At 36.8% G+C, this 144,179-nt stretch overlaps 1 protein-coding gene across 3 annotated transcripts; it reads right to left on the bottom strand.

The window, feature by feature from the left end:
* Positions 1-31,385: 31,385 nt before the first annotated feature.
* On the bottom strand, positions 31,386-135,149 carry LOC145668486 (uncharacterized). 3 transcript variants are annotated; one of them, XM_081736422.1, is made up of 19 exons: positions 134,991-135,125; positions 127,566-128,216; positions 124,944-125,038; positions 120,585-121,046; positions 117,257-117,303; positions 112,494-112,617; positions 101,515-101,838; positions 98,760-99,565; positions 92,468-92,609; positions 87,149-87,297; positions 81,784-81,975; positions 55,844-56,014; positions 53,370-53,549; positions 49,376-49,489; positions 48,860-48,977; positions 48,248-48,467; positions 45,705-45,883; positions 37,745-37,966; positions 31,386-33,313 (listed from the first exon to the last, which is right to left on the bottom strand). In XM_081736422.1, exons 3-19 carry the CDS (start codon positions 125,023-125,025, stop codon positions 31,950-31,952), a joined length of 4,896 nt encoding a protein of 1,631 aa, XP_081592548.1. In that variant the 5' UTR covers positions 125,026-125,038; positions 127,566-128,216; positions 134,991-135,125; the 3' UTR covers positions 31,386-31,949. The 3 variants fall into 3 exon arrangements, with proteins under 3 accessions (XP_081592548.1, XP_081592549.1, XP_081592550.1); XM_081736423.1 differs by lacking the exon at positions 127,566-128,216 and having other exon boundaries at positions 134,991-135,118; XM_081736424.1 differs by lacking the exons at positions 124,944-125,038; positions 127,566-128,216 and having other exon boundaries at positions 134,991-135,149.
* Positions 135,150-144,179: the final 9,030 nt, after the last annotated feature.

Raw genomic sequence — 144,179 nt, 5'->3', positions numbered from 1 at the left:
TGTTACAGTATGGGCAGTGCTTTCGTGTTTTTCTGCAGGTCCCATCATAGACCTGCATGAATGATGAACGCTAAGGCGTATGAGGCCATTTTGGGGGACCAGGTTCTACCCATGGCCCAAATATTGCTCCCTGATGGTGATGACATCTACCAAGATGATTTGGCACCCTGTCACGCTGCAAAAACGGTGAAATCATGGTTTGAGGAGCATGACCAGGAGCTATCACACCTCCCCTGGGTCCCACAATCACCAGATCTGAACATCATTGAGCCATTGTGGTCTCAGTTAGAAAGGAGTGTTCGGTCTCATTATCTTCCACCAGTATCCCGTAAGGAACTGGAGCATATTTTGGAGGAACAATGATACAAAATTCCACACACCACGATTCAGGAGCTGTATACGTCCATTCCACGTCGGATCCAAGCTGTTTTGGACGCATAAGGAGGCCTCACACCATACCAGGTATGATTTTCACACTTTTGCAAACGTTTTAGATTTTTTTGTCCATTCACTATATATATATATATATATATATATATATATATATATATATATATATACAGGGCCGTGCTGGGATACTAATGAGGGCGGTGGACAAGTCTACTAAAAGGGCGCCCACACAAACGGGAATATATATAATATATATATATATATATATATATATATATATATATATATATATAGAGAGAGAGAGAGAGAGAGAGAGAGAGAGACTTTGAAAGAAAGCATGGGTGTCATTTTATATCAAAATCACCACCAAATTTGTTTTAGTATTTACGTAAATAGCTAACCTCAAATCGAAATCCTATTTACTAGAGAAAAACTTTTTAGTTCCTGTAATAACATTTCTGTCAAATAAAAAGAAGCTAAATGTATCAACAACTTAATATATTTAAATAGCTCTATGGCCTATGGACGCAGGAGGTTCAGTGCCGCGTTTATAAAAGCTCTCCATTGATTTCTGTCCTTAGCCAACTGAACCCAGTTTCTACTTTATATTTCAATCTCTGCGAGAACCATTTTAATATTGTCCTCCCATCTGCGTCTCAGTGATCCTAATGGTCGTTTTCCTATTTGGATTTCCAATTACAACTTTGAAAGCGTTTCCAATTTCTTTCATTCTGGCTACATAACCTGAACATTTGAACCTCCTAGACTTGATGGCCCTAACAATGTTTGGTAAACGATATAAAATTATGCAGTTCCTCCTTATGAAGTTTCCGCCTTTCCCCATTCCCGTTCCTCTTGGAGTTCGAATATTGGCTTAAGAATCTTGTTTTCAAATACTTTCAGTCTACGATTTTCCCTCAGAGTCAGTGACTATGTTTCGCAACCACACAGCACAACAGGCATGATTATCTTTTTATATTTTGAGCTACAAATTCCTCAACAGAATTAGCGACAACAAAGGATTTTTAACTGAATAATAACCCGAAATCCCTGCTTCCAGTTGACATTAAATTTTTTAGTGATTATGGTTTTGGTCTGTTAATAATGATCCTAGATATTTGAATGTATCCATTTTGTCGATTGGTATTTTGACACATCCATGAAATGCAGTATTACGAGCCCGACAAACTTCCATTTATTTAGTTTTCTCTGCATTTACTTTTATGCCTATATCCCTGCAAGCGTTAATTAAGATTTCTGCGTTCCTTTCTATTCTTCAATCATTCCCTATTAAATTTACATCATCAGCATACGCCATAACCTGGCAAATTCAGCTCTAGCACCTGATTGCTGTCTTTGATTTTCATTATAATGTTCTTCAGAACAAAGTTAAATAATAATGGCGACAACGCATCTCCTTGTTTCAGGCCATTCTCAACGTGAAAGCTCGTGAACAAGAATTTCTCTACTCGAACCTTACTTTGGGATTCATTTAAACATATCCACATTAATCTACCTTTTTTGGTGTTGCAAATTCTGTAAGCATGTTGTACAATGTTTCCCTCCTACCCGAGTCTAAAGTCAATAATTGATGTGCCAGGATATTGTATTTTCATTTCTTTTTAAGTAATAGTAGAATGGTAAATATCTGGTCGATAGTTTATCGATTTTACCTACATCCGCTCTGATAATCACCAATAATTTCATCTGCATATGGAGTCAATCTTGCTAATAGAATGTTTAAGAGAATTTATTGGATGTTGAAAGAAGAGAAATGCCTCAATAAGTATTAAATCTGTTTTGTTGCTTTTCTTCTGAACTGGAACAATGATTGATTCTTTTCACTCTTGTGGTGATTCCTCCTTGTTCCAGATAAGGAGAATGAGCTTGTGTATCTTGCTCTACAATTCTTCCCCTCCAGCTAAAATTAAGTCAAACAGAATTTCGTCTGCACCCGGAGATGTGTGTTTCTTTAATTATTTTTTTAATAGCGATTTCTATTTCTGTCTGGTTAGGTTTTGGAATATACGGTTATGCTGTATGCATTTCACTTTCTCCACGCGCATTAGTTTTTGGCTATGTGTTAAGCAAATTGTCAAAGAAATCTTTCCATCTATTAAAGATGCTATCCTGATCAGTGAGAACTGTTCCGTAGCTTTCTTTAATATATAAGCACGAGGTTGATAGCCTTTCTTAAGTTCGTTGATGCATTTATACATGTCCCGAATGTTTTTGTTTTCACTATTATCTTCAAGTTAATTAATTTTAACTTTCAAACGTCGCGTTTCTTTGTTCTAAAAGTTTTGGAAGTTTTCTGCCAGATGACAATGAAATTTTATGTAGTTATTTCGTTCGGATTTTGTAGCCAACGCTGTTTCTTCTGTTTTCTCTTCTCTGCTACTTTAGTGCATTCCTGGTTGACCCATGTTTGTTCCTACGTATTTCTGCGTGCCCCAATACTTGTTTTGCTGAAATTTTAATGTTATCTCTAATTTCAACCAAGTATTCTGAACACTAGTGCACTCCGAACCTTCTAAAACTGAGAATCTACTCGACACTTCAATCTGGTTCCCCTCTCACCTGACTCTCCTCTAATTTTTAATATTTAATTTCAGATATTGAATATTTCCTTTATTCAACGATACTCTCTCTCTTACTATCACAACCAACTCCTCTGAACGACCGAACATCAGTTGTGCTAGACTGTTTTCTTCTGTCTACTAAAATATGATCAGTTTGATTATGTATTTTTCCATGTGATGAAGTCCAAGTATATTTATGAATGTCGCGATGTTGGAATTTTGTAATCTTCATGATAAGGTTTCTGGATGTTACACAGTTCACGAGTCTAAAGCCGTTGTCACAACCTTCCTTATGCAAACATTTATTCCCTATAATTGGTTTGAAAATAACCTCTCGTCCGACTTTCGCATTGAAACCGCCTAACAGAATTTTCATATGGTTATGCAGGAGATGACCAAATACCCGTTCTATTCTTTCGTAAAATCTGTATTCTTTTAATCGCCATCCTTATTTTCTGTTAAGGCATGTGCATTTAAAACAATAATATTACACCACCGACCCTTAAGAGAAGTAAAAGAAAATCTATCACTAACAAATTCAACCCATGTAATTGCTGATATTACGTATTTGTTTGTAAACGAAAAGCCCTGTTCCTAGTTGGTAATTTTTAATTCGTTCCCCGTAAATGAACGTAAAATTTTCCGACTTGACTTCTCTATTTCTAAACTCATTCTTTACAAATTTTAAACGCACCTGTCCTATAGAGATTTCTTATATTCCATGTTCCAAATCTCATGTCGATTTTACTTTGCTGAGTTCGTGCCAAGTTATCAGTTCTGATCTGGGGATTCTGCGAACTTATCTGAACAATCCTTCTTTTATTTATTTATTTATTTTTTTTTTACAGGATAAGGTTGTTAGCCCCACACCAAATCCCTAAGGTGGAGGATCACCTCTTGTCTGTCCGCGACTTCTTATCAGTATATTCGCAGCTAACCTCTATATCCCAGAGGCCACCTCCTCGATCCACAACCTGACGACGCGCCGTGCCGTGGTGACAGGAAGACCACATTTTACGGAAATTAATATAGCTATATTTCAGAAATACAATAGTAGTCCGGCCGTCAAACCCCCGATTTTGAGTGTACCGTGCATTCGCGTCCGCATAAAATATTTTCAAGCTTTCGTAATCTTTTAACCTTACCAAGTAATATTAGGAAGGGTGTCGCCCTAACACCCTTGGGCAATTTGTATAAAACACGTTAATATGAAATGGCTGCCGCCATTAACCGAATTTCTAGTTTCATTAATCTCTCTTCAACTTCTAGCTCTATCATATGAATATAGGTGTGTATACCTATGTTTTAATGGTCAAAAAATATTTTGAACAGTTTACCATTGTTGTTGAGTCCATATTTAAGAATGTAAAATTTATGTATGTACAAAAAGCTACCGCCATTAACGGAATTTCTATTTTCATTTATATCTCTCCAAGATCTTGTTCTATCATAGACATATAGGTGTCTATACCTATATTTTAATGGTCAAAGAATACTTTGAGCAATTTACCATTGTTGTTGAGTCCATATTTAATAATGTAAAATTTATGTATATACAGAAAATTCAAAAAGAAATTATATTAACCATAGGAAATACAGTATGCGTGGGACGAGAAAACATTAATTTACCAGTAAGAAAAAAATATTTGTATGGACAATCATTTTAGGGCAGACTGTTATCAAGATGTAGAGACTTTGATTTCCAATTTATAAAACGGATAGTAACTGAGAACGATACCCTAGAATTTGCTAGATTTAATACATAATTGTGCCGCCAGCAAGTCCAATACTGTAACAACCACAAGGGCCATATATACCCCCTTAATAGACATGGATCCTGCAGACCTCGACACAATGTTCACAGCAATGGTTGAGGCCATACGACTTACCAATATGTGCGGACAAAATGTGACTATATTCACAAACGACCAGCAACTGTATAAGTTGGCTGTGCACATCAGCTGGTTTTACCGCAAACAATTTTCAACTTTCATTCTAAAATTTGGGGGAATGCACAGACTAACGATCTTTATTGGTTGCGTTGGATGTCTGATGACATGAAATGGTCTTGAAATATTCTGAATGCAGCATTTGGAAGTGTTCCAAAAATTCTATCTGGTAAGATGTTCCCATAGAATTTCAGAGCTCTTCAATTTTTTGTTGAAGAAGTTTAGAGACCTATTTTTCTTGCGGTATATTCAAAGGAAGAACTTATATTAAAAAAAGAAAAAACAAAGCACCAAGCAGCTCTACATGGTGTGGAAAATTTAGTAAAGCCTGTTTATTATTATTATTATTATTATGGTGTTTGTGAGAGCTGAACGTGAAAGTGAATAGCGACTATACCTGTGGGCAGTAAAGCATATGCTGCCGTATTTCTTTTCTGCTGATCATCACAATTATACAAGGTACGGTTTGTATTATTTGTAGTTAATGCAAAAATGTCATGGTGATGTACTAAAGAAGTTCATGGAAGGGAAGCACGTCATGCATCACAAGGAAGGGCTGTGGAACGGCATCTGGTCTGACATGTATATCGAAACGACATTTACGAGATACGGTAAAGGATCCTGTGGAATCATCGGACTGACAATGAAACCAGAAAGTATGAAGACGTGGGCATACAACATACGCATTTTTAGCCATATTTTGCAAGATCTGTCCGACTTGACCAACGACAGTCAGAGGGATGAAGTCACTACTTACAAAGAATAGAAACCAGCAAGGATTCGAGCAAGAGAAACTCAGGAGTAAGCTAGAAACGTGTATTGATCTATTGGACACGAAGGACCATTCCCAATCTCTTACCAACATAGTCACTGGCAGAATCGCGTCAGAAAAGTGAATGTTCACAATGCGTCGAATATTGGAATGGATCAAATGGTTAATTCTTCAGCTACTTGGCAGGCAGGTTTCTCCATACCAAAGGAAGTTATAACGATGGCTATTAACAGGAAGTCCATGTGCGTTGGAATTACAGATGCATGTGATGCCACGTTGATCTGCTCTCGTGTTCCTGGAATACAAGGGCCAAGAGACATCAATTTTCAACCAGTCCTCAAACATGAACTTGCCCCCGTACCAATTGCCATGTTTGATGACTACCGGGAGATGAGAATAACAAAGGCGAAATCACTCATGATGAATCAGCTAAAAGTTGATGCATCTGCAAGAGTAATCCTCAGACCAGAAGATACAGTGATTAATGGGAGTGCTATACTGTGGGTAGTAGACTGTCCGAATAATGGAACTGTTCATGGCTATTCCAATAACGTATAAGAATACGTGTTTCAGAAGACAAGGTTCTTTAATGTGTATTAGGTATTCGACAGATACTACAACTACAGCATTAAGAGTGGCACAAGATTGACCCGAGCTGGCCAGTTTGGTAGTAGGAGGCAAAAGTCGAGTTTTGGAACATCACTTTCATCCCGGAAAATGTACTTACTGTCACTTAAAACAAGATACAATTGACAGAGTTAATTATCCAGCAACTTCTAACTGATGTTCATATCAGAAATCTGGACTATAAATTGGCCATAACTGGAAAGGACCCCACTCAAAAGAGATACATACAGAACTGATTTGCGGACAACATACGAAGAAGCAGTGTGAGCATAGTGCAGCAAGTAGTGAGGATTGCCCAAAAGGGAGTGAAGAGTATCACAGTTACGTGCGACGATACCGATGTTTTCATACTTCTCATGTACTTCTTTCTCACTTTTAAGCTGTCGCAAGTGTTAACTATAGAAAGCAGTGGGACTATCAGGACCGTTATCGACGTTGGTGCAGGCGTAGAAAAAGATAAGGCATTTCTTCCAGATCTTCCAGGTGCACATGCTCTCTCAGGGTGGGACACGGTTGCTCAGTATTTTGGCATCGAAAAGAGAGTGCACTGCTGCAACAAACTCAAGCTACTTGGAAAACTTCATGCAAATATCGCCGATGTTGTAAAAGAAACCACGTATTTCATGTTACTTGCTACGAAAGCAAAAGGAGAGAAAATATATCTGATGTACGAGTCGTTGCGTGGATTACAAAGATATCAAGGCGAAAGGTTACGTCATCTCCTGATTTGAAAAGTCTCTCATCTACAACGGAAGCGTTCGAGTTAAATGTGCGTAGAGCACACATTCAAACTGTCATATGGATGTCAGGGTGCGAATTTTAGCCTCCCAAGTTTGATCCCCCTTTGTAAGGCTGGAAACGTGAAGATGCGTCGAAATCTCTTGTTCTTGTGCTACTGCTATCAAATACTGCATTGGCACCTCCAGAAGTGTTTGATATGATTCATTGTCGTTGTTCATCTGATAAACCATTCTTAACAGCTTATTGTCGTTGCAATGCAGCTAAACTGTCATGCACTGTGTTTTATCTCTGTCATGACGAAGCACGGTCACGAAACGAAAAAAATAAAATAATCGCCGCGGCAAATACAAACGTAGACGAAGAGGAGACCGAATATTTTATTCATGATTTGTACTCTCTTTGCTCGCAGTGACTGAAAATGAAAGTGTTTATACTTTTAAAACATATTCCTCAATACTTTTAAGATGTTTAAACCAATTTGTGATCGATAAAAAACCTTGAGTGTGCACAACGGGAAGTTTCTGGTAGGATAATAAATTTGAGGTGTATGCACAAAATTTGATTGATCAGTAATAGCAGCACTTAGTTTCCATAGTAACCCTTTCGAATCTAATGACGACAAGACAACGTCGTGAAGTACTGGAGACAATTAGTATCAAATTAGCTGCTTACTTGTACCAAAGCCTGTAGTTTGCATCAAAACCTAACCTACGCACCAGTGAAACCTTTTTTTTTTTTTTTTTTTTTTTTTTACAGAGAATTGAGAAACATTTTATAAGGACGTCATTATATAAGATATCAAAATAATAATTGGCATGAACATTACCAATATCTCAATGTATATTGGGATACCGTGCTTTCACCCAGGGCCCCAAAGGTCGAAAAAGAGATTTTTTCAGAGAAATTTACCGATTTTTCTAAATTTCCCTTTTCTCGTACGTTGTAAGGGTATGATCGTTATAGCGTTTGAAAGACTGCATCATTTTAAAGAGAATGACATATGAACCATAAAATTCTGATGAATTGTGTTGAAGCAGTAGATACTTAAAAAAAATCCTAAAAATTGCTTAATGTCATTGGATTCTAAAGGGTTAATGGGTATTATGCAAAATGCCCAAGGGTGTAAGAGCGACACCCTTCCTAATATTGTTTAGGAGGATGTAAAGACCATGAAAATGCAAAAATATTTTATGCGGACGCACATGCACGGTACCATGGACTGACTGCCGGACTATAGGTACTGTTTATCCGAACACTCCTTTAAAACACACAGTAACAATCAATATGCTTGGATATATGGATGCGTATTAAGACTGTGAAAGCTTCGATGCCGTAAAAATCGTAAATTAGAGACTAGAGTTAGTGTAGTATTACATAAATGCATCGTACGTTTGACTATCCGAACTATTCTTGATGTATCACATTGTTTCGTTTTATAGCTACATAACTTTATAATAAGTGATTATACAATTTACCTGTTCTCTGCCAACAGCAACTAATGAATTTATAATACAAAACCGAAATACAGAAGAATAAAATTTAAAAGAAAATATGCGATATTTCGCAAGACATCTTATGTAAAGGGCGCCTTGTATTCTTCACAAGTTCCGTACTACCAGTCAGTATTTGAATTTATTATACAAAGCTGGTATACAGGATAACTAAAACCACTTATCTATAATGTGATGTTTCGTAGGGCGCCTTATGCAAAGGGCGCATTGTACCTTTCACGGGTTCTTTACCAACAGTAACTGTATGTATTTATTGTACAGAACTGTGATATACAAAAGAGTAAATAAAATAGTTCATCTTTGATGTGGTCTCGCAAGGGCGCCTAATGTAAAGGGCGCACTGCACCTTTCACGGGTTTTTTACCAATAAAAGTGTAAGAATTTATTACTAAAAACTTGTACCTTTATTTATACTGTGATATTTTGGAGGGCGCACCGGGACACGTCCCGGTGTCCCGGTGGGCCAGCACGGGCCTGTATATATATATATATATATATATATATATATATATATATATATATATATATATTAGTTCTGCGGAAAGTATTGACGCGACACAAATGAAAGCTAGAACCATAAATAAAAAGACGCCGAATACAACACAAAAAAATACTATTTTGTTGACCTCCTTTCCTCTTGCATGCTTTCAGTCGTTCTGGAAGACTCAAGGCGAAGTTTTGGCGGGTAACAAGTGGTAAATTGTCCCAAAATTTCCTGATGGTAGCTTCGAGCAGAGGCAATATAGAGATGTCCATACCCTCTAAACGTCTCTTCATGATGTACCTTAGGTTTTCTATGGGGTTTAAGTCTGGACTTCGCCCTGGACAATCTTCAAAAAATGAGTCACAAGCATCTTTAAGCCAATATATCACACTTTTGCCTGTATGACAAGGAGCTCCATCTTGCATAAAAACGACGCTTCACTTTTTGCAAAGGACGATTCCAATACATCGTTTAATAGCTCAAAATAGACAAACTGATTCATAGTCTGGTCTCTAGAGTGAATAACTAACTCTCCTACACCATCATAATGAAAGGAACCACGTACCATGGAACTGGCAGGATTTTTACGGATGGACAAGTATACTGAGGAAAGGTGTGATCAGCACTATGAGCACGGTATATTCGTTGGCAACCAATGCACTAACCAAGAACATGGCTTCATCAATCCACAACACTTTTTTTTTTTCAGTCACTAACAGTCCAGATACCATATTTATTACAGAAAGCCAGTATTTTCTCACGATGATTCTCTGCAAGAAGGGGTTTTCAGCGAGCTCTGTAACTTCGTCGCCCTAAGTCGTCATTAATTTTCTACTGCACCATCCGAAGGGACGCATTAGCAAGCAATGCAGGATTGTTTTCTCTTAATTCCGTAGCTGTTAAAGGAGGTTGCTTCTGGAGCTGCCTTTCCATGATCTTTAGCATTCTTTGAGACACTTTCCTAGGCCTACCAGACTTTGGTCTTGGGCGGGGCATTTTGACTTCCCATTCTTCGTTAAAGCGTTTTACCAAACGTAGTACTGTTCTGAGCTTCAGAACTGTTTGCCCAGAGATACCTTTGGATTTTTTTTTTTTTTTTTTACCAGCATTACACGGCAATCACTGCGTTAGTTTCACCAGGCTTCAGCACGTAGTAAGGCATCTTGTCACAAAGAAATAAGATCACAACACACACAGTGCAGCAACAAAATTACACGAAATACCAAGAGCACGTGCACACATCAAATAATCCCGTCGACCCACCAGAGCAACTTGAAAGTTGTTACTCCACAGAAAGAAACACAACAGGTGGGTCTTTCCTGACAGCGAGCGACAATACTTTCCGCGGTGTCATTAAGGAAATAAGCGGATGGTGTGTAAAAACGCGAAAAATATTGACGCTAAGCTTTCTATATATATATATATATATATATATATATATATATATATATATATATATATATATATATATATATATATATATATATATATATGGTAAAAGTGGATTCGAAAAGGTAGTGGGATGGATGAACTCACGCCGTCCCCCTTACTTATCTTGGCTCATTGTAATTTTTAGGAAATGGGGTAACGGTGCCCCCTCACTTTTATCCCTGTATCTATAAAATATGTGTGTTTGTAATAATACTAGTTTTTCTATTTCGAAACAAAAACGATGTCGAAGTACGAATTTCAGTTCCGGCACTTTCTTCAGATTTTCACAATACAGAAGCTAATTTTGCCCAGGATAAATGACTTTCGGAAGCAAAAATCTGACTTTGTCACATTGGTACAAATTACATTTCCATCAACTATTTACTCTTCCTGCAAATATTTAGCTTACAGGCCTATACGCAGAAAGGACGTTCCCTCTAAATATCGGAGAGGGCTTTGGAATGCAATTTTATCTAGTGAGAACTTGAGAATCTCAGGGAAGTTTCATAAAGGCTATCAACATCACCTGCTTCGTTACAGCCTCGGATACAGCTGTGCATATTTCTATAGAACTGGGAAGGGGAGGAGTGATGTTCCGGTATTGTTTTCGTTTCCAGATATACAAGCAAAAATCCAAATAAAGCTATATAGATCCTGGTTGCTCAAGCTAACTTTGGGAAGGGGATGATACTCTCGGCACCCATACTTGGAAAACAGTAATTTCACTTCTCTCAATACTTTATTTCTACTATAAAAAATTAAAGCAATAAGAGGTGCAGATAACTGAATACAAGAATGAAGTAGAAAGAAATATTAAAAAACTGTGAGGATAATTATTTTCGGGAGTACTGGAAAGATCGTTCTTTTCGATTTATAGGTTATATTCTGTTGCTTTTAGGTTGCAAAACAGGTTTCTTGTTTATGTTTAAAGTGACACATTACAGGAAATTACTGAACCAGAGTTGTCAACACTGCAAGTTCAAATCATCTTTTGAACTGCGGAAAACCACAGTTCCTGTGCTTCGCTTTGCTTTTGAAATACGCACAGAATAGCGTATCACTTTCGCGGCGGTTACAAACGATGTTGTGATGGAAAATATATACGCAAGGGGCAAGGCAAGCGGTGTGTGCGTGCGTAAAAGAAAACTTTTGGTGATTGTAATTTGTAATACGAAAGAAAAAGAAATAACGAAACGATACTATAAGGTAGCATTCTAAAAATTATTATATATATCTAAAAAAAACGCACAATACTTCGTAGTTTACGTACTCATGTGAACTGCATAAGGCAATGTCACTGGTTTCACTGAGTAAATATATTATCAAAGAAATGGGAAAGAACAAACTATTACATATTTGACGATACATTATACTTTAACAATCGACAACTATGTTTTTTTTTTTTTATCTGAATAAATCAGGTTAGTCCAAGGATGTTATAAAATAGAGGATTTGCCATAGCTATATTCGTCATAACTCGGTAAGGCCGAAAAACAAGCCAGTATCGTAAATCCTGATTAGCTCCTCTCTTTTCTGCCACTAATGTTCGCTCAAAACATTAGCTTCTCCATATGGGAATATGTAGTGTTTATTGCGTATACTTTTATTTACATATTCGCTTTAACGTTCAAAATTGTTTCATGTGCAGCTTGCGGGCTCTCGCTCCTACTCCCGTTGACACTCGAGCTCGGACTCACTAGCCTCCTTAGAGTTCGCTCTCACTACACTCAGTGGAGCTCGAGCTCACTACCATTATGGACTCGTGCTCAATGACAACAGTTGGTTTATATTCATTTGTGCTCGTGGTCATTACCTTCAATGGGGTATGCGCTCACTATTCTCGTTGTGGCTCGCTCTTACTCGAGCTCGGCGTTTAAGTTTTTAAATGTGGCTCATGCTTACTGGGGCTGGGGCTCACATCCTCACTAGACTCCTTGGAGCTCGCGCTCTCTATCGGACACGCGCTTAATTGGGCTCAGGCTATCTAAATTGGAATCGGATTTACTTCCATCAACTGGGCTCGAGTTCGCTGTCACCATTGGTGCTTACATTTATATGGGCTTGCGCGTACTCGGGCTTGGGCACACATTCTTCAATGGTCGAGCACTCAATAACCTCACTGGAGATCACGCTCACTAATTTCTTTCAAGTACATGCCTACTTCGGATCGGACTCTCAATTGGACCCGTGCTCGACCTCACAATCATCAATAAGACTTGAGCTCACTCACGTCAATAGAGCTTGCTTTCATTTGTATTTCTGGTTCATTATCTTCAATGGGGCTCGCGCTATTTTCGTTCAAGCTCGCGTTTACTCGGACTCTGGCTCACATCCTGCTCAATCTCGTTCGGACCTCCGACCATTACTTTCTATGGAGCTTCTCGGTTCCGTAGCTAGAAATGGGCTCGTGCTTTACCTCACTTTCCTCAGCTGAGTTCAGGCTCATTATCCTCAGACTTGCTCGCGCGCAATAATTTCGTTCGGGCTTTGGATCATTAATGGAGCTAGGCTCACTTACCTCAATTTGTTTCGTGTTCGAGCTCATTTTGCGATTGTTTGCTTAATTTTCAAGAAAAAGCACGCAATTTCTAACTAATTTACGGGACATTGATTATAAAGTTGAGTCAACAAAAACCACGTGTCAAGCTGTGAAATGTGTTTCATGAATTGGCAGTATGGGCACATTAGCTAATTAAACATCCTTGGGTTAGTCATTATCATCATTATGGAACCCTCATCAATGCAATCAGTGGGGCCCATAGCTACATCTTTTAGAAATTGTGGAATGGCGAGCGTATCAATCACCTCCTGTGATTCCCCCCCCCCCCCTTAAATCTTTCCTGTGGGCGTAAATGAAAGAATCGGATATCAACCTCATATACAATGTAGCCCTACTGGTACATTTGTGTTCACTCTATACAGGTTTTCCTGGAATGGAAAGACAAATGTTCTTATATTCCTTGCGACTAGCCTCCAAGAATCCCCAGACAATTATCCTATTGGTAGTGGCAGAGATTCAATGTCAGCACCATGTATGAGCTTGTCCACAGATTCACTTACCTTATGCCAGCCATACAAATCGATGAAATTAGCTGTCAAAACATTGTTATTATTGGCAGTTTGACAAGATACTCAAAATGACTGAAAAACTTACAAGTCTAGGTCAAGACCCTTAACTTCTGATACTTTATTTGCATATCGAAAAATGTTCTTGCAATATTACCATCATTACCGTTTCTCCTCCTCGCTTCGGCTGATCAACAACTAGACTCATTTCCTCCTAAAACGTATGTCCTTCCTCTCATTTTGTTATCTTACTGCTTGATCAACTGTTTCTGCTCTCTGTACACAAACCGCTCTATTTAAGAAACTAGTCCTTTATGGTACCTGAAACCAGTGTTGGGGAGTAACGTAACGCAAGTAACGCGTTACTTTTTAAGTAACGTTTCCTAGTAACACGTTACATTTTTTTCAAAAGTAACTGTAACGGTAACGCGTTACAAATTTTTAAGTAACGTACCTAGTTTGCGTTACTTTTTTCGCGTTACATTTCAGAAGAGTAACTACAATATATGTATATTTTTTTCGGAAACAAATGTTTCTTTCCTGTAAGTGAATTTCTCAGAATGAAACAATCGAGCATGAACTACGTATGCCAGTGACCGACAGTCACAGACACACAGAGAAACAGATAAGTTCGTAGTGCCACTTGCTGTTTTTGGAAGATGAGGACAGCCCTAGGTAAATCACGTGTACTGATTGCAAGAACCTGGAAGATTTTGTCGTAGATTTTGATAGCTCCAAATAAATACATTCAGTGAGTGAACTAGGAATGCAACTATTTTAGTTTGATTGGTGTTCTTTTTTTTATGTAAAGATGGAGACTAAAGTATTTTACCGTTCGAACATTTGAAAGAATACTTTTTTCTTAAGAGCCAAGGATGGTGGTGGACAGAATTTAAAAGTAAAGTGTCTGAAGTACCCCGACGGCAAATATTTATCAACAACTAGGGTGGCATAATTAACGATTTACAGTAAGGTGTTAACATGAATAAACTGTGCTCTGATGAGCAGGCCTACTTTATTACTAGAAAATAGTTTGCTGATGGTATGTAATATTGGAGTTCTTTCAGATCAGTTTGCTTATCCTAGAGTTCCGTTGATTATAGAGTAGTGTAATGTTTCTCTACAGTATACTCTTTATTTTTAATTTTACATAACAACATTGTTATTATTATATAATTAGTTTAACAGAATAATAATAAGCAACCATTTTTTCTAACGTATAGGGATGAGCACGAGTCAAGCTAAAACTCGACTCGACTCGAATTCAAGTCGAGTTTCGAGTCAAGTCAAGGGTAATATCCTCGAGTCGAGTTCCGAGCCGATTCAGTTTTTCGCGTCGAGTTTGATAAATGGCTCGTTCGTTTTAAGTCGTCTTGAAATCATGGCCTGATTACACTGGAAAACGAAGTAATATGGAATACTTTTAGTGTTGCTCACGAGAGGGGACACGGCTCGCATCTCGTCTCGTCTCGATAGCGAGACCACAAGAGATTTTTATAACAAACTCAGCTCGGCTCGGCTCAACTGAGATGGCTCGAGCCGGCTCACTTGGGGTGAACCATCGGCTCGAGCTGGCTTGCTGGGGATGAGCTATGTGTTCGGTTCGGCTCAACTGAGCCGAGGGCTCTTGCCGAATCGGTTGGATGAGCTGTTGGCTCGGCTCACTTCTAGGTTCGGGTCGATAGTGAATGAGCGGTGAGCCGAGCTGCTCGAGTCGTTGACAATTCTAAACCCGGGCCGAGCAGTTTTGAAGATATTTGGCCAGTGCTCTTTAACTTTTAACAGTGTTTGGCTCGAGCCCGAATACTCAACCTAGACCCTCAACCCAAACTCAGAAGCTCGTGAACAATGTCCTTGACTCCTACTTCACGACTACCGAGGTTGGCAATCAACTAGTTTTTTAGTATTCAAATACAAACCACCTATCTTTCTTTTTATATACAGTGTTATAATAATAATAATAATAATAATAATAAGTAGTAGTAGTAGTAGTGTCATTGATAATAATTATACTGTCTATGAAATATACTTGAAGAATGTACTCGAAACTACACAGCGGATTTGGCTCGAGTCGGATTGGAGGAAATTTTTCGAGTCGAGCTCAAAGATGTTTGTTTCTAGTCGAATCGAGTGTCAAAGAAAACTCGCTTGTGTCCATCCCTACGAGTAACACAGTATGGCATTTTATCAATGTTACATTGTATGAAAATGTTCATATATCAAGTAAAAATTTGTCCTTGCATTTACATAAAGCGATTCAGAACGTGCAATAATAATAATAATAATAATAATAATAATAATAATAATAATAATAATAATAATAATAATAATAATAATAGCGGTAGTAATAGTAGTACGGAAAATTGAAGTCATATTTTTTTTCACATTCCTAAAATTTCGGACCTAAAAGTAACGCGTTACTTTCGAAGTAAAGTAACAGTTACTTTTTGGGGACAAGTAACGCGTTACATTTTAAGACAAAATAAAGTAACTTGTAACGCGTTACATTTTTACAAGTAACTTACCCAACACTGCCTGAAACTCGCAACTTTCTTACACGAACAACGAACTAACGCGGTAATCTGTGAACTTTTCTTGTAGGACTCATCAAAAATGATTATTAAATAATTTTTCTACAAATGACGGCCTTGGTTCATTTTACGTTCAATTAACATTAGTACAACACAAAAAAGTCCGTAGTTTCAGAATTCATGCACAATATGTTTTACCGATCAGTTATACCAACACAGCACATGCTATATACATGTGTTTACGACACAAGGGAACAACGTGTTTTCATTTTTGAGATCGGATAGTTTGAGAAATTCCTCTTACATGCGTTACTACGAAGAAAAATAGCTACCGACTTAAGATTATTGTAGAACGTTTCTCAATCCGTTATTAACCTATTAGTAACAAGCAGAAACTTGATATTTGTCAGTCTAAACAATGCATTTTGCTGTGTATATGCTGGACAGAATAAAAGACTCGGACCTGTACTGTCGTCAATTAGAGCGGGTCACCTAGCAAGTCAAAAGAAACGGTCGGAAATGGTCAACAGAAAGCAGGGAGTAATCTACACCCCCCCCCAACACCCCTCCAAATTTCTTTACACACACCCCTGGACGGAAAAGGAATACTCCCTCAAATCCAATTATATCGATCAGTATCATATAGGTTATTTATTACATCAAGTGAAAAAAAGGTTTAGCGTTTAGGAAAGAAGGCAATATTTTTATTTATTTATTTCACTTCAAAATACGAAGCGACTTCGTTCTCATAAACAGCTTCGAGAACCACATGACCTCATTGTTTCGGGTAGTGTTTTGATCGAAACAATTGACAAAACAGACCGCTGATACTACCCTTCTGGGCTCCGCGGTCGTTTCCGAGAAAAGAGATTGATGGACAGATGCAGATGAAATTGGCAACGTCTTGAGGGGTCATTCACCTACCTCCTCCTCAATAAGGAAAAAATGTGACAATATAGTGATAAGCCTATACCAGATTCAGTTGGTAAGTGCTATTCTGCAACAGCTCGCAACCAGAAGGGGGCTAGGGAAGGCCTGGCCCTCTCTAAATTTTTCATGTCCCCTCCAGACCTCAATACAAAATGCACAATTTAGATATTTGTAAGAGAATTTTTAATGACTTGACCCCTCCTAACATATTCATGGCCCCCCAAAGCTGTGTGGCTGGTTTCGAGCCTGCTCTGCAAGTGGTGTATCAACAGACGGACGTTAGAAGGGTGCAGTCAAAACGTTTTTAGAAATGAAGAGATCGGTTGAATTAAGAATTATATATATTTTAGACTGAGTCTAGTGTTATGCAGGAACGCATTTGGCGCTAGCTTAATGTATTGTAAAGTATATTTTTATTCACGTAAATTCATTGAGTGGAACAGGGTTCATAGCGAGTCACTTTTTTAAAACTAAAATCTACTTTTTTTTCAAGTTGGTCACTAAAAGTTACTTTTTTTCAAATTTGTCACTAAAAGTTACTTTTTTGAGAGGTAAAGTGACTTTTTCGTGTGATTTATGTTTTGCATTGGCAGTATTTCTAAGAAAAATATAAAAACAAATGGGAAAAGGCAGAAACTTGTTACTCATTACTCATTATGAAAACTTCAATACTAGCTGCCACATGTGAAACAGCCAGCTTTATTCTCACTTCAGCCTTTATTCTTTCTAAAGCACAGTAGACGGTTGGTGGATGCTTAAGCTCTCAAGGTGGGGTTGAGAACCCTTCTGTGCCTATTCTTTCTTCCATCATAATAATATTTTAGTTTTCTCGCGTAATAGTTCACGCTCCTTTGAACGTTGTGTCTGTGTGGTTCATCATGTTTGTCTTGTGTTATGCTTCTTGTATGATGTTCTTAAGAGTAGGTAATGAATTTGAATATTTCACGTTTTTGAGAACTCTTAATGCGAAGTTAAATATAATGTCTGGGATGAAGAAATTCGGAAATAGGCCAGAACTGGTTCCACTTACTCAGAAGTTTTTTACATCTGCTAACTCTGCTTACCGTAACTACAAAACATACTTTGAAAACATAAGAAAAGAGGAAGCTCAAAAAGAAGAAGTAAAGAAGAAACAAAACAACAAACAAAGAGAGAGGTGGTGGAGAAATTGGCAAAGGAAAAAAGGGTCATGATGAGATTTTGGTCACTTTTTCGTGTGCTTTTGGCCATTTTTGGTCACTTTTCAACTATTTACAAGAGACAAGACCACTACGAACCCTGGGATTATTAAAATTAGGGTATATTAAAGAAGACAAGACAGAAAGATACGAAATCCTGTATTTGTAAATTGAAAAACTGGATTTCTGGAAACCAACTAAATCAATGAATAATTTCCTTATGAAATATTACAACTTTTGTTTTTAATCATAAATTCTTCTTATGATCGAATTATTTACGATCTCATATCTTGCGCTAAACAAATTTAAAAGAAAAATCTTAATATATTCAGAGCCAATAACGTAGCCAGGAAGAGGCAGGAACGGAGATTAAGAGATCAAACAATATTACAACAATTAACGTTAACAACAGGGTTCGAATATTAAAATAATGAAATTGGAACTATATACAGTATTAATTACTAAACGAATGTGATTTCAGCATGGGACGAGGGAATTTTTTCCCAATTAATATTTTGGAAAAAATAACCCACTAAAACTTGCTGGGGGTAAATAAATTGAACTAATAGCAGAATTTTGCAAAATAATTACAATAATTCGTATGTAATCAATTCACATGTAATTACTGGGTAAAATAGTGGAGGATAATTCCTACAATGAAACCTCTCTTAACGGGCATCTTTCAATAGTGGACATCTTCATAAGAGGACAAACTTTCTTATTCTTCCATGCCATAAATATGTGTGGTGTGGCGTTATGAGAAAGAACCCTTCCTTTTAGGGATACCTCTCATTTACGGACAAATAATCGGTTCCACCGATGTCCGTTTTGAGGGGTTTCACTGTATTACTTAGTTTAATAATAATAATAAATGCCCAAATGTGTGAACTTACTTTATTGAACCTTCCACTGCGAAGAGCTTATATTATTATTATTATTATTATTGGTAGTAGTAGTAGTAGTAGTATTGCAATAGTTGCGTAACAAAATATACTGTTTTTTTGTTTGAGTTTGTTTAAAAATTATATCACTATTCTGAGAGCACACCCCCCAAGTAAAAATTTCTGGCGTACTTACTGACAGAAAGTGTCGTATACCACGCTGACGCCAAGAAGTATACATTTTTAACGATCCGTTACCAACTGACAGAACTTTGATGAGAAGTTTTAATTCATCCGCCGTATACGGGCCCGTAAGACTATCATTTATTTTGGTTTCCGCATAACTTCCTGAATGGCGTAAAGTTAGTGATTAAAAAAAAAACCCTGTGAGAACTGTGTCACTATTTATTGACCAGAAATCACAAATTCTATAGCGACGAGATAATCGTGCTAACAAAAAAATAATGAAAGATCATTACAAAGGGCACTAGGAAAGTTTTGCAATACGACCTTATTTCTTACACTTTTTCAAAGTACTTTTCACCACACATTGCACACTTTTCCATTCTTCGAAACCAGTCGTCGAAGGAACTCTGCCATCTTTCAGTGGAGATCTGGCACACTCATCGTCCTAAGCCCTTAGTAGGGCGTCATCACTTGTAAAACGCCTTCCTTTCAGTCTCGTCTTCACATGGGAGAACAGCGCGAAGTCACAGGGAGCGAGAGCTGGACTATACGGAGGGTGCTCTAAGTTTTAGTCGTGCTGGCCAAATACTCTGAGCAAACTTTTAAATGATGCACTGGAGCGTTATCGTGGTGAAGAAACCATGTGCCCATCTTTGAAAATGAAAAGAAATTAAGTTTTACGTCCCACGGTATGCCGGTTAGGCTAAAGGAGACGGTGATGATGAGAGATGAGTGAAATGAAGAAAGTGGGAGGAAACGAGAGAACCCCGAGAAAACCCACGAGCACGGTATTTGTCCACCACAAAGTCCACACGGCGCGAGCTGGTATCGAACCAGGGACCCCAAACACCAGAGGTGAACGCTCTATCACTAAGCCACCGCGCCCCCTGCCCATCTTTGAGTTTAGGCGCAACTGTTTGAGAGCTATAAGAACTCTAGACAGATATTCCTCGGCATACCACTTCCCTGTAACTGTCTCCTGTGTTTCTAAGACAACTCGTTCGACAATTCCTCGCGCAGTAAAAAATATCGCCACCATTCTCTTCACTGATGTGGACTTGAACAGCCACGGTCCTCATCTACGAACACCCATATTTTCTTTTGAGCCTTGGTCAGGACGTCATAGCAATAGAGTCAAATTTCGTCACCTGCCAAAATACTATTCACAGAGGAAGACTTTCCATTTTTTAAATTTTTTCAACATTTCACAGAACCATGAAACACGATGTGCCATCTGCTCGTCGGTCAAGTCATGTGGTACCCAAAGGGTACAAAGCTTTCTAACTCGAAGGTGATCGTGGAGAATTACACGAACTGCTAGTGCATTAATGCCCAAGCATACCTCTACTTGATAGTAGGTATGTAACCAATCTGTCTCAAGCATTTTCCTTACCGCAGCAATGTTTTGTTCAGTCACAGATGAAGATTGCCGACCTGACCTTGGAGCGTCCTCAAGGCTGAAATTTCCTTTTTCAAACTCTCGGTACCACCTAATATCCTACGATTAGGACAATATTCTCCAAGCATAGGAGTCACTTCCTCTAAACGCTTAAACCACGTGCAAAATTCCCCGGTATTCAGTTTTTGACATCATCATCATCTCCACCTCTTTTCACTAACACAGCTGAAAATCAGCTGACACTGAGACAATGACTAGAACTTCTGCAGTGCAGGTTTGGACATGTCTAAACACGCACTAAGTAGGAAACTCGTGACGATCCGTTCTGTTCTATTGCAAAATTTTCCTAGTGCCCTTTGTATGTTCTTTTTAGCTTTGTGAGGTCAATTCTAACATCTTAAGGCTCAATACTGTTTGAACAGAAGATACGTTGATCGTGTTGCCACGACAGAATAAGTTTGGGAATCGCATTTTTTCAAATTCGATTCGTTTTAATCTACATTTGATGCAAGGTGAATACGAGTACAAAGTCATTCCAAATATTGAATGTATAGTTTGTAAATATTTCAACATAATTCATTACGATTTTACAATTGGAGGTTGTATAAGGTCTTATCAAAGAATTCTCTCATTTTTTAAATGTCTGAGATAATACTTAAAAGTATTAATGATGACTTCACAGTTAGAGAGAAAAATGATCAGTATTCAGTTGAGAACTGAAATAAGCTTATAATTTTCCTTCAACATTACTCTTGGTTTTGGATACTAATTTAAACAGTTCGACCATAAGCGATTCCAGTTCAGTAGTGTTTTTTAGGTGTCATTCAATTCCAGAGGCATTTTATCATAGAAGTTCCCGGAAAAAGAGGTGTATGTAGGTTCGACCAAATCTTGCACATTTACATTTAGTTTAACGTTCCACATTTTGCATCGAAGCTAAGGGAGACGGTGGTGATGAGATGGATAGTTGATAAAGTAGAATGAAGTGGGAGAGAACGGCCGAACCTCGAGAAAATTCACGCACACAAAGCTCACTTCACGAGAGATGGGATTGAACCAGGAACCACATGCATCAGATGTGAACGCTCTACCACTGAGCAACCGCGGCACCATATTATATATATATATATAACGATCTTCCTTTTGTTTTGTTTTTTTATTTTATTTTATTTTTTTTTTTTGTTACGCACATTTCTACAAATAATGAAAGTGATGTTATAAAACAAGAAACAAATATAATTTAAAAAAAAAATCAAGCTACTGAAAGTATATTCATCCTATATCGGTACAATGAATGGCACGACCCAACACACAAACGTTCTCTGAAAGTTTGGATATAAATATGCCCTGAATACTATTGTAAAGGAATCAGTGTGTCTTTGCATGGGTTCACAAAAACTGTTATTAATGATTCATTGATTTATGCGGACAATGATGTTGGCGACATGTTTCTGTTAATTTTGTGTGTGTTTAGTGGAGTTTCAGTGTATTCCTAAGAAGGACAGAGACGAGTATAATTTCTAGCAAGAAATATGCGTCTAATGAACTTGCGTCCAGAACTGTCAACAGCCAACTGATTGTTGTTTTGCTGTATCAGCAATTTATGGATATTATGTGTTTATTGTAATTGTTTTCTTTCTTAGGTCGGGTACTTTTGGGACTACCCTAGCACTTAACAAAAAAACTTTAACATCTCTTTCGTAGAAAATAAATCTGCATGCATCCATGTGACTAGTCTCGCTTTTTCAGTGAAAGATAGATAGTCACGCGAAGTTTTCGTTTAGAACAGATGAGTAAAAAATTATAACTGATTCCTTTACACTATGTTACAGCTCTTTGGATATCTTTATCATCATCAAATATGCGCCCTTTCAATCGTGTAGCTTAGAGTTCCGGGTCAGAAAGTGCTGTACACTTACTCCCCTATGCATATCTTGTAGAAGGGTGAATCTTTTTCGATAGACGTTACTGAAATACAAAGCTGTATTTTCACTCAGGAACAAAGTAATTTTCTTGCTATTGTAGAACAACACCAGCATTGTCTTCACTTTTGGTTTTTCTTTGCCTATTACTGATTATGAGTATTTTCAGAAGTTGGATATAAAGTTGTGAGGTCATAGCGAGGACATAGTTTCATCTTTTGCAACAATCGAATTTGAGAACTTCAGTTTGATGTTTCTAAGAAGTTTGGAAGATGATTTTTCTGCGTAATGAACACGCCGGTTAGCACAAACCGAAAAGGGACTACTTTCGTGTCCAACTCTTTCACTGAAGGTGATGAATATACTTCCGGTTAATTCCTAGCACACCTGCCATCATCACTATCCAACCGTCATCATCGCGTCTCCGTTCTTTGATTTCCGCAATTGAGTTCGTTATTATAAACAGAAATCGAATATCCGGGTTCAAGTTTATCTTAAATGGTTTCCACACAACTTTTGAATCGTATATATCACATGAATATTTGTAGACGAGATAAACATATATTCATTTAATTTGACACAGACCACATTCTTACAATTCAAGTACTAACAGTACTCCCTCGATGCAACGATAAATAAAACATCAGCGATATTCTGAACAAGGAACGTTCTTCCTCAGATTTGAAAGTTCCGCGGGTTTACTATTTTACATTAAAATGTTTCACTGTAGACCACTTCTGTACACAATAAGCTACGTAGATTTAAGAAATAGAACTGGTATGTAGTTGAAGATTACTAAAACATGACAGCATATATCTCAATACTTTCTAAAATGTACCGATGCACACATTTTCATAATAAGTACATCAGAAACAACAGGCATTGTATTTAGACGGAGACTGTCTCAACAGTATGTTCTTCCAAGCTTAAAACACAACTGTTCGCTTTTTTTTTTTTTTTAATGCTACTTTCGTAACAATGGTAACCAAACAAAATAGCGGCGTACTTCCCGTTATACTTAAATGGAGTTGCAGTGTTGTAGTGGTTGTTTTACGATTTTTTCTTTCTTTCTTTTAATCTTTGACTAATAAATTCAAACCCTCATTTGACAATATGTTAACCACGGTATGATTTTCTAGGATTGTCGAATCTCGATTACATACTTTAACGATGATGTAAGTTACGAAATATTCTTCAGTGCTATATGCATATTAATATCTGACACCTTAACACCTTCAACGCTTTACGCCGTCTTTCTTTATACCGAGAAATACTTCTTAATAACACTGCATATTTAAATTAACGAATTATAACTATACACAAACGAAAATAGGTTTCTACATATCGTCGTCGGCAATTCAAACCCTGCTATGTGCATTTTTCAGGAGAAGCGAAAAACAGTATCCTGGTTAGATTTTTCCCTTTATAAAAGTGGTTATAAGTAATATTTGATGCTGCACGTAACTTGATATCTTCTTCAGTAACTTGATATCTTTTATAAAGCGAAAAATCTAACCAGGATACTGTTTTTCGCTTCTCCTGCAAAATGCACATAGCAGGTTTTGAATTGCCGACGAGTTCAGAAGTTGTGTAAGGTTTCATGTAAACTACATTGATTTTCTGCTTTATTTTCTTTCGTAACACTGAGGTTCCGAAGAACAGGACCTACTATTTACGTAGAGTCCGAACCACGCTTGCAATGGAATCTGTGCTTCTCTTCACAATATCTAAATCATATCATAGATCCAGGGTCGGCTTTAAGCCGATTGGACCGATTGCTCCCAATCGGGCCCCGCGTTGGTACCGTCTACTCTACTGTCCAGTCAAATTTACTCTTCAGTGCCGTTTTAACAGCATATTAGGCCCAGAGCAACAAATGTGTTGTGGTCCCTATGACTAGAATTTTGCTGCTAATACATGTCATTCTGCTCGCGGGGCCCCCAACCAAGAGACTTTCGGTTGTCAAGTACACACAACAACATATTGCAACATAGTGCATGGATACACAAAGGTACATCCATGGACTGCACAAGGAAAAGTATGGCCTCTTTAACAAGTAAATGAATAGTATGTATTAAGTTTCCGGGCATAAGCAAATATTTTCTGAATTTATGCTGCAGTTGTTTATTTTTTTACATTTACAACTTCTGTTGTAAACATAGATATTATCCCCATGGAGTATTCTGCACACCCCCAACACCCCTCATACTCACCCAACTTCCCTTACCACACACCCATGGGTGAAAAATTAATGTTTTCTTTGAGTTTGTGCAAATATGTATATCATTATTCTGGGAGCACACCATCTTTTGTTTTGAACACCCCACTAAGTAAAAGTTCCTGGCGTTCTTACTGATTACATCATGTGATACTAACATGAATACCGAGATGATATCAAATAAATCAGTCTCAGTGCGACTTCTTTGCATATTCTCTCTCTTCTTATAACTATATTAAAAATACTAAACCAGAGGGCAACAAACTTTTGCCCTCTCCTGCGAAAAATCCCGCTTTTTAAAAATCAAGTCAGGAAAACCGAATGTATACTAGTGCGTACTGAATAGGAGGCAGCTTGTGAAGGTTTGTCTTCTAACTCGAATAATCCAATGCAAAATATGTCATCTATCTTCAATCAATTCCTTAAGGTTTGTGATCATATTATCATTTCGCATGAAGTCAAAAACGATTTCAAGCTGATTATACCTTTCATAAATAGCTATCTAGGATGTTCTCAATAGCGTACATTGACTTGAATTATTTTCAAAAAGATACAACTGTTAAGAAATCTTGAACTAACGAATTCATATCAATGTGCATTTCATTATGTCTTACAAATATAAACTTATGGAAACACAGACTTCACCATTGTATTTCTCGTAAAATTCTAACCCAATTCATATATCATATGACTCCCTATTTAAAAAAAAAGTCGAGCTAGGTAAAAGATGGCCAACTTCAAGATGGCGGTCATGATAAGCGTACCATCAAATAGATGTCTACTTCCTTCCGGTGTCGGTTAATGTGTTTTAGTTTTTCATCCTTTTACTCGTTTTACAAATAAAATGAAATTTTGAAACTTGAAACACATCGTTATGGCTTGCTCTGATCTATCAGATTTTTGGCCACTGCGGCCGTCTTCATGGACGGAAGCACTTTAAATTTCACTTACGCTCGTCTCTTGTTACTCCACACTTCTCTGCAAAGTTTGGTCAAGAAACTAGATTTCGACAGCGACAGGTTTACTTGTAAGAGAAGAAAACTATGAAATACTGGTACAGAACCTTCTTGAAAAATTGCGAGGCACAAAGGCGAAATATGTATTTTAAAATTCATTCACTACATTTCCATTTGTCTTATTTATCTGAAAAATTAGCTGCTAGGAAATGGGTATAACCACTAGGTCAGCAGGGAGAACGTCAAATATATATATATATATTGGTTCTACACAGGGTGTCTACTAAATGTTCATTTTCAAATTCCAGGTTTTTTCAAGGTTTTCAAGGTTTATTTTTCCAGATCTATTCAGTAGAGTGACATTTATTGTAACACGTATAAGTTAATGCAATTTTATATAGTTCTTAACAAAAACTGGTTATAATTAGAGAATGCATATGGCAAGTGATAGTTTCTTTAAGTGACAAGATGAAAAGAAAAAAAAAAAACTGATTGAAATGTAGGTTCTCAAAACATTTTACACAAGAAAATGTTTAATTAAAATATCCACTACCAGAAGGCCGGTTGAGAAAAATGTGCAGTAGCTTTAAATATCCTTATGTAGGAATACTATACAGGGGTGAACCTTAATTAAACCGACAAACTTCGGGAAATGATTCTCGGCACCCAAAGAAAAAAAAAAGTCCTTTTAACTCTTCTCCAGGGCGCATAGTTTCCGAGCTAAAAGGTGCCGAAAATGTGGAAAAATGAACTTCCGACGCCTGCATTTCCAAAATTATCCAAAGTAGAGAGTGCTGCTTAAAATCTCACAAAGGAAGTCATATGTTCAGAACAGATAAGACTTCCTTAAAGAGATATTAAGCTGCACTCCCTGCGTTGGATAGGTTTGGAAATATAGGCATCGGAAGTTCATTTTTCCACACTTTCGGCACCTTGTAGCTCCAAAACTATGTACCGTGGAGAAAAATTAGAGGAATTTTTTTCTTGTTTCGGATTCGGGAATCACCTCCCGAAGTTTATCGGTTTAGTTAAGGTTCACCCTGTATAATAGTAAATTTCCGTCAAAAACATTACTTCAAATAAACTAATATTATAGTAGTAGCACGTGAGTGTTGATGAACAATGACAAAAATGGCGGGAAAATAGCTTACTCAAAGCACACCCTTTAAAGTACTCTTGTGGTATTTTATGCTACGTACTGGTAGGACTTAGCGGTGAGTAAGCTATTTTCCCGCCATTTTTGTCAAACTAGTATTAGTTTAGAAGTAAAAAGAAAATGATCATATATAATACAAATTCTTGACGCAAAGTAGTCTATATTGTTAAACGTTACTGCACATTCTTCTTGGATGGGGACTGGTCATCAGTTACATTTAAAAATTTATTGTAACATGAAAGTTTAAAAAACTGAAAAAAATATGGAACCACACACATTATATGAACAAATATAGAAAACAGCTTTCACAGTGAGCAGTTTTTTACATTTAACTTCTAGAGTTCAACATCCCTTTTAACTTTTTCGTCTGTTCTTCCAACGCATCTACTTCTGCTTCGGCGTCAGTTAGTATTATTTTCTTCTTTAATTCCAACCCTTATTTTCTTCTTAATGTTTCTTTTCTCGAGCTACTCTTTCTTTTTCACCGCGGTCTTTCAGATATTCATTTCTTCTGCTTGATGCATTCCTCACATACTGGATCATACCCTTTCTGATATTCATATTACGTATGTCACCAGCAACACGTACAGCATCCAACACACTTCTCTGAGCAATCAAGCACTCCTCTTGGAGATTTCCAACAATGCACTCTTTGTTAATGGAGAAACTCCTTTCCACTGCTGCGTTGCTATGGAAAAGTACACATCTTATACCTGAATGTTTTAAACGCATTGGAGACACCTTTACTTAACAGATCATGGAGAAAAACGTCTAATCTGTCATTTTTGTAACTGAAATTTGACAGTTCTCGTGCTGTGTCTTGGTCTGAACAAAATTTTAAATATTCCCGTTTCTCCATATCAGCATTTACAGGTGTTATTTGCTCCTTCTCGACAAATGTCTCCAGGGCGAGTGTGATACGTGATTCACGACGGGTTTCGTTGGTCATAGTTTCTGGAGACAAGCAATTTGCGGATCTTGTTACACTGTATTTTAAAGGGCATTTTAGCATAAGTTTTTTACAGGTTCTTGCAAGAATCTTCTGCATTCTTTCTTAAAGTTCAATATATCAACATTCTTCACTCTTTTAAGCGATGTAACCGCAGAAAATCCAACATCAACTAGATTAAGTGGTTTTAAGATGTCCTTATTAAAAAAAACTGACCTCAATAGATGTTTTTGATAAGTTTTAGCTACTTTTAAGACATCATCTTTCACGAAGCGGCTTAAACTACGAATCAACGTGTTTAGGTCATTCCATAGAAACGGTAGTAATGGACTGTCTGTCTGGTACTTAGTGAGGAATTCTTCTAGATCTACAGATACGGACTGAAGGAACCCTAATCTAGCAGGCAACAGTACATCAGAGATGTGGGCTTTTACTTTCAGACAAGTTTGATGTTTCAGGAGGTTTTGTTTTCACTGCATCAACATAAAATTTAAAGCACGAATCATAGTTATGGCACGGTTGATAACTAGAATTCTCCATCCACCTAATAGAACAAAACTTAAGAGGGAAAACTGCTGTTCCAGATGCTGCCATGAAATCTGCTCTTCTTGAAGGGAAGTCCTTGAATAAATAGTACAACACTCTCAAAAACTCTGCCACATTCCAACCAGCTTTGGTATGCGCAGTCTTAAAAGCCCCATTAACAATATGTAAAGAGCACGTTCCTGTCTCCAAAAGCTGTGGACCTTCACCATTTTCTTCACTCAGATAGGCCTTCAAATCACTCAGAAATTTCAAGTTAACGTTGGGGCCATCAAGAGAAACCTAAAGTAACTTACAAATATCGAGACCCTTGTCCCTGAAAGTATTTATAAATGTACTTAACAAATCCTGGGCAGTACCATGTCCGAGGAATACTAATGTTAAATAACGTGTTAAAACTTTATTTCCGTCACTGTGCTAGAAACGAACTACTAAGTCCATTTGACTTTTCTGTGAGATAGTGTTTACGCTTTCGTCGAACGATACTGCAAAAAATTCACAATTCACATTCACCGCCTGCACTCTGCTCACGTCTGTCTGTCTTTCTCAACTACATCTCCACTGAATAAGTTATTATTGGCTTTTAACTTACGCTGTAGTATATAACTTTCTTCTATTTTACAAAAATATACTTATTCCATACCAATCCCAAAAACAATATTTGAAAAACAATTTTAAAACTTCCAGGTTCCTCGTCCAATTCCAGGTTTTCCAGGTACAAAAGTAAATTCCAGGCTAATTCCAGGTTTTCAAGGTTTTCCAGGTCAGTAGACACCCTGCTACAGATCTTGGTACAAGTTAGTTGTAAACCTGGGGCTCCGCACTACCTAAGGCCGGCCCTGCATAAATGCGCACGAAAGATATAAGGATGTCATTTATTTATTTTTAGTTATCAATAACGCATTTGCAGTAATGGAAAATCTTTTCCATGTGACAGTTTAGTATGCATTTTGTACTTGCATACTCTCGCAAATTCGCCGTCTCACCAGATAAATCTGGAGCACACAACGGCTACTGTTACACTGGAAAGTAAAAATGTATCGTTGATGTTTGGTTTGATTACGAATACCTATCACTGGCCACCATCTTGTCAAGATAAGACTGTCAGTTGTATTCTAGTTTCAAAATTGTGACCAATACTAGTACGACCGAGGAAGAGAACATCTATCGTTTCAATGATGATCTATTCATTAGTTGGTAATCATGTACGTTGTAGCAGTCTAATTTTCCGAAGTTAAATTCTCCTACACAGGTTAACATAACATCCCTTGTGACAGTTTATGTCCACAGATTGGAAGCTATCTTTCCAATAGATCCTCCCAGACTTCACTGTACTATTCTTTCCGTTAGAATTTACACAAAAAAGAAACATAAAATAACCCTGCTCCCCCCCCCCCAAAAAAAAAACTGTTATTCAGTTAACATTGTTTCTTCTTCTTCCTAATGTCAATTTTCAATTTCCATGAATTGTTTGAAGGTCAGTGTTCCTAACACATTTCAACATATTGCAATCTTCAAAATAATTTGACATTCTGCTACACGTAAATAGATATTTAAAGCGATTTCTTTTAATGATCCAAAGATAAAGCGTCAGTAATGCCGTTAACAATCCGATGCTACAAAATGATCAAGGAAGCAAATATCCTTTTTTATTTCACGATTACATACTTAGTTGCACGCTAAACCAAGTGGGCTATTGCCTATGATATTTTTTTTTTTTTTTTTTTTTTTTGTGCGCCAGTTACATTATATATATTTATATATCAGGGTGTTTCTAAACACCGACAACGTTTGGGAGATGATTCCTGACACCAAAATAACACAAAAAGTATAGACCAACCTGGGTGCACAAATGCTTCCTTTCGGAGTTATAGGTCGCCGAAAACATGAAAAAATGAACTTTAAAGGTTTATAGCTCCAAAACTATGGGACCTACCGTAGTCGGGTTAAGACTTCACTTAGGAACTAATACGTGCGCTATACAAAAATACATGTTTCAGAATCCTAAGGTACTCACGCAACAATTTTTATAAAATGAGTTTGGCTACGGGCATATAATTTGAAGTAATTAACAACTACCTCTACAAAAATTGTTGCGGAAGTACCACAGGATTCTGAAACTCAGATATTTGGATAGGTCACATGCTAGTTCCTAAGTGAAATCTAGACCCGACTGCGGTAGGTCTCATAGTTTTGAAGCTATGGATCTTTAAAGTTTATTTTTTCATGTTTTCGGCAGCCTGTAACTCCGAAATGACGGATTTGTGCACCCAAGTTGATTTATACTTTTTGTCTTATCTTGGTGTCAGGAATCATCTCCCAAACGTTGTCGGCGTTTTGAAACACCCTGTTATATTTCAGTTGCGAGTTTGAAAAGGAAACGGGATTGAACCCTTTAGACTTCTACTTTTCTGAGTAGAAATAAGAAAAATACGTTTTCTGGTAACTGATTTCGATTCCAACTCTCATTGAGATCATATACACGTACAGCTTTGTATTTCATATATACTCCCCAGCGCAACAAAGTAAACCACTAACCTGCTCACTGGTAGACAAAGATCTATCTATATTTTGTTCTATCAGTATAAACTGTTCTTCACACTATTCTATGGACAATTTAGTCATGAAAATCCAGTTCAATTTCTTCATGTAACTTTCTTGTTACGTCATCTTGACGACACACACAATTATATATATATATATATATATATATATATATATATATATAAACCTGATTATAGTTGCAACAGTGACATTCCATCTCGGGAAAAGATGATGATTTTGCCTTATAGGGGAGCGATGCATAGAATTATGGAAATACAAATTGAAAACAGTAACTTCACGATTATGCTTGCTTATTCATATCCCTTAGCAGCACTCACATTTACGTAATTGTTTCTGAACACATTCGCACTATTCTATTACAAGTTGTCTCACAAATTTCATGCATTAATTCAGGAAACTGAAAGCATAACAACTGTACTTAAAGTATTCAATATAAAATTTATACAGTTTGTAACACATTTTGAACACAAACAAAATACATCTGTATAGACATGCTCACTTTTACACACAAAAAAACAAATGCTATGTTGATATTTTTATGATTCTCTTCTTCCAAATATAGACAGTTGATCTAATGAATAATTCTGGAATGTAGTTTAACAACATTGAAATTAATTACTGTAAATACACTACCAATTTTTCAATTCATTACACACACTGATGGCTCAACCATAAACTACAATACAGTATTTCTTAGTTGTAATAATATTTATTATTACACACCTTTCAGGTTGCAAGTGATGTTTATTACCGTATATGATTTTTTTTTGTACCATAAACTGTATCTTTATGCACGCACCCACTCGTACACACGTCAGTGAAACACACACATATATATATATTCTTTATTCCTAGAAAATGAAAAAGACAGGCTAAACTGCCTTGCAGTCTTCCCTCTTATGGACATACAGTCAGTCTCGCTTAAACACTGTGCTTTTTAAATTCAAGTTTTAAACATACGCTTTACAAGACAAAATTTCATTTATTCACTCGATGCTTCATTTGCACTGGGAGCACTTGACTTTTCTTCGAGAGCATCTTTTGGATCCTCACCCTTCCTACTTTCACTTTCTACCCTGTTCTCATTTTCACTGTTTTCCTCCAAACCTTCTTTAACACTATCCACATTTTCTGCGCTACTTTCTTGCACACTACTCTCATCTAACCTAGATTCATTTTGCTCTTCTTCCTGCTTACCATTCTCGTCTAACTTATCTTCGTTTTGTTCTTCTTCTTGCATACTATTCTCGTTTAACCTATCTTCGTTTTCCTCTTCTTGCATATTGTTTTCGTCCAATTTACCTTTGCTTTGCTCCTCCTTCTCTTCCATACTCTTCTCGTCTAACTGATCCTCGTTTTGCTTTCCTTCTTGCACACTAATCTCATCTATGTTATCTTCGTTCTGATCCTCTTCCTGTCCATTATTCTCATCTACCTCATCTTCGTTTTGATCTTCGGATATTTCGTTTTCTTCTAAAGTTGCTCTCGTTTTATCCTCTTCCTTATCTGTAATGTCAGCATTAGTCTCATCCTTATCAATATCCTCAGACGTATTACTTTGTTTTTTATCTTTGATCGTTTCCGTATCCATATCAACTTCTTTATTTTCTTCATCGTTTGTACTTGCATCTTCGGTTTCCATACTGGCTTCTTTCTCTTCCTCAATGTTTGCAGCTGCTTCACCTTCAGTTTCCATATTAATTTCATTATTTTCTTCCTCGTTGGCTGCTGCATTTTCCTCCGTCTCCATATTACCTTCATTATTGGCATCTTCATCTTCCGTTTCCATATTATCTTCTTTACTTTCTTCATTGTTTACAGCTGTGTCATCTTCCGTCTCATTATCCTGCTTTTCTTCTTTATTGTTGGCACCTGCATTACCTTCCGCTTCCACATCAACTTTTTCCTTACTTTTACTACTTTCTTCATTTGATTTCACCACATTTTCCTCTGTCACGGATTCTTCATCTTCATTTTTGGAACTCTGATTATTTTCGTTAGAATTTTTTACAGTCTTGTTTCCATTATCGTCGTCGTCATCGTCATCGAGTGAAACTTCCTCCACTACCTTTCCCGTCGTACTGGTTTTTCTCTTCTTATTTGCGCTGTCTTCGGCCTTATCAAAGAGATTCATACCTATATCACCCTCATAATCGTCATCAATAACGTCGGAATCCATTTCTCGTAACTTTCCACCTTTCGAGCTCTGTTCCTCTTCTCCGTTCTTCTCTTCTTTCCCATCTTTAGAATCCTCTGTGTCTGAGGGAAGTTTCTCGCAACTCGACTCGTCTGTAGATGCTTTCCTCACAAGCCCTAAAATATTCAACATGCTTGGAGGATCGTTGGCTGAAAATATAAATAAGTAAATATATTGCATTTACAACACATAGGCATATATATATATATATATATGTCTTCTTCATACGGGTAAAACAATAATAGACTATTAAATAAATAACAAAAGGAAAAGCAAGAACGTAAGTTTTTAGAAAAAGCTTTTCCAAATTGCCTCCGACCAATTCAAAAATGAATACCCGTTCTTCGCTCACTGTGACTATTAGCTATTAACCTACATACTATTTTATACGCATAGTTCTAATACACATATAATAATTAGATATCGGATATTATGCAAAATGTCAATTTCTTAATGCTAAAAGTGTAACAAAAATGAATGTCGTAAAATTCGTTTGGACTTTCTTTGCTTCAACGCCAGCGAAGTTAATTTTGATAATTTCACTCTGTATTGTCTATATCATTCCTTAAAGACAAAACATTGCCTACTCTTTGCATTTTTATCAAAATCAAGACCTTATTAAGATAGACATACATATGCCTTGTTTCAAGAAAAGTTTATATATGTTCCAAGTAAAAAAAAAAAAAAAAAAAATCCAGATCAGGTCTACCCTAATACATGCAGAAGATTGAGTTGAGCTGAGTTTAACGTCCCTTTCAGCACAGAGGCTATATGAGACGAGACCTACTGATTAACGTGAAATCCAAACCACAAGAGCTCCCGCCGGGAATCGAAACATGCCCGCACGAAATGTGAGCGAGTTATTTTAGATAATAAGGACTGGAATAAATTACAGACAATTGGACAAGTCCTCAACGATGAAACTGTACGAAGTGAATTTAATCCACACATTCTTGCGTGCTTTCAAGTATCCCGCAATCACATCCGTGGAGCCCATGAATTCGGTATGCTGTACACTATAAAACTTAATTAAGACCTCTAGAGCTCAGGTGAGGGTATCTCTCAGATATGCCCTAAGAAAATATGGAAAACACACTTCGGCCCTACCCTCGCCACCCTCTGACGGAAGAAACCCTCCCTTTGCTTAGGGAAAAGGAGTGAATGACCTCAGCTGTGTTGCCAATTTGTCATTCAATCGTTTGGTCTTGACGAATGAAGATCGTAGGCTACTTAGAGTGACTAACATGACAGAGCACAGCGAAGTCTGTGAAATAATTCTTGTGGCAACGATTCAGCATCCAACAATTGAAAGATCTCGGCGGCAGGATCTTGTCCCTCTTCTTTCGAGGGAGATACGAGAAAACACACATCGACAGCAGCGCCAGAAGGAGTACACTTGGAATAGAAGGGCTCAAATTACTACATTCAATTTTTTTTTTTTTTTTTTTTTTTTTTTTTAAGTTTGCTCACCAAATAACTAGCGATATTATAGCTCAGATCTAAATATCGTTATGGTTCTTGTCTAAACAAACAGCAAAAGTTACGTATTCTCACTATTCATTTTCAAATAATTACATTGAAACAATACCGTTTGTTGAAAAATTAAATCGCCACAATATATTACTGTCGAAATACATAAATAATAATGCTCAAATCTACATATGGTTACAGTCCTTGTCCTATTTTGAAATACAGGGTTATTCAAAAAGAGCGCGTTTTGGATCGTCTGGCAAATTTTTGTTTCTCCGTTGCCAACATTGTTTTGTATTGTTGTTCTACCCACAAACATTCCGATTGTCGCCTTAGTCTGAATTTCTCGCATTTCTTCAATCTGTGTCTAGCCATGGAGTAGTTTACTATAGCGCAACGTGTACTAATTGTGATTTTTTTTTTTTTTTTTTTTTTTTTTTTTTTTATAATCAGAACGGAGAAAGTTATGCAACAACTGTCAGGCGACTTCGTGCGCTTCTAGGGCGAAATGTGGCACCGAATGAATCAACAGTGAACGTTAAAAGTCCTGGACGTCGTCATAAAGGTCGTTCTGAGCAAACCATTGCGGTGCTTCGTGACAGTATGGCTGTTAGGCAGTCATAGTTAGCTAGGCGAACAGTTAATGCTGCCAGTGCAGTGGAGGTCATATGCCCGCCGTCATTCACCATACCTGAAATCGGAATGTATGATGAACATGTTTATGGATTTTGTTAGTGTATTTTGAAAAAATAAAGTTAATAATTTGATGTAACAAAACCAGCACGCTTTTTGAATAACCCTATAATCAAATTGAAACAATTGCAATTAGGAAATCGTCACAATAGTTTTAAATATGCGAACTGCCTGCACGTTAGAAGCATCTACTGACGTCAGGCAGCGACACCTATGAACGTGACCGTTTATTATTAGGAACTAGCAGATGTCCTCACATGTTACTGTGGGCAATATTTTGCGTTTTTCTTCCTACCGTACCTTTCATATAGAATTAGTATGAACTCGAGGTCTCGCAAAAAATTCGAGTCTCCTATGGGTACCTTAAGAAACCACCCTTACCCTTTGTTCATCCATTCTAGGTTAAACATCTAAGAATGCTGAAATAGGTATTTCATTATTTTAGATTAAAACTACAAAACACCAAGTTTGTGTTTCTAACGTTAAGGAATTCTAATATATATAAATAATATTATAATAATTGCAGTCCCACCCCTTTTATTTCTCATCTCCTTTCTTCTCTTCTACGACAAATATCAAAAAACGATGGAACACATTTTTATTTTAAATGAAGGGTCCAAACACCAAACTCCGTACCTATAACCTTAAGAAATTCCGAGATATGAGTACCTTATAATAATTGACTCCACTCGCCCTCTCTTCCCTTTTAGGGTAAATTTATATATATATATATATATATATATATATATAAACGCTAAAACACACGTTTCATTATTTTAAATAAGAAGTCCAAATACCAAATTTCATGTTTCTAACGTTAAGGATTCCGTGTAACCATAAACCCTTTATTCCTACCTACCCTATATTTTCTTCCCTTCTAGATTAAATATCAAACTGACTAACTCATCAAAACATCTACAGGATACTTCCTGTAAACATACAAACTTGAAATTTGGCAAAAATGTAAGATTTGATACAAAGGGAAAACTGGAAATTTTCCACTCCGGGGGGGGGGGAGAGGGGGGAAGAGATTAGGGAACAAGAGCAAAACTGCTGTTATGTCACTTATGACAACGATTCAAAACTTATCGGATACTTCGTGTAAAAATGGAAACTTGAAATTTGGCACAAATTTAATTTTTGTAGTACATGCAAACGGAAGACCAGCTACACTTTTATTATTGGATGATGAATGTCTTCCTAAGGAAGCAAAATTAAATAAGATATGTTTTACTCTATAGTCTTTTTGTCTTAATATTGTCGAAAATTTCGTATCTTGTAATGTTTTTGTAATTTTTTTTCTCCTGTTGCCAGTACGAATGCGGATTAACTTCGAGTTGTTTTCATCTCAAAATTGGTTCTTACAAGCTGGAGAAATTTTTAGCAGTTTCGAGCTATCTTTCGTATACAACGATTTACTTCGAGTACATTACTGGCCAAAAAAGTCGGCTACTAGTATGAATACAGATCTGTTCTTAGTAAGATTATCAATCGATTCCTATTATAAGGAACTCTTTTGGGTTCCTACTACAATTGGAGAATACGGAAGATTCTTTAATATAAAAGTACAGCTGAAGAAACCGATTAGCTATTACTTGTATATTCTTGCAAAACTAAATTTCGTGACAATATGAACACTATGACCGAGTAATAAAACACGATTGGACCCTTTAAATATGGATATAGAAAATTTGCTGCGAAGGAAGAAGGAACACTAAACAAACGTTGGGCAAAGAAGTAGAAAAGAACATTTGAACTGCTAGTAAAGCGCCATAAAAAGACAAAAGAATAACTAAATGTAAACTCACTTTGCCATGAACTTTACATATTTTGATTCATAACGTGAGCCATCTTTCAAAGGCAGTTGGGAACAGGGTAAAATGGAAACAGGAAACGCTTTTTAACTTTAAACAGCGATAACAACACCTCCTAAAATAAATAAAGTACCACTTGTATCTTACCTTATACTGTTACGACAAAACTTACATAAAAAGTTAATACGATATCGAAACAACCTGAAAGAAAATTTGCTCAGTGTACAGTATCGTACGCGAAATCAAACAAGCGGTAAATGTAACATATTTGTTTGGTTTTGTGACAGTGTAGTTAATTTTTAGAGATTATACCGAAGTAACATCATGAACTGTTACTGCTTGAACATCGTTTTTCGAAACCAAGTGTACCGAACTCTTATTACAACCAACCAAAATTGACTGAGTTGTTCATTTACTCACAACTATCTATCTAGCTATCGTAATAGAGGTAGAGAAGAACCTACACGAACTTGGAAGCGATAGGCCAACAAGCTATCAAAATAAAGGAATGCATATCGAACATAGATCGCTTACTTTACAGAAATTAATGTAGTTTAATACTTGGACCACCAGTTACTGTCATCGTAAAGAATCCATAGTTACCTGGCTGCGGCGTGGGTTTCTTTTCCACTTCTTTCGGTTCATCTTCCTTGCGCGGGACAAAGGCTTTCAGCCACTGGTCACTGGGATCCTCATCAACATCGTCGTTATCGTCTAGAGTTACAAGTGGAGGGAAAGATGCAGACTGAGATTGCAGAGTCGAAGCCTTGGCGCGAGCCATTGATGGATACGCAGATTTTCGTTCACACTTTGCTAAATGTTTTGCTGTTGGAAAGAAAACAATTTAGTCTATCACTACAATATATATTTGAAACGAAAATTACGCACATATACTGCAAAGTGCAACAGACAAAATAAAACGATTTAACCAAATAGTAGAAACTTTTTGTTATAATTACTAACCTTTGGGTATTCCTGCGGCGACCATTATTCCTCAAATGATGATCAAGCACATTTATCGAGTACTCATCTTCAGAATTATTTAACAAGTTTATATAATGCTACATAGCGAGTTGATCACATGCTGTGGTGCTGTACTTCATTGGAAATCAAGTTAACTGTCGGAACTCAGATGTCAGTATGTAGAGGCAATAAGGAAAAATTTCCTGAGAAGCTTGAATAGACTTATTCGACACTACAATTATTCTATTTACTTATCACCGGATAGTGCACTACTACCTGGACAATAATCTGTTTCTAATGTCTTATTTATAGATATTAAAATTCATGAATTTTCCTTTAAGAGGGGCTTAGCAGCATTTATCCACACTCACAGACCCAATGTCGGAAACAGTAGGAAGCCATCTTGGAAAAGCCTTATAGATTCAATGTTGACAAATACAAACTTATGTCCAAATTGGTGGCTTTTGGAATTACCAGGGTGGAAAAAAATCATGATTTTTTATAAAAAAATCATTTTTGTTGATTTTTTTGATTTAAATCGATTTTTTTGATTTAAATCAAATCTTTCTCCTCGTAAATTACAAGTCGCGAACTGAAGAAAAAGCATTAGGAATTAGTATTAAATGTTAATTATGCCATTTAAGTGAAAGTATAAGGGTTGAATTTTGAATTAATCCCCAGTTGTTAACCTATATCAATCACAAACAAGTTTCTTAACCCTTTTAAATTATGGCTTTTTTTTTTTAAAAAAAAAAGGTTTATTATAAACTTTCAGTCAAGCAGCTACAGCATTATCCCTATTTATCCTAGGATCATGGTGCATACATCACTCTCTTTAGAATAGAATAGCCTTTGAAACGGTAACATTCACATTTCCCTATCATGTCCTTGAAGCGGGAAATTTTGAAAGAAAATGGGATTTTTCTGATTTTTTTAAAAAAAATTGATCCCCTTTGGACTCCCTTGTGTTAACGCACGTATCTCAAAATCAACTGGGAAATACTAAGGGGTGTACTAAATGTGTGTATAAAATTTCAAGCTATCTTGAATAGTCAAGGCGGGAAAATATTTAAGAATGAACTAAGAACATCCCCACAATGCCCCAGATAACCCGCATGTAATATAAAAATTTCCTCAGACATAAACATTTGTACATTATTCTCAATCGTACCATTCAAATGTCTCCATCGTGTATCTGGGGCGGAAAAATCACGAAAAAAGGGATTTTCTGTTAAAAATATCTTTTTTTTTTTTTTACTTTTTACCCCTGTGGACCAACGGTAGAGATCTGAAACACTGAAAAATGCTAAGGGGTGCATTGAATAAATGTGCAAAATTTCAATCTTCTAGGTACAAAAGTAAGCCCGCGAAAAGTAATATGCCCCAAATACCCTAGATTCATGTATAAAACAGAATCTCAGTTAAGTTTCCTGAAACATCCCTATTTATCCTCGGATCATGGTTCGTTCATCATTCTCTTCAGAATAGGACAGCCTTTCAAACGGTACAATTCATATGTCTCCATCTGAATCGCGAAAAAAGCTATTTTGTTTATATATATATATATACATTTTCCTCTCTGGACGACCCCCCCCCCCCCGATTTCACGCAGAGATCTGAAAAATACTAAGGAGTGCACTGAACGTGTGTGCAAAATTTCAGCCTTTTGAATGCGAAATGTAAGCTCGCCAAAAAATAAGAATAGTAGGCATAACAAAAAAATGTTTTTTTTAAATTTATGATGTCATCACACACTATGTCTCGACGCAGGAAGGTGTGAAAGCATATGTAACATGTTCTACAATGCCTCCAGTCTTGAAAAAAAAAAAAAGAAAAAAAAACCGAAGTAAAAAGGTTTATTAGTACTTTTTTAATCGAATACTGAAGATTCGATTTTTAATAGAATAAAAATAGGTAATATAATTTAAAAGGTTAAACATTACGGAAAAAGTACAGCAACGTTTATCAAAATGACACTTTTTCACAAAAGTTACTGATATTTGGTAGGGGCATATTTTTAAAAAATTGGAACTAGCTTGAGGCACGGAATACATAAATTTCGCCTAAAGTTATAAATCTTTAAAAAAAAAAATCGGAGAGGGGGATAGGACCCCTCTAAATACGCCCTATTATCTGGGAACAAACAAGCAGACGCGCACACGAAAGAATGTTCGTCTTAAATGTCGATGGTGATTTCCCCGTTGAAATAGTTAACGATTTAAAAACCCAAACCCATTGTTACTAAGAGAAGAAAGCAGGATTGCTCCATTACTCGTTCAAAACGGGATTTTTCCCTAACCATCCTGTAAATGACAATTGTTTTCATACTATGCTGTACATACTGTACCCGTAACCGAAATAACAGAACAGAAACAGGTTTTTACTTATTTTCACTTTAAATTATTTTATTTCGGAATTTGATTTAAATCAATGATTTTTATTAAAAAAATCAAGTGATTTAAATCTTGATTTATATCGTGATTTAAATCAGACTGATTTAAATCAATCCACCCTGGGAATTACTGTATATTATATTTTTATATTTCGATTTTATTTTTATTTATTATTTTTTGTACAAAAGCTAATAATGTAAAACAGAAGAAACATATATATATATATATATATATATATTTCACATTATTGTTCGGAAAAAAAATACGTTACTTTAAAATTGGTTTTATTTTAGTTGTTTTTCTGTTACTTCTAGATTACTTAAAGTAGTCAAAAATCCTCCTAAATCTGGAACGGAGCCTGGCAGTGTAAGGGTTATTTTGTGACTAACTGATTCATACTAGCTTTTGCTATCTTGAATAACTTACACTACAATTAAAAATTGCTGAGCAAAGCAAGTGTGACAATTTCGTCAACAGAACATATTGACGAAATTGTCACACATTTGTTATTTTATAAATAAACTTTGCTTTGCTCAGCCATTTGTAATTTGTAATTTTACTGTACGTTATTTTGTGGATATAAACTCATCAGCTAGCGTTTACCAAACATTCTGTTTATGTAAAGACTAGTGTGTAGGTAAGACCAAAATAATAATAACACTAGCCTGAAGAATCACAATAGGGAGTCTAGGGAAGATAGAATTGTCCAAGCATCTCCAAAAAATCAAAACATACAATTCAGGATATTACTATTTTGCATCGTGCAAGTTCTTAAATTAAAAGATATGTATTTGAGGCTTATTGCATTTTAACAGAGAATTCGATCATTAACACTGAAAAAGGCAATTCTTACAAAGACTGGAATAACATTATTACAAATTTTATCAACAAAAATTAAAGTACTAATATTTGATCATTAAAATGATGGGTGGAAACACTAATTTCGTTGAGTGAGTCTGCAAAGATTTTTAAGGGACTGTTTCGGGCACTCAAACTGCGCCCTTGTTCACCAGGAAATTTACTCAGTATTTCCACTCATCATTTTAATATTTTGATTTAAAATGCTTCAATTTCAGTGCTGTAATTAAGTTGTAAAACAAACGAACAAATTGACATTCATAATCGCAAAATTCACCGATTTGGACATAAATATGTATTTGGCAACACTGAATCTCCAAGATTGATTCCTACTGTTTTCGATGTCTGTGAGATTGGATAAATGTTGCTCCAATCCTTTTAAAGAATAATTTAATATCTGTAAGTAAACATCAGAAACAAATTATTGATAGGTAATAATGCCCTATCCGGTCATAAATAAATAGAATAATTGTGTGGAACAGGCGTATTTAAGATCCTCACTATAGGGGGGGTTCTCTGTTATTGTAACTACATACTGGTATCCAACAGTTCTTACAACAGCTTCATCTCCACTGAAGTACAGCACCACAGCATGAGATCAACTCGCTGCGTACGATGATAAAACCCAGTTAAATAGTTCTGAAGTTGGTCACTCGATAACAGTGTTTTAAAAAGGGGAAAACCCAAGATAAGATACAAAATAATCTAAGGAACAGGAGATGGAGAATAGAGGACGCCTATGATAGAGAAGAGTGGAGGAAAAGAATTAACACGACGTGAATGTCAACCCCATATAAACATGGGTAAAGGCTGAAGAAAGAAAGAAAAAAAAAACTATGATTTGAGGAATTATGGTCGCCACAGGAATAATTTAGCGTTGGTAATTTTAATGTAAAATTAAAAATGTATTTCTTACGTTCCGTTAGTAATGGTAGGGACCTTATTTATACGTACGAGGATTACGGGTTGGGAAAGACTATTGAAACTGCACGTGACAAAATGATTTAGTGCGGCAGATTCCATACTAAAAGATACTGCGTTTTCTACAGAATTTTTATAATAAAAGATTTTTCTGTCTAATACGGTACAATAAACAATCAAAACTTCTGAAAAGGTAATATTTTGTTTCAATACACATTTACTTCTGCAAGTCAGCAGATTTTCAATGAAACTATCAGTGGCCAACAAGGAAGGTTTCATAAAGGATCCAAAGTTCCTGATTACTAAAACATTTTTAAGTGTGTAGCCCCCGCTTCACCAAAATGATTTTATGAAAGAATGTTGATGGCCTGTATGCGAAAGATGAAGGATATTATGAAAGAGTTGGTGTGTGATATGAAAACGCGGGAAAATACTAGTGAATCGCGAGAAAATCCTCGGATACGATAATGTTTACCACAATTTCATACAGCGTAGATCGAACAAGGGATCACTCGTACTTGAAGCACCCTATCACTAAGCCACCATGCTTCTCGTTTCTCGAATGAATTCTTTCCTATTTTCTAAACCTAATAGATAAGAACACAACTTACGAATCGAAGATCTTCGAAGGGTATCACACAGTTTGAATTTCGCGCTCAACTGTGGATTCACGAGTCATATACCTTCGCTGCTCAAATGGTATGTTTCCATTTTCAATAGGCCACCACACGGGACAATGTATTTACCACCAGCAGCGCTGTCGGCACTGCCGAACAGTGTGAACTGTATGCAGCGAAAGAAGTGTTAAAATATGAATCTAGGTATTTATTCTACTTAAATTTCTTGTATACTTATAAAGTTACTAATAAATAATTTACGAGTACTGTTAACTTTAATTCAAGAAAGTCTTAACTATCTATAAGAAAATGTCTAGCGGTTTTATTCGAATTACATTTGCTCTATTATACCTACAAAATGTGGCAATAAATCTTTAACTATATATTTTGCAACAAGCTAATAACAATCTCTAATTTTCTTTATATTCAATATGATTACTTTTCAAGAGAATTCTATTTCGAGCAGTGACTACACACTACTGATTAGCAGTTGTACTTACTATGCTAGATTTAGTGTGTTTTTATTTTACATTTCGCAACTTCTGAAATCTATCTGGATATTAATTCTAAAGAAAATATTTCATATTATTAGTATTATTCGAAAAAGGTAGCTCAATGATACAGTATCTAATTCTGAAGTGTTAAGTAAAGACTTCGATTTCAGGTCACGCCATTTCGATTGGAAGATTCACGTCTTTCCTACCTTGGCAAAAAACTACTCATATTCTGCTTCCATTTCACTTTCATTTCCTATGGGTTTCTTGGCAGACATTCTTATACCTATTAGCTTTCTCGACACTTATGATTTCTTTCCACCAATTATTTCATTAACAAAACACACACGAATATCATCAAACAAAGAAGTGTCCTCCATACAACAACAAAAAAATGTATATAAAATACACAGACAAAAGACAAAAAACTGAATGGTAAATTTATCAGTATAACAAGTATTGTCACTGTACGCCTTACGTCCACATTCTGGGATTTACACAACAGTCTTTAATATAAATAACGTCTCTGTTATTACAATATGTCCGCATGAAGGTTCTTGTACTAGTATAAAACAGTTTTACTGTATCTACCCTCTAATTCACTTACAAACGAATAATTTTCGTTCACATTGAGAACTTTATCAAGTACCAAAAGTGGTATAGGAACAGATAAAATAAAACAACTAGATACAAATTATACTCTTCATATTCAGAACGAATGTTTCTCCGGTGGAGTATAGTCCGATCTGTTTTGTGTTCCTATATTTCTTTCCAAAGTTTGAACATCATGCTCAAAGGAGGGAACTATCTATCATCGAGGCTCCCTGCGTTTCTAGTTATCTTTCTTTAGGATTTTCCTAGTTAAAAAAAAAAAAAAAAAAAAAAAAAATCGAAACTTTCATTTATATGCGAGGATGTTCAAATGAAATCCGTTTGGTGAGCATACACCACTGAATGTGAATATATGGACGTTATTTTTCAGTATGTACAGTACTAATCAACTCATGTTTTGTATCTTCCTAAGAGTAAAACGTGGAAGATTTTATTCACAGGACACTCCAGGCGTCAAGTGGGAAATAAACAACTATCCTTACAACAATGACCTGTCAGCTTGTGATTTTCACGTCTGAAGAAGGTGCTACAAGGTCGCAGGTTTCACACAGATAAAGCGAAGGTCGGGAACGTACAACACTGATTAAAATATCAACTACCGAATTATATATGGAGGGAATTCGGCGGTTAGTCTCGCAATGGGACAAATATCTGTGTTTCTGGTGATTTCTCCTAACAAATCCATTTAAAATGCCAGCATATGCATATATCTACTATACAAAAGTCATATAAATGCATTTATTACTGTTCCAAATAATGCTATGGAAAGAATTTCATTTGAACACCTCTTTATATATGTTCTTAGCTTTATTTAATACTCCCACTCATTTATAGTGTGCTAGTCTCCCTTGTGGTCCTGTGGTAATACGTATTTTTAAAATTATTGTTCATGTTAAGCACTGTATACATTATACTTATTTTTACTGCATTAAGTAAAATCACGTCAGCTGTTTTCGTTTTCCTAATATTCTGCAATTAAAAGGGAAAGTAAAATCACAAATTAAATTAAATAAGAAATCCTAAGTTTTATTTGAAGCAGATTTAGTAGCTGAACGGTGTATTTAACAATATTAGAAACTTCACCAATAGAAGCAAACTCAATAAATTAAAAAATGCAACTAAGCGGAAGATCGTCCGGTCCTCGGGTTTATTGTGCTGGAGCGCTAATGATTACCGTATTCATGGGTAGTGTTATAATTAGCGTACTAGTATAGTCGAAGACCTCGATCCGATACGCTGTTTATTCGCACTTTTTTCCTTGAATTTCACTGAATCAGCAATCATACAAGATTTGGTATCAAAAATGTCGATCGTTATATATATATATATATATATATATATATATATATATATATATATATACGTTACCATACTATGTTTAATTGAAAATTCTTTACAAAGTAATTCCCCACGAAGCAAATGTAGGAATCTTTACCGAATAAAAGAAAACAGTGCTAATGTAACGTGGGTCAGTGTATCGGCTGATTTATATTTATCTCTGTTGTTACTAGCCAGGGTTTATGCGACAAGGCCTACAGTTTAAGAGAAATGTGAACTATTGTAAGCGCTCGATGCTCTCCCATTGGGAATTAAATTTGGTACCTTGTACACCGACGGTACATGCAGTGGCCGAGAAGAGCATGGGTCCGTGTAGTACAACTACAAATTACTAACATACTTGCGCTACGTAAGAAAAGCTACCTACCTAATCTATTGCCACTCTTGCTTCTAAATCCACAAACACAGTACATTTCTTTTTTCAGTCTAATAACTTTACCCAAGTGGAATTGTGGTTCTTTGGACTCATGGAAAACCACCACGTGTTCATGCATCGCTTTCGTGCAGCATGTTGCGTATCTGCATCTTGAACAGCACAGGTAACCACTAGAATAAAATAAACAGATCAATCAGTAATGTAAACACCGTCACTATATTAATACCAAATGAAATATGTAAGTACTTTTATAAATTCTCCTCCTCCACTTAAAATGCTTTCGGAGGTTAATAAGGACAATTACTTTAATGACCCCATAGATGTAAGCAAGAAGAAAATGATAAACAAATAAGGAAAACGTTATTTCATAATTGCATCTCTCCTATTTTCGTTAAGTATTATTCAGATTATCTGCAGAACGAGAAAAGACGCTACTCAAACTTCCATTAATACGAAACTATATCACGTATCGTTACATTAAAGGATTCCAAATTGTTTTCTATTGATCTACAGACCACGGATTCTTGACCAAAGCAATAATACAATTTATTTCTATGATAAAATCCAGATAAAGTAGAGATAAATGTTCCTTGTCTTCCTGTCAACTAGAAATTGAGATCTTTTAAATTATGTAGAACGCTCTGGAACAAATGTAAATCATTCCGCGTTTAAGAGATTTCTTGCATTTAGAGTTCACGTTGTAAAGATTAAAGCTATATAAATAAAAGCACAACAAACAATGTTGATAAGAATTGGTAATATATTCGTTAGAATCAAATCTACGTTAGTGCTTTTCAATTTTAAAAACTAATTGGAACAGCATTACAATTGTAAGGTAGATTCGTCGATAAAAATGTATACGCTCGGATCTTCCTATCCTTTTGATTTAATTGGGAACTTCCAACTATTTTATATACTCTATATATGGTTGTATGCTAGGTGTATATAAAGTGTACACTTATACCTAATACCATATATATATCAACTCAATTCATTGTTTTAGAAATATTACGGTAGGGAAGACATGAAGATTATTCACAATGTTTCTCATTATGCTCCATTAAATAAATAAACTGTGGAAAATATTCTGTGATTTCGAAAAACAATGAACAGGTATTACAGTTGAAGAATGAAAATGTTCGAATAATATGATACCCGGTCAATCGCTCTTACCTTCCAAAAGTGGCATCGCACTACTTATTTATCCTGAGGATTATATAGAAACAATGAAAAATTGAATATTACGTTTGTAATATAAGGCACTTGAAGAGCAACTGATCGTTAAATGTCGAATTTTTGCCGACAAATGGATTGTGTTATAATTATATAGGTTAATGGATTGTGTTTAATCTTGATGCTATTTTTGTGTTGCATAAAGATATCCCAATAATAATCACTTTGAAACCTACATCCACCTTACTGCAACAAATGTAGTTTGTTTTTAACAAATTTTTAAATGGATTGTGTTTAATCTTGATGCTATTTTTGTGTTGTATAAAGATTTCCCAATAATAATCACTTTGAAACCTACATCCACCTTACTGCAACAAAAGTAGTTTGGTTTTTACCAATGTTTACAACCAAGTGCCAGTTTGTTGATTTTTTTTTTTTTTTAATTTCAATATCTAACTTTCTTGTACAATCCGCAGCAAAAAACCTGCAACATGAGCATGTAAGTTTATTGTGAAATTACGCCTAACAGTGCAGGGAATCAACGCTAGGAGAAACCTCGGCGTTCTCCTCTGCACACTTATTTTGGAGCAAAAGACTTCATCTTTCCACAATAAACTTGCATGTTCATGTTGCAGGTTTTTTGCTGCGGACTGTACATATTTTCTTAAATCAATACAAATATTAACCTACCCATTTTGATCATGCATTCTATTCTGAAACTATTTTCATGGTTTTCATTATTTAGCAAACTTTTTTTTTTCCAACTGAAGATATAAAATTTACAATTATATGAATTTTGATCACACTGAATTTGAAAATAAATTCTCTTTTTGCAATATGAAAATAAATTTAATCGGAATCTCTGTATTCGTTAAAATTTACTATAATTCCTGAATGACTGTAGTAGAGTTCTTTGTTTTGCCTGATTAAAGAAATTTGTGTCTTAACTTCATAACATGTTTATTTACTGTGGCATTTTCCAATTTGATCATATAGCTTTGAAATATACCCCATTCAGTAATTCAGACTAAACTCTATAAGCAGTTCTGTATAGTTAATATTTATATGTTGTAGTATATAGCAAATAGGGAGGAACTTACAATACTGGTAACTGCAAGTAACCATCAGTGCTGATAAAAAAAAATTTGTAATAGTTCTTAAATTACCACTATTGACACAAACATTATTTGGAGATTATATTGTCAGAAAGGGTTTAAGCCACTGCGTGTGTCTAAGGAAGAGTGTTCAAGTATAACATTTGGTATATTGGAAGAAAAACTAAGTGGGGAAACATTAGTAGATGAGTAATCAGTTATGTTATAATTTGTTCCATATGTTCGATAAGTACAAAGATATCTTACGTGAAATGTTCCTCTTCTTTCAGATCTCCTTCACATTCACAGCAACTCAGTCCATCAGCTGCCGAAACAACGAGATTATTGTAATTAACCGCTGTATATGCATAGCGTGGTTTCACCGCAGAACCTGTACCCAACTTTGGCATTGTTGACCGGAATTTATCAGATGGTGGTGGCATTAATACTGATTCAATGCCAACTGATAATTCAACAGGTTTCACACCTTTAAAAGGAAAAAAAAAAAAAAATAAAAATGTGTAGTACTTTTATCTGTCAAGCGAAGAAAGAAAAAAAAAATATGAATTTTAAACTTAAGCTTTCTTAACATTTTTCAATTTTTCTCAGAATTGTACACATAGAACACTGATTCACCGTTATTTGTCTGAAAACCTACAACTGGTATATTAATCTACTACAAACGAAAATGGAAATTTACTCCAAAATAAATAGTATTTAAAAACTGGAGTAATTTTCAATGTTTGAAACAGAACAGAACATTATTAAGTCATTCAAAGATAAACAATCAAGAAGCAAATACAGAAACAAACTTCCAGCCCTCGAACCCTATTACACCAAATTTTTCGACATGACCCTTAAGACTACTTTGGAACATACCTGGCTGACCTGTAAAGCTTGAATGGTCTTTAATTTGATGTTCTTTCAATATTCCTTTATGGATGAACCACAAGACACATTTGTTGCACTTTTTGACAATGGACTTCCGCTGATGTTTCTATATAAAAAATATATATATAAAACACAAGATTAGATAGGTTGGTAAACTGTGGTAAATCCACAAAATGTTTATCATATGCACATGCAGAGCTTTCTCTACACAGGATTCAATTATAATAACATACACAATTTATTTAATAATCAGTTTTATCATCCCACACGACTAGTGAATACTATATGCTCATATTCATCAATTATAGGTAGGACTTAGCAACCTTAGGTAAGAAGGAATTAAGTTATTCTTTTTTGCTACAACAAGAATCAGTTCGGAAGAAAAAGTGTCTTGCTACGAAAATCATCTATGCATTACTAATAGGTTGTAGTATATTCAAGAAGAAGAAGAACAAGGGAAAAAAAAAGGGAAAAAATTAAGAAAAAATCTGTAGTATATCTTACCTGTATATGATTAAAGAAGAAATATATGTTGTTTGTCATTTTCTTGCCCTTGTTACTCACTGCTACCACTTTCAAACAGAAAGGACACTGAAGTTTCTCTGTTCCATTGTGTGTCTAAAATGTCACAAAAGATTACAGTGATGTAATGAGCACAGTGCTATACTCTATAATATACAAAAAAGATTTAACCACTACAATAATTGTCACAAAGAATTTTCCTGTTCCTGATTAATTTAATCTTTACCCCAGTATATGGCTAACAAATCAACAAATTCTATAGATTTTCTTGAATAATGATAAAGAATATTTAAATTTGTAGCTGATAACTAACAAAGAAACTCACTGACAATAGTCTTTTTCTAAATTCAACATTATCAATTTTGTTTTACTCTGTCAAAATTAAACTGCTGTTTGTGAAAACTGCAACACCACGAGAAAGAGATGTGAGTGAAATTAAATTTTTTACGACAATTTTCTACATAACTATACAGAGATTATTGCAATTTTATATTGATCTTTATTATGAACTAATTTATACGATAATCATTTTATTTTGAGTAGTGGACTTAAAGAAATGCATTTCGTTTCATTTCTGCATTTTCTTTCTTTTTACAATATAATGGACTCATTGTTCACATTTAATCTTTATCCGTAGCAAAAGAGCTGGTACGGTGCTCTCACATTCTACTAATACTTCATGATAAGGTTCCAGCCAATGATAGTATATGTGCAGACGAAATGAATAAAAGTTAGTATGTTATGAGGGGTTCTAAACTTTTACGCCTGAATTCTAGATCCATGGGCGGGGCTTCGTTTGAGAATTGGGAAGAATGATGCGAGAGTGCCAAAGATGGCCACGCTTTAGTAAGACCTGCAATTAGCTTGTGTTCAAGTATTGATGGAGTAATTCGACTAGTCAATTTTTGTAGTTACGTACTATTCAATAACGCTTTTTTTTTCTTCTTATTTTGTTAACCAAGAATAAAAACGGAAGTATGTAGATGTAAAACTTGTCAAAAATACTAAAAATGATTTGCGAATGCACTGGATTCATTAATTCCTTCGTCGTCTTTCTTGTGTGTGTGTGTGTGTGTAGTCCCGATAGTACACTTTAACTATACTTTCTATAATAGAATGAATTGCTGAAGTATATCGTTTTCAATATAAGATAGTGGTTTATTGCGGTTCTTTGTGGTGAGTTGGAACAAAACTCCGTTTTGTTTGAATAGCATCGCAATTAGCAGGGAAATAGTATTTGTGTGTGGATAGTTTTGAATGTATTCAAGCCGATATTACCGAAGCTGTTAATGCACGGGTGCTGAGCGGATTCCAAGTTCGATTCCGGAGCTTGAGTTTTCACGTTGGTTTCGTTTGTCACCGCAGTAAAAATTATAATCTGAGAAAGTGTACTCCGCTTAAGCATTGAAAAATCAGTATGGGATTGATAATTAAGTATTCACTTGCTACAATCAGAGCTCCTATACATCGTGACATGTATCACACAAGAGTTGGGTGTGTTCCAGCGAAATCACGTCACGCTGCTTATATGCGAATACACAAGACATAGCCACTGTCTGCTAGAAACCATGCAGGACTAGAATGCAATGGTATTCTCGTTCCTTGAGAAAAAGGCGTGCTCATTTCGTGATAAATGTGGCCTGGTACTACTCTGTTGAAACATGGAATCAAGTTCTCTGAAAGAAGTGTATTGGCTTCTGCAATTTCTCTGATGTAGCGGGCATTGGTCAAGTTGTCTTCAATGCGTAGCAGCCTAGATCGTGTAATTTACTCAATACTGCTCCACCTATTGTTCGAATGCTAGGGTTCTCGATAATGCACATTTACAGATTGTGCCTGCAACAACAGCATCTAGGGTGCCGCGGCAACTCAGTGGTAGAGCACTGACCTCTGGTTCAATTCCAATTTGCGCCTAGTGGACTTTTATGATGGACATTGTGTGTTTAGGTTTCCTCGTGGTTCTCATGTTCTCATTTCCTTTATTTCACCATTACATTCATCATCATCACCGTCTTTCTTACCCTGGGAGCAAAACCGGAAGACATTAAACAACAATAAAAATGTCTAATACCCATACGAGACCATCACTGTAAAATAGATTGAAGTAGGGTTCATCCGAAAACATGAAAGAGTGCCACCCAGCACAATTACAGTCTGAAGAGTTTGTGATTTTCGGTCGATGAAACCCGACGCAAGTCCAATCCGTTACCGTGCCCCAGCGTCAAGCTAATACTTTGTTCGACACTGTATGACCATCCACAACTATGCGTACACAATGCCTACCATCTAGTGCTGTTATCTACTGCCTGATCATCGTTGCGCACGATTTTCTTCTGTCCACTGCACTGTAACAATAATCATTGTTGTAGGACCATGCCTTGTACTCTCATAAATTTAGCAGTGTGTGGAGATTTGCGTAGACCTATCAGCGACCTGTTCGAACGCAGTGCAAATCATGCGAATTTGAACGCATTTTCGTCATTACTACTTGATGTTGCAATTTTAACGTCCAGCTGTGTATCCGTTTTCTTTTATAATAGTAACAGTTAGAACGTTTACATGCGAGTCCAGAGATCGTAGAGAGATCACGGCAACCTTCCATGACAGCTCAACATCCGAACATGTGAGAACAATTGGGCGGCTTGTGTATGAGTATCGTCAGAGAACCATTAAGGATATAGTTGTAATTGTGACTGTGTCACACGGAATAGTGTGGACAATTTTTATTTGTAATCTGTATATGCATCACGTTGCTGCAAACTGTATGCCAAGGTATCTTACTTCTGAACAGAAAGAAGAGTTGTGCTATAACGTGTAAGAAGTTTCGTCAGAACGCCCTTGATGACCATTTTTCATGACAAAGGACATCACTGAGGACAAGAGTTGGATCTACGAATAATATCGAGACAAAACAATAGTTTATGCTGTGAAAGAGCCATGGATCCCTGAGATGGACGAGGAGGCAGAGACGCAGCGCGACCAAGAGAATAATATATATATATATATATATATATATATATATATATATATATATATATATATATATATTAAACAATGTATACTTGTGCGATTGTAAACCATGAATTTTTCCTCCGACCGTGAACACTTGAGTTCTAGTGTAATATTGTTCGCCATCTCAGGGAGGGAATACAGTGTAAACTACCTGAAATGTGGCATGCGGGCAGTTGGCTGTTTTCGTAGTGTCAATGCAGTTTCTCAAGTTCTCCAATAGAGCAGTATTCCACTTCTTCTTTTACAGAGATAATGCTACAGCAACGGTTCGCCGCTTTGGCACAATAAAGTAGACCCAGGAGACCGTTGATATGCTTTGAGAACAAATTCCAGTGTGTGTGTGTGTTAAAGCAGTGATATGGGTGCTAAGATTGATGTGCTGCTCAACAAGGGGACTACTTTGAAGGGGATACTGTACTAACCAGTCTATAAGACTGGTCTCAGAACATTTTGATACACTCAAGTAGAACTGTGCACATTAACGAGGATCTAATACCTAAGACCTCTTCTATTACCACACAGATACCGAAAATCATGTCTTATAGAGCAGCCGAAGTATCCGGCGTTGTTACACATTAAGAAGCACACGAAGTGATGAGACTGATGACATTATAGCATCATTTCACATGCTCCTATTTTTTGTTGCCACTCCCTTTTATCTATTGAAGCAGTTTTGCGAAAGCTTACTCACTCAATTTTCTTTTAAAGTGTATTTGTGTGATAGTGTTGTCTTATTTTGGTAAGTATTTTTTAAATATAGGTAAGATACAAATAAAATATACCTGTGTGTTATCCAGTAGCTCTAGGTAAAATATTCTATTCCAAAACTTTTGTCAGAGTCTGCGGAAGAACGAAAACTAATACACGATCTATTACCTCTGCTCCTCTGTCAATAAGACATCTGGGAAATATTAAGAAAACTAAACTAGAGAATCAATTTATTAAAATCAAAATTCTTTCTTACCTCGTAGAAATGATCAATCAGCGTCTTATGCATAGAACTTCTAAAATTACAGATTCCACACGAATACGGGAGTTCCATAGCCACGTGCATTCGATGCATATGGTTGATAAGGGAACTTCTATCACGGAAACTCTCTTCACATATTCGACAGACAAGACTATTGTTGCTCTTCAAATGGATCTGAAATGGAAAACGTTGAAAATAAAAGAGTGCACATCAAAAGACTGAATTCAAACCAAAATAATTGTTATATGAACTTCTGAAAACAGATATGAATCAAGATCAATACAAGTCACAAAACTGAAAAATATTTAACTTCCTTCTTTGTATTCTAATTCTGAAGAAAAAATATCGTTTCTCCTTTTGAGAAAAAACATATTCATACAGGACACATACTATACTAGCAGACAAAGATAAAGATACTTTTTTCCTGGAATCTGGAAAGTCCTCAAAACTCTCCCTGTTGTTCCTGGAGACATTTGTTAGAGATTTATGACTCCCGTTACCTGAAAATCAACGTTGCCACATCTCTCTGTTGTCCATTTCTTTTATCTTTCATTCATTGCTTTTTTTTTTTTTAATGCCGAATTTTGTTCAATTTATACAAGTGTTACGGAAGTATGGCAACATTGAAGAGAATGACAGTTCACGTGCTGCCTAAGATCAGCCGATGGTTGTGTGGGGGAAAATGGGTAGTAGTTGGGGCAAGAGATCTCTAAGTTTGTCTGCAACAGTACTAGGTGCCGTGCCTGTAAAAAAGGGAGTTCAGTAGAAGTTTCGGATCCTTATCCTTGACCGATTTTAACGAGATCGGAAGAAATAACTCCTAAGCATCAAAGGAAACCACGCCATGCTCCATTAAAATCGAAAACTCTTACAAAACGTCACCCTCATATATACAGTAGGAGCTGAATTTACACATCTTACCCGCACGTTCAATGTATACAATAAGCCTCATAAAGAAACACACGGTATGTTTAGAAACTTATATTTATTCCCCTTTCTCTTAATGGGATGAATATAACTATCTTACCGTTGAGTGGCATCAATGCCAAGCAGCAGATCACTGGGAATCAAAGAAATTTTGTAAAAATACCAAAAGGAAGAAAGTTGCTTTAAATTGAAATCTTTTCATAAAGAGCAAAAAACTTTCGTAAATGCGTATTTTAACTTATCGATCATACAGCAATTATCTTATCTAAATTTCCATCGGCTTGCGTTTTTAAGTTACTACTTTGACCGGCTACCCAAAACACGAAATTTTCATCCTACTCAACATTCTTAATTATTTATTTTAAAATTCGCATAACAACAAATTATAAAATATCGAAATGATTTTGTACGTTACCAATACAAAACGTGTTCCGAGTTCACAAGGATCATTGATAGTAACTACTTTATTTATTTATTTACTATTTACGTAGTGCTTAAGCCACTTACATACAGAGCGTTTCAAAACAACACCGACAACGTTGAGGAGGTGATTCCTGACACCAAGACAAGACAAGAAGTATAGACAAACCTGGGTGCACAAATGATTTATTTCGGAGTTATAGGCTGACGAAAACATGAAAAAATGAAATTTAAAGGTCCATAGCTCCAAAACTATGGAATCTACCGTAGTCGAGTCAAGACTTCATTTAGGAACTAGTGTGTGCCCTATCCAAATATCCATGTTCCAGAATCCTACAATTTTTATAGAGGCAGTTGGTGAGTACTTCAAATTATATGCCTGTAGCCAAAACTCACTCTATAAATGTTGTTGCGTGAGAATTCTGAAACATGTATTTTTGGATAGCGCAAATATTAGTTCCTAAGTGAAGTCGTGACCCGACTACGATAGGTCCCATAGTTTTTGATCCATGGACCTTAAAAGTTTATTTTTTTATGTTTTCATCAGCCTATTACTTCGAAAGAAAGCATTTGTGCACCCAGGTTGGTATATAGTTTTTGTCTTATCTTGGTGTAAGGAATCACCTCCCAAACTTTGTCTGTGTTGTTTTGAAACACCCTGTATAATAATGATAATGGAAGGATTGACAACATAAAGAGAATGGGAGAAAACTGAACAACCCCTAAAGAAGAGCAACGCCATATTCACAATTACGGATTTGCAATACATTCAGTCCAACAACACCAGTTCCTAGGATCAAGACAAATAATTCTGATCAATAGCACACCCTGCAAACTACCCCACTCACTGAGCACAATATACCAATACAACTTCTCACTATGATTACATAAAACAAGATTATAGATTGTTCGTTTTTTTTTCTTCTTTGTACAGACCAAGATATTATGAACAAACAATAATAAATAAATATGAAATTATAATAAACATGATACTTTTTTTTTTTTTTTTTTTTTTTTTTTTTGCCAAAGTTAAAAAGTTCTGCTGTTAAACATATCAACAGATACAGTATATATAAATATAAAGCCAAGTACTATTTTACATTTTGTGTAACTGTACTTACCTCTTCAACGTGTGTCTGCATATTGTACGGAGTAGGGAAGTTTCTCAAGCAATATTTACACTGCGTAAGATCACCTAATTCTATGTTAAAACTGTTGTCATTTTGGGCATGCATTATTAAATGCTTCATCAACAATATGTTGTTTGTAAAATTTTTACGGCACACAGAGCACTGAAAAAAAAAAAAAAGTACATAAATGAATATATTAAAGTTAACAAAACGAGAGTTCAATGCAACTGAATACTGAACACTGAGTACGTACAATAAACTTTAGGTAACAACAGACAATCGATGAAGATTAATCCTTGGAGACCAAAGATATAAATTTTACTTAAATGTCCAAGATGGGGTCAATTTAACTCCATAGATTTTTTGTGACTCTAAGGCCAGCCAAGAGATCAAATGATATTCTATTGTTACAATACAAGCAATGAACATTATTGTAAAGAGGAAAATGTACCACATAAGAGAAACTAACAAAATGAAGTTGGCGCCAAAACTCGCTTCCACGAAAATGCCATGCCCTAAGCGCCATCTACATTTGGCGGAATGAGAAATTTTTCTTCCCTCCTCTCGGAATATGACTGAAAACTCTTTATTCCATAATTGACCAAAATGGGGTCATTTTGACCCCATTTTCCATTTCTGTAAATAAAAAGACAAATTAGACTATGCGATACTTGTTAAGTATACAAAATTATTCAAGAGACTCTTACAGAAGCATTCCTAGAAGACCAGTTCAGCATATATTTTTTTAATGCAATAAAAAATAGAAGATGTCTCGCTGGGGTCAAATTGACCCCATCTTAGTACTCCAAGGGTTAAGCTACGCTTCAAAAAATACACAGGTTTCGATCGATCTGTAATTCTAAGGTGGCATCCCATTCTCTCCGGTGATGATATTATTGAAGTTACATACTTTTGTACACTTATCTTTATCTGTAAAAGAAAGTAGTCCTGATTGACTGACTGATCAATGCTAGGGCAACACTTAAGATAAATTTGAAATTTGGACAGGGAGTAAGATTTGTGATGTAAAGTCTCTCTAAGAAAAGGATTTCTGGAAATTCGGCAGTGAAGAGGGGGGAAGGGGTGGCGATTATTATCTAAAAATGGCCATATCTTGGAATCTCTGAAGGTAAGAGACGTAAAATTTGATACATGGACTTCTCATTTAAAATAATTACACACGTTTCAGCGATTTTTTTCTTCTTTTAATATTTGACGTAGAAGGGAAGAAAAGAAGTGAGAAAGGAATAGAAATGGGAATTACAATTATTATAAGATGACCATATCTCGGAATCGTTTAAGGTTAGATTCATAGAATGCGGTTTTTGGAATTCTTACTTTTTAAACAATTAGACACGTATTTCACTGTTGTTTTGACATTTGCTCTACAAGGAAAGATTAGGATTAGGAATTAGATTTCTGGGCTTTCGGCATCTATGGTCATATTAGCAAATCACACACATATGACGGATGATGTCCCTAGGCGATTACACTGCCCGGGAAACTGGAGAGGAAGAAAGGAATGGGGAAAGAAGGAAACGGCCTGCGACTATTATGTTAGGTACCATCCCAGTATCTGTCTGGCGTGAAAGGAAAACTCAGAATGAATGGCCTCAAAAAGCTGTTACACTTTTTCGACCGAATGTCCCCACCGGGAACTGAACCCGGGACTGCTAGCGACTACGCTACACGGGCCACCTTAGAAGGGAAGAAAACAAGCTGGAAGAAAAAGCGTAGGGTTACAATTGTTGTAACTGGATGGCCCTATCTTGGAATTCGTTAAGGTTAGAGATATGCAATTTGGTATTTAGATTTACTATGTAAAATAATTAAAGGCGTGTTTAAGTGTTTTTGATATTTCCTCTACAGGGGGGAGGGGGAGGGAGAGAAAAGAATCGATGTTGTAACTGTTAAAATAAGATGGCTATTATCTCGAAATCTCTTAAGGTTAAAAGCATTAAAATTGGTATTTAGGCCTTCAACTTAAAATAATTAAAGATGTGTTTCAGTGTTTTTATATGTTGCCTTCAGAAGGGAAGAAAAAAGTGGGGTTATAATTATAAGAATAACATGACCATATCTCTAAATCGCTAATAAAAGAAATGTTTCGGCATTTTTTGATGTTTCCGTTAAAAAGGAAGAAAAATGGTAGAGGTTGCAACTGTTACAATAAAATGGCCATATCTCGAAATCTCTTAAGATTAGAGATAAGTTAGGGATATAAGAGCGAAGTTCCCAGCTAACCAACGGCTAGTATATTTTATAAATATATGCTGATAAATATAACAAAAATCAACGATAAAATTATAATTACAACAGCAACAAAGTATATGTACGAAATTTATTCAACAGAATAATTTATATTAAATAGAAAAGCCACCTACTTCTGCTAATTATGTTCTCCTCTAAACCTACTCCATTCTTCTTTTACACCTACGTAATATCTTGCCACTGATTTATCCGACTATTCTTGTAGTGAATTTTAGTCATGAAGAATAACATTAACGGAAACGACTTAAGTTGTAATGATTTCAGCACACATTCATTTTCAAAATGTATCTGTTTAAATTACTGTAAGAAATACTACAAAAATCTCCACCTGTAATTTGAACAAGTCGTGAATGACATAACTGATTTCGTTACTTCCACTGTCAGCAGAACTGTACAGTAACGAAGGATAACTTGGTTTCCTTAGCAACTTTTCACGTAGATATATTTCCTTGCACATTACACTAATCCATTTATTCTACAAACAAAAAATACTAATTCTCGCTGTAATGAGTATTGATTTCTGTGTCGTATATTTATATGGAACAAAAAAAGTAGTGTAGAGGTACGTCAAATGATCTATCCGTATTAATACCAAACTTCAAAAGTGTTACCCTCCTAGGAGGGAAAACTAAGCTTTACATATAATTGACTTATTTCCATGTTCTTTAGTTACGTCCTCGAAAATGGATTAGAAAAGACGGCCACAATTCATCAAACAACGGGCACATGCTTCATTTGTTTCGAAGAGAATCTTGGCATTCATTTTCATTTTATATGTAACAAAACTCTCGTTAATCTGAACGGATTGAATAATTGCTTGTTAGCTTCTCTTCAGATAAACAGCAAGCACTCACCTCTGTATTATTTGTGTGATATGTATTCTATAGCGCCCGTTACCAAGTATCTTAGTGTAGTTTATTATCTATTATTACGTTTTACATTCGCACTAGCCCATTGTGTAGACGACGGATTCTAATTATTGAATCAATTACAATCAAAATATATATCGTAACATATCTCTTTGCTATGGCAACATTACATATAATCAAGATTTCTCTTCTTACCATTTAGAGCATGTTCACCTACCAAAATTATATCTTATCGTTTTATAAATGGCTCCAGAATGATGAGGGGACTTTGTTTGGAATACTCTGTAATACAAGGTCAACAGCGCTGCCAACTCAATATACAGATTTATTTTTTCAAACGTCATTAATTACAAATTTCAAATCTACATGTAAAAGGAAAACAAACAATAGCATACTCGTTATGCAGTGTTGGCAAACTAAGGATGCTACAATATCACAAACATCCAAATTTTGGTAGCCTGTACAATTGTAATAACGCAAATGAGACAGATGGGGCAATATACATCCAAACTATTTTAGTGTCTAATACTACTATCATGATACGACGGTTTTCCAATTAATATGAAAAAAAGTAACAAAGGATTAAAAATTTAACTTTTTTCAAAAGCATTTATTTCGAAAAACGTTTAGGTAATTACCTCATCCAATTGCGTAAATGGTTTTAAATGCACATGAAGATGACAACGCTGTTTACAGCACCCTATCTCAACCCGTTCTGGATATAAACTTAAAAGTTTGCAACACTGCTTAACACTATATAATTCCGAAAACTTACAGTAATAACCAAACTGGTAATATTACAGTAGCAAAGTGAATCAAAACTGATTTTAGAAAGTTCCCACAAATACGCCACTTTAAGCAATATATCAAATTGCTGTAAACGGCTTTATTATCAATATGTCTACTGAAAACTATGTATGTAATTCGGTGTGATACTTATCTATTACGTTTAGCTTTTCACATATAGCTAGTTTACGAATTTGGAAGCTTTGGTGTTCCAGACTGTCTCATTTAGAAAGCGTTTCGAACGATGAATCCCTTCTGTATGAGGTCCAAAATTATCGCTCGAATTCTGTATGAGTTCTGGCTCGACGACTTCACTCAATTATTCTTCCATTCATTTCAGCTTCAGGCGAAGATGCCGTCATTGGGTCACTAAGTTCGAGATTTAAATCGAAGTTGAGAAAGTTTACACGAAAGCGAAGTCAAGTAACTGGGGATACCATAGCCAAAATGAAAAAGCTGTACCATGTCGAACGTTAATATCCATCAAGACATTATTACTTGTCAATTAGACCGTATGACTTCTTGACTCGACCAGAGTTGGCTTGAAAAGCAGTCGTGATTTTATCCCAGAAATGACCGAAGGCTAATTGGTTCACAACTTGGATTTATTAAAAAATAATAATGAATAAGATTACATGAGAAATTACAACAGTACATAGTATAGGTATACTGATGTACAGGGCACAAAATTTAAGGTCGCCAGGTCACCATTGGCGACTAGAAATTTAGAGCTGAGACCAGTTTTCAGTAGGAATGGTTCACATGTAGGCTATATGAATTATCCAATTCAAAATTGATTATCCTGACTCAAATTGTCTGGTTTTGAAATTGTATGCCCAGGTGTAATCTCTTTCTTTGTCAAACCAAAGGCCGTGGTGGGAGCTCTCATAATTTGTACTTGAGAGATATTGGCAACCATCATTTCTGGATTGGCGAGTGCGTCTGATTTTGAAATTTAGCGCCCTGCGATGTACATTAACTAGCAGATGAAGACCGTTTTAATAAATTGATCATATCAGAAGTCGAAACAACTGCTGTAATCGCTTTTTTGTCGACAGGATAAGGTTAAATTCTTAAAAAATGAAGTGTGTTTCCTTTTACGTCAGCGACTAAGAAATCAGAGCGAAATAACAACGTTGAACCATTCTTCGACCGAAAGAATCCGAAATCAATTAGAAATGAGCCACGATTTTAAAAGTTATAGATTAAAAAGTTCAGGTCGTCGAGGCTGTTTGAGACTAAGTTAGAAGTGTCTCTAAGTTTAGTCTCACATCTTCTACGTCCTATCGCTGTCTATCATGCCTTGCAAAAACTGACTGAGTCGTTAGCCATTACCTGAGCAGTGAAACGAACAACGCGGCGCTCCGCATAGCACAAATGTTCCGACTTAATCGCGAGCTCATTTCCTGTAGTATTTACATCATTTCACTTCCGGAAGTGAGCCGGAGTGATTTTGCTTGTGAGAATTATTTCTCTTAGCCTGAGATAGAGCGCTGGAAAAGAGTAGCGGGACAGACCCCTCCATTCTTTGTTCCTCGAAGTGATGTGTGGGAGAATCTATAATTCTATTTATGTCAACGATGCCGGATCTAGCAGAAAGTATGTCTTTTGCGTTACTTTATTTTTTCTTACATTATACAATACATTTTCTTACACAATACATTACATTTCTTTCTTTCTTCTCTTACACTTTTTTTCTTGCATCCTTACGACGCCTACGCAATGAATTAGAATTCTTTTTAAATATCTTTTTTCTTTGTTTCTTTTATTTTTGTAGCTTACTATACAGTATTTATTTGCTTTGTATAATTTTTATTTGCATTTCCTTGGACTCCATTCTACTGTAGTCACCGTAAGTCGCAAAAGATGAATAGCTCGAGACATACTTCGGCGTGCATTGTTTCTTCAATACAATCGTTCAACCAATATGATTTCATAGAGTCCCTCCACAAGTTCTCCCTTTCATCCAGTAGCAAACGCTACGATATAAATACTACTTTTCAAACAGAAGGAAATACCGGCACCAGGAATATCAAGCAGATCGTGAGTAACGTATCTAAGCACTTTATCGAAATAAAACCCTTTGAAAGAAGTCAAATTTTTCAATTCCTTGTAACTCAGTTTCTACTTCTTCAAAATACATCATATAATGACCGAAGCATTCAACATTACACTACTTTGGATGTGCATTACCCCGTCCATCTCACTTGCGTAATTAATGTTGTAGAATCCTCCAAAATTTGCTTGTTTTTCGATGTTTGTGATACTGTAGCATTCTTAATTTGCGACACTGCATGACAAGTTTGGTATTATATGTTTTTCTTTTACATGCACATTTGAAATGTATAATAACCTGACGTAGTGTCATTTGAAAAAAATCAACTTTATATTAGGTTGGCAACACCGTTAACCCTGGAGTATCACAGCGTATCCTAATCAATGCTCCCCTGCCGGTATTTGCATGGTACAAAATTTTAGCATGTTTTGACCATTAGAATAGTAGTCACAAGGGCGTATAAAGTTAAATTATCCACATTGTATATTATAAGAATCTTTTATAATAAACAATTTCTTAATTGTATAATTATTTTCATTCTATTTCTTTATTACTTCATTATATAGATATATAAACTGAACTAATGATACGTGCACGGAAATAAATAAATAAATATACAGAGTGGTCTAAAAAATATCCCCACTCATAATCTGAGTAGATTTTAAGGAAAATAGTAAATTAATCATTTCTAACTTTCCAGAGACGCTAGAGTTTACATTAGTGAAGACTAATCGTTTACTGATTCTTGTAAAGAATTTCAATTATATGTATCCTTTTACATACATTTCTGAATATAATCGGTAAACGAATGCACTTTTCCGGTTAGTATATTTGCATGAGGAAAATTCTCAGACACTGTATAAATATTTTTATTCCTTCTAGTCTGTGGTTTGAAACATTTTCTTTGTGGTTATGTAGTTTGCGATAAACATTAGATTCTTTCCTATGTAAATGATCTTTCCTTTGTTTGATTCCGTTTGCCTTTCACCAGATGCACTGCAATTTATTTTCCAGTATGTTATCAGTCATTCATACCGCTCTTTCAAACGTGTTCACCGTGTTTTGTTGAAAGTATGTTTTTATTTATTATTATTATTATTATTATTTATTTGGTACATTAAATGCTACGTACTGTTTGTCATCGTCTAATTAAAATTTTGAACAGCGTTAAAAGAATGGGAAAAGGAAAGATACGGCACCAAGAAAGCTAGGTCAAGTTGTAGCTTAGGGTGGATCGAAAAAAATCAAAAGTCGTCCAATTAAATAGCACTAGGTGTCAAAAGTTGTGTATTGACTGTATAACATTCGTGACTTTTTTCATAATTTTTGTACTTCACCTTCATTCCCCGCAACATCCTCAAAATTTTGCACTTTTTATGAAAATTTGAATTCTTTGAAAATATTTTTTTTTTAATTGTCCAATGAAATAGAACTAGGTGTCGAAAGTTGGATAATGACTACACTGACTACACCATTTACGATTTTTGAAATAATTTACATATTCATTCCCCGCAAGAGCCTGAAATTTTGCGGTTTTTATCGTAAAGATTGAAATTCTACTTAAAATATTAAGTTTTAAAATCCGTCAAATCACTTCCCACTTGCTTAAGAAAGAGTTGTGTTCACTACCATAACACCTATGGTTTTGAAATAATTTTTGTACTTTGTCTCATTACCTGTAGAGGCCTTAAAATTTTGGAATTTATACAGTAAATATCAAAATTCATTGAAGACACTGACAATTTTCAAGGATAGTCAAGTAATATCCTATTAAATTTCAAGCCTTGTGCATGACTAGCATAATTTCGATGATTTTTAAAAATATTTTTCCTTCATATTCGTTACCTCCAACAAGTCAATATCTAAAAATACATTCAGCATAATATTGAGATATATTATGTAAAGTTAATAATTTTGCATTGAAATAATTTTTGATATGCACCTCTTTGCTGGTTCCCAGAAGCACCCAGAACTCAGGACGAGGAGGTGGCTGCATATAGACTTCCGCCCATCCTCCCATTTCATCCGCCCTATTTTTGGAAATTATCTCTTTAACTCGTTGGGTTTCGAATGTGGGCACAATTGGCATATCCAAAAGTCTTGCTCTGATAAATCCATCTCGAGCTAAGACACCACACACTTCAGACGAAACTTCGGTAACAGTTTTAACGCACTTTTTGACTGCTTGGGTATGACATGGAAAGTGGAAAACAGGCGGAAGGACAGATGAACCTTCTGTTACACATTTCTGTACACTCTGACATTACTTATTAACATAGTCGCCTTACAAGTTTAGGCATTTATTACAGCGATGAACAAGCTTAAGAAGTATTCCTGCACGCCAATCTGAAGATCTGTGCCGTCATCAAAGCGCTGCGTTGCTAGGAAGTTTTCATATGGGGAAACAAGTGATAGTCAATTGGTGCGAGATCCGGGCTATATGGGGATGGTCGGGAACCTCCGAATGATAGGCCTGTACAAGAGTTTTTAAATCTGCTTGGCCGAGTGCGGAGTGTTGTGAAAAAATGACACGACTTTTGAACTCAGTTATCCTTGGTACTTTGTTTTGAATTGTTCTTTGTAACTTCTGTAATATTTCACAGAACTTTTAAGCAGTAATTGCACGGCGTTCCAAAAGTTCACTAGTTGTACACCTTTCTCATTCCAAAACACAGTAGCCTTTAAGTTTTCTTACAGACATGTTTGCAAGCATTTTTATTGGGGTGGGAGGGGACAGGTGTCTCAGCACCAGTAATGATGGGATTAATAAAGTAATTGCCGTATTTGTTATAGACCTCACGGAGTTTCGACGTGGATGAGTTTCGTGTTTCTATCTCAAAATTTTCGGAATCCATCTTGGATAAAATTTATATATATTAACTTTTGGGTCACAACTTCTTTCAATAAACTGGGAATTTTGCGGTAACTCGAACGAGAACCCGGTGATTTGCACAAATTTTGCCACTGATTTTTGTGACCAGTTTATCTGTGCGGCCATCTTTAAACATGAGGAACCAATGCCTCATTCCACTTTCATTCATTACATCATTACCGTAAATTACACACAGTTGTCATGGTTTAGTGTTTTTCACCCCCTCCCCTCCCAAAAAAAAAATATCGTATGACTGAGTTCACTTCAAACTGGCGAAATTTTCAATCGGAACACTCACATTAACAATATATTATGAAGGGAGCAGAAGCAACACGAACTTCAACATCCACAGCTGGATGAGCACTAAACGGATGGAAGTTCCTGTACAAAATGGCAGCACTTGCCCCGCTTCTAGCGGCACCCGCCGAAATATGAGTGACTGTCTGGAGATCCTTCGTATATGTTAACCATTATGTACACTTTTTGCTAGTGAGTATACGCAATAGATATAGAAGTCAAAACAATGACATTATTCTTTGTCTTTTAGTAAACAAAAAGAATGATAAAATAAGTAGAAGGAACTTTTACTATTACTGTTGTCCGTATGAAGATGATGTTGGAAATGCACTGGTTCTACTTTTGCTAAGGAAAAAAATAATAATTCCATTCCTTACGATGATTTTTTTTTGTGGGATCGAATACAGAACCTTACTTAGTGCTAGTGCATTTAACCTCTGCATTTGCTTAATTTTTTCCAGCACCAAGAATGCACTCATCCTAAATACATATTTTAATTATTAACAAAATAGTTTTAAATCTTTGTACGGATTGGTTACATTTTTCTTATACAATAGAACTGTTATTAAGCTATTTAAGGGCTTGGTACACAAAGGGAGCAAACTTCATTCAGACACGAACTATTTATGCTGCGTTGAAAAATCTGTTGTTACTTGAAACAAAATGGAAGCAAGAGCTCCTCGTGGCTATGTAGATAGCGTACGACATTAGAATGGGAAACCGGGTTTGATTCCCAACGGAAGCTCATGTTAAGCTCTACATCTCATACAGCCTCGCTGCTGGACGGGACGCTAAACTAAAATTCAATTAAATCCAAAAAAGAAGCAAATTCATTTAACAATTGCAATATGAGAACTAATACTTGGAGTTCCCTGTCTTCTGTGCAATGTGAAACTCGAGCAAAAAATCTAACCTAAACAGGGAGACAAATAGTAAATTTTGTTTTCTTTGTATAAGAATAAATAGCTCAAACTTCAATACATACTCTTATTTTATCTATCTATCTATCTATCTATCTATCTATCTATCTATATATATATATATATATATATATATATATATATATATATATATATATATAATGTATTTGGTCTAGGAATTAATTCGTGCGGTTGGTACGCACACATTGAAGCTGTAGTACAAACACAAAATACATAAATACCTTAAGAAAAATATTGTCCATCGCTAGCCACCACTTTCGCCCATCTGTCAGGCAATGTACGGATTCCGTGGCGAAAGAAGTCCTCATCCTTGGAAGCGATCCAGCCAGAGACCCATGTTTCGATATCTTCTGAAGAAGTAAACCGCTGTCCAATCAAATCGTTGTTCATGCAATCGAACAAGTAGTAGTCCGAAGGAGCAACGTCTGGTGAATACGGCGGGTGGGGTAAAACTTCCCATCCGACATTTTCTAAATAGGTTTTGACCGGTTTTGCGACATGTGGGCGAGCGTTATCATGTTGAACAATAAGTTTATCATGTCTGTTTTCCCATTCTGGTCGTGTTCTGGCCAGAGCTTGCTTCAAACGCATTAATTGTCGTCGATAACGTTCTCCATTCATAGTTTCACCCGGTTGCAGCAGCTCATAGTACACCACACCTTTCATATCCCACCATATGCACAGCATGACCTTTGCACAGTGAATATCTCGTTTTGGTTGTGATGGACCTGGTTTCACCCAGGCCTTTTTTCGTTTAGGGTTCTCGTAATGGATCCACTTCTCATCACCCGTAATAATTCGATGCAGAAACTCCTTTCTGCTCTGTCGTTGAAGCAGCAATTCGCAAATGGTTTTTCGTCTTTCAACGTCTCTGTCTTTCAATTCATGTGGAACCCAATGTGACATCTTTTGAATCATTCCCATGGCTTTCAAGCGTTTGGAGACTGTTGTTTGATCAACGCCTAATGCTGCTGCAAGTTGTTCCTGCGTTTGACACGAATCCTGCTCGAGCAATGCTGTCAATTCTTCGTCTTGAAATTTTTTGGCTGTCCAGCTCGCTCTTGGTCTGCCAAGCCGAAATCACCACTTCTAAACCGTGCAAACCACTTCTGACACGTTCGCTCAGCTAGAGCATGGTCACCATACACTTCCACCAAAATACGATGACTTTCAGTCGCACTTTTCTGCATGTTAAAGTAATGCAGCAGGACACCCCGCAAAAACACTTTATCAGGCACAAATTGCGCCATGTTCACTTAACTACAAACTGGTGTTGTTGACGCTTTAATCCACTGCCCTATACTACGAACGATACGCGATGACAGGGGTTTGCAACACATGTGTGGATACACGGAACTGTGGGACGCTCCGTTCGTTGCGCCATCTCTTGTCCACCCGCACGAATTAATTCCTAGATCAAATATATATAAAATGTATATATGTATGCAATGAATCCTTTCTACAACCAACTCTTTGTAAGACTGTACAGCAATATTTTATATATACCAGGGCTCATAGTGGTCTGGTCTGTTGTAAATAGTTGAAAAGTGACCAAAAGCACACGAAAAAGTAACCAAAATCTTATCACGCTCCTTTTTTCCTTTGTGTCAATTTCTTCATCACCTCTCTATTTGCCAGTGTTGGGCAAATTTCAATTGAATTAACAATTAACAATTAATTTGTAAATTTAATTGTTAATTGCAATTAACAATTGAAATAAGTAATGGTTAATTGTTAATTGCAGTTGGCCATTGAAAAAGGAGAATCAATTGCAATTGATCAATTGATTGAAAGTAATTGCAGTGGAAAGTAATTGCAATTGAATTCTGTAATTCAATTGCAATTGAAATTAATTGGCAATTGATTCAATTGCAATTGATTTCCACAGCAATTACTTTCAATTGATTGATCAATTGCAATTGATTTTCACTGATTAATTTTCAACACAGTAGTTCAGAGAGGGCGTGAGGCAATGAAAACTTTAGCCACGACCAATTGACTCACCATCCGTCGTGACCCACGACCCACCGTGACCCACTCTGACCCACCACCCACCATAAACCACTCTTACCCACTGTGACCCACCAAAACCCATTGTCATCAACTCTGACCCATGATTCACGACCTCTTCTCTACTGACTAAAGAGTTTAAACTTGTAATAAAACAAGCCTATAAAATTATCACTCATCGGAGTTTGAATTTCTACGATCAATCGCTCAAGCACCGCACTAATACAATAACGGCGGATCTGACCTTTCTAATATAAATAAAATAGTTTGTTCGTGTGTCTGTCTGTCTATCTTTGTGCAGCCTGTGGACGATACGAGTGGACCGAAACTTTTCAAAATTTGGTCACGGGTAGCTTGGTCTAGGCCCCAGACCAAGACGAAGAGTTTTTTTTTTTAATTCCTTACCAGGGGGTCTCCAGGGGACGCTTACCGGGACCGGCCTGGGGACCAGAAAAGTCGACCGAGAGTTACCAAATTTTGGTCAAAGATACCTTGGTCCAGGTCCCACACCAAGGCAAAGCGTTTTCAACAAAGAGCTCCTCCGTGGCTAAGCGGTTAGCGTACGCGCCTTTGGCGCGGGAGATCCGGGTTCGATTCCCGGCGGGAGCTCATGTGGTTCGGATTCCACGTTAATCAGTAGGTCCACGTCTCATATAGCCTCGCTGCTGAACGGGACGATAAACTTAAAATCAACTCAACGTTTTCAACAAAATTCGAACCAGGGGGTCTCAGGGGGGCGTTTACCGGGACATGTAAAAGTAGAACGATATCAGTGTCGATTTCATAGTTTTCGCGGTCGCTGAGATCCATGGTGAAACTCCGATCGCATTAACTTCCAAATTCACCGTGTTCGGCTGCAGGCCGTGGGTCAACGGGGGGATACCGAAACGTAAAAGTAATCCAAAATGACCGATATTAGTGTCAAATCCATAGTTTTCGCGGTTGCTGATATCAATGACGACACTACCATTAGCGATGACTTTCAAATTCATTCACCGTTGTATGCGGGCCTTGGGTCACCAGAGGGGGGAATTCCGAGACATGTAAAAATAATCGAAAATGACCGATATTAATGTCAAATCCATAGTTTTCGAGATAGCTGAGCTCAATGGTGAAACTCAAGACCACGTTTACTTTCATATTTAGCCCCCATCAGCTAAGAAAGGGGGGCATTATAAAGGGGATCACGAGACATGTAAAAATAATCCACAATGACCGATGTCAAATCCGTAGTTTTCGCGGTGGCTGAGATCAATGGTGATACTTTCATTAGCGATGATTTTCAAATTTAGCCACCATTGTATGCGGGCCGGGAGTCACCGGGGGTGGGGAATTGCGAGACATGTAAAAATAATGGAAAGTGACCGATATTAGTGTCAAATCCATAGTTTTCGCTGTCGCTGAGATGAATGGTGATAATTCCACAGGCGTTGACTTCCAAATACAGCCCCCATCGGCTGTGGGCCAGAGGCATTTTTTTTTTTTTTTTAATTGGAACCAGAGGATTATAGGGACTTTTACCGGCATATGTAAAAAGTAGTAGAAAATGGCAGATGCTAGTGTCACATTCATAGTTTTCGCGGTATTGGTTGGGGGTTGGTGGGGGTCAGAGGAGATTTTTTCACAATACGAACCAAGGGGGTCTAAGGGGTGGTTCACCGGGACATGTAAAAGTAGTAGAATTTGTGTCGAATCCATATTTATTGGGGTTGCTCAGACGTATAGTGACCCCCGATAGTGTATACGTTCAAATTCAGCCCCCATCGGCCTTCCCAATGAAAACACATGTACGTTGTTGGATATATATTCACACAAAATATATCCAATTTTAGAAATGTTTCTTAATTGTTCTCCCGTTGTTCAGTTCGTTTACATTGATATTTTATCTGATCCATGCGAAGAACGGGCATAACAGCTAGTACGAAATGGTAAAGTGTTTGTTATGGAACAAATTACAATGAATTCAATTATATAGATAATAATTATAATTAATAATTATTTCCTTGTTGAATTATAGATACTTTTCAGTGGAAACCTGAATAAAATTTAAAAGTCCCAAATCAACGTAAAGGAAAAATGTATAAAATTTTCCATATAATTAAGCTTACAAACTTAAATGGAAATTTAGCTTAATTACATGGAAATTTTTTGTGTCGTTTTGTGCGCCTATTTCCTAGTTTTCTGTGTCACCGGAAATGGGTCAATGTTATCCTACAAATATGGTGGAACAAGTTAGTGCTGTTCCGTCAGGAACGATTTCCAGGTCGTTTCCTTCACAGCATCTTGTGCGTGTTTTCTACCGTTTTGTAAACCTATTTCCACGTTTTGTGAATCAATGGTAGTGGGTCAAAATGGGCATTCAATGTGGGAAGAAAAATGATCCACTCTCCCACCAGTATCGAATTTCAAGGTCGCTTTTTCGCATTGTTTAGTGCATGTTTTTACCGTTACTGCGCATATTTTCACGTTTTGTAGGCCAACGAAAGTGGGTCAAAGACGATCTACAAATATGGCAGAAAAAGACATATCCATTCCACTTTCAAGGTCCATTTTGACCCTCTCCCACTGATGCACAAAGCGACACAAATCATGCAAAAAAAAAAAAAAAAAAAAAAAAAAGTGAAGAAAACGACCTCGACATTCGATGATGACGGAACAGCATTAAGTTATTCCGCTATACTTGTAGGCCATTTTGACCCATTTTTGTTGTCGCACTAAAGTAGAAATAGGAGCACAAAACAGTACAAAGCAGGCACTATACGATGCGAAAGAAACGAAATGAAATGAAATCTTTGAGTTTTACGTCCCACGGTTATGCCGGTTAGGCTAAAGGAGACGGTGATGATGAGTAATGAATGAAATGGTGGAATGAAGAAAGTGGGAGGAAACGGGAGAACCCCGAGAAAACCCACGCACACGGTGTTTGTCCACCACAAAGTTCACTTGGCGGGGGCTGGGATCGAACCCGGGAACCCTAGCACCAGAGGTGAACGCTCTACCACTGAGCGAAAGAAACGACCTCCAAATTCGATAGTGGCGGAACAATGGCTCTATTTCCTCACACATTGATCGACCATTTTGACGCATTTCTGGTGATGCTCAAAACGTGGAAGTAGGCGAACAGAACTGTACAAAATACACACTAAACGATGCGAAAGAACCAACCCCGAACAGTGAGCCATTTAACTCCCACTTTAAAGGCCTGTTTAACTCACTTAAGGTGACGCACAAGACGAGGAAGTAGGTACAGAAAACTTTTTTAAAAAATAGGCACTAAACGATGCAAAAGAAACGACCTAGAAATTCGATAGTGTCGGAACATTGGGTCATTTTGGTCACACTTTGGAGGCCCATTTTGACACACTTCTGGTGACGCGCAAAACGTGGAAATGGGGGCACGAAACAGCACGAAAATTCAGTAGTCGATGCAAAAGGAAGGACCTCGAAATTCGGTAGTGGCGGAGAAGTGGGTCATTTTCGTCCCACCTTCGAGGCCCATTTTGACAGTCTTCCAGTGACGCACAAAACGTCGAAATAGGCGCACAAAAGGGTACGCGGTGTGAAATTAACGACCTTGAAATTCGATAGTGGCGGAACATTGGGTCATTTTCGTCCCATCTTGGAAGCCCATTTTGACCCACATCTGGTGACACACAAAACGTGGAAATGGGGGCATGAAACAGCACGAAAATTCAGTAGTCGATGCAAAAGGAAGGATCTCGAAATTCGGTAGTGGCGGAGAAGTGGGTCATTTTCGTCCCACCTTCGAGGCCCATTTTGACCGTCTTCCAGTGACGCACAAAACGTCGAAATAGGCGCACAAAAGGGTACGCGGTGTGAAATTAACGACCTTGAAATTCGATAGTAGCGGAACTCTTAGTCATTTTCGTTCCATCTTGGAAGCCCATTTTGACCCACTTCTGGTGACGCACAAAACGGCACAAAACGATGTGAAGGAAACGACCTCGAAATTCATTGGTGGCGGAAGAGCAATAATTTGTTCCGTCATATTTGTAGGCCCATTTTGACCCACTTCCGGTGATGCACAAAATGTGGGAATAGGCGCACAAAGCGACACAAAACACGCACAAAAGATGCAAAACAAAGTATCTCGAAATTCGTTGGTGGTGGAACAAGTTAATGACGCCGTGAGCACCAATATAAGTATATACTGTAGTTCTTACCAGGGGGCGCGGTGGGTCAGTGGTAGAACGTTCACCTCCGGTGCTTGAGGTCCCTGGTTCGATCCCAGCTCGCGCAGTTTGGACTTTGTGGTAAACAAACACCGTGCTCGTGGATTTTCTCGGGGTTCTCCCGTTTCCTCCCACTTTCTTCATTTCATTCATTTCCCATCATCACCGTCTCCTTTAGTCTAACCGGCATAAGCGTGGGACGTAAAACTAAAGATTTCATATAATTTTTTGTAGTTCTTACCATCAAAGCTGAGAACTGCACGGTTCAATTTTTTAGTCAAAGTAGAAGCCCAACCGGAATAGTGATGTCAACCAGCCCGGCTCGGTTCAACTGAGCGTATAGCTTGAGCTGGCTTGGTTGGGATTACCCACCGACTGGGCTCAATTGAGCCAATGTCTTGAACCGGCTCAGTAAAGGCGAGTTATCGACTCGGCTCGATTGGAGCCAATGGCTCGAACCAGCTCCGTTGAAACGAGTCCATAGGCTGGGTTCGAGTTAGCTTAACTGAGCCAATGGCTCGAACCGGCTCGGTTGGGGTAAGCAATCAGCTCGGTTCGGTTCGGCTCGTGTGAGCCTTCGGCTCGAGCTGGCTCTGTTGGATGAGCTGTTGGCTCGGCTCACTTCTCGGTTCGGCTCGATAAGTGAATGAGCTGTGAGTGAGCCGCTTGAGTCGTTGACAACCCTAAACCCGGGTCGAGCAGTTTTAAACATGTTTGGCTAGAGTCCCATAACTTCTAACAATTTTTGGCTCGAGCCCGAATACTTGCTCCTCCTGAACAAGCCAAGAACCTCGTGACCGATGTCCTTGCCTCCTGAAGATTTCTTGACTACCGAGATCGACAGTTAACTAATTTTTAGTATTCCGATACAAACCGCCTATATTCCATGTTTATACAAGTACACGGTGTTATAATAATAATTAGTTATAGTAGTAGTAGTAGTATCATTGATAATTATATTGTCTATGTAGGATACTTGAAGATAGTAGTACTTGGAACTACACAAAGGATTTAGCTCGAATTGGCTCGACTCGACTGGAAACTCGATCCGAATTCGAGTCGAGTTGGGGGAAATTTTTCGAGCCGAGATGTCGAGTCGAACTCAAAGATGTCTGCTTCGAGTCGAGTCGAGTTTTAAAGAAAACTCGCTCGTGCTCATTCCTATTGTATGCATGACGGGCATATAGAGTTCTTTCGAGGGGGATAGAACCATAAACATAATATATTTAAAAAATACTTAGTTTCACGGCTTTCTTCCCAGGTGGGAAAGGGATGGTAGGTATCCAGCATTTCTTATAAGTACCTTATTTGGAATATGTAAAACAGTAACAAGTTGACAATACAATACACACACATCTTCTTATCTTCAGTTTTAATTGCTGGTTTCAATTGCAATTAACAATTACAATTAACAACTACAAGTTTCAATTGTCAATTGCAATTAACAATTGAATGTTTCAATTGCACCCTTTGCAATTGACAATTAACAATTAAAAGTTTCAATTGCCTGGTGCCCAATTAACAATTAACAATTAACAATTGACGAAAATTTAATTGCAAATTTTATGATTGAATTCAATTGCAATTGAAATTAATTGTCAATTACAAATTGAAATCAATTGCAATTGATTTTCAGAGCAATTACTTTCAATTGATTGATCAATTGCAATTGATTTTGCCCAACACTGCTATTTGCTTGTTGTTTTGTTTCATCTTTTCTTCTTTACTTCTTGTTTTTGAGCTTCCTCCTTTCTTAGGTTTTCTAAGTATGCTTTGTAGTTACGGTAAGGAGACTTAGCAAATGTAAGAAGCTTCTGAGTAAGTGGAACCAGTTCTGGCCTATTTCCGAATTTCTTCATCCCAGACATTATATTTAACCCTTTTCCGAGCCGTTTTTTTGTAGATATGATGCTGTGTTATGCCTATTAAAATAAGATCTCCACCAGGCGAATATGAATAATTATGTTAGTGGATTCCATTTGTTCTATGTATTTCCCATAGATTATGGGGTGGGAAGTATTCTTCCCACGAGCCTAATTTAAAGCGGGGGCTTTTCCCACAGTAGAAGAATGAAGATTTTTTATTTATTATTTTGTAATATTTTCTGGCTGTAATGCATTTATTTCACTTGTAATTTAGCAAGATTGTTACAAAAACAAATTACATTGGATTGAAATATCTCTAGCAATTGTAAGTAGAAAATAAACAATAATGGTTAGGTTAGGTAGGGGCGGTCAAATACCTCAAATTGCATAACATTAGGGATATTTCATTTTCCAGGGGAGGGCAAATGCCCCCTCTTGCCCTCCCATCCCGATGCTAATGGGTATGGATCGAATTGTATGGAAACAGAAATCAATAAAAAGTGCTTACTATTTACACGCCAAATGGTGCGCACTAACGTGCGTGCTAATCACGTCAGCAAAAGCAGGCATTTGTTCTCCAAAAGAGTCATTTTCGACCTGCCTTACTGCACGATAACCAAGTGGGAAATGCTATTCCCACCAACCTAAATAATGCACTTTGGACACTATGATTTCGGAAAGATATCTTCCCACGGCCCGGAAAAGGGTTAACTTAGCATTACGAGTTCTCAAAGCCATGAAATATTCAAATTCATTTCCTACTCTTAAGAACATACAAGAAGCATAGCACAAGACGAACATGATGAACCACACAAACACACACATACAACGTTGCGCGGAGCGTTAACTACGAGGGAGGATCAAAAAGTAATGCCTCCCTAATTATATATTTTTTTCTATTACAGTTACTGACTTATCTATGCATGACGTTATAGAGGTAGCCTTCCTCCACTAATGTAGTATTTTCTTTTTCAGATTGAGTTATTAGAACCATGCATCTGAAGCTAAAAGAAAGAGTCGTCATCGATTTTTTGGCGAAAGAAGGTTATCCACCTAAGGAAATCCATATGCACTTGAAGAATGTTTACGGGATTCGGTAATGGCCATTAGTAATGTACGGCGTTGGGTGAAGAAGTTTAGCAACGGAGAAACAGAAATCGCTGATAAACCAAGAAGCGGCCGGCCGACAAATCGATCACAGATGCAAATCGAGAACGTGCTGAGAAATTGATTCGAGAAGACAGGCACATTATAGTTCCGAATGTTGCTGATGCTTTGAAGACCTCGTATGGCTCTGCCCAAGGAATAATTGCTGACTTGGGATATCACAAAGTGTGTGCTAAGTGGGTACCTAACCAACTGACTGTTGATAATCGGAGGAGGTGAGTAGACATTTGTCAAGAGCTCCTGGACGCATTTGCAGTTGAAAATCAAGACTTCTTCAAAAATGGGGTCACTGGAGATGAGACGTGAGCATACCTGTATGACCCTGCGAGCAAAGTGCAGTCCAAGGAATGGCGCCACAGTGATTCTCCTCGTCCCAAGAAATTCCAGTCTACCAGACCAACCCAGAAGATTATGGAAACAGTCTTTTGGGATACACAGGGTGTTATTCTTGTTGATTTCCTGCAAGATCGTGCCACAATTGACAGCGAAACCTACGTAAACACACATCCGAAACTTAAGGAAACGCTACGAAAGAAGAGACCACTGAAAGACATCCATTCTATCAAACTCCATCACGATACTGGACGCCCACACACGTCATTTTTCACAATCAGGCGATTGCGAAAATGGGTTGGTTAGTTGTGCCTCACCCACCCTACAGCCCTGATTTGGCTCCTTCTGACTTAACTGTTTGGCCCTTTAAAAGAACACCTACGTAGTTGCCGATTTTGAATGAAGTTAAAACAGCTGTAAAATCATGGGTCAAAAAGCAACCTCCTGAATTTATCCCGGTTTTGACGCCTGGGTTCAAAGATGGCGTAAATGTGTTCAAATTCATGCAGACTATGTTGAAGTGTAGGATTCTGTAGAGAACAGTTCAGGCTATGCTTTGCAATAGATTGTCTTGTTTTATGTTCATTAATACATTTTTTGAGACACAGGAGGCATTACTTTTCGATCCCCCCTCGTATTATGAGAGAAAACTAAAAGACTATTATGATAAAAGAAAGAATAGACACAGAAGGGTTCTCAACCCCATCTTGAAAACTTACGCATCCACCAACCATCCACTGTGCTTTAGAAAGAATAAAAGCTGACTGTTTCACATGTGGCAGCAAGTACTGAAGCTTTCAGAAGAGTAATGAGTAACAAGTTTCTGCCTTTTTCCATTAATTTTTATAATATTTTTTCTTAAAAACTGCCAATGCAAAACATAAATCACATGAAAAAGTCACTTTACCTCCCAAAAAAGTAACTTTTAGTTTAAAAAGTGACTCGCTATGAGCCCTGATATACATATATACTGGTGCAAACGCCTTGAAGACTAGGAATTAATGAACCTGGTCCGAGGCTTAATATAGTAAGTTGTAATGGACCCAATACGCAATCCATGGGACATACCATGTTCGAAAATATACAGTATTCACCTTGAACAGAACAGTTATATAGCATATGTAGCTCAGTCAAGCGATCTGCACTAAATCTAAATTAGAAGGATCATTGATTACTGAAGAGGACTGTCAAAGATCCGTTGAGGTAATACGGTACATACACAGTCCAACTATTGTTTGAACTCTTTAGAATGTATCTGGTTATAGGGCAGTTACTATAAATGATTTAGACGAAACCGAGCTTCTGCTGCTTTTCGTCACCCTTTCCAAGATTTTACGTAAGATGGAATGTATATGTTCAATATAAAGTGTTTACAAATAAGAATGTTAGAACTTTGAAATCGTGTTCTGGTGGTGTTCTTTCTGGTTTAGTTGCTATTATTTTCTATAAGCGTTTTCTCAAGTCAGGTCTTTGAGAATAAGCCACAAACTACTATTGAATTGAAAGAGAACACTGAACACATCATTGCGAATTTACCGCCCAATATGTGTACAGAAGTGGTGCAAAATAGACCTTCTGAATCTGTTCCACTCACTGAAGTAGAGGAGGACATTTGAACGACATTGTCTTCAAAATATGTTATTATTTTCTCTGGCACTTGGTGGTAGGGTGATCCAGATTTCAACATATTAATACCTGATATTGAAACCAGTTTATTCGTGGAATTGGTTGTACCTACTTTGTGTTTTGTTGGAGTTTATTGTAGTGAAAATATAATTGAAATTTTTCGAGATTGCGAACATTAGGCAGTTCATCTTATAAAAACGAAGGTGATCTAATTTTATTATGTTCAACACCTGAAACCGCGGTTCTGTATGCGCAAGAAAATGTGCCTTTTTTATTGTTCTTACCGCTTTCTTCTGAAGAACGAGGAATTGTGTTTAAGTTGGAAACTTAAATATGCATACCAAGCCTCGATTCCACATGAAAGGTGTGAGTGAACGGATCGTAATACATTTTTGAGACTGATTCCAAATATTTTTTGGTATTTTAAACACTAGCCCAGTTTTTAACGGAACTTTTTTCTACTATCAAAATAAAGTTTTCCCATGTGAAGTGCTTGTCAAACCATACACTTAACTACTTTTACAATCAGTTACTTTTTGAGAGCTCAATGTCATATGGTAGTTATAAACTTTCTACATTTAATGTGTACTTCTAAATAAGCACTTACGTTTTATCAATGTTTCAAATTGATTTGTGTTAAGTTCCTTTTTTTTTTTTTTTTTCATAAATATAATTATCGTTCGTAAACAAACAGAACTGTGTTCTTTTAATGCACATAGCAAGTCGTTTACATATAAAAGAAAAAGTACTGATCATAAAAGAGAACCTTGAGGAATTCCGCAATTATTGATCTTTAACGTTATGGGCATTTATACTAATGTACTGTATCCAATTTTGTAACTGGCTGGAAAACTATCGACGATCCCTCGTATTACGTAAATTTTAATTTTTGAAGTAGCAGTATGTGATTTACAATATCGAATACTTTTTTCGAATCAATGAACACACCACGTAACTACTCTTCTTCACGGGCTTGTAAGAAGTAGTTTGCAAAGCAGTTAATGGAAAGTTGGACAGATTTATAAATTATTTTCTCATATACCTTGGTCAAAATTGAGAGTATCGATTGGTCTAACATCCGTATTGCACGTTTTGTTATTGCCTTTATAGACTAGAAGTTCTGTTAATTGTATGTTCTGGAATGAATGCTATTTACTTAGTAGAATCTTAAATATCTTTTTTATTTATTTATATACTCTGTATCAGATTCCTCACATAATGCTCTAACCATGTTACATATTCCAACCTCGCTTACAAGTTTCCTAACTACTGTTAGGCATAAAAAATGTGAAGATCGTGCTAGGAAAAGGACTGAAGTCATTGTGTACTCCTGAAGAGTGACAGATCTAACTCGAAATATTGAGAAAAAAAATTGATGAGGAATGTAACTACATGAGTAATTTGAGAGATTGAAAAAGAAACTTCCTTCCTCCTTTCCAGAATTATGATGACGCTGGTCTTCTGTTAGTGATTCTATACTTGCCATCAAGTTTTCCCCCACATCTATGAAAAGTTTGTTGCACTCGTTTGCTAAATATACAAGAATGTGCTGCAGTGGAAAAGGGTACTAATAAGAACAATATAAAAATCCAACTGTGGATGACTATGTCTATACTTCTCTAAATTAAAAGATAGAATAATCTTTAGTTTTAAAGAAACCGGAAACTATTTAATATAGGACTTCACGAAAAATAAACAACACAACAGTTTTACAAGAAAGTTACCCAGAATGTCACAAACATATATGAAGAACGTGTAACAAGCAGGGAATATTATGCAAGTACTGGGAGATAATGACATCAGCAATAACTATTTGAAGAATGGGAAATTCATTCTACTTACAGGTTTATGACATTCGACTTGTATTTCATACTACATATATATATATATATTCGAACTTTCGATTTTCCGGTCGCGGAGGAAACAATACGAAAAATAAAAAGAACGGATTTATCACAGTAAAGTTGTGCTGGAGTTATTTTGTAAAAACCGAAGATCACACGTCTAATGAAAGAAATGCAGGTTCCTTTACTTTCTTTCTCCACTGGTAGACGTTTCCAACCCATGCTCATTTTATGTTTCTAGCTATGTTAGTGCTGTGCAAGTTTTGAAATTACTGCTCCCCATTCATGCTAATCATCTCATATTATATATATATATATATATATATATATATATATATATATATATATATATATATATATACTTTTTTTGTTTTTGAACGAATAAACAAATTTTTAAATTTCCTATCCTGTGTTAAGTTTCTTTTAAATGTCTAGACTTCTGGCACTGAACTTGCCGATTTAACATCCCTAACATGTTCCTTCAAACGGAACGAGTTTCTTAGAGCGAGAGCTATTACAGCAATCCTAACAAGAAACAATAACAATAATAATAATAATAATAATAATAATAATAATAATAATAATAATAATAATAATAATAATAATAATAATAATAATAAAGTAGTTGACATGTCAGTTTCATAGGCAAGACTAACAGATATTTCAAGATCCGTTTGAAGGAGCATGTTACAGATGCTAAATCGGAAAGGCCGGTGTCAGATCTGCAGAAACATTAAAAAGAAACAACACAGGATGTAAGACTCAAAAAAATTACTGGGAGTTAAAATTAAGTGGAAAGATTCGTTTTAAAAATATCTGTTTATTCGTTATAAAAGAAAAGAAAAAGAAAAAAGAAAATTAAATGTAAACAGGGGATTGTTAAGTGATGAATGGAAAGCAATCATTTCAAAATTTGCGCCGCAATGACGAACTAATCAACATGAGTTGGAGCCTTCCACCAATGAACGAAAGTATGAGCGAATCAACCCCGTCATACTGCAACCCACGTTTCATTATTTGCGTGTAATCTTTGGTTTTGACAGTGTCTCCAGCAATGCCCTACTCTGGTTAGTCCGCTCCTTTCATGCTTTTGCTTATCTTTCTTGTTTTTTAACCTACGTGACCGCGACTCTTGGGGAGAGTCGAAGGCTCGGAAGTGTAAGAGGTATTCAGGAATTTCATCAACATGTAAGCAGACTGATAATTAGAATTCCTGAACGTGTCACCAAATATCGCTAATGAAGTTGGAGCACTTACTAGAAACAGAGCAACCTCAAGATCTCTAGGAAGTGATTCCATTTTGTCAGAACTACTCCGGTCGGAAGGAGCAATCTTAATGAAAGGGACAGACGGATTGGTCTGCTTAACATAACAGGAAATCTCTATGAAATAAAAAGAGTAGATAAGAGTGCCTATATGTAAGAGCGGCACCAAAACGAGCTGGAATGTTTATTGAGGAATATGTCTTCTACCAACATGCTACAAGATCTTGTCCAACGTTCCTGTGGAAGGAGATACCTTTCCTTCTCTTTGTAGTGTTTCCAGTTTGATCCCTTGTAATCCAAATTTGTAGTGGACAACATTGCGCCTGTGGGTCTTCTCGGGATTCTCCAGTTTCCTCCCAGATTACAATTTCGCAAATTTTTACATAATCATTCGTCTCCTTTAGCCTAAAAGGATGTAATCAAGGGACTCGACGATTCCATGTTTTATTCTCTTTCTTTAGTTTCTATATTTCACAGTACCATTTTCTAATTAGATCCTTCGCTCCTCAATATACTACTCTTGGCATCAGTAAGGTTATCGATAAACTTTTGTATTGAAAAAAAGAGTATTATCACGGACACGTATTGTATACAATTTTATCTGCGAAAAAGATAATCCAATAGGGTGGAAAGATTTGGGAAACAGTAACGACCTTGGCTTTAACGCAGGAGAATTTAATGTCAAATTTTCCTTTGAGCGGTAATGAAACTTTGGTCTATTAAATCATATACATAATTTGTTTTAAAAAATAGTAACATTCTTAAATTTAACAGCTTAACCAGATCATTATTTATCATCAGTGTAAGGTTCTTCAACAGCATTTTATGTAAAATAATGACAATGATATACTAATTTATTACATTCTGAGAAGAATTTAAAGAGATACGTACTTGAAGATAGGTTAATTTCAAAATATGACCTATTATAGGATTGTGAAAATTTTGTAGTATGTACTGTGTGGAAACTGAATTTTAAATGTATAAAGGATCAATTTCCGATCATTTGACAGGATTGTACGAGTATTTAAGAATATACATATAATGCTACTACTCTTAATCCTTTGTGAACAGAATGACTACAGCCCTAATGTATGCAGAATATAAGTCACTGGTATTAACTTAATAGCCACTAAGGAAAAGTTTAAAGAGCTTATATGTTCATTGAAACAAATCACATTAAGTATATCGCCCTCCTGTTATATTAATTATTTATATATGAATTACAGTAATGTTTGAAGTGTACTGAGTTAAAATGTGCGCATTCCCTAGTAAGTGAATTTAAGCACTTCAAAAGACACAGAACTTTCTAAAATATTCACATATCGAGAATCTTTTTCAAAATCAACGTCAGCACAGTAATAAAGTGAACTGCTGGGGACAAATGGTACAATTATTATTTCTTTCTTTTAACGCTGTATGGTATGTCTGTAATGAGCTACACAGGATGTTTTCTCGTTAGGTATGATTAGTTGTCACTACCACATAAACAGTACTAAGAATTAAAATGATAGTAAAAATTCAACAGTAAGTTTTTACCCTTGTATCAATTTGAGTTTTTGTCTCCTTGTCGATAAGTGATTTGTCGCCTTCCAAAGTGCCATAGTAGTAAGTCTCCAACGGTTTCATTTCTTGCGGGGCTGTTACCTGCAACCGTTTCGGTTCAGAAATCACTGGGGTATCCGATGGTCTTTTTCTGTTACGTGCTTTTGCGGACTGTGATTTTTCACCCTGAAGACAAAAAGTATCAATCACATATTGCACTTATTTACTTCAATATTTCAGTTAAACCACATTGTTAATATTTTCAAATACCGAGAGTATCAAATATCAGGAGCCAAATGCCAACTCATTTATAAGTGAAAATACAACAAAATTTGGAAGAGAATAAAGCTGACATAAATAAAGTTCACTCTAAAAATGATGGGAATTTTCCATATCACGCCAGCCATTTGGGGTCTACACTCGTAAGGCGTTCTACGTAAAATGAAGCAGGCTGTTTGAATGAAATATAAGGCCACTCAAAAATGACACAGGAAACTTGTACTATTGTTTGAAGGAACCGGGGACACCTCTAAACAGTTTCCCATTAATCCTGTATTGTTAATATGGTGAGGGAGTAAAGGAAGAACCTGCTGAAATGACAACCTTACTTTTTCATTTAAAGCTCTTATCAGTGTGGAGTCCAAACGGCTAGAATGACTGGAAAAATTCCACCATTTCAGATTGAAACACGTACATTTTAAACATCTTCCATTTCTTTTTTCTTTCGAATTTTTACCTACAATGGAATTAGCCTATGGCCTTGGACAAGCAACGTGTATATGCCAACTTTTCTTAATTAACAATGAAAATAAATGGAAGCATCAACAATTATACAGATTTGTGTACTTCGGTAAGTCAACTTTTGAATATATACAGTAAATAGGACTATCGATCTATAATAATAAAGTAAGTTCTTAAAAGCTTACATTCAAATTTTATAAATTCACCAATAAACAGCAAACTGTTTCGTAACATTATCTTGCTTACATTACTTTCTTCAAATAATGTACTCATTCTTCGCATGGACTTTCTGTAATTCCATTTTGTTACTGTATCTGAAACTTCCTTTGAATATTATCAAAAGTATATATAAGTGTGTGCATATTGAACGAACTGAAGATTATATAATATGTGTCGCTATAGCAGGGTTTTGCTTTCAAATAATTACAACACAGTTGAAGTTAACATTTATTCCAACGCATATTCAATTATTGACACTCCATAACGGAAGAACATATTCGTACTACAAATTTCTAAGATTTATTTACCTTCACACACACAAATATTCCCACACATACAATCACACATACACGCATATACACATACACATTTTTTAAAAATTAAATTCCATTTGAAAAGAATATGCCAATAATTACAGATAACTGAAAACAATATAAAACCACTGTTGTCCGATTTTGATAATATAAAGTTCTACATGCATTCCAACATAAGCAACAATACATGCACTTGGGACATCAAATGCAAAAAGAACCATCTCCCATAAGCCGAACAGTTAAGAGAGTAAGAAATTCATCTCCACATAAACAAACAAAAGTAACATGTTAACATCCATTTCATTCAACTTCTTACAATACATTTACATTACAGCCAGCTAAGCAGAAACGCTAAACTAGAAATAAAATTATTTCTCTAAAGGGAAAAAAAAAAAAAAAAAAAAATCTAATTTCATTATTTCTATACGAAGATAGCAAAACATGGTATGTACATCTATTAAATTCTACAGAAGCGCACATTAAAGGATTTTTTAAAACTAAAAATAATTTCAGTTCACTCGTTACAACGAAATATATATATTGCCAAATAATCTCAGTATGGCCAACTATCGGAGCAAAAACGCAGAAAACGACCAATATCATGTTTTGCCATCTTCATATACATTTGTAAGTATTCTTATGAACTTAAACAATATATGACAAAATAAACTTCGGCAACTATAAGTCCCGACTACACAGCTAACATAGAACCAAAGTTATCTGCTGATTCTACCGGTTCAGGAAAAGATATTTACGATAATGATCTATGTCTCTCCGATTAACATTAACATATACTTATCATTCTGCATATTTTCGAGAAATTGTTATATATATATAGTCTTACCATAAATACTGTCCCAAAGTTATTGGGACAAAATGGTTCGTGTATTTTAATATCCGAATAAAGTGAGTTACACGGATGTATTATGAACCAAAATCACAAAATAATTATTCAAAATGATCAACATTAGCATGCACACAGTTCTTAAGAATTGATAGCCACTCATCAATTGCATTACTCAACACATCAAATGGAAAATCTCCAGTTGCCATCAGAAGGGACCACTTTAAACTTTCGATATTGGGATGTCCCTTCTTGCAAGCCATCTTCTGAAGCTTGGACCGCAATTTGTAGTCCAAACGGTTTAGGTCCGGACTTGCAGGTCAATCTGAAGTGGAAATGAAGTCTGGAACATTTGCCTCCAGCCACTGCTGGGTTGTCCGTGCCTTGTGTATCGGAGCTGGGTCCTACTGGAAGCTCCAGTTCTCTTTATGGGAAGAGGGTGTTGGTGAAATTCTTAACTAGTCTCTCAAACATTGTCTCCTGTTACAATTTGGCTGACATTTTGACTCCTTTTTCACTCCGTTGTGCCCTCGTAGCTCACACCCCACACATCATGACGGAGGCAGGATACTGACCCCTCTGGATCCTTGGAACCTTTTTCACCAGCTTCTCTAGAGGATGTGGCATATATACTGTCATTTTAGGCACTGAAAGTTTCCTCAACACTGGAAATCTTTTCAACAGTCAAGAGGATTCGACGTGTCCATTTGCTGCGTAATGCTTTGTTTTTAGGAGCTTCTGGGGGCTTCAATTCATTTATTGGGAGATGTCCATTGCGTTGCTTGTAAGCAAGGAGTCCCAGGTCACTGCTTTACGTGTGAGACATACGGGGGAGGGGCGGGGGCGAAAATTGGAGCTGAAAAGTTCCTGGTTTTGTTCGTTTTAAATTGAATTAAGACAAATAAAATTGTTAGCAAATGAAACCCTCATATCTTAATATGCAACTGTGTTAAAATCAATTGAATCCTAATTGTAAAACATCTGTCATAGCAAGTGGATGGTAAAATGGAAGAGGCACGAGCAAGTTTCACGTAGTCGATGAGGACCGTTATTGAGTTCTTATGGCTCCAGGGAAAGTATGCAAAGGAAATTCACATGGAGATGTGCCGAACACTTGAAGAGAAACGATCTTCATACAGCTGTATAAATAACCGGATATCATGTTTTAAGACTGTACATTTCACGGTGGAAGATGAGGCCCGCAACGGACGCCTGTCAACCTCAACAGATCAGCAAATGTGCGACGCTGTCCATGTGCTGATTCTCGAGGACCGTCGAATATTCTTCAAAAAGATGGACCACATACCAGACATCTCCACGGAGCGAGTTGGTTCTATTATTATTAGCACAGTCCCAAACATGCGCAAGCTTTCAGCGAAATGGGTACCGAAATGTTGGGCGGATCAGGATAAAGAATGTGTCGAACCATCCAAAGCCATCTTGGCCCATTTTGAAAAGACAAATTACTTTTTAGCTACAGTAGCGACAGAAGATGAAACCCAGCTCCATATTTACTATCCTAAAACCAAGGAAAAGTCAAAGAAATAGCGCCATAGTGGTTTCCCCCGCCCCAAAATTTTTCATAGCCAGAAATCGGCAAAGAAAGTCCTGGCATCTGTTTCCTGGAATAAAGATGGCATTATAATGGTGGATTACCGAATGAAGTGTCTATCGCCAGAGAGTATTAGATCAGCTGAAAGAGGCAATTAAGAGGAAACGCCGTGGAAAGTTCACAAAAGAGATCATGATGTTGCACGATAATGCACCCATACACGAGTCCAATATTGTTGCTGCCAAATTATCCACCCTGGGATTTTAATTGGTTCATCACCCACCTTACTCCCCAGATCTGGCCCCTTCTATTTCATATTTCTCAACCTGAAAATAACACCTGAAAAGTCATCGTTTTGAGGACATTTCTGACGTTGGTTTGCTGAAAGCAATATTATTATTATTATTATTATTATTATTATTATTATTATTATTATTATTATTATTATTATTATTATTTATGGGCTAGAAAAGCTTCAACAACGCTATCGAAAGTGCATTTATCTCAATGGGGAATACACTGAATATGTAATCTCGGACCTCTGACCTTGGTTTTCTTGGCAAAGCCAGAAACTTTTCAGCTCTCCCTCGTAGATATTTCGATTTCTTTAGCTCACAAGCTATAACTGACTGCTAACTGGATTTCGTCGGATACGCGCCGCAACTGCTTTCACAAGTTTTGGGGTCCATACTGTGTGTGGTCGTCCTTGCCGTCGGCGATCTTTCACAGTTCCAGTCCCAACAAAGCGCTAGATAGTGCAGTATACATTTTTTAAATACTAATTCGCAGCTTTGAAACCCCCCCTGCTGATTGACCTACCTTGTGCAACGCTATCACGGCCAGGCGATTTTTATACACGTCCCATTCCATCTTGAACACCTATAACTGACACCTTTACACTTCAGTTCATCCAGCAAGGACTCATGCTTTCCGATACAGCTCTTGACGTCGCCGCTCACTTCTACGGCGGAAGTACAGCCACACTCAAAAGTTAGAACAGTATTTATAGTAAGACCATGTAGTAGTGTTAAAATAAAACGAGCCTTCATATTAATAATCAGAATTTTCAATAGTAAATCTGACTCTCTAGATAATACACAATTCCTTCGTGACAATAATGGTTTGCAAGTTTATGCACCAGAACGTACTATTTGTATTGTGAATGGCCCTTACATTGTGTATGAAGCAAAGCTGATTAATTCCCAAATAAAGGTATGTGAGAAAATAAACCAGGTTGGTATTATAGCAGGCAATCAAAAACGCAACCACAGGATAAACATTTGTATATACTGAAGGCAAAAGCAGCCCAACACCTTACATGCAATTTCTGAACATACACGTTTATTTCGTTGCACAGAGTATTTACAATCATTATTTGCAAGTAAAATGTGCATAGTGTAACAGGTAAGTGTAAATAAACATTCAAAAATATTCCACTAGATATATATTATATATTTGATTTGAAAGAAAGCTCTCCACGTTAAAGAAAAAAATACAATCATACAATAAATGGTTAAATTTACAATCACCACTCAAGCTTCACTGTTTATTTTACGTAATTGCTAAATTCAGATTCTTCCTTAACGTCTATAGTTTTAATTTGCATTCACTTCCACATTATACAATATCAAAACATGTCACATTCGTACATGCTTACGCAAAACTAAAGTTCAGCAATTATTATTTTACCTGTGTTCCTCCCTGCTGTGTTGACTGTGCACTATTTGAAATTGTCGTTGAAGAAGTGCTTGCACGTGGAGCTACTTTAATGTTGGAGTATGACCAATTTTTAAAAGGATTCGTGGCGATTTTACTCAACCTTTGCAATAACGTGTCCCCTAAAACAAAACAATGAGTACATATCTCATTTATAGGCGATTAAAAATTATGTAATCTAAACTAATAATAATAATAGATTGAGTATTACGTGTAGGCTAATAACTTTGAAACTACAGAGTCGTTTGCCTGAAATCTTCAACAAGGTCTTCACTCAAATCACAGCGATGATAAGCTATCACCATGCTCTCACTCCACAGAACTAACAAAATAAACTGTGTAATACACTGAACAAGGTGGACGAAAATTTTATTCTTTCATAAGCAGGAATACCCTGCGTAACGCGTGTTTTATTATTATAAAGCTAATCAAGAAAGTTCTGTCGCTTTTTGTGGAGGTCTGTGTTCAACTGATCCTCACGAATGCGAATGGAGATAAGGCAAAAATCAGTTGTTGGTGTGGGTATATCGAACACACTACCTGGTTGTGGCAGATCAGTTACACCGTGAACTTGCCAAAGGATCGAGTGAACATGGGACCTCCACAGAGCGTCATAAGGGCATGTATGCTGTACGAGTTCAAACTGGGGTCTAACGCCGCTGCAGCGAGGCGGAAGATATGCCAGGTCTTTGAGGTGTCGTGACTACGCGGACAGTGTAGCAGTGGCTTAACAGGTTTAAGGACGGTGACGAAACACTCAAAGACGCACCACGTGCCGGAAGACCAACACATGTACAAAATGAAGATCTTCAGGCAGCAATTGAGGCGAACAGTAGCCAGACATGTAAGGAACTGGAACTACAATTCAGTGTGAGTGGAGATACCATTCGGCAGCACCTCCATCAACTTGGGAAGCATTACTACTTGGGTCGATGGGCCCCACATTATACGCGAGCAGACACCTGTGTTTCTTTGATGTCTCGTCTGAGGAAGGAACCATTTTTGGACAGGGTGTTGATATCTGATGGGAAATGGGTCGTGTACGAATTTCCATGGCGCCGTCATTATTTAACCTCCTTAAATTGCTTCCAAAACAGCCGAAACCAGCAGTGCAACAGAAGAAGCTCCTCATGTGTTTGGTGGACTGCTCGCAGCATCGTGCATCGGGAATTGCTACCAGCTGGTCAGAGCGTCAATGCAACTGTGTACTGTCAGCAGTTGAGCCGTGTTCAAGAAAAACTCAAAACTCTGGAGCCAGGCGTTCTCCTATTACAGGACAAGGCTAACCCCACGAGGATGAATGACCCGGGACACCATTCTACGTCTTGCTTGGGGAACACTATTGCATCCACCAAACTCCCCGGAGATTGCACCGTCCGATTATAACTTGTTACATTCTTTGGACAATCAACCTTAGAGGACGCTAGTTCAAGGATTTAGGATTTTAGATTTCTGGGCGTTCAGCATCTAAGGCTATTTAGCCCTTCACCTTTTCAAGAATGACGTCCCTCGGCGAGCACACAATCCGGGAAGAGGGAAGAAAGAAAGGATTGGGGAAGGACGCGGCCTAGGACTTATAAGTTGGGTACCACCCCGGCATTTGCCTGGTGTGAATGAGTAAAACTCAGGAAAACCTCATTCAGGGTGGCTGGCCTGAAAAAGCGTTTTACTTTTTCGACCGAGTGCCCTCACCGGAAATCGAACCTGGGACCGCTCGCACAGAAGGCGAGAGCGTTAGCGACTACGCTACGCGGGGCCAGACGCTAGTTCAAATCCCTACTAAAGGTGCAAAAAATGCACTTGATACCTTTTTCGCTTCATGGTCCACCAAGTACTACCGCGATGGAATAAATGACCTTCCAGAATATTGGCAGAAGGTCGTCGATGCTAATGGGGACTATTTTTGATCTTCCAGGTATGTCTTAGGTGATGAGCGAAAAGCGACAGAACTTACATACATTTACGAATTAGCAATAAATTTGTCCTTGAAACTTTTTAAAAACTAAAATTTCATTATTCTAAATTTTTCTCATGAACAAATTAAATTTAAACCCATTGTAAATAGACTTAGAACAACAAGGTTTAGCATAGCACTGAACCAATCAACTGTATTATGCACAGTATTCCTGCATATGTATGTAGCTCTTACGTCTAGCATAAAGGGAACGAAATTCGAACTTTCTTTTTTGTACATGCAGAACACATTATTCACCTTTCTCTCTCTTTTAATTATTTAACACGACTTCTCGAACTTCTTATTCGTTTACACGAATTTTTGGAAATTCCACTTCGAAGCAGTAACAAAGAGGAGGATCAAATATCGAAATCACAATTACAAGGAGAGAGGATGATCCGATTGTGCAGAACAGTTGGTCATAACTGAATCGAAATTCTGTATATTACAGCTTTCCGATATACAAAATTTAAGTGCGTAATTCATTCTACAAATCTCAGGCGAATTCAATATGGAAGGGGAAATAAAGAATCTTATCTGCTAGCGGGTACGAAGGCACGAAACTCGGAAGAAACTTCTTTTACCTACACACAATACCAATCTCATTCATTATAAAATTTCCAAATTTTCAACCCGAAAGAGTGACATACAATTTCAATATGGAAAATGCAGGATCACTGCGCTTATAAGTACGAAATTATATTCGAATGCTTTTTCATACACAGTATACATTGTGCGAATTTAAGGAATTCAATCTCAAATAGTTGTGTTAACTTGAAACTGAACCATGATAACGGATGTGGTCTTGTCTGTGTCGACAGCTGAAAGCAACTGATGAAAGCTGGACTGGCAGCTTCAATTCACTTACAATCATAAACATTTGCCTAAAATACGCGAGTGAACATTGTCATTGGCGTGGTGGACATCAGCAGCAAATTATCGGATTAGTAAAGCTTCAGGCTATCCTAACACCAAAATTATCCCTTGGTAGAGACTGCAGATACGATTGACGTTTCGGAGGAATACAGTTTACAACCAATATCTATAAAACTAGTCAATGAATGCGTACTACAGGTCTGCCTCATTGTCAAGGAAATTTCTCACAGAAGTGATTATCGAGGGAATGGAACAGGTGGTAATCTAATGGCGCTAGATCCAGCCAGGATTGTGGATGGCACAGCGTTTTCCAGCCAAGTCGGTATCTATCCATGGTCATTCTTGCCACGTGTGGTCTCGCATTGTCATTAACTACATGCGATTAACTACGCTAGTTCCTTTGGCTGCAATGTATGTTGCAACTGCTGTGAGCATAGTTTTGAAGTGATAATATGACCTAGTGACAATGAATCGTAATTCACCAATTGTCTTCAATACCTGTGGTGCCCACTTCAGGGTTTATCACAAAGTCACAGATCTCCGACCTGAACTTCCGGATCCCTGGCGGTGCGTTTGTTCATGTCATTCCCACTAAATGTATGACATATTCAACCACTTGACGTGGTTGCTGATAGGCCTACTGTAAAAAATCACACAACAAACAACCGCGGACGTGCTGCTCCGATACCTTCACTTCTCTTTAACACTGGACGGACTGTGATTGCTGTGTGCGCTCAACATGTCTATATTGACATAACTCAATAGTAACACTAACTCCCTTTGTTTTTCCGCCACGAAAAGTCACTTCTCTTCCTCTCTCTGAGTGCTTCAAATGAGACATCAAAAACGGCCACGAAATTTTACGTTACCTTGTACATTCACGAATTATGTAAGATAACGAGAAATATCAACTTCTGAAAATTCATTATAAAAATTTTATACTCAGGCAATAAGGAAATTTGGAATTAACAGATCTGGTATATGAAGTATATAAAAGTTGAGATGATTTTGAGTTCAACGTTCCTTTCAGCAACAAGGCTATATAAGATGGGACCTAATGATTGAGATGGAATCCAAACCACATGAGCTCCCACCGGAAGTCAAACCCGGGTCTAACACGCCAAAGGTGCGTACGCTAACCGCTTAGCCACGAATGGTATATAGTGGTCCCCCCCTCATGTCCATGACGCACCCCCTCAATTGTCTATCCGTAGGTATTCTTCCATGAAAAAAAAATCTTTTCGATTAATTTTTACACCCCCTCAAACATATTTATATAGATTTTAACCCCCCAAATATTTCAATGACGCAGTTTGCGTCATAGCCCTTCCCCTTGTGGGCACCCCTGGTATATATAAAAGGTATAATTATTTATACTAGGTGTTTAAGCCAAGCCTTTGACTCGCAGCACACTATAGGTTAAAACTGTTCTTAATTAAAAAATAATTATTATTTTAGTTTAACCATCAACTAACCTGGAGTTGCACAAATATTAATATTGAAGTCTAAATATAGTTAAAAAATATCCTTATCTTAATAATAAATAGCTAAGTACATTCATGTTCATCATCATGAGCTGTTTTCAAAGTTAAATTGAAACAAAACAGTTTAAGTTTCAATTAAATCTTCATAATACTAGATAAATAAATATTAATGGTCAACTCTAATGGCCTTGATCTATTTTGAAGTAATTAAATTGAAATAATCCATTTTTTAAATTGCAATTAAGTCGTTACAATAGCTTTAAATCTGCAATTTACTTGCAGCTAGCGCCATCTATTGACATCAGGCAGGCAGATAACGTACGTAGTGGAGTAGCAAGTGTTGACTATTAGGAATTAGCGTAACTCACAAACTGAAAACTTTTAGTTTAATAAGTATTTCTCAGTCTGACATCGAATAATTCAGGCTGACACGCATACTTCTATGAAGTTCGCGTATCACTGAAGAAAATTATCTTTGGAAGAAAGTAATTACACAAATCCGCAAGAAAAGTTATTTGTCTATGATAAAATGAAGTCACGAAAGGTATTCAAGTATGATCAAAGGAGACTAAAAATAAGCGTCAAGAATATCTTTCGAAATGCAAAAATAAACCAAACGAAGAATCTGAAGAAACACTGGCGCAAAAACGAAACCCTGGAAACTGGATTTTGAAAATCTCTTTCTGCTCTTCCAGTCAAATTATAACCAGACAAATGTTGGCTAAATATAGAACAGGAGACCTTGATAAATACTGCATTAATAAAGACAGAAGTTCGTGACGTTTTTATTTTACATCTATGATCAAGGCTTCAAGTCGAACTCGAAAACTTGGTAATACAAAAGAAATTTACGATGGGTAATTCATAATATTCCCTCATACAAACTGAAGTTAATTTCAATTTAAAAAATTTCGAAATCAATGATGATAAGGACTCGACAGGTATAATTTTTATCAAAACAAAAATACTACAACTTACCTGTTTCGTGCTTTGTTTGTTCAGCCATATGTGCAATTATATTCTCGAAAGCTTGTGATGCCACTGGACCCCATCTTTCACGCCACGTTAGCTCATCCAGAAACTGCTGAATTATCTGTCTACTAAGAAGCGACAATGTATTCTGTAAAACAAGCAAGAATAAAGACTGATGAGTAAATAAAAAGAAAAAAGACGGAACACAAAGCTAAACACGAAAACTGAACTAACAAAATGATAAGTCTGTTTCACTAACAGCTTCCTCGTACAACATTTACTTTTGATGTGCAGGTAACGTAAGTTGTGCTTGGCGGGGATAAACTGGTATGACAACACTAAATTATATTTCTGATACACGCAAAAACGACTTTGAATAGAGATCGAATTTGATCCTTACCTATAAGGCGATCCAGGTGGTAAGGGCGAACTCACAAGTTACATGCAATCTGAACTCCACTGCTTTGTGGCAGCCAATTCTCGAGCCTATAATGGAAGTCGTTCCTTTTTCCCTTACAAAATAGTATTTCAAAAAATATAGACGATTATTTTGGCGAAGAGTGAATTTTCAAAAAACAAAGCTTAGTACAATTCGCTCTTACTGCACGGACCGCCTCAACACTTCTGCACAAAATTAAAAGTAACATTCAAAATTTATGCATTCTCATTTTGATGTGCTGAAAGCTAGTGATCCATCGATTTCATTTCCTTTTTGGCCAAGACTATAATTTAGCTTAAATAAAGTTGCCAAAAAAATATAGTCTTCAGGTCAGTCATAAATAGGGTTGCTAGATTTCTGAATACAAAAATGCGGATAATTTCGATTTTATAAATTGCTGAAATCATTTAATTAAAGGGAACTATCTAATAAGGTTAACATTGGGATTAAAGTCGTACTATCATGATAATAATATCCTGAAAGTTAAAACAGCTAGCCAAGGAATGGAAACGAGGGAGAGAGGGTGAGAAGGACTGTATGTACCCTCTCGTCAAAGAAAACTTTCTTCCTTCCCACGGAAATATTCGCCTCATTTCATGCTTATCTCCCAGCACTAAACAAGATTCGAACCTTGAATTAGACTAATCTTTCTTGATATTTAAATACACATGATGATAAAATCCTTTTCTTTCTTGTTTTGTATGCTTAAGTGATATTTGGTTCATTCATTAAGTAATGGAATATTCATGGGAACAAAGAGGTCTCAGGTCTATATCTGTGACCGGCTTTTCAAGGTGAAACTCCTTGCCCGAGTATCGAAATAGCATATTTGGAATTTCACAAAGACCTTTTCTCCTCATTCATAATTTTCTGTACCGTTCGTAAAATCAGCCCAAAGGCCGCTGTGGTTTTCTCACAGAGCCAACAGTCTAATTCCACGGTGGGGACAAAAACTACAGGAAAGAATTCCCTAATCTTTCCAGGTTTTCCAGAGCTTCCGAAATTTTTCCCTGATATGTACTTAGCCACACAAACTTTTCTAAGTTAATGGAAAAATAAGACCAAGAAAATATGACACGATGATACATAACATAGTTTTTCCCTAATGAGAATGAATAATATGAAATCAAATACAGCACATTTTACTATGAAGAACAATTTACATAATGGAAATTGCTGCACAAAGGAAGAATTTAAACATCATCTTTAAACTTTAATTTGTAACATTGATCACATACGAAACGAAAAAGTCAGTGAGACGCTTACTGAAAAAGGATGGATCTATGTACATAAAATTAGCTGTTCCATATTAAGGACATATCTTTAGAAAAAAATAATCGTATTACGTGATTCTTATTTCACTTCTCCAGACACTATTTCTTGATCAATACTGCGCATATGTTTCATTATTTCAGTCCTCTTAGCTTCAAACTTGTTCAGAATGATCTTCATTTTCCAGTCTTCAGCTCCTTTTTGTTTCTTTTCCTCTTGTCGTTCATCTGTCTTCTGAAAACTGAGTACGAGCATTTCGTGCATAATGAATCATGGATTTACTTATGGATAATCACCGGCAAAAGCTACTGTAACGTTCACAAATCTGGGTACTACTAAAATTATTCTTTCAAATAACGTGCTACACATTGTGCATTAATTGAAAATTCTATTCCTAGATTTGAATTTTCACGAAAGAATCAAGACAACATTAACTTTAATCATTGCGTTCTGAAGTTAGCCAAAAGTCATTCAGACGCTGATCAGTACTAGAAAACTGACTCATAATTGTTTTAAAATTGAGATTTGAACAAAACTCACTGAGCTGTTTTACAACTTTCTACCCTATTGCCATCTAACCAACTGTTTTCAACTAATTCAGCTATAAACCGATCGAATGCGAACTTGTTCCATCTTATTTATTTTTTAAGTCTGTTTAAATGGGATTTCATGCGATTCACCCTAACATCAGATCCTGCAGAAACACTAAGATGCAGAGATGAAAGAGCTCTACACAGTTTGTAATTTAAAGGTGGCCTCCCTAAAAGCTGAGGAACGAATTTTTGTAGATATTTGCTGCAATTTAGGCGAAAACCAAAAATGTCCAAATTCGTTATTGGTTGACTTTTCTTAAAAGCAACACAACAAAACTTCAATGCTCAACGATTCATTCGATGCCTCAATTGCAGCCTTAAATGCTACATGCAAAGTAACTAACTCTCAGCTTCCTTTACCAAGTATTACAAGATCATTTGGGGCATAGTAAACCTCAAAAGCAACATATGAAATACAATGACAGTGTTACTGATGGTAACTAATCGAGGAGCATTCGCTCTGTATGTGAACGATACTTTCAGTCACATTTTTATATGAAATAAGTTTTGCACATCCATTAATCCATTGGCGCATGCTTACTGAAAAGTTCCGTTTCACCTCTCTCCGCCCCGTTTCTCCTCCTACCACCAAAAATATTAGTAAGTATGTTGCATGTTTATCACTATTTGATTATTCAGTAACAGATGCCATGATTATGCAGCACTTCCCTATTAGCTTCTACGAAGTAGCAAGAGATGGCAGTGTAAGTAAATTTTTTCAAGTATTATTTTGTTACATTCATACATCGTATATGGAGAGAAATTGCTGCCGCAAGGCACTTAAATGGAACCGAAACTGAAGCACTGTTTCTCAGCGATATAGTAGTGAATTGGACTCGGAAAATAGCACTTCGAACATAGTGACAATGAATCGAATAATCATACAGGTAGTCATGTTAGTGAAGCTAGGAACAGGATTCATTCCACAATGGAGCTGAAAAGACAGACCTAATGTTGTACAGAATATTGTGTGTATTGCTGTTCGTTCGGTGAGTAGTTTTGTTGCAAGAAGATTGGAAAATAGTCTTCCAGTTTAAACAAATTAGATCTTTCAGCTTAACGTCCTAAGATTATGTTCTTTAGGGTAAGGGAGACGCATAATTAAGGTAAGTGAAAAAGAATGGAAGAATTAGTGGAATGAGAATGTGGAAGAAAACTGGAATACCCGAGAAAACACACGAATACGATGTTCACTACAAACTTATTTGGCTGGGGAGCAAACCAAAGATCCTACCCATCACAGGTAAATGCTCTAGCTCTGAGTTACCGTGTCGTCCTGAAACAAATGACTACGAGACCCGAAGATAAAAAATGCAAGCAAATTCAATGGAAAAACTGCACCGTGGATGAAATGAAAGCATATAATGCATAATGCTTTGTACATTCTGATGGAAGTCTTTAGGACATATTAGAGTATAAGAAAAGTTACTGAAACAAAAATAATATCACACGATAACTTAAGAACATCTATTGGACATAAGTAGGTTCCTTCACTTTTTAAATAACGCATATTCTGATCCCGTGGATAAACTAAAATTATCTGTAAATTAAATTTCTAGAACTGTACAAAGTGGCTCGAAATGAGTCAGTGAATGAAAATTTGGCGAAATTTAGAGGCCACCTATGTTATTCATGTTCAGCTCAACCCTTCAAAGAGAGCTAGGTTTGTGTCAAAGTATACAAATTACGTAGAAATTGTACTGAATATTGTCTTACATTTCACATTTATACATGTGATGCTAAAAGTTTGCACCCAGATATACGTTAGTGAAGCAGTTGTACTGAACTTTGCGAAACCAACTTTATACGAAAGGCCACACAATACATGTTGACAATTGGTACACTTCGCCTAATTTCTTCAGAAATATTAGAGCAAAATATGCATGTGGTTGGGGAAAAAGAAAATATATATGCCAACAGATTTAGGAGATAAAGTTAAATCAGCAAAAGCTGTAATGGCATTCTTGCAGTCAAATGGAGAAATAATAAGAAAGACGTTTGTATGCTGTCTACTTTGCAGCAAGACATCAATATGGGATCTGCTCTAAAGAGAAACTTCAAAGGAAGAAAAGAAGAGGAAGTATTCAAACCTCAGTATGTTTTTATTATAACAGCGCGATGTGAGGTGTAGACAAGCAGGATCAAACAACTTGATGGGTTCCCAATAATGGGCGAACCGTGAAAGGGTACAAAAACTTATTTTTTTATGCACTAGATATGGCTCTGTTCAGTTCATATGTTGTGTTTAAGGATTTAACACACAAAGAACTTAATTATGTGGACTTCAGAACTGATTATGATAAAGGCATAATTGCAAGTGTTAAGCTTCCAGAATGCAAGATAGATGAGAGGCCCTCATTCACAGTCCTTTATGACTTCCAGCAAAAGCATGGGAACATTACACTGCTCAAATTTCACCAACAAAATTCAAAGCAGTATCAATTCAGGCCAGGTGTGCCAAAAGTATACGAAGAGAAGTGGAGCTAAATGGCCAGGTAAAAAATGTCAGGTTCTTTTACATTTAGAGATATGCTTTGAAAAATACCATTCAATTTTTGATTACCCATTGTTGATTACTGCAAAACTCCACATGGAACATATTTTATAGGACTTAAATCATATACCGGAAGATATTTCTTTGTAGTATGTGTTATTTATGTTCATGCAAACATTACAAGAATATCTAACATTTCCAGTAAATGATCATAAAACATAATGTGTACATTTTCAATTTTCATGACAAACCACGTAAAAAAAAAAAAAAAATAAATAAATAAATAAAAAAAAAAAATAAAAAAATAAAACGCACTTTAACTTTTCGAAAACGCATGCTTCAATAGTTAATAATGTGACAGTTATTTTTATTAATAAAAGATGTTGACAAAGAGTTTGGCTCTATGATTAATATGCTCTAAGTTCCTAAATAAAAAAACTGGATACCAGACTCCGGATTATCATGCCAGCGTGCCAACCACCACCTAGTACTAAACTTCAACAAGTAAAGAACGTATGGTATTTTGGAAAGTAACTAGATAGCGTAGTGATAGGTGCATCGGCACGGCGAACTGGAGGTTCAGTTTCGATCCCCGGATGTCCTGTTGCATTTTTTACTTTTTTTTTACTGAATTCGTTACCTTTAATGGATGTGATGTATGGAAGACTGATGGATTCTTCCCATTTTTATTACAATATCGAACTAAACTGCCACAAGTGTTATTAAATCTAGTTATTGGGATGCTCAAGTACACAGAAAGTAATGATACAGTCCATGTGTTTTTGTAATGCGAGCTATGTGGCTATTTGAGGAAAGGACTGGGTGAGGCGCCGTACAGCCCTCGACTCCCTGTCTAGTCCAACAGCTTTTTACTTTTAATCTTTATTGATTTCGCACATATCGAAGATGTGTTCAGGAAAAGCAACTCATTGCTCATGTTCTCATAGTATAGTGCTTCACTTTTTACAAATGCATTCTGAACAGATTTCTAAATCAAGTTAGCAATAAAAACACACACACACACACACAAATCTGTTTTCCAGCATTATATAACCAAAAATTAGGTTCGGACTTACATTCCTGAAGTTGTACACTTGTCAGCAAAGGGCAACATTACAATCCTACTTGTCACAAATACGTCGACTCAGTTTTTTTTTCTTCTTCTTTCCTACCTACTTTCTTTAATCTTATTGTAGTTTAACATCAGTTTTCAGCAATACAATTAAAAAAAGCAGCACTTTTTACAACCATAACACTGGTATTTTGAATTTATCATTTAGCACAGTATGCATCACTATCACGTCACTTTAGCAGTTAAAAGGTTCATTTTCTGTAGAAAGTTCAAAGGCAAACATACGTAAAGGGTACTAAAAATAGTCTCCAACAAGCATAGTGCTAAGAAAAATAAGGCAAATCGTTAATTCGAAAATAGATGAACGGAACAAAAATAAGACCAACTTACAAAATACAATCAGAATCTGATACTCTATACACACTCACCTGAAACATCCTGGGTACTATTCTTCTCAGATAGTCCATTATTGCGTGGTTCGTGTTCTGATTCTGATTGTTTGCACTGTCTGATCCTTGCACTTGAACAATATTTTTGTAGCCCATGCTGATCAATGTTCCTTTATCAACCGTAAAATCTGTGAGAATAATGGTCTCCTTGTCAACCCATTCTCCCATAGGTTCAAGAATCTTGGCAAATCGTCGTTTGTAATTTCTTTCTCCATCTGGCAATGGTTCCACAGCGCGCAATCTAATATACTTATTTTCTGGATCCATCAAGCCTAAAACCTCTACTTTGACTTGTCTCATTTGTCCGTCCTGTGACGTGGTGCCAAGACTAATAACACCTACTTCTATTTTTTTATTTGGCCCACCCAACTTCTCGAATTTGTCATGTACTGCAGCAGTACATACACTCCTCATATTCGTGAAGAAGTTCTTTACGTAAAAATTGTCCACTTTTACCCACTGTACAACATTCTGTACATTCGTTTGACATGCCCAATGATAGATAAGTTTCAACAACACTGTTGGAGGATGGGGAGCTCCTTCAAAAATAGATCCACTGAAAACTGATACAAATCGTTGCGGGCAACATTCGCTGATCCACACGTAGCCACCACTGTATGGGAACTTACTTACATCGGAGTACATGCCCAACTTCAATCGAACGGGAGAAAACTCTGAAGTCAGATGGCTCGAACAGAACTGCTCGCTACGTACAAGTCCTTGTTGTATTAGCCATTCTGTGAACTTCGTCGGACTGTATACAAGCACATTCTTTACTTTGGCATCTGGGAAACAGCAAAAATAAACAGTAAGTTTTGAAACCTCACACATATACAGTTATACTCAAAATATTAATATATTTATCACCAATTATACAACTTCAAAACGATAAACAAATAAAATATCACAACATGAATCAATAATTTTCTTGAAAAAGATGCCTATTACAAAGGATAAGTCATTGGTTTTCCAATATTGTCATTACGTACATTTTCGTTGTATCATGAGGTATAATGGAAGTAAGTGATCGAAATACTGCAAAATATCTGACACCCTCGTAAACATGCAAATACTTCTAACACAATAATTTAAGTAAAGAAACGAAACTACCAATTAACCTACAATCACTTCAGACTCGTAGTATTGACTCAGGCAACTTCGTGAAAAAAATTAATATATCTGGAGAAGTTTTAAAAGAAGAAAGTACTTGTGATCCCATCAGAATGCATTAAGCCATCCTACATGTATGCAACAATTGAAGAGTTTGATGTAATAAGGGCCTAAGCGAGTTTACGCTCTTTTTGCATTAAACGCATTTGTGGCTTTTGCCATGCTTGTTTACCCTCCTGGTAACATCTCAATTCAATATCGGAATAAAATGCTGCATATTACATTGTTTTATGTAAGAAAAATACTACTTAAATTTTCAACATCGTTTTTCTCCAATTGCATATTTCAGACTTAACGCCCTTTTGCATCAAATTCCTCAATTGTAGCAAACTGAAACGAGCACAATACGCAAAGCTATGTATGGGGAATCGAATAATGCTCTCACAGAATTTAATATAAATTCCAAATAAACATCTACGAAGCACATAACCATTAGGGCTAAGTTAAAATTAAGGTACATGGTAGTCTAACATTTACAAGAATAAAACAGTTTACTAATGTTTGGTATGTCCCACTCCTCCCGATATACACTGAATCTGGCTTTCTTCAGTGCAGTTCAACGTCTGGGGATGCTGTATCAAGGTTATGGCGAAGTTCTTCGAAACATGGAACTGAATTCAGTAATTTATTCAGTGAGGTCCTGCTTAATCGAAAATGCCTTCTACGTTTACTTTAAATTAAAAACTAACGGATGAGAATTCCAATGCGGAATTTAGGGTTAACTAATCTCAGACTATCAATGAATTATTACGTAACTCGTTTTATTCGGATTTCATTATTATCCATGAAGACAGCGGTCTCCAGAAGAATAGCCTCTGCCTGTATCAAGATCTTTATAGTCTAAAATGTTAAAAGTATTTGTCCGACTCAGCTGACCCTTCTCCCGCATCTTGTGGTATTAAGATTAAAATTTAAAAACAGCTTTTTCGAATCGAATTTAAAAATTAACCATTTAATTTCATAAATAGTTTTACAGTTTTTAATAAGGAAAAACATGAGTTTGTGTTTGTAACTACTAATTTAGTTTAGAAATATGCATCTGCAAATAGGTAAAACCTCGGATCGTACGTCAAAAGCTAATCCAACTGTAAATTATGTATGTATTATATTTAATTCCTAGAAATGTTAAATCAGTTCGAGCTGTTGCAACTATATTGTTATTTGTTCACACACGATGTGCAGCTTCATAGAAATAGAATGATCGATAATTAATAATTTTGATTGTTCATATATATATATTGAAAATATTAATTCTAATTTTGATTACAGCCTCTATGAAATTGAAAAAGGATATAAAAATGAGTTTAATGATATGATGAACTATAAGAATTGTATATGATTACAAGGAAGGTAATAATATGTAAAGAATGCGTTATAAGTATATGTAATCGTTCTTCATTGTTGGAGTTCCTCCATTTGCGCACCGAACCTCTAATTTTTTATAATCCAACATGTGTCAATATGTGTGAGTAGGTGCATTACAAAATGACGCTATCTTTTCCTTACAGTGTAGATATCGAACCTTTTTTTTTTTCCCCTCCTTAAAGTTAGAAAAGAAACTTACCTAAAGCAGCACGTTCTTGAGATACTGCAGACGGAGGCATATCTCTGACCTTCAAAAAGGGCCTTGCTATAACCACCAATGAAGGGAAGGTCTTTCCAGATAATTTATTGAATGTCACTTCTCTTGAATCTGCATCATCATTTGTGAGATCAACAGTCTGTACAACCTTTTTCTGCTGGCGTCCAGCAGCGGCCGCGTTCTGAGCACCCTTCGCTTGGGCTTGGTTGGCAGCTGGTGGTTTAGGAACTCGAGCAGAAGAGACTGGAGTTTCAGCCGTAGAAGGTGGCGTTCGAGCCTTCATGGCAGGTGTTCGAGATGCATTTCCTGTAAGAGAAAATCAATTCAGTATAAGGATTTGAAAAAACGCACAGTTTTGGCAAATACAACAAAATCAATACTTAAGTAACCAATCCCTTTGAATCGACACAATTTCTAAGGAACTGCATAGTTTTATTCAAGATTTTCTCCCACTAAAAGACGGCAATAACTGATACCTCATATTTAAGTTTTTTTTATTTATTTATTTATTATAAATACGCATGTGGTGCTAGTAGCCCAATTATTTAGATCAACTGTTTAGTGAGGTAACCAGAGTACGAGCCTACTGGTACTTGCTGCATATAAAATAATAAAATATACTTGATCATCCGCAAAAAAGCGAGTTTGGGCACTTAACAAAAAGCTACATCTTTTCAGAAAGTTCAGTGAAGGTGTGTATATTTCGAATGAATTGTTTCTTACCTGAAACAGCAGTTACTGTCCTTCGAAGTAATCCCCGTTAATGGTAATGCACTTCTGGGAACAGCTGTACAGGTCCTAGAAAAACCTAGTGTACTTATCTTCAGGGATGGCTTTCAGCTACGTTGGATGTCCGAAACCCTCTAGCCCTTCAGGGCAGATTTCAATTTGGAAAATAAGAAAAAGTCTGGGGAAGTAGGGTGGGTAATTGCTCTGTTGAACAAGAATTGCTGCAACAGAAATGCAGTGTGTAGTCGGGCATTGTCATCGAGCAGAATCCAATCGCCTTGTTTGGCATACTGGCTTGATCCGTTGCAACAAACGTTTCAGTGTTTTCACGTACCTAGCGGCATTTAATATGGTTCCCTCAGAGAGGAATTCTTTATGGATGAAACCATCAGAGTAGAAGGAACATCACGAGCACTGTCTTGATACGGGATCTCTTACTTCGCACCGTCTTGCTTTTCGGCGGCCCTGGACCCTGCCACTCCACTTTGAACGTTGCCTTTGGGGTCGTACCTCGGGCACCAGATCTCGTTACCCGTGACGATGGTTTTTCAAGAACTCTGGGTCTCGATCCGCTATGTCGATGAGGTCACCACAAGCATCAGGCCAAAGTTGCATTTGTTCTGGGGTCAAAGTGTGGGGCACGAGTCAGGAGCAAAGCTTGTGTTTACCCAAATCCTAGGTCATTATAAGGTGGGGCGTCTCACTTCCCACCTCCTCCGCTATCACTTGCACTGTCACACGACGATCCTGAGCCAAAAGTTCCTTCACTTTCTGTATGTTGTCCGGGGTGTGTGCAGTTGCAGATCGATTAGTTCGAGGGATATTCCACGGTGTCTCTCCCTTCTCGGAAACGTTTAGACCACTTCTAAATACACTTCAAGGCGACAACACGTTCTTGGTAAACTGTTGTCAGCATTTCATGAGTCTCTTTCGCTGAATTTTCAAGTCTGAAACAGAACAGCATATTCGTTTGCTGTTCACTTTTTGGTTCTAACCACACGCACTATACCTTTACTTTACAATATGCTACTGACACGCGATAAGCACACTCGCAGTGCGTCGCTTGGGAACTTGGTCAGACATGTCTTGACCTGTCCGGTGGCGCACTCTTATGACCGTGAACAGTATGACAGGTTGTATATGCTTACCCAACATTAGTATTTTTGGCAATATTGTCAGATAAAATAGTTTTGCGTAAGCTTCAGCACTACGAGTTACATTCCCTCTACATGAGACGAAATCTCAATGAAACTGGCCAAATTCATTGAGATACAGACCTCACCATGTATGGGGTAGATGTACACTTTTGTTGGTGGGCATACACTTACAAGTAAGGTTTCCCAGGTGATACACTCCGATTTTAATCAAACTTCACAGGTTTGTAGAACAGCAAAAAATAAGCGACACGTATTTTTTTTTTTATAGCGGCCCATATGCATATTTAGGCGGTATAATAGGGCTGTTAAATTGGGACAACAATGCATACTTTAGGTAATAGCGCGAAAACGAGAAGAGATAGCCAAACGTTGTAAAGGAGCAAGTTGTCATGACACGATAAGCATTTCAATAACACATAGCACTTCCACGGGGATAACACACAACATCCGCAAATGGACCAATCAGGGATGAAAAGTAGTCACAGAGCTTTATCTATTACGTGGAATCCAAATAACGTAGGTAAGAATAAAGAATGATAAAGAATAAGTGATACGTGTTTTTTCGTTTTTGCAAGATGACACAAAAAACGTAAATAGATGCATCGTTATCTCAATGTCGAAAGATTGGAAAACTGGGAATATGAAGATGTGAACGCCTGTATGAGAGGCAACCTGTCAATCAGTGTTGTAGAACTGGTTGCAGGTGACCGGTAGAATCCTGCTCGAGAGAGAAATATCAAACCTGGTCTTGTTGTTCAATGGTTTATATGTTATAACTATTAGTAGTTAGTGACTGCGAACAGTTCAATGCTCATGATCAGTAATTTAAAAGCCACCCAGAAGTAAACGAAATCACGCCCTTCCTGTAAGAGTCGGCCGTATAGGATAGTAATACAAACATTTATATTGTTTTGCAACAAGCCCCGTTGTATTGATAAATAGGCCCTTTGCGGGATACTAAACAACATGTTGAACACAATTGAACAGGCTGACAAAAATAGACAATTCACAGTCACATGCATATGAGCATGCATTTAAACCAAAACACATGGATATGTTACACAAGCACTATTTTCGGTAAGATGCTGTATGTTGAACCATAGCTGACTGCTATTTAACAGAATGTAGCGTAATGTCGAATATTGTATGGAACGAATATAAGCAATTGTAGTAAATATTCGTCATACAAATGATTCTTATTGAAATCGGACATGAGACTAATAGAACTTCCTTGACATAAGCAGTATAAAAACGATATTAAATGATTCGTGGCTACATGTATTTGTTTCGAAATATAGAAATGTAAACAGTATAAAGTATGGCACGTCAAATGAAAAGTCCTACAACTAACTAACAAAACAGTTCCATATACATTTACGAAAACAGTACATAAATACCGTTCTTGGCCATTCAAATGCGTTTGAATTTGCCACATGTCAATATTGGAAACCATTCCTCTGTTGTATTAATAGATAGAACTAAACGTAGCATTCCGAACACAAACTTCTAGAAAACAATTCTAGCAAACAAACAAAGAACTGGGCATAACTAAAGCCGAAGAACATAACCAGTGATGCAATTCATAATTCAATAGGTGTGTTGGCAATATATTGCGTGCAACACGTCTGTTGCGTAGTATCATTATATACATCTTGCACAGCAAAAGGTTGTATGCCAGTGCGGATATTAAAACGTAAATAGCTATGTTGAAACAATAACAAGGACAATACGAAACAAAATGCTCTCTATATACAAGGGAAACGGACATTCACTCTGTCTGTTATAAATGACATCTCCTTATTTGTTGTCCAACCTATTCATTGTATGTATTGCAGAAGTGGAACTTCACAAAAAACTCCAAATACAAATATTTTAGATACCAAGAACACCTGACAACGGATGGTTGTCTACAGGTGTCGCACAACAATGAAGCAATTGCTGGAAACCGAAAACTATTGGGTTGGTGAAATGTATCGGTCTTTCCGAAACATAGCCGCAGCGGAACCATGCATAGGCGAACAGAGGTGTATATCTTGGAGAAGATAACTGACTATGTACTAATGATTGAAGTTTGATGATATTGTCTCTTGCATTGAGGTTGATATTTAGATACAATGTCCTTGAGCCAATGTTTCTCTTCTGGAGTGTCTGCAACCAGTTCTACAAAACTGATTGACAGGTTGCCTCTCATACAGGCGTTCACATCTTCATATTCCCAGTTTTCCAATCTTTCGACATTGAGATAACGATGCATCTATTTACGTTTTTTGTGTCATCTTGCAAAAACGAAAAAACACGTATCACTTATTCTTTATCATTCTTTATTCTTACCTACGTTATTTGGATTCCGCGTAATAGATAAAGCTCTGTGACTGCTTTTCATCCCTGATTGGTCCATTTGCGCATGTTGTGTGTTATCCCCGTGGAAGCGCTATGTGTTATTGAAATGCTTATCGTGTCATGACAACTTGCTCCTTTACAACGTTTGGCTATCTCTTCTCGTTTTCGCGCTATTACCTAAAGTAAGCATTGTTGTCCCAATTTGACAGCCCTATTATACCGCCTAAATATGCATATGGGCCGCTATAAAAAAATACGTGTCGCTTATTTTTTGCTGTTCTACAAACCTGTGAAGTTTGATTAAAATCTGAGTGTATCACCTGGGAAACCTTACTTGTTAGTATGAAGTAAGATGAAAATATCTTAATCTACTCTGGTCTTAATTATTCCTTCCAAAAGACTATGAAATATATATTGCTATTTTATGCGAAGAAAATAATAATACTTTGGAATGACAGTCCCACGTAGCTAGCAGCAGTCATTAAATATTTGGTGAAGACTGGTGTGAACCTGTTCCGTCACTTCTAAAACTATTACCACAAGACTTCTAAGTTTAAACGTGCCTGTGGACATCTGGAAAAGACCAGCGAAGTGGACGACCAAAATCTATCACTACACTACACATTATAGGAAAAAATGCACGACATTGGTACTCTAAGAGTAGCCAATTAAAGGTGTGTGGTACTATAAAAGCGACCGAAGGATTGGAAGGAGAAACTATGTGCAAGATTAGTCATGTGACTGCTTACACTTGACCAAAAATGGATCTCTAAGAACTCAGCCCATTTTCAGAAAAATCCAACTGATTTTATGCGTCGATTCATAAGTGGTTTAAACATGAGTACCATACTACACTCCGGAAGTGAAGCAGCAATCAAAGTATTGCAAACATTTGATTCTCCACTTCCAAACACTGCATGTGATAAGTCTGTCAGAAAGATCATGAAATCAGTTTTTTTTTTTTTTTTTTTAATGCATAAAGTTCATTATTAGACTTTGTTCCTTCTTATTTACTTTTTCCACCTATTAAAACCATCAACATTGAATTCTATGCAAAGCTTCAGACCACCTAAGGCAGAAAATAACGGGGGGGGGGGTTAATCAAATCAGCTCAATCACGATAATGCTCATTCCTCATATGGATGTCATTGCAATGGCCAAAATCAACGATTTGGGCTATGTGTTACTGACATCCACCATAGACCCCAGATTTGGTTCCATCTCTTTCCAAAAGACAAAAATGTGAACTTCATTTTCTTTAGACAAAAGCAGCATAAACGAGTAATTTGCGGGGCTGAAGACATCTGCATTCTGCGACGGCGTGTAGGCTACGTTACAAACTAAACAATTTTCAAGAAGTAAATGCTTCAAGATATTTTGTACGTCATTCTGGGAGTTTTTGAAGTACCCATCATACTATACACTATTATCCTCTCAGATCAGCAACCTCTCGATTGGTTTGACGCAGTTTCCCACCCTTCCCTACCTTAAGGCAGACTCTTCATTTCTTTGTAGCTTTTCTTCCTTATATCTCGTATTATTTGGTCCGTATTTTTTAATCGTGGCCTTCCTCGGTATTTTCTCTTCTGCAATTTCCCCCAGAGTTAGTAGCGTGATTCCTTCATATCTCAATGTCTGTAATCATCCCATCTTGTCTTTTCAAAATCCTTCGGTATACTCCTTTTTTCTCCTATCATTTCCAATACATTTATCTGATACTTTGTCCGCCCATGTAATTTAACATTCTTCTATAGTACAATATTTCAAAGGCTTCCATTTTGTTTCCTCTTCTGCTAGTGTCTATGTTTCACACTCAAAATGCCACACCCCATACACAAGCTTTTTCATCAGCCTTTTCTTTAGTTCTATGCCGAGGTTAACGGGTACAATCTTCTTCCACCAGGTGATCCACTTTGATTTTCATGTTGAATCTGTTGCTAAGTACCTGTTGCATACCGTTTAGATCTAATTCTTTGTCACTTTCTGTCAACATAACGATATGGTCCGCAAATCTAAGCGTGTGCATTTTCCGTTCATGAACAGCTGTTTCTCTGCTGTGTGTTTTCTTGATTTTTTTTTTTCAGAAAAATCCAACGTGATTACATAGTGTTCACGGAATTGGTGACCGAGCTCCCTTGTCTAACCCCTTTCTGACTTGTTGCTTCTTTCTTTCCTTCTATCTTAATTGTTGCCTTCTGCTCTTTGAACAGATTAGTATTATTCTTCGTTCCTTATAGTTTTTTTTTTTTTTTTTTTAAATCCCTGCTTCACTTAGAATTTTGATCATTTTGATTCATTTTATAGCAGGGTTGGCAAAAACTATGGTTTATTTTGAAAAAAAATTGGGGGTTTTGAATCCCCCCCCCTTTTTTTTTGTTTTGTTTTGTTTTGTTTAAATAATTTGCTCTGTGAATTTATATTACATATGGACAGAAATAAGTTTGTTTCACCTTGGTGTTATGCAACAACGGGGTTATGGTGGAAGGGGTCACATAAGCTTAAAGCGGAATCCAAACCGCTTCTCGGCTTACATCCGAGAGAAATTGTCTTCCTTTTGGACTTGGAATAGCAGAATGGAAATTCAGTATACTTCACTCCAACACCAATAGTATATTCGCTTATTCCGAAATCAGAACTGTCCCTTTTCATTATAATGTTGGGGATCCGGTCAGTAAATTTCTTAAATCAGGAAACTCCCGCCTTAACCACCGGGAAAATCCTGTTATTACTTTAAATGCAAAGTAATACTGGGAAAATCTCGTTATTGCTTTGCATGTCAAATTTTACGGTCAACATATGATCAGTACGCTAAAATTGAGGTATTAAATTACAAATTTAGTATGTACATATTCAATAAAATTAAAACAAACTCCAATCCAAGGCAATGTTGGAAGCTACGTAGGCAGTCGATAAATTTTGCCAATTTCTATCAATATATTTAAGCAACTTGGCTTCTTTATAAGACAACAGGCATTCAAGCAAGTAGAAATATACAGTTTGGTTTCGCTTTGTGTGTTTAACATCGTTATGTAATACCGAGGTTATCAAGGAGAAGACTTTCGCTTAACCCTTTTAAATTTGGGGGTTTTTAAGGTAATTTTTAGGCTTTCAGTCAAGCAGCTACAGTACCAACAGTATTGACGCTAGGATCATGGTTCGTACCCCCCCTTTTTTTAATGAAGCAGTTTCCAACTGCATCAGTCAAATTTCCCTATTACGTACCAAATGCGAGAAATTCCCGCTCAAAGTGGGGAATAGGGATTTTTTGAAAGAAAAAACTTCTTTTATCGCGAATTTCTCCGCTCAGGTATGACACACACATGCGAATGGTACAAAAAAAAAAAAAAAAAAACTGCTTCATTGTGAAAATAATGAGGAGACAAGAATGTACGGGTAAAAATAGTCCTGACGTTATAGCAGATTTACCAATTTTTCCTCGATAATACATTTTCAGTCAATTTCTATCCAATCCGCTTTAGCATAAAGACTAATCATTGTAGGAACATGAATTGTACCTCGTCTTGTTCGGCATGAATCGGCCTTTCGAACGGTATAGCTTGCATATCCCTATCGTGCACTGAGGGGAAAAAATTCCCCCAAAGGTAAAGTTTTGAAAAAAAATCCCTTTCTCGATTTGGGCGGGATTTTTTCGCTTCTGGTACATAATAGGGAAATTTGAGTACTACGTTTGGAAACTCTGCTTTATAACGAAACCAACGAGGTACGAACTATGTTTCTAAAATTAATAGGGATGCGTCACGATTTTTTTTTAAAAAAAGCTCTAAAATGTACCCTTTTTTAAAAGCCACCTTCGTCGTTTGTCACGTCACTGCCCCCAGGCATCGCACACGTGACTGCAAAATGCCCATAATACATGTTCTTTGATGCTTCAATACTTGAATAAACGAAAAAAAAAAAAAAGTTGAAAAGCTTAACCAGAGATTTATAAAGCAAATTCCGAAAGTATGCCATGGCCTGTATACAGGCCAAAAAATTTAAAAGTGACATCCGAACCGCTACTTGGTTTTCACTTGAAAGAAGGGTTGTGGGTCGACCGAGAATTGAGTATGGGACACCTTGATCAAAAGGTGAAAAGGACATAAAACTAATGCAGATTGTTTGATATGTGGAAACGTCGCCATGCAGTTCACACGATTTAAAACAATTTTAGCTTGTATTTTTGTTGTTTAAACACTGGTTTAAACCAGCCAAAACTGCTTTATAGGTTCACAAATGCTACCTAAGTTGCTCTTCCCACTCGAGTTCTTTTCTCTAGCAATTCTCTTAATACAAGTATTGCTTCCCCTGTTCCGATTTTCTTTCTGAATCCAAACTGGTCTTCTGCAGCTAATTCTTCTATCTTGATTCCAATCTTTGATTTTTGTCAAGAGTGTTAAAGCATGCGTAAGCAAGATTATCATTCTATGATTCTTGCATTTCTCAACACTTACTCTTTTTGTAATAACCACTATCTTGCTCGTCTGGACGTACCTGTTTTTCGTAAATGTTAATTCATTATACATGTCCTGAACCTCCTTTCCTGCACTCTGTGATTTTTGCTGATACCTCATCTACACTTGGAGCCTTTTGTAATGTTTTATCGTATTCGGATCTGAGTATGAAGTCACCTCTCGCCTCTTCAACTTCCTCTAAGTTTTCTAATTCTTCTAATTGCTTGTCGCTTTCATAGAGCCTTTTATGTTTTCACTTTATCTCTAGCTTCAGTCATGAAGACTTCCTCCTTTATCTTTCAGTATATTGCTTTTTGGTTTTCGTGGTTTGAAGTTACTCTTAATCATCTTATAAGCCAATCTACTTTCCCTGTGTTCATATCCTTTTCCATATCTTCCCATTGTTGTCTTATCCATTCTTCCTTCGCACGTCTGCATTTTCGAATGATCTTTTATACTATCTCTGTCCTACCTTCACTGTTGTTGTTATTCTTCGATTTCCTTCTCTCAACTAAATCCAGAATTTCTTTGGTAATCCATTCTTTCCCCTGCTATCTTTTCTATGTGGCCTTGATTCTTTCCTTTGCAGGCGTTTTTATGAATGATCATTCCTTGTAAATTTCTTCTTTCATTGGTTCCGAGTTGTCTAATTACTTTCTCAAGTAACTTTTTTGCACTTTTTTGTTCTCCAGCTTGCCTATATCAAGTCTTCTATTTTTCTCCCTTTTTCTTAATTTCTTAAATTTCAACTCTCTCTTTATCTTGATTAACTTGTAATCACTGTCTGCATCCGCTCCTGGGTAACTTCCGCAGCTCTTAATTTGATTTCTGAGCCGCTCCTTAACAAGTACATAATCTATTCGGTTATATCTATAGATTTCCTGGCATTTTCCACATATGAATCTTGCGCTTACATTTCTTGAACGAGGTATTTTTAACTACTACTAGTTTGAATTTCGTGCAAAATTTAATCAGTCTACCACTTCTATCGTTGCTTTCCTTCTCCGTATTTTCCCATGGTTTTCCCTTCCGCGCCTTCTCCTATCATTGCGTTTCAACCTCCTCCTTGAATAAGCTTTTCTCTTTACGTCTTATATGATGTTTTCGACAGCTTCACAAACTTGCTCTACTTTTCACTGTGAGCTTTAGTTGACATATATACCTGAATGTTAGTTGTATCCCTTGATTTAGTAGCTACTTCTACTGCTATCACTGTCGTTTACTATGTTGCAACCTCTTACTCGTCATCCTATTTTCTTATTCATTATAAATCCAACTCCAATGACAGTTTCTGTACCCGAGTTAATAACTCTATATTCACTCGAGCATAAATCATGTTGTTCTTTACATTTTACTTCGCTGATCCCCACTATATTCACGTTTCATCGTTTCTTCTCTCCCGATTTTCTAGCTTACTTGCTGTGTTTAGACCCCTGACATTCCATTCTCCAACTTGTATTGCTTATTCAATACTAAGAGACTATTTCTTGCTTCCCACCCCGAAAAAAATCATGAAGCTGACTGATCTTGCAGTATGGGATTCTGAGATTACTTCTCAACCTACTTAGCGTAAATCAGTTTTAAAACTCGCCATTCCCATGCTGCGTGTTCTTGGTGCCTTTTACCGGTTAGGAATGTATTTTATTTTGTCGATTCTTTGCTGGTTTTCATCGTTGTCCACTGTTACTGCAGGGATACCTAGACCGTTCCTGTAGAGCGGGATTTTTACTGTGAGGACCGCTCTATACGCAAGTACTGCTACCCAGAACTTTGTCCCTAAGAGACATGTGCGGTGTCCTAACATATTCAGTTCCATTATGTATTATGACCACATACTCGCTATGCTTTTGTGTTACTGTGTAAACTGGTTAACGACATGCAAAAGTAAACCTGTTCACCACATATGAACACCAAAGGACTTCCTACCAGAATGTAACACATCGTATCAAGTTTACCACATATTTTTTCACCTTAACACAGGGATGCAAATAACCACTCGGGCGAGTAGTTAATATCATACTGCAGGAAAGTAACTGATTTCTATTGTGGGATGTGGGTTAGTAGCTTTTTGTCTTGGGCTAGTAAAATTTTGTTGCTTATTTGCATCCCTACCTTAACAGAAGGAGTTATCAGTTACTCGATCACACACCACCGACTGATTTTTATTTCCCCTCACTCTTACATATACAAAAGAAAACAAAACCTATACAAGTGAAAACTACTTCCTTCGAATGCACACATAGTATAAACACAAACACAAGAAAGAAAGATAATTCTGCCTTACCCACTGCAGTTTTGTTCTGAACTGGTGCAGCAGGAGATGCAGCAGCTGGAGAAGTTTTGTTTGCCTGTCCCCGAGTTGATCGGCTTTGTACTCCTGATTGTTGAACAGCTTGTGATACTTGCACCTATTCCAAAAGATATGAATACAGTACATTCGTATAATGTAAGCACAACTGCCACTTGATTTACTTTTCACAAGGCAATTTAAATGCCTGAAAGCACAAATTAACGTACACGTCAATAGTAAAACGTGCAGTGTACTGTGGAGCAATAAGACTGGTTCAGCCACACGAAGAATAATTTTCTTCATTGTATTGAACTATGATACACACGCTTTGTGGATTTCTTGTCTGGTCCCTGCATTAACTAATTTCAAACTGCAGCGCCTACCCAGAAAAAATCTGGACACTAAGTTCCCAAAGACTTTTACGTCCTATCTTCCAGTTGCCGTGACCCAATGGAACGCGTCTGGGGTGTGTGAAAGATTTACATGAAAGGTGCATGCTACCGAAAGTTTGCACCATATACTTCAAGCACGTAATCATTCGATTGGTTTGACACAACATTTCACTCTTCCCTATCTTGATCCAGACTTTTTATTTCCATGTAGTGTCTTCTTTACGTCTTGTATTATTAGTTCCCTTGTTTCAATAGCGGCCTTCCTCTACATATTTTTCCTTCTAATCCCTCCGTAGCTAATAGCATGACTTCTAGCTAATAGCAGGATTACAAATAAAAGATGCCTGAGAGATCGGAGTATAAATATCAACTAATTCAGTGTTCAATTCTTCTGCGTGTGCGTGTGAAACTACATCTGAACCATGTAGATTTGTGCACTGTATCATTAACTCAAATATTTACAAAAGTACTAGTAACAACGAAGTAAATATAGAACATGGGTCAATACAATACAGAAAAAATTTTCATATGGCTGAAGTACTAGCTTTAAATTAAAAAAAAAAAAAAAAAAAAGTTCAAATTATCTTTTAATGATTTTTTCAAGTTTTCAATCACTGAGTAAATTCTAAATACCTTAAACAGGTATAAACTAAAACCATGTGTCAACTTAAACAGAATGTTTCTAAAGGCCGTTTACAAGCTTGGAAAGTGAATTACTCATAGAAACAAGAAAAAAAATATCCAGTAAACATTCTCGGAATCGCTTAGTTTTAAGTCACAGATTGCCCAAAACACAAGAAAGACTGAACATTGGAGGTTGGTGTCTCCAAAATAATTAGCCATTGAGAGCTTACGACGGCATGTTATATCATCATAGACGTATAATCTTCTCTATCCAAAAATGCATGACCCAGAATACTATAGCGGCGGCGCAAGGCATACCCCAAGACAAAGTGAGGGATACTCTGATATTCCTATAGAAAATGTGGGTCGTTCCACCAACTCGTTTAATCATACGCTCCTTTAGCCTTAAGAGCATCGGTGTCTGATGTTTAAAATAAATAAATAAATAAATAGTTTCTTTGCAAGTCAGGAACGTAACAAGAGGGAATCTCTGGATGTCCGGCCCTTAATCTACCCTCATGGATGCAGAAGGCCAAGTGACTTTGTGGTAAAGAACATCAGCTCTCAGATTCTTTTTTCTTGGAGAGGAGGGGGAGAGAAAGCTATAGACTCATTTTACATGCCTGATCTTTGAATAACTGAACAGCCCACGCTGTGTTTCTTTGTGCGCCACCATCACCGTACTTATCGTCTTTGCTATTATCCGTCTCTAAATTTAATTTATCCTGGCTTTTCGAGGTCCTTACACAGCCTATATTAACTTCTTGATACTTAACAAGCTTTGTTACTTTCACGTATCAACACCATCTATACGCTGTCCACAATATATGTGTCTACTACGACGGAAGGGGAAGAAGGTGTGCATGGTGACTCAGTGGTAGAGCTTTCACATCTATCGAAAGCGATACCACTTTCGATTCCAGGCCAAGTGAGTGGTGAAGAATATCATGTCTTTTATTTATTTATTTTTTTGGGGGGTGGGGGGAACAGCGATACTTCCACATTCTCACTGCACTAATTCTTTTATAATCATTAAACATCATTTAGCACCTAGCTCTTCTAGCACAAGGGCATGATCTTGGGTCACTAAAATTAAGTTTTCATTTATTCACTACTCTCGTTCCCTGCTGTAGTTATAAAACCACGCACAATACACCAAAAATCCTTTGACACTACCAACGAATATTTGTCGGATGGGATGGTCGTTCCATACGTCATGAATCGGAGCCCACCTTTCCTAACACAATATTCGGGAGTCCTTCATTTCATGTAAGAACCCTTGCGCCGCCACTACAAGATCCTGAATCTTTCACTTATGGATAGAGCAGATTACAAGCCTAAGATAACATGCCACCCAAAAGCTAATAGGTTCGGAGACACGCTTTCGCCAGTTTGTAAGTCTGAAACTCAGCGATTCCGATGAAACTTTTACTGGATTTTTCTTGTTTATGTGAGCATATTCACCTCCCAAACGCTACAAATTATTTTTTGAGATATATATATATATATATATTTGGTCTAGGAATTAATTCGTGCGGTTGGTACGCACACATTGAAGCTGTAGTACAAACACAAAATACATAAATACCTTAAGAAAAATATTGTCCATCGCTAGCCACCACTTTCACCCATCTGTCAGGCAATGTACGGATTCCGTGGCGAAAGAAGTCCTCATCCTTGGAAGCGATCCAGTCAGAGACCCATGTTTCGATATCTTCTGAAGAAGTAAACCGCTGTCCAATCAAATCGTTGTTCATGCAATCGAACAAGTAGTAGTCCGAAGGAGCAACGTCTGGTGAATACGGCGGGTGGGGTAAAACTTCCCATCCGACATTTTCTAAATAGGTTTTGACCGGTTTTGCGACATGTGGGCGAACGTTATCATGTTGAACAATAAGTTTATCATGTCTGTTCTCCCATTCTGGTCGTGTTCTGGCCAGAGCTTGCTTCAAACGCATTAATTGTCGTCGATAACGTTCTCCATTCATAGTTTCACCCGGTTGCAGCAGCTCATAGTACACCACACCTTTCATATCCCACCATATGCACAGCATAACCTTTGCACAGTGAATATCTCGTTTTGGTTGTGATGGACCTGGTTTCACCCAGGCCTTTTTTCGTTTAGGGTTCTCGTAATGGATCCACTTCTCATCACCCGTAATAATTCGATGCAGAAACCCCTTTCTGCTCTGTCGTTGAAGCAGCAATTCGCAAATGGTTTTTCGTCTTTCAACGTCTCTGTCTTTCAATTCATGTGGAACCCAATGTGACATCTTTTGAATCATTCCCATGGCTTTCAAGCGTTTGGAGACTGTTGTTTGATCAACGCCTAATGCTGCTGCAAGTTGTTCCTGCGTTTGACACGAATCCTGCTCGAGCAATGCTGTCAATTCTTCGTCTTGAAATATTTTTGGCTGTCCAGCTCGCTCTTGGTCTGCCAAGCCGAAATCACCACTTCTAAACCGTGCAAACCACTTCTGACACGTTCGCTCAGCTAGAGCATGGTCACCATACACTTCCACCAAAATACGATGACTTTCAGTCGCACTTTTCTGCATGTTAAAGTAATGCAGCAGGACACCCCGCAAAAACACTTTATCAGGCACAAATTGCGCCATGTTCACTTAACTACAAACTGGTGTTGTTGACGCTTTAATCCACTGCCCTATACTACGAACGATACGCGATGACAGGGGTTTGCAACACATGTGTGGATACACGGAACTGTGGGACGCTCCGTTCGTTGCGCCATCTCTTGTCCACCCGCACGAATTAATTCCTAGACCAAATATATATATATATATATATATATATATATATATATATATATATATATATAGTGAAACCTCTACTAACGGACATATTTTGTAATCCCCAAACACTGAAATAGGAAAAAAAACACTCCCAAACCTCTCTAAAGCGGGCACTCTAATACGGACACGGACAGTCTTTTCTGTCTTTTATAGTTATTATTTACCTCCGTATTACGGACACTTTCTCTAGAAACAAGTTGAAAAGTGTAGTAAAAATACATTTTTAGTAATTCATACATGTGTCATCAAGGAAGCATTGTGACAGAATTTTGCCTTCTCAACCGTCTGCTTGCAATCCAGACGAAGCGCCTCTGTTTAACAACGCTCTCATGTATTTTGCTTGCATCCCACTCCCACACAAGATGTTTTAGACACAATAGTGATTGATAATTGTCCGCCGTTTGGAATGACATGTTATTCTACTGTCCCGCTAGAATCTAACCAAGCAAAAGACAAGTTAAATATATATATAATATAAATATATATATTATAGTTTCGGATTTTATTTTATTTTTATTATTATTATTATTATTATTACGTTGCTGGTATCCAATCATTAACAAAACGCTGGAACACGTGCATTAATGTGGAAGGGAATTATATTGAGAAGTAAAGCACATTTTCACACATGAGTTCTGTTACTCTGAAGCCCAACGTTTGTGTCTGAATTAAATCCTTCTCGTGTACAGAAGAATTCATGAAGGAACTTTCGAAACACTATTATTAACGAAGCCAACATCAAAAAATCAATTTGCTTTTGTCATCTCCGCCTATTCTCTCCAATCTATCTCCTGTTCACACATTAGATCATACATACTGAAAAGTGGTATTAATTGCATATACACTTCTAGTTATCAACAAGTAAGTACAATGTATTTAAGAGCCAGACCAGAAAGTCAGAATTCATTCAAAAATACACAAAACTCACCATCGGTGCATTCTTTGTAGTTGAATTCGCCGAAAGTACAGGTGAGGCTGCAAAGATAAAAAAAGAAAAAAAATGCAGTCACAACAATAGCACACACCATGATACATTTAACACTACAACTGAAATAATAAAAATATGTAATATACTAACAAAGGCTAACTTTTAAACTGGAGCAACAAAACGTTATAAACATTACAATTCTGAAAAAAGAAAGAAAAAAACTCCGATATTCCACGATTCTATGCAGAAATTTCATGACTACCTCAAATTCTTATTAGATCTCTCTCTTAGCCTCGGTGCATAATCGTATGACGTTAAAATATATATTTCTTATTAGATCTGTGCTGGGTAAGATTATTTACAACGATTACTTTCGAGATCTTACCTACATTTAATGAATGATACCAACCAAAATGATCTTACGTTATCGTTTAAAGAGTATTAATTAGTGTTGTTTCCTTTAAGCATCTCATATATTACTCTTTCCTTACTTTAATATTTCAAATATATGTAACAATTAAGATGAGTAGTCACATCAATATGCTTGTTCAATTGATCGAACTTTCAGAACTAGTTCAACAACAGGAGAAAATTAGCAAGGAGTGTTCAGCAATTCCACAATTCCATACACAACTGATAACTACAACAACATTTTGACATTACAGTGCAACAGGTACTACTTGTCTCGTGTGACAGCTCGCTGCGTGCACGTGGTGTTCGATGCTGCGTTGCCAGCTTTTGCGTCGGGTATTGAAACTACATGAGTAGAACGAGTGAATTATTTCTTGTTCCATATCAACATTTACTAAATGTAGAACGCTTATTTAAAAACGTACTTATAAGGGAGACAAACATTACTGTACATTTCATTGATTCAATATTTAAGTACGGTAAATCCAACCATTCCTCCCTCGTGACTTTATTCCTATAGGAAACTTTTTACTTTCACTGCAGAAAACAGAAATTTTCCATATAGCTGTAGCAAAATTACTAACATCAATACTGAACCTTGTTTATAATTACTGAACTTACGTTTGTATACCACATATCGCAAACAATACGTCTTCATTTTGAACTCGTGACATTTGTATTACAATAATTTTAAAAATTAATATATATAGTAATAAAGAAGAAAGAGAAATGTACTTACGTTTACTGTGTGGTTGGGGATACTACCAGTGTCACTTTCGGAGCTGGAATTAACAGATATTATCACTTCCTCCACACACTGTTCAAGAATTCCCTCTTTATTCCATTGCTCGTCTAGGAGCTTCTTCGAATGTTGAACAACATTAGCCCAGTCTTCCGCAGTGACACTATCAATTGCTTCTTTTGTAAGTCTTTTCACTTCTGCCACTGTGAATTTTTTATTTTCCCTCGCAACGTATCCTTTTACTTGCGCCCAAATATTTTCTATAGGGTTGAAGTGGGCGTGGTATGGGGGAAGTCTTATGACCTAGTGACCCTTTTCCCTTGCTAATTCGTCGATTCTGTACAAAGGGAATTTGGGCTTGTATATGGTCACCAGTTCTAGAAGCTCTGCCTTCTTTAAGTCAGGCTCTAACTGCACACTGGTATTGCGCTTTAACCAGTCCAAGACTTCAGACTTCCGGGACTGAGTTGTTGGAGGTTTGTCGAGCATAACAGAATGGTATGGGGCTTTGTCCATAACGATGATGGATTTAGGGGATATGTTTTCCAAAAGAGATTCTTGGAACCACTTTGTAAATACATCGAAGTTCATTTCCTCGTGATAATCACCAGTTCTTTTAGATCTGAAAATGAGGAGGCAGTTTGGGAAAAAACCACGAGATGTGCCAGCATGAAGAACAATTATTCTTCTCCCCTTCCCTATTGGTGCGTTCATTGTACTATGCGCAGTATGATCGGTCTAGCCTTTTTCTAATGTGTGGCCTGCATTGACCTATGTCTCATCTAACCAAACCACATTATTATAATCACATTTCTTCATAGCTCTGAGGTACCGACAACGCCAAGCCACGATGTCACTTCTTTCCATCAGCACTGTGCGTTTGGAGAATTTATTAAATTCGAACCCCAGATCTATGAAACAGCTTCTAAGTGAGAACTTACTTCCGTGGAACAAATTTGTTTCTTTAAGGCTGGCTTGGAGCTTGCTTAATGTAGGATGCTCCTTGCGCATATAATAAGAGTAAATGTGGCGACGAAGGGCATCCCGCTGGAATAAATCGAGATTTGTGACCTTTTCATAGCAGCGATGTTTTCCTGGAGTTTCAAGCAGTACCTGCGATGGTCCAGGCTCGTCCTTTCCTTGTTCTTCCTTCTCCTCAAGTTCCTCCTCTTTCCTTATTTTTTCTTTCCCAATTCGCGCCACTGTTTTTCTGCTGATTTTAAGGGCAGCCGCTGTCCTTTCTGTAACTCGATTTACATCGATAAGAGGATCACCATTTTCTCTTTCCCACTCAAAGTATTCGCGTAGTGAACACACCATCTCGCGAGCTTAGCCTCGTAAAGCGACACCCTGTCCAATTTTTTAATATTTCTTTACAGGCGAGTGAATTCTTTGTCGCCCCCTTCTTCGACGAACAAGATTTGAACTTTCTCCCACTTCATCCATTTTAGAGAACATACACACACACGCACAAGAGAGAGAGAGAATCAGAAATAAATAATGCACTAAACACTGAAGTACCGTATACACGAAACACGAAATTATTCACTGCAAGTAAATCTCAGTTTTATAAAATTAAATGACACAAAAGAGGACTAAAAAAGAATGCCCTCAATAACCAGCAAGTCCACTACTCAAGTTGACATCTGACTAAAACAATGTGCATTTGTTTATATTCAAACTGGCAACGTGCGGAGAGGGTGGAATGTTTACCACTGCAGAGCGAGAATGAGCCACTATAATTGGCTGAACGTGCTGTTGCCGTAGAAACAAGTCCTTCTTAGCTGATTGTTATGACCACGTGCAGGAAGAAAGAAAAGAAAGAAAAAAAAAACAGGAAAACAACTGTCACATGGAATAAGTTGTATAAATTGAATTATAAGAAACCACAATGCAATTCTGACAAATATATCAATCAATCCTTTAAAGCAGTGCTTCTAGGCGCTATATTCTTTTCTAGAACTACACAAATCCAACATACTCATCCTTTGTGTCTTTCAAACCTTGCTCCAAGCCCGTAAGTCGTACTTCTTTACCAACACTCTACTGGAAATTTTCCTTGATATAAGATATTGCAAAAGCTTTACATTTAAATAAATGTACTTAAAACACATTATCATATACATACAAACACACAATTTATTTCCTTGAACTGACTATAAAAAGGCAACATACCTTGTCCTCCTGTTCCTACGATTAAACCTATGCGAGAATCCATTACTAACTGATAGGTTCCACTTTGTAGATTAGGTCTGAGCTGCTGATTATTTACAATTACAGAGCCAGAACCCGCTGGAACTGTTGAGAGAATAGTGGGCTGTTTCTGAGGAGCAGGTGCACCGACGGAGGGGGAAGAGTTAACTGTAAGAGCATTCTGAGGAGCCACTGCTGCTATCGAAGGCAAAGGTTGGCCATCTCGCGGCTGCAGTACAATTATATCATCCCCTTTATCAACCACATCATACGTCTTCTGAAGAGTCTCCAGTTTCTCAGTTGAATCCTTGTATTCCTGCTCTAGCATTGCATAGGCGGTTACTTGGCTTTCAGTGAGCTCTTCATCCTCACATTCCATCATCAACTCGATATCAGGAGGCTTTCTGTTTGGCCTCGTGCCTACTGCACCTCGACTCATCGTGCCTAATGAATGAGACATCATAATTATTATATGTTACAAATAATGACACAGAAATAAAAGTATGTTTCATTCCTCTAATTCCCATCTGAATTGGTTTTCTTTACAATCTCGGTACATCATTACTGACGAAAGCTTATTATGCTTCACAGACTTGTTCTTACAGTCCAAGAGATTAACTATTGTATTAATCTTAAGTGAGTTTGTACAGCGGGCGACACTTCTAAATGGTACAGCCATATGGAGATTTACGGCTAAGGTGTACCATTTAGAAGTGTCCACCGCTGTACAACCAGTATTTAAGTACATATCTTTTATACCATTTGAACTTCAATGTTCGTATTAAACTACACAGTTATACGCATCATGAACCTACAACGTGGACTCCCACTAAAATACATTCACACATCGCGTATATAACACTGATCAATCGAACAGGAAAGTATCTTCAGACCAAATAACGTACGTATTTAATGTACGTCCGGTAATCGGTTCGATTCGTACTTGGGATGCTTGTCTAGGACACAACCCTAAGCAGAGCTCGGATTCCACTTTGAGAAGTTTATTTCGTTTCATATGGCCACATTGCTGAAAAGGAACGTTAACTCAAAACATCAATTATAAAGAAAAACTAAACATTTATATGCATCTATATATTCTTCGGAAAAGTTTTGAGACAGCTTATCTGTATCAAATAAATTCGACTCTAGGCTAAGGTATATATCAATACAATATCATATGTTTATCATGTATCACAAATCTTGCGAAGTGGAGAACTTTTCAACATAGCGCATTCAAATAATAATAAACTTTACAATGGACAGTATAGAACATATTATTATAGATTTTACATAAGCACAAACGATGACCAAGTATTTATCTATAAAACAACGTATTATAATTATTACCTGTCCTAAAATATTAAGTAGCCGATTGTACAACTATTTATATTAATTTAACACATTATATAATGACATTTGTGTCAAACGGAAGATGCCAAGTAATCCCTACATACTTTTCTAATACAAATTTGATTCTTATTTGTGAGATATACAGAAAATTTAAAGCAAGCACATGAACTAATCGAAAATTTTGAACTTCCCTTGTGTTTTTATCATGTGTAAATTAAGAAAACTTTCGTCCGCTTTATGCTAGAATATTAGATCTGGAAATTCAATACAAGATAGGCATTTCCATTTAGACATTGCAAAACCACGCTTAGGAATTGTAACTATGATTCTAGTTACAGGTTCCTGTAATTCCTAAATCTTTAAATTTCCAAGCTTTCGACGCTCCTCTGAAGTCTTGGTCACGGAGGTTAAAAACAGGAAGAAAAAGAACAGAAACATCAAGGAATAAAAAGGAACGGACTTACCAAAGGGAAGAGCTGTATCGAAAACATGTTGTCAAGGGCGTCAGCGATCTGCAGATGTTCTTGAAGCAAACTAAAATATAGCGGAGTTAGTTTGTGGACCTTTTATGTTTCTGTTGGAAGGTTACTAATTCATGTTATTTTTATTATGCCAATACTGTGAAAATTTTGTGATAACCGCCTCCCACTCATCACTCAGCCATCCCTTGTCTAGATTTATTTATTTATTTTTTTAAATGAATAAATAGATTTTTGAAAAACCAGATTCTCTACTTCATTTCTAGCTCCAAATAAAATTTTTGAATCTTCTACCCTGTGTTGGAGCTCGAAATGAAATAGAGGAACTGGTTTTTGAAAATTTATTTATTCATTAAAAATAAATAAATAAATAAATAAATACGCCTAGACAAGGGATGGCTGAGTGACGAACGGGAGGTGGTTATCACAAAATTTTCACAGCATTGGCATGATAAAAATAACATGAATTCCCATACGAAAATGAAAAATCTGTACAGGTACTGGAAACGCATGTCTAGTGCATCTGTTACATTTTTCCAGGTCCTGTTTTATGCATGTTGCATGTTACAACAGGCGTTTCTTGGTCTGTAAGTGCATGTATTAAGATCTATTTTGAGGTAAACGGACATACGCTGTACAGTGAGCTCGGTAACATCACATGTACAGTGCATGTACAGACACTGGTTTTGCCTTCAACATGTTAAAAAAGTAACAAGCACTGTACAAACGCTTAAAAATGCGTTGAACAGTGAATGTTTAATAGTTTAAGTGCAAGCATTTTACATGTTGCATGTACAGTGAATGTTCCTGTGAAAAATACATGCAATTCGACAGAAAAGTACACCTGTATTGACGTCTGTTCTCCACTGACCATACATTGTCTGTACACAGCCCTTCCTAACAGCAATGTACAGCTGCATATCTAACACCTGACAGGGAATAATTGAACAGGTGTTGTACAAACTAATTCTAGACTCCAGAAACATTCCCTTTACAGAGGCTGTTTTTAATATTAACATGTTAGGAATGAACAGGCACTGCACATGGGTTCAAAACATGCGTTGTACAGTATAGGTTTGATAGCCTGTACCCAGACATGGTACATTTTGGATATCAATGAATGATTCTGTGAAGAAAACATGCAATTCGACAGAAAAGTACACCTGTATTGACGTTTGTTGAGCACTGGCCATACACTGCCTGCACATAGCCCTTCCTAACAGCAATGTACAGACGATGAACAGCTGCATGTTTAACACCTGACAAGGAATAGTTGAACAAATGTTGTAGGAATGACTTCTAGGCTCCAGAAACATTCCCTTTACAGAGACTGTTTTTAATGTTAACATGTAAGAAATGAACAGGCACTGCACATGTGTTCAAAACATGCAATGTACAGTATGTGTTTGATAGCCTGTACACTGACACGTTACATGTTGCATGTACAATGAATGTATGTATATTTGGAGAATGCATGCAATTCGACAGAAAAGGTATAGCTGGATTGATGTTTGTTCTGCATTGATCGTACATTGGTAGCATACAGCTCGTGCTAACAGCAATGTACAGCTGCATGTTTAACACCTAATAAGAAATGCCTGAACATGTGTTGTATAAACCCTTTCCCGTTACATTGGATGTTCTCAACGTTAACATGTTTGAAATAAACAAGCACTGTACAATCACTCAAACCTTGGGTTGTACACTGTGTGTTTAGTAGCGTGTACACAGGCATGTTACATGTTGCACGTACAGCGAATGTTCCTGTGAAGAATGCACGCAATTCGACAGAAAAGTACATCTGGATTGATGTCTGTTTTGCATTGACTATACATTGGCTGTACAAAACTACTGCTAACAACAATGTACAGGTGATGTACAGCTACACGATTAACACCCAACAAGGAATAGTTAAACATGTGTTGTACAAGCGATTTCCAGACTACCGAAAGATTCCTTGCAGAGAGCAGATTTTAATGTTAACATTGAACGTACCCGCTTCGCTTCGACAAACCAACAATTGATGAAATACCGCAGCCTTCTCCCTCTCCCATGCCGATGGAGCTAAACTTGGATTTGAATGGATTCTGGATTAGTACTAATCATCTCAGTGATCCCAACAACTATGTATTCGATACTGATCTTGGTCAATTTGAATATTTTATTACCCCTCCCTCAATGTCGATGGGGGCTAAACCTGGATTGAACGACTTCGTAATTGTCATTGTTCATCTCAGCGACCCTGAAAACTATAGATTCAACACAAATATTGACCATTTTGGGTTATTTTACACTAGCAGCGTTCACCCCGCTTCGCTGGGGTCACCCCGGAACGCAATAAACCTTGTTAATTAGATAATTTTTACTTTTTCGCTTTGAAACTTGAGCGCGAAACTGCCCCTCTGGCCCTGGGTCACCAAACGATTTAGCATCGAAAGTTGCGTTAAATATCTATTAATCAAGCATGGACTGCAAAAAGTTAAAAAGTTTTTATTTATAACTTTGGCCATACCGTCTCGCATTTGTCGAGATGCTCGCTTGTATGAAGCCATTCTTGTTCTTCGCCCTAATCTACTGGTCTTACGTGCTGGCATATTGTAAAAGTGTCTGTAAAAATAAGCAAATCAATTAAAAATTAGTGCAAAATATTCAAAAATGGTTGAAAAGCACGCAATTAGGTGACATTACCTCAAAAATATCAGAAAGAATTATAAAAACGTGAAAATTAAGATAAAACAGAGAGAGAATTATGAAATGTGTGAATCGTAATGATCAACAATGCAACAATGAGATATACTTGCACGCGCTCGCGCTTTGCTGCAACAATGGAATTTCGGTCCCATAGTAATTCAATGGACACTTGAATGGTCAATTATCTCAAGACACTGGTAATTGAAAATTCAAGTGATATGATAAAAACCATGTAGGGTCCAAATCTTAATAACCCCCCAAAAATGAAAGAAATTGGTTCAGCCGTATTAGCGTGATGAGCTAACAAAGGATTTGTACGTTCTCTTTTATATATATAGATATAACGCATTATCAATTCCCCATATAGAATATAGAAAATACCCCCTCCCCTTCCTAAGAGTGAATTTACGAAAACACTAGGGGACATCTGTTTATTTTTAATTACGAGATAATATACTCAATTTCAGCTTAAGTTGAATAGCTCGTGAGATACTAATCCTTCGTTAAGGAAAAAAAAAAAAATCACCACTGCTCCCCTTTAGGGTACGTATTATAATCAAAGTGAATATTATAAACCCCCTGTATAACCGAGATTGGGCCTAACTGTATGTCAAAAATTATTTCGGCCTTATCGTTTGGCGTGATGAGATGACAAGTATCATAACTTTTAATTTCACTAGCCTTCGGCTAGCTGAAGGCTTCGCACACAGACAATGGCGGAGAAAGAATTTCATTTCGAGGAGAGCCGGGGGTCTTCTCCCGAAAAATTTGGCTGAAAACGCGATTTTAGGCTTTATTTTAACAACTTTTAAAAATTTCGGGGTGTTCAGATCCCTGGATCCTTCCGAGCTATGCCACTTTCCCCAGACGCCCGCAATGGCTCGGCTTACGGCCCCGCACCTCATAAACCTGTAAATATACCGAATTTCAGTTCAAGTAACAGGGGGGGCAAACCCACTGCTTTTGCTTGTAGCTCGGCCTACGGCCTTGCACCTCATAAACTTGCAAATCATACCGAATTTAGGTTGAAATACCAAGTTTCATGACTCTGTTCCCAGATCCCAAGGTATAAACATCTTATTTTAATAATTGTATTCTCCACACATTTTTCTTCCCACCTTTTGCTTTCCTTCTACGTTACATCTAGATATAAAAACAGAAATACAGATCTATATTTTAAATAAGAGGTTCAAATACCAAATTTCATGTTTCTAACCTTCAGAGATTCTGAAATATCGACGTCTTATTACAATAATTGCAATCCCCACACCTTCCCCCCCCCCCCCACCTTTTTTCTTCCCCTTTTTACAAAAAATATTTTTTAAAAACGCTAAAACATGTGTCAAATTATTTCAAATGAGAAATCCAAATACCAAACTTCAAGTGTTTTACCGTAAGGGATTCGGAGATACGGCCATCTATTAAAAATTCTTCCCATCCTATTCTCCCTCTTCCCCGTTGAGTTTCCAAAAATCCTTCCTTACTGGTACCCTACATCACATATTTTATGTACTGTCCAAATTTCAAGTTTCTAGCTTAAGTGATTTGATCCATGCGTTAATCAATCAGTTAGTCAGTCACTCTGAACTCTGTCTTTTGTATATTGAGATATGTGTATGTGTTTAAGTCATAGGAGTAACTAGAGGGGTCAATGTTGTCCCTCAGAATACCATTACTACATGGTCACTGAAAAATTCTTTCAATTCTCAGAAGTAAGGGCCATGCCTTACTCCCCTCAGCTAAATATTCTAGTAATGTTAATGGCTTAAGCCTCCCCTTTGATGAGTTTCTGGCTACGCCAATGATATACAGAGCATGTTCGTGTAAAGGAAACGTGAATCTTTATAGTAGCTTGTATGTCTTTCATGTTGGTAACATTTGCCTGCAAACTGGGGTTGCTAACTGTGAAGTACAGCCACAATACATGCACAGGTTTAATGATTGAAAATATCCTCACAAGATGTCAGCAAAAATGTGAACGGAAATACGTAATTTTCTTTATTTAATTCTAACGACATATAAAATAAAATGATAAAACTTAAAATCATAGAAGTAAATGAACATGCAATGCACACGTATCCTGTACAGGTACTGTACACGTTGCCTGTTCAGTGCATGTAAAAAGTTAATCAACATGCAATATACATGTAACCTGTACAAGCATTATACACATTACCTGTTCAGTGCATGTAAAAAATTAAAATAATAATAATAATCATGCAATGTACATGTATCTATATAGGCAAAGTACAAACACTTCACAGTTATTGTGTTGGGTGCTCTAAAGGGGTGTTGGGTGTTCTAAATGGGTGCTGCATGCCTGAAAAGCACTTGTATTTTGCCTTATACATGCAATGTACATGTACTGTTTCTTTCTCTGGGCATGTGCATGTGTACGAATTTGTGTTTGTGTTTGTGATCCTAAAAACAGCATGTTCCTCACCTGTAAATAAACTGTTTCTTTCTCAGAACATATACTGTACATTGCTTGTACAGGTTTCTTGTATGTGCTTGACGCCTGTAAATGCATGTTCTTTGCGACTATACAGGCACATTAACTGGATAAGTCCAGGCATTGTACAGGTGCCTTTTTTTTTCGTATGGGTTGGTAACTTTCCAACAGAAACATAAAAGGTCCACTAAGTGACTCCGCCATATTTTAGTTTGCTTCAAGAACATCTGCAGATCGCTGACGCACTTAATCCTTAACGCACCAAGCCTAAATCCTCAACGTTGTTTTCTAGAGACCTCAAGTATTATTTTAATTTTTCAACTTATTCTTATTTTTTTTTTATTTTTTTTTTCACTTTTTTAACGAGCATATTAATGATCTAATTATATAGCAGATATCCCAAAAGGGTGCAAGGCACATATAAAAATCGAGAAGAAATTGGTTCTTATAGTTGCAGCAGTATCACCAAATATCACACTCTGGGGTCCCTAGAGGACCCCGCTTGGTGTGTTAAGGGTTAACAACGTGTTTTCGACACAGCTCTTCCTCTTGGTAAGTCTGTTCCTTTTTATTCCTCGATGTCTGTTCTTTTTCTTCCTGTTTTTAACCTCCGTGAGCAAAACTCCAGCGGAGAGTCGAAAGCTGGAATTACAGAAAATTTAAAGAATCAGGAATTACAGAAATCTGTAAGTAGAATGACAGATCACCAATAAAAGAAAGAAAGAAAGAAAAAAGGAAAACTTAATTCAATGAAGTCGAAACCCTCATTAAGTCTTAAATGTGATGTTCGATATTCTTCGGTAATATTTTTTAACGAAATCAATAAACCACCCGTAAAGAATTATATTAAAGTCTACACCTTATGATGTTAATGCCACGGCGTTGTAGGGAGATTTTCTTTACTTCCATTCATCACACGTAAACAGTAGTGACAAATTTGCCATTTTATAGATAAATCTTGCTATTTTCATATGTTCATTAGGTTTTTAATCTAGCCATTAGCTACAATTTTGCCCAATTCACAGTTACACACAATTGCCAATTTTTAGTCATTTGTTCTTAGTAGTAGTTGGATCTCTTTTCCAATCAAAATTTCAATTAGAAAAAGATGAATTGAAACGAATATGGCTCGCGCTATTTCCAGCCCTCCTGCTTGCATCAGTACTTACGCTGCCACACAAGAGTTTCTCACTTGTATGTGGGGTTCCGAAAACTCTTGCCTTCCAATAGTTTAATCTTTACGTACAATTACCTGTCTACTTTGTGTATAAGTGGTAAGAGTATCCAACTATGGCGATCCCTGGTTCGATCTCAGCCCACGTCAAGTAGACTTTAAGGGTAAGACAAAATCATTGTGTTCGTAGATCTTCCCGGGATCCTCCGGTTTTCTCATTCCAGCATTTGATCCACTATCACCATCACTATCTTCCTTAGCCTCGGTGCGTAATTGTGGAACGGTAGAATAAACGATTTGTTTCTAATATACAACACTTTTGCTTTAGTGTTATTCAGAATCAATTATGCCAGTAAAATATATCCAATATTACCGCAAATGTTGAGCGGGCTAGGAAAAAATTCTCCAACTGCGAAAATGGACAACTCCCCCAACTATCATTTTGGACAAATTGGAGAAGTATTTACGAGATAGAACAAGAAGCCAGTATAATGAAAGATTTATAAAACGGTGGATGAGGTATGGCATCGGTCACTTATCAGGGCTATAGCAAGTTTAGCGTCAATCATTTGCACTAAGATTCTATGAGCCGTTGACCTATAATGTAAGCAAGGTATAATCGAAATTCCGTAATACATTTTAATGTTAATCCTCCTCTCCCGGGAATCGAATTTTGAAAAGTCTCTTTTAGTTATCATATAGTTACCAACTGATTTAGAAAACAAAGAGCCCTAACTTTAAATGTGACACAGAATTAGTTAAATTTAAGAAAAATTACTATGAAAGTCTGCTTCGCGGGTGCAACTAGTAAACTGTGGTTTATTGTTTCTGTTATCTAAAATAATCCATCTTAATAACTATAGATATATTTTAGCCAACATTGACAATATAATGCAATTTTACTTCATTCTATAAAATCTTCCGAACTCTAATAAGCTGTGATAAGGGATGAGCCCTTTTTCAAATCATATCACATATTGTACAACAAGCATATATCCTATTATATTCTTGCTCACACAACAAACCCACGAAAAATATACCACGTGACTGCCTTCTGCATCTCGAGGCCTTTCACTTCGGAAATAAACTCCCTAATGCAAGCATAACCAATAAAAACGAAAAGACGCCAACGCTGACTTTTGGAAGGCACTAGGTAAAGTGTATACAGCTAAGAATCCAGTTTCTTAAAAATTTACAAGTACAGTCTAGTGTACTGTACGTGATTATAAATAAGAGCCCGTCTTTGAGCCTATTAATATGCTACTCACCAGTCTCTGGCTCTCACACTCCCCGACAGGTTGAGATACAAATCCCCTCATTCAAGCATACCTAATAAAAAGTACAGTGGACACTGGAGCAATGGTTCTTATGGAATGTCAGTTTGTATTCATACTCTACATCTGCCTGCAGCTGGCAGGCAGCCGCTGAATTCTGAATTACATCGGCCCGTATATGTAGTGTGAAGCTTTGTATAAACAGATTGCTAATAGCACCTGTGCGGGCTAACTTCATTCGAATTCGCCTGTCTCCCGTTTCCCATACTTCCCGTTCAATCACAAAGCAAACCTTGAACGCACGCCTACTAAAAGTGAACACTGGTATAATGGTTTAAATAACATACAATAAATAACATAACGTACCTTTACTGTAAACCATTATACGTTGACATGCACGAGCCCAGCTAATGAAATCTTCAGCTTACTCACGTTGTTCTCCGAGGAGCGCTAACTTTAACATTACGTCTTTGTAACATCCCTGTTTACGCGGATACCCACTATCGATAACGCGCCTGCTCCACGAACGTATCCTCCTACGCCTTTGCATTCATTCGATTAGATGCAATTCGCGCATGCATATATATATATATATATATATATATATATATATATATATCCCTCCATTCCAAAAGAAACGGAACGTTTTAAAAAAACAAAAAAGCAATGTACATTTTGGAACAAATTATTTTTATTAATCAATGTATTTCCCTTCTGCATCGATACACATATTTGCACGCTCCAACAAGTTGTCAAACGACTTCTCCATGTCCTTTATTGGAATGGTCTTTAGGACGGCGGTCGTTGCCTTCTCAATGGCATCAATCGATGCGTGCCACTTTCCTTTCATCGCCAAATGCAATTTCGGGAACAGATAGAAATCGCACGGAGCGAGATCTGGTGAATACGGCGGATGATGCAACCGAATAATGTGATTTTTGACCAAAAATTCAGTTACAAGTCGCGAACCATGTGATGGTGCATTACCGTCCAAAAGAGTCCAACTGCCGATTTCGCGATATTCGGGCCAAATACGACGAATTCTTGCCAGCAAACGCTTCATGACGCCCAAGTAAAACTCTCCAGTGACTGTCTGCCGGGCTGAACAAATTCTTTGTGGATAATTCCTTTTGAATCGTAAAAACAAATCAGCATCACCTTAACTTGACTTCAACAAGCGACTTTTTTTTGGGTGTTCCTTCATCCGGCGCTCTCCATTCAGCACTTTGCCGCTTTGTTTCGGGCTCATATTCAAAAACCACGTCTCGTCATCAGTTACAATCGATTTCAAGAAGTTTCGATCCTGCCGAGCACTTTTAACGATGTCTTTGCAATGCGCAATTCGATCAACTTTTTGGTCTTCGGTGAGTTTGTGTGGTATAAACCGCGAATTAACCTTCTTAAGGCCCAAAACTTCGGTCAAAATGCGGCATGCGGTTGTTTGAGGAATGCCTAATTCCATTTCAATAACTTTCACCGACGATTTTTTGTTATGTTTGATGAATTCACGCACTTTTTCGATGTTTTCTTCCGATAATCCGTTCTGGGACGGCCTGATCTTTTGTCATCATCCAGCGTCTCTCTACCCGATTTGAATCTCCTGAACCACTCGTAAACTTGCGTACGGGATAGACACTCATCACCATATGCATTTTGTAGCATTTGGTGCGTTTCACTAAAAGTTTTACCCAGTTTTACACAAAACTCAATTGCAGCTCGTTGTTTGAAATTCATTTTCCGACCGATGTACACAACACACTGACAGTTGAAACGCAATAACTTTGTTGCCGTGCATCCAAATGTCATGACATTTATACCAGTTGTCAATGAGGGACTACGCCATCTACCGGTAAAATATTACAACACATGGCACTAGTGGTACTATTTGTTTTCAAAAGTTCGGTTTCTTTTGGAATGGAGGGTGTACACTAGATTTTATGGCATATGTCCGGACGCTGTATTTATATCCATAACAGGTAAGGTTCTAGAATACAGATTCCTCCTAGGGCCGGTTGATTCCCTTCTGTATCAAGTCTAATACTTAATTCACAAAGTATTGCCGAGCGAGCGGCAGCAAGTGAAGATGGGTTAGAGCTCTGCAGGGCACATTGTTTTCTTCCTTCATTACAGCTAAATGGAAAGACAGATCTGTGTTCTAATACCTTGCCGGCTAAACCCACCTAAAGTCAACTTGCATAATACAACGTGACCATGTAAGAGTACCAAAAGGATGATAAATTATATTTTCGAAGTTAGGCTACTCGTTAACTGAAAACGAAATATATCCCCTAAAATGCATCAGCATGTTATTCGAACCAATACACTCGCTAAACGATATTACCTGGTAGCACGTCCACGTTCTTTTCTGAATCATATTCTCAAGCTGAAGGAGTATATATTTAGGAAATGTAAGTACAAACTAACTCTTACACACACCTAATAATCACACTGAATTTAAAATAAAACAGGTTTATCGAGTAAAAATGTTTGGCTGGTTTGGAATGGTTACCAATTATTATTATTAAAAATCACGTGCTACCTTTTTCCTACCATCGTTTAATTATACCTAGAAATCTTAATATCGTACTTCCCTTTTTCCTAATTGCAGCATAAATTTTATATTTCTTCAACTCCTAGGAACAGAAGAAAAATATTCACGGGTTAAGTTTAGAGTTGCCCCTCCGTTTTTTATAAAAATTAGGAAAAATTTACAGGAGAAATGAGGTAAGAAATTATGATTTGGAGTTCTTATGTGGTGTGTAAGTTTGGTAGTAAACTTATATTTAATACGAGGAAAGATGTGTGGAAGTTGGTACTATTTGAAGACGCGGAAGATTTCATGATTCAGAAGCATGCCCATTTTACGTCGAGAACAGAACCCAATAAACCCCTGCGGGACTTCTAACCCGTTCCTACTACTACTACTACTACCCCTACTCCTACTACTACTTATACTATTGATTTGTATAATAAAACTGCACGTTTTAATGTTTTTACTGTTTTTTTGTAGGTTTGAAACTGGAGGGGCAACTCTAAACTTAAGACATAGTCACACAACAATTGTTACGCTCTGCTTGATGTTTACAATTCATTTTAACACCGTTCTTCTATTTCTCCTCCTCCTGCCTACCAGATACTGGCAAGTATAATGAGAAGACTAGTGCATTGTTAAGTGTGACTAATCGTTATATGTATTATATTACATTTATAAAACAATACATTTTGGTAGCAGAATGATATTTCGGCGCTCATGTACTAATATTCATTGTGTTTTATATTGGAATATTAAATTTACAATTAGGCCTATGCCTAAACAAAATTATACGCAAGTTCAGGCATTTACATAATCGAGCTACATTGTATTTATCTTTATTGAAGTTTAGCGTCCCTTCCGGGAACTGAGGTTACATGACATGAACCTATGGTTTGATTTAAAGCGGAATCCAAACCATCGTAATGCGGTCATATCTCAATGCTATTCAAGCATGTATCGAACCCGAGACCACACGCATTAAAGTCGTGAATTCTAGCATTAGACCAGCGGCGAGGGGTACAACTGATATACATGCAAAACGTTCAGAGGACAGACGAAAGATACGTTAATAGTGTAACGCTTACATTAAAACTAAATCTTTCACTACAGGCCTACGCGTACTTACTGTATTGTATTGTATTTTAACCGTTGTCTTGCGCTTGCAGTGTTATTACACTATTAACCCTACTTGTAATCATACATACTGCTGTATTACTTACTACTTCACTCTGTTGGATACACAAATTTGTTCCTTATAAACATGTCTTCAAATGCAGAGTATTCAATTCTACCTGTAAATATTTCAAAATGGTGTGTGTCTAAACTTGACCTGAATCCAAATATTTTCATGCTCAAAAATTCCACCGTTCTTTAGTTTAAAAAGAAATATGGCAATGTTAGTTCGGAAGAGGACGGGCAGGGCACATACATCTTGGGTTGACCGACGGCCCACTGTCAACTGTGTAACACCTGGTATAAAAATTCTAGTGACAATTACCGCACTGCATTACACCCTTATATTCAGGTCAAACCACGAGACCGATACTTGCACAGTAATGTATACCGCATTGCTACTCAATTAATGTCCCTTTCCACCATTGGGTACACACCGAAATGTTAGAAATATACACAACAGTAAACATCTGACTCCCTTAAACGTGATCCTAGACCATATTATTTTCAAACAATTCACAGCACGCGATATTCCACCCTTGCACTTTATTTCAATATTTTTACGTGAAAAAAATATCCACTAGAGAGAGAGAGGACATATCCATTAGTCACCATGCTTTCCTAACATGAACTACTGAACGGTACGCCTTTGCAGGGCATCAGTGATATTCCAGTTCCTTATGCGTATGGTTCACAATTTTCCCTCCCTCCAACATGTGTGCAAGGGTTATTACGAATCCCTCTAATTATTTACAAAAATGCCATTAATGCACAGTAACTTGTCACAATGTTCCTTTGTACAGAACGCTGACGTACCCTACGATCACGTGTATATTTAATAGAGGTATCTACATTGATTAAGGAAAGCTATTGCAGAAAAGCTCACACCTGCACTTGAACGTGTTTAAGTTCTTAATTCACGCACATCAATAAGTAAATATAAATTTTCTTGCTCGTATTATGTTTCAGTAGATACAAGTACCGGTACAAATAATATTCCAAATTTGTATGTACGGTGCTTTGTAACCAAATTATACACCACATTTAACTTTCATACAACACCTACAACTTGAAACTATTCAATTACATACAAATTAATATGAAACAATCCGTGATTTAATGCCAAAACACTTCTTTGTTTCAAATTCGAGCCATTACCACCTTCCATGTCATGCATTCAGAGCTCAGTAACTTCATTTACGAGCATCGGACACATAAAAAAACAGCGTATTATTAATTTGCACAATGTGCGTGCTGCTTACCTTTGTTTTCACTTCGTTCTGTCAACAAACAAGGCAGTTTTATTCAAATATTTAGACACACCTAAGAACCACTACTTTTCTCCACTAAAACACTGGCAAATATGGCCGCTGTACCACCATGTGATGTAACCATAACCAATAAGAAAGCTACTATTGCCCGGGAAAATGGACACATTACATGTATTACTGCGTACAAAATATAGTCCAAAAATTAGTCCATTTCTACCTCATTTTCCTTTGCTTTTACAAAAAAGAAATTAATTTTGCGTTTTTAGTGCAGACAGTATAGCTATTTTCCTGAGTTCATTAATAATTTACAAAGAAAACTGCGATAAATGTAAGAATTTTCTCCAAAGAAATATGACATTATTTCCTGTCATATGAATGAGAGATATGACTTGTTAGAACTTTGTTCTTTATTATTCCATACAAACATTGTAATATTAGATTACATTAGAAAGTTTATTTCTTTTCATTTCTCTAACTAAAATTTTACAAAAGAATCCAGAGAAATGCATTGAAAGAGTAGTTTTCACGATCAATTGCAATTAAACATGGCGGACCATTACACGTATTCCAACAAAAATAAGTTTCAAATATATCCTATTTGATTTTAGAAATTAAAATATTTAAAAAATCGTATGTTTCATCGTATGTTTATGATATTCCGAATCTCTCAATATAATAATGTACAACACATATTTTGTATCAGTTTTGGTAGAATGCATGCGGAATGATACATAAACTTCGAAGCTAATCTTTCTATATAGGCACGCAACAAAAAACATATCACAGAAATGTTTGTACTTTACTAAGATGATTAATAGATATTCATTTTAAATTGTCTAAATGTGCCAGTATTATCATTTTTCTTTAAAAAAGAAAGGATCGAAAATTTTTTATCGGTTTTTGATATCCGCAAAAGGCAATATCATGGATGTATTGAAAATTATTTTGGAGGAAAACATTTGTTGTTATTAAAATTCACTATTAACAAATATAAATTTGTAACGTTCTGCTGACAAAACACAGCAGTTGCACAAATAATTTGTCTAAGGTGTCCCTTTTCATCCACGATGATGCAAGCTACATCAAGAAGCATCTGAAAATAGTTCCTCTAAAGCGTCATCATGAAAATGTATGCATGCGCAATGCGCAGTAAAGCTTCGTTACACTCCTTTTGTACGCATGTACGGGTACACGTCATGAGCTGTATTTCTCTTCTCTCTCGTTCGCGCACACGTAGCTTTTTGTAGAAAACAAACAAGTGTGGTGCCGAGTGTGTTATCCGTGCTGCAATACGAAGTAAGAGAGTAGCTGATAAAGAACACTGAAGTTGAAGTGTAGGCAGCTCTTCCGAGTCTCATACTGTAACATAGATAGATTAACCAATTCACATTTTCGTTTGAATATTTAGTGAATAGATAATTAGTTCTATATAGAAACTGATAAATTATTGTTTCAAAATTAAACGCCATGTAAGAATGATATTTATGCTCCTGTTTCACTGTGAACTAATCAAATTTGGATAACTTCTTTTTCGTGATCTAATTCTTTTCCTGAAATAATAACTAAGAGTGAATTGGTTAAAAAGGAAATAAATATAACTTGTACGTATAATTGATCAATTTACAATTCAACGTGCAAAAATGCGTTCACTGTAAAATACTAAAATTTTAATTAATCTCGCTTTAAGAAGCTAAGTGAAATTTGTTGAGTAAACTATTGGATTGAGAGAATACAAATAATAACTTCCGGGTGCTAATTAATTTGATATGTCCATAAGAGAATTCTCAATCGTTAGTCCAACTGTATACAGATTGAGATTGAGATCGTTTTCAAAAATCCATTTATAATAGATGACGGCTGGTGTTCCAATATTTGTGCGTATATTTTATCTAAACTTCATTCTATAGATTTCCAGATCACTTCTTTACAGAAAAGAAAATGAAATGAAATCTTTGAGTTTTACGTCCCAAGGAAATGCCCGCTAGGCTAAAGGAGTTTGTGATGATGAGAAATGAATGAAAGGATGGAATGAAGAAAGTGGGAGGAAACGGGAGAACTCCGAGGAAACCCCGTACACGATTGTCCACCACAAAGTTCACTTGATGAGAACTGGATCGAACAGGGGACCCCACGCGCCACAGGTGAACGTTCTACCACTGAGCCACCGCAGCCCTTTTCAGAAAAAAAAGAACAAAAACGAAATGTTCGGGTGTCGTTACAGTGTGTCCAGTCCTCTTCATTCCTAACACAATTCCAATTCCTTAGCGTTTAGCAAGTTTGTCAAGAAAAAGATTCATTCGCGGAATCACGAGCGATTTCCCTTTATTGGGAACTCTTGGAAAGAGATCTCTCAGAGCACTGGGTGTATTTTCCCGATCGTACCTCAACTTGGGTTATCAGTATTTTTACAGTACTACTTTTAACCCCCATTTATTCAAAGTTCCCTCCGGGGAAAAATCTGAAACTATCACTGCACGTAAGCTTAGTGCAGACCCGTAGCTAGCGAGGGGCTAGAACGAGCAGCGCCTAACCTAAATTATTTATTGCCTTTCTCCAAAGGCGAACGTTGTAAAAAAAAAAAAAAATAAATAAATAAAATGTTTAAATTGAAGTAAAACTAGATATGAAACCTGTACACAACGTAAACTGTTACATAAATAAACTGTAGAACAGACCTGAAAGCTAGGGGGTGGCAAGGGGAGTTTAGTACTCTCTGCGGCTACCTTCAGTCTCCCTAAGCTTTTTAATTGTTCATTTAAATAAATATATGTTCAAAACATGAGTAGTCAAAAACGTATACTAGAAGGGATCTACAGCTGTTACAGATTCCATACATAAAAAATAAATACCGGCACATTATTTTGTGATTTTCCTTCATATCTGTCATTAGTCATTGTCCCTCAGTATTAATTTCTCTCCCCTCTAAGAAATTGGACTGGCTGCAGCCCTGACTCGTGGTAAAGTGCTTTAGCACGGAGGTGCCAGGCTATGTGACTTTCTGATTACAGGGTCCGTGAGTTTACTCGGTTTTTTCGTTTCCTACCACATTCTCTTTCTACCAATATTTCATAATGTTTAATTAATCATGAGTAACATTTAGCCTAATAAGGGTATAGCTATAGCGTTGCCAACTCTGGAAAATGAAAAAAAACACCCTCAAAATACCCTATGTTCAGTAGCGTACGCAGGAATTTATTTCGGGAGGGGTCCAAACTCAATATGAGGGTATTTCATATTAAAATTCGTGAAATTGCCCCTTAAATTAGGCTACATTTACTGAAAAGTCTAAATTTCGGGGGGGTCCGGACCCCCAGGACCCACCCCCTGCGTACGTCCCTACCTATGCTATAAGTCTTAACTGTGAAATATCTCTGTTCGGACCCATCTATGGGAAGGAAATACACTATCGTGAACAAAAGTGCACTAGCACCTATATCCTGCATATCCTTACTACATTCACTAATAAGCTTAATAAACTTTAGATACATTGTGCTATAAATGAGAAATTGATATCGGCACTGATCATTTTATTGTATTTACCAGTAAGTGCCACTTCTTTAAAATTATCGAAACAGATGAACAAAAGTATATTAATCTTTACGTGACAATTTTGGATTTGGAAAATTAAATTTATTCTTTAAACTTATATTTCAGCTATAGGAAATTGCCTTATGAAGTCCATTTTTACTCTCAATAAATATATAGAATTCTTTACTACTAAATTTCAAATTTTCCCTGATATCTCTCTTTTAAGTTATCTAAACAGTTGAACAAAATATATTAATCGTTGATAGATGGTGAAAGGTAACAGTTTTGGACTTAGATAATGAAAGTAACTTCTTAAATGTATACTTCGAACTAGATGAAATTGCTTCGAACTATTTATAGATACAAATTTGAAAAAAAAAAACGTTCATAAAGGGGTCGGTAAGAAGTTTTTACCGGTCACCGGCTTTAATCAAAATAACAGCAATATATCCGGCCAGGCCGGTCAAAAACCGGCCAGTTGGCAACCCTATATAGCTATGGGACGGTAAATTGTAACGGCTTTATTTCATGCTTATTCTCTAGAATTACAATTACAATACGACTCGTACTTGGATACAGGGGCCGCGGTGGCTCAGTGGTAGAGCGTTCACCTCTGGTGCTTGGGGTCCCGGGTTCGATCCCAGCCCCCGCCAAGTGAACTTTGTGGTGGGCAAACACCGTGTGCGTGGGTTTTCTCGAGGTTCTCCCATTTTCTTCATTCCACCATTTCATTCATCTCTCATCATCACCGTCTCCTTTAGCCTAGCCGGCATAATCGTGGGACGTAAATCTCAAAGATTTCATTTCATTTTCGTACTTGGATACACGTACCAGTCAGTTTTAGCAACAAAAGTTCTTTTCATGTGCTGTGGTTCTGGGATCGATTGAGGCAGATGTATGTTTAATGTAACACTAAAGCTAGAAACGAACATGAACTATTTTTATTATTATTCCCGTATTTACACTTTCAAGCTATTTCTCTGATTTTTCTTATATTTACTCCTTGCTGAAGAAAATTTAACAGGCACAAAAGTAAACTACAAGAAAGTACTCTTTAACATACTTTTCTTTTAATATACTGTTATATATATATATATATAGGCAGGGCCGGATCCAGGATTGTCTGAGGGGGTGCATCAATAACTACCAAAATAACCAATCACATTGAAATTCTTCAAAGTGACATGTGACAATTTTCTTTATCCCTGACAACGCTGATGCATAGAACGGAGGAAAGTATTTTAAATAGGGTCGAAAGTGTTATGCAGGAAAAAAAATGTTCTCTCCTAGCTTCTGTTTTCTTCCCTACTTGAAAAAAGTTTATATATATATAGGCAGGGCCGGATCCAGGATTGTCTGAGGGGGTGCATCAATAACTACCAAAATAACCAATCACATTGAAATTCTTCAAAGTGACATGTGACAATTTTCTTTATCCCTGACAACGCTGATGCATAGAACGGAGGAAAGTATTTTAAATAGGGTCGAAAGTGTTATGCAGGAAAAAAAATGTTCTCTCCTAGCTTCTGTTTTCTTCCCTACTTGAAAAAAGTTATATTGCTTTGCTTGGTGAATCCTTTTCCATCAACCTTTAGAAAATCGACTTAAACTATTGCTTTTGCGAAGCTCTGTGTTTCTTTTAAGCTCCAAACGAAACATGACGGCAGAAAGTTTCGGAAAGTGTTGCTATTTTCACTGCTAGCTTATCATTTTATAGTGTATATTTACAACGAAGGAGGGGGTGCATGTGCACCTTTATACCCCCCTAAATCCGGCCCTGTATATAGGGTGGCCCATTTTAATCTTTCCACGGAAATATTTCGAAAACAGTAGAACATAAATAAACTGAACAAAAACTCAAATATTAAATACCATTGGGCAAATCGAATGGTGATGTCGTGGTGCCCCCCAGGGCCGCTCTTCATTTTAAATGGAAACATGGAGCAAGTGACACATCGTTCGATAGATCTTTAAAAACTAAAAAGCGATGTGGCATAAGATTTGTCATATCGATCACCGTATTCAAAATGGCCGCCAAGATATGTTACTTGTATCAGATAATCGTCCAGTACCACTAATATGAAAACGGTTTAATACAAATAAACAAAACAAAAATTCAAATAGGAAAGCCATGGGGCAAATCGAATGGTGTTACTGCGATACCCCCCAGAGCCGCCTTTCATAGGTGCCCAGGCCCAACTTAGAAATTTTAAACGAAATTATGGGTCAAATTATACCTCGTTCGATAGATCTTCATACACTAAACAGCGTTGTGGCAAAAGATTGTCCATATGGGTCACCGTTTTCAAAATAGCCGCCAAGACATGGTGCCTGTATCAAATAAAACGTCCAGTACCACTAATATGAAAACGGTTGAAGATAATAACGGATGAACAGAATAAAATTCCTATGGAAAATCACAGAGGGTATTTAGGCATGGCGATCACCTAAGAAAAATGGGTTATTACGTAGTTTCATTTGCAAAATATATTGAAACAAATTTGTAAATACGTACTTCAATCCTTCTAAAATAAGTGTGTAAAATAAAAAGAGGCTCATTCTTTCAGTTCGGGAACACGATGGAAAAAACTCAAATTGCTACTTTGGTAGCCATTCCCACCACATGTTGGTAATGGCGATCACAGTACAAGCTTAATAAACACAGTTTCATAGGCAGTTGAAGTTTTTTTTTTTTTTTCTAATCTGCGCCTTCGAAAGACTGAGAAACGTCAACTGAATGTTTTATTGACGTTTTTTCAAAGACACGTCACAGATATATCCACGTGGTGAGTCTACAAAAGTACAGTCAGCATGCACCCACGATCCACAAAGGTTACACCGATATCAAAGTTTCAGTGTTTGACTCAAGTAGGCTTATTACATATCTTAGGTCTATCCTCTTTTATAATTTTTGTCTGGAGAAGTATTCAAAATGTTTGTTAGGAATGGCGATCACCATGATGGTAAACCGATCACATTGATCGGGATTCCCAACATTGCGCCATTTTAAAAATTGAGCTGGTTATACTGTAAAACGTAGTTTATTTGAAATATAACTATGTGTCGTACATTACACGTAAACATAACTTTTCATGAATCTTAGTAACTTCAAGATCTTACAACTTAAAATTGTACGTATCGTGATTTGAAATATGCAGATCCTTATAAGAAAATCAACAAAAACAAGTTTCAACACACTGTAGACTTCAGTCTTCTCTAACAACTTCCTCGACAATACACAAGAAACCTTGCTACAAGAGGTAGATGGCAGCACTAGTTTAACTTCTCCTTGGGTCACACAAGAGGGCAAAGTGGGCTGATCGCCATTCCCTCCTTCTCTCCTATCATTCTACTTCTCGAAAATATTGCAACAGAGGAGAAAATGATTAGAGTAAAAGTGCCATAATGCAAAGGAGGAAATCTAATTCCTAGAAAATCAGCGTTCCAACGTCCTCAGTAAGTGGGAAGCGGGACGGGAAGGAACGGTGAAATTGCAAATGAGAACTTTTGTTTTTTTTTTTTTTTTTTAATTGTATCTATACAACAAATTTATCTTAAATGTGTTTCTATAAGAGATAGATGTCTGTAATGGAAAAACGTAGGTAAAATTCTTGTTAAATGGTACCTTCCATTTGATTACAGACAATGATTTGTGCAAAAATGAAACAACTGCAATGCGAAACTACTTTGTCGAACGATGCAATTTTAGAACAATGTGTACAAACTTTGGTCAAAAGCCGTCTGTACAATATTGGTTCATTACAGTACCAGTCACTTGTACACCCAAGTGTTTCAGACAAACCATACCCCTTGCAAGTAAAAGTGGGGTTCTCATTTAAGATTTTACCATTCATTCCCGCTTCACCCACTTACGGAGAGAGAGCGGAAAGATAATTTTCTAAGAATTAGATTTCCTCTTTAGCATCATGTCACTTATAATTTAATAATCTTTTTCCCCGTTGGATTATTCTCGAGGCGTGGAACGATATATAGATTTACCTTCTGTGATTTCCTATACGAGTTTTATCCTGTTCATTCATCTCGGCAACAATTTTCATATTAGTGGTACTGGACGTTTTATCTGATACAGGCACCATGTCTTGGCGGCCATTTTGAAAACGGTGACCTATGTGAAAAATCTTTTGCCACAACGCTGTAAAGTGTATGAAGATCTATCGAACGAGGTATAACTTCACCCATATTTTTGTTTAAAATTTCTAAGTTGGGCCTGGGCTCCCATGAAAGGCGGCCCTGGAGGGCACCGCAACAACATTATTCGATTTACCCCATGGCTTTCCTCTTTGAGTTTTTGTTTTGTTCATTTATGTTCAACCGTTTTCATATTAGTGGTACTGGACGTTTATCTGATACAGGTAACATATCTTGGCGGCCATTTTGAATACGGTGATCGATATGACAAATCTTTTGCCACATCGCTTTTTAGTTTTTAAAGATCAATCGAACGAGGTGACACTCGCCCCAAGTTTCCATTTAAAATTTTAAAATTGGGCCCCGGGTTCCCTTGAAGAGCGGCCCTGGGGGGCACAACGACACCACCATTCGATTTGTGCCATGGTATTTCCTATTTGAGTTTTTGTTCAGTTCATTTATGTTCAACTGTTTTCGAAATATTTCCGTGGAAAGATTAAAATAGGCCACCCTGCATACATATTCATGTGAAATTGTTATAAATCATGCTTACTAGTTCAACATTACTAAACTTTCTTTCCTTCTTTCAACCAGCCTTTACAGTGAGTAACAGCAATCAAATTGATATCTTCAAAATAAACATTAAATGATACTTTTAGTAATTGCTAAATATGTGCCATTTAGAGTTCATTGAGTGTTATTATTATTATTATTATTATTATTATTATTATTATTATTATTATTATTATTTCGATTTGTCTTAGAATTTTGACAAATTACGTCATATTTTGATAAAGAACCTAGAATTGCATGATCTTTTCATTTTACTTATTATGTGGTTGATATCTTATTTGTCTTGTGGAATATCTGTTAGATGCAACGGTAGTGTTTCCGATGTAGTGATGAGCAAATGCAAGACCAAGACCTGGGTGGTCTTGGTCTTGGTCTTGCACACCCACTCTTGGTCTTGGTCTTGCTTGCAAGAGTCTTGCAAGTCTTGATTTTAAAAAATCTTATGCTTTTCATAAGTAAATTGTACCCTGGATATAAGGGATAATAAATTCTACAATGCGTCAATAGTAACGGAAATACAATGTTTATTTCTAAATGTAATATAGATTACCTTCGTGTATGATGATAGTGTACAACATAGGCGATGACCTTTATTTTTTTTTTCCAATGGGTGCCCACGCTTCACTACTTATAAGATAAATCACAACGTTTCGTAATCTTTTTAGGCCTTATGCAGAGTCGTTTTGATGCGTGATTAGTGTCATACTAAAAAGTTCGACTAACATGTTTCTTGCAATAGTCAGGCGTTTAGTATGACGCTAATCATACGTCACAACGACTCTGCATAAGGCCCTTTATATATATATTTAACAGATCCAATACTCCACTGGTTCCCAAACTAGAGTGGCTACACCTGAGATGCATATTTCTTTCACGCAATACGCTAGGCAAATGTTTTAAGTTGGTCACAAGGAAGCGAGTGACGTTAGA

This window comes from Thermobia domestica, chromosome 13 (assembly GCF_964235325.1).
Source record: "Thermobia domestica chromosome 13, izTheDome1.hap1.1, whole genome shotgun sequence".
Lineage (NCBI taxonomy): Eukaryota > Metazoa > Arthropoda > Insecta > Zygentoma > Lepismatidae > Thermobia > Thermobia domestica.
The sequence above is the reverse complement of the archived record's forward strand: the minus strand, read 5'-3'. Positions and strand labels throughout refer to the sequence as shown.

What these genes read in the sequence shown, in the direction of transcription:
- LOC145668486 (XM_081736422.1), bottom strand. Translation starts at nt 125,025, where the DNA reads ATGCCAGCACGTAAGACCAGTAGATTAGGGCGAAGAACAAGAATGGCT. An exon ending in CGTAGGAACAGGAGGACAAG is followed by an intron (nt 117,304 to 120,584) that starts GTATGTTGCCTT and finishes TTATCTTTGCAG; the next exon opens with CCTCACCTGTACTTTCGGCG. An exon ending in TCAGAACAAAACTGCAGTGG is followed by an intron (nt 101,839 to 112,493) that starts GTAAGGCAGAAT and finishes TTTCTCTTACAG; the next exon opens with GAAATGCATCTCGAACACCT.